The 116,140-nt window shown below is 46.0% G+C and overlaps 2 protein-coding genes across 6 annotated transcripts; one reads left to right on the top strand and one right to left on the bottom strand.

Annotated features, from left to right (window-relative positions):
* Positions 1–31,734: 31,734 nt before the first annotated feature.
* Positions 31,735–39,359, bottom strand: RPL3 (ribosomal protein L3). Its single transcript, XM_083464241.1, has 10 exons — positions 39,219–39,359; positions 37,984–38,176; positions 37,075–37,243; positions 36,094–36,229; positions 35,151–35,337; positions 34,588–34,748; positions 33,559–33,660; positions 33,175–33,270; positions 32,438–32,557; positions 31,735–31,833 (listed from the first exon to the last, which is right to left on the bottom strand). The coding sequence occupies exons 1-10, from the start codon at positions 39,219–39,221 to the stop codon at positions 31,789–31,791; spliced, it is 1,212 nt and encodes a 403-aa protein (XP_083320367.1). The 5' UTR covers positions 39,222–39,359; the 3' UTR covers positions 31,735–31,788.
* Positions 39,360–45,983: 6,624 nt separating this feature from the next.
* LOC310687325 (TGF-beta-activated kinase 1 and MAP3K7-binding protein 1) lies at positions 45,984–97,342 on the top strand. Of its 5 annotated transcripts, none has more exons than XM_083462323.1 (13): positions 45,984–46,540; positions 64,007–64,244; positions 73,010–73,155; positions 88,115–88,251; positions 88,541–88,694; positions 88,901–88,987; positions 90,845–90,983; positions 91,303–91,416; positions 93,409–93,520; positions 93,633–93,777; positions 94,976–95,198; positions 95,624–95,780; positions 96,707–97,342. In XM_083462323.1, exons 1-13 carry the CDS (start codon positions 46,442–46,444, stop codon positions 96,912–96,914), a joined length of 1,959 nt encoding a protein of 652 aa, XP_083318449.1. In that variant the 5' UTR covers positions 45,984–46,441; the 3' UTR covers positions 96,915–97,342. The 5 variants fall into 5 exon arrangements, with proteins under 5 accessions (XP_083318449.1, XP_083318452.1, XP_083318451.1 ...); XM_083462322.1 differs by lacking the exon at positions 45,984–46,540 and adding an exon at positions 46,733–46,918; XM_083462324.1 differs by lacking the exons at positions 45,984–46,540; positions 64,007–64,244; positions 73,010–73,155 and adding an exon at positions 85,106–85,239.
* The last annotated feature ends 18,798 nt before the right edge of the window (positions 97,343–116,140 follow it).

A 116,140-nucleotide genomic window follows, 5' to 3' on the forward strand; every position in this document is an offset into this window, starting at 1 on the left:
GATGGTCCAATGGTCTGGCTCAGTATAGGGCAGCTTCCAGTGTCTATCAGTGGTACAGCATAGACCGTGTAGCATTCAGCAACACCCTTCCTGGCTTTTTATAGGTGACCACAGCAGGAGGTCTATCAAGCCATTGGCAGGTCACCCTACGTGCCACTATTGTATAGTGTGCACTCCAGATGTTTTGGATGGCAACTCCCATGAGCATGGCCAATGACTAGGGAAGGTGGGAGTTGTCCAAAACATCTGGAGGGCACCAGGTGGTTCATGACCTTAGAATCCAGTAGGGACCAACACTCTGAGTCAGAGGCTACAGTGTCACTGGTTAAGGACCCAGGCTCAGCCCTTGGTTCTGATGGTGGCAATCAGTGGACCACTGAATATGAGGCCAGCAGGCAGGAGCCCACTGAACTGGATGCCACAGCACCAGAGCCTGGAGCCAAGGTTCTTACAGGTGCCTTTCCCTAAGCTTGAACTAAATGCCTGCCACACTGGGCGTATGTTTACTGCCTTCTGTGCATCCCGTACACTCCCGCTGCTAGTTTTTGAAGCTGCATACAATGTTAACCACAATCCATACTTATCCTGTAGTTTCTTGACAAATTGCAATGAAATGGTTAGAATGGTGGGAGGGACCAGCTGGGGAACCCCCAAGGGACAATGATGAGTGGGCAGAGGGAGACTGGGAAGGGGAGGTTTCAGAAGCTGAAGGGGTAACAGGACTTAGTGAGCTGGGAGAGCCTGTGGCAGAGAGAAGTAAAGAACCAAAGGCAGAAGCTGAAGCAGGTGAGTGGGAAGAGGCAGAGATGAATTGGGTTGGTGAAGAGTCACAGGTGTCCCCTCTCTCCTGCCATGACATGCTCCCCTCGCCCTCTGACTCCCAAAACCAGAAGACATATGAAACAGGAGAAGACAGGCTGCACGCAGGCACAGTCTCTGATTGCTTGGAAGAAGCCTGGAGAGAAGGAGACATAGACGGGTGCAGGTAGGTAGGGACTTTTAGTCTCAGTAACTGGTTTCATAGAGTAGTGCCTACAGAACATGAGCTGCTGTACTCATTAGGCCTGAAACTCAGCCAAGGCCATGAAGAATATATTTTGCTAATACATAGTTAACTCCAGTTTGAACTGTGTGATTTACTGACTGCCTTGCTCTGTGACACAGATACTGTACAGCTCTTTGATGCATTTTCTCTCTCAAGCCATTTCAATCTGACTAGAAAACTAAGGCACATTCACTTCATACTTAAGAATTTTATGAGCCTTTGAGACAGATGAGTCTGCATGAGCAGATGACAGCTTCATGAGCAGGAATTCCAGGGGGGTTTCAGGGGTGGAGAGAGGGCATGCACGCCAGGTGAGAACATAAGAGGGGCACTGCTGGATGAGGCCAATGGCCCATCTAGGCCAGCATCCTGTTCTCACAATGGCCACTCAGATGCCTGTAAGTTGGACATAAGTGCAGCAGAATTCAGCCCAACTGCAATTCCTACAAGTGGTTTTCAGAGGCATATTGCCCCTGACAGTGGAGGCAGACCATAGCCATGGTGGCTACTAGCCACTGATGAAGACATATCCTAGCTTGCTCATCCAAAGTGGAGTTGTCTTGGAGAGGAAGCGTCTCAAAAGGCTTCCATTCCCTTCCAGCCCTTGTTGGAGCATGTTGCTCACTAGGAGCTATCCCTGGTGCTGAAATAACCAATGTGCCTTGCTGCCATGCCCCATGGTCTACTCTGTGGGATCAGGACAAACTGAGGAAGGCTAGTGCAATGGCTAGTGTTGGACTGTGGTCAGAGTGTTGGACCAAGATTGGAGAGATTCGGGTTCACACCCCCACTCACCCATGAAGCTCTTTGGAAGACCTTCAGATAGTCATTTCCTCTCAACCCAACTCTATTCATAACTGTTTGCTTCATTCCATCTGATCACCACAGTCTGCAGGGTGTCCACTCTCTTTCTGGTCCTGCCCTGCCTTCACTGCAGATATTGAGAAATCATAGTGGCAGTCCCTTGAAGGAAATGCAGTCCTGAGCCCACAGGAGCTCTGGTTCATTCATTTATTACGGCAGACTAATGATTCTTCTGCAGCATACCATTAAGGAATTGCTGGACAACTTCATTTGCTGACTCCTCCTTAATACTGGAGAACGTAAATTCAAGCCAATGCCGCATCTGATGCAATAAGAGGAGATGCTAATGAGACGCAGCTCCGCTTTCAGCTCAACAACTTTTGGCAAAGGCCCCTTCCTTTTATTTTTGGCTTGTTTGCCACAGCTCCGGTTGACGTAGAGGATCTAGAAGGTAAGGAACACAGGAAGACAGATGAGTCAGCCCAAGAAGCCAGATGGTGGTTCCAGCTATGGGACACCTGAAGAGCACTGGAGTGGCAGGAAAGAGATCGGAAGGGTGAACATACCCAAGGGATGAATTTTGGAATTCCAAAATAATAAGGGTTTCCCTGCCTTATTGTTCAGCTGTGCATCTGGGAATCTCATTAGGCAAATGCTCAGGGTGAAGTCATAGGGAAAGAGGCCTATAGGAGGCTTGACACCAAAGCTGAGGATGTCCTGCAATCAACTACCACTTAAGGGTGAACATGATCGTGTTTTTCTGCACAGTCAAAGCAGAAGATCATCCTTAGTGTTACCGTGCTTCTCCACCCACCTCCGACTCTGCTCTTGTGCAGTGTGATGCACATAAATTTGGCAGGTGAAGCTTTTCCTGGCTTGGACAGAAGCGGCAAGAAAATATACACCAGCTAAATTTCTATGGGGCAGATTACTGTCAAGAAATATAAGATGAGCCTGCTGTATCAGGCCAATGGCCCATTACTTCAGCATCCCAGTGGCCTGTAGGAAGCCTGCAAAACTAGACATTAGCGTAACAGCACTCTGACTACCTGCAATTCCCAGTAACTGGTATTCAGAGGCACAAAGCCTCTGACAATGGCTCTCTTAACCCATCTCCCGGTGGCCTGATCACCCCCATCTTAGACTGGAGGCAGTAGGCAATGGCTCCCAGACCACCTGGGAGCCTGTGCCCATCCCATATAAAATTGCAAGAAGGGAAGGATGGTGGAACTCAGTAGAACAGCAGCAGCATGAAATGTAGGTAGCTAAAAGCAGTAGAGAAGATAAACAATCACCATAGGAACATAGGACCCAATGGGTCCTCCTACACTGTTTATTCTGACTGACAGTGACTGTTCAGGGTTTCAGGCAGGAAATATTTCTCAGTCCTACCTGCAGTTGCCAAGGATTGAACCTGATGTTTTCTGCATGCAAAGCAGATGCTCAACCACTGAGCTATGGTCAAATTTAAACTGTCCAGTGAAATGCATAAGGTTTGACCAGGCATTGAGACAGCTGCAGTGTTGAGGCCAGTGCTACTCTTATGGAGTGGGTACTCCACGGACAGGGCACCACCACAGAGAAGTTCATCCCCTTTGTAGTCACATAACAAACGTCCCCTGGTGACAGGACATGGAAAAAAGCCTGATGGCAGGACACCATCCTTCTTTGCCTACTTCCTGTCCTGATTTAATTTTAGGCAGAGTCCTAAAATCTATTTATAAATAATAATCAGAACCCTTCCAGATGGTTGCTTTTTGCAAGGAGGGTTCAATCACATACTTGCCAGCACTATTTGATTAGGTTCTCTTGCATAACAAACCCAGTTCCTTGACTTTTTGCTGTAAGGAAAGTGATGGAGAAATATACTTGAAGGTGTGCAGTAACCGCCGTTTAACATCATGGTCATATAGCCGCCTTTTAATCAAATCAGAATGAATTCTCAATAAACAGTGGGTTTCATATAACTTCCCCCTCAAGCTTTACGCAAAGAAATCAGGATGAATACTCAATAAACAGGTCATCTGAAAGCCACCTAAACAAGACAAGTGCAGGAGGATATGAAGTGTATGGGAGAATGGATTAAAGAAGGCCGCAGTTGTTTTTGTGGCTATACACTGCAGGAGCACCTGTTGTCACTTTGCCTGCCAGGGACCCCGTGCTTGTGGGTCTCACAGAGGTATCACCGTCACTTCTTGGCTCAAGGAGGAGAGGGGATATCCTTAGCATCTCATCTTTAAGTGTGGCATCCGGCCTCATGCTGCCCTTGCCTGAGTTCCTGTCCCCTGGAATGTGAATGATCTAATACGAGTGGTCTCATCTTTCACAATACCACACTAAGACCCATCTTTAAATCAGGTCCATCCCATTGGCTTGTTTCCTGGGCTAGAAATAAATCTATTACATCAGAGAATCCTTCCTTTTCTTTGGGTTATTCTCTTCAAGGATCCCCAGTGGCTTCCCCTGTTTGAATTCTGATTGAGCTCTATTTTTATACAGAACCTGATTAAAGGGTAAAGGTAAAGGGACCCCTGACCGTTAGGTCCAGTCATGGACGACTCAGGGGTTGCTGTGCTCATCTCACTTTATTGGCCGAGGAAGCCAGCGTACAGCTTCCGGGTCATGTGGCCAGCATGACTAAGCCGTTGGGTGCTGCTGAGATGACCCAGATCACACCAATATGCCTCTCACCTTAACTCCATCTCTCAGCCAGGGCACCTCCATCCGAACTCCCATCCTACCGTTCAACATCCAACATAAGCTCATTGCAATGCAAGCCCCAGTTCTCTGCTCTGTATTCTTCTTTATTCCCATTCCATATTTAAGTGTGCATCAGATCTTCACAGAGGACACTCCCCTCCCCCATACAAAGCATAGCCAACATGGTCTCTCTGGAGGCTATTGGATTCCAACTCCCATCATCCCTGACCATTGGTCCTGCTTCCTGGGGCTGATGGGAGTTGGAGTCTGGGCACTGCCACATACAACCAATAACACTTTGCACTGTAGATGCCTGCCACCCCCCAGTGCTGATTTCTCCAATGTGTCTCTTGGGTCTTGTTACCTCCAATCCACGGGTACCTCCCAGTGCCATTCCTGTCGCATCCTGGCTGCCTTTTTTGCACACCCAAGGCTCCAGCCATGAGGGAGACAGTAGCATATGCAGACTGTTTTTCTCACTAATTGCTTCTCTAATAATGCTAATAGAAGCAAATAACACTTGGCAGACACCATGTTTGGTAGCAGAAGACTGCTCTGTCATCTCAGGCAGAGAAAGTGAGGCACACAGAGACTGCCAAAGGGGTTTTGTTCCAGCTCAGTGTCTTCGGAGGAAAGAGGTGGAGTTCAGGCTCTGGACATCTTGAGCACATAGCCGCTCCACTTGCTAACCCAAATAATTAAGGGTGCATTCACATTGCAGCTTACTCCACATCCAGTGTGCTCCCATGGCTAGTTTTTGACGCTACATTCACAGAACATGAGCCACGATCCATATCAAACCTGTTTTGCTGTTTGATTTCTCAAACTGGCTTCAATACAACTACAAAACTGGATGAAGAGTAAATGGTAAGGTGAATAGGCCCTAATAGCCATCATGCATGTTCAAACGAGTAAAGGTAACGGTAAAGGTGACTATGGGGTTGCAGCACTCATCTTGCTTTCAGGCCAAGGGAGCCAGCATTTGTCCACAGACAACTTTCTGGGTCATGTGGCTTCTGGTGCATGAAGGACCATGAAGAGTTCCAGAGTACATGGAAACACCGTTTACCTTCCCACCACAGTGGTACCTATTTATCTACTTGCACTGGGGTGCTTTTGAACTGCTAGATTGGCAGGAGCTGGGACAATGCAATGGGAGCTCACCCTGTCATGCAGATTCAAACCGCCAACCTTCTGATCTGTGAGCCCAAGAGGCTCAGTGGTTTAGACCACAGCGCCACCCACTCCCCTGTACAAATGAGTGCACAAGTGTAGATGAATAGGGGTTGGGAGCAGTTCAGGTGCAGAAGGAACAAAAACCTTCATGCCCAATAGATGAAGACATCTCTGCCTCCTCTCTGATGCAATTGCAGCTGGAAATGCAATATGGAAGAAATGACTGACTGGAACCCTATACAGTGCAACATTTTAATGCAGCTCTCACTCATATGACTAAGACGCAAAGCATGTGTGAAGAATATATGAGTGTGAAAACAATGGAGACAAAATGTTAGTGGCACACATGCTCTAAGATCTCAGAATAAAGCCTGAGAGAGAACGTGGATTCTCAGGGCAGCAGCAGGAGGTCAGAAAAGCCGGAAGCTGCTCTTTGGGCTAAAGGAAACCAGCTCCAGCTGCTCTTAGTTCCAGGCAGGAGGCTGGGCAACGGAAGGAGCTCTCTTGAAGGAATAGCCCACCAGCTAACAGAGATCTGTTTCATTAAGCCACAGCCAAGGTGAGGTCAGAGTAGAGCAGCTGGAACTGTTCCAGAGGCCAGGGACATCCTCATATGGAAATGGCTGGGGCTTACTTGAGACTGCCAAAGGGAATAGTTCTTTTGGCCATTTTTAACGCTCTTTCCATCAGCTCTTTGTTGGGAAATAGGGAAGTCCAAGGGCTAAAAGCTTCTACCTGGGTTATCCATGGTACCTAGCAGGAGAGTGACCACTGGTTTGCCTCCCCAATGGAACAACCATGTCTGCTGAACATATATGAACCTATGAAGCAGCCTTATACAGAGACACACCATTCTTCCATCTCACTCAATATTGGCTGGCAGCAACTCTCCAGGATTTCAGGCACGAGTCTCTCCCAATCCTACCTGAAAGTGACGGGAAATGAATGTGGGACCTTCTGCTTGCAAGGCATTTGCTCTGCCACTGAGCTATGACGTTAAAGCAAGCTGCCGATGGGTTGAGCTAAAGACAGAGGCGAATTGCTTCAGTGGTGTGGCTGGAAGGAGTCAGCAATGGACTGAGTGGATTTGCTGAAGATGGGAACGTGGTCATTTTGGCAGAGTATTGTGTGGCCCAGGGCCGGTTCTAAAACAAATGGCACTCAAGGCATGGACTGTCTTTCTTTATTTTAGCTACTGACATCATTTGCATATCTCTAAGTTTGCAATATCCTCCAGGCGGTTAACAATAAAAGATAAAACACATGAATATCAAACAGAATGAAACCACATAACAAGGCTAAGCAAATAAAACCTGTGGCAGCAAAGCATACACTAAACCAGCAGAGCTAAAGAATTACGTCTTCCACACAACGGTTAAAAGTGCAGGAGCCCTGTCCTCTTTTTCACCTGGCCAGCAGGCACCTTACTCCAGCGGCTTCCTGTCATTTGCCTCTTCCAAGCAACTATTAAAGGTGCAAGAACCCTCAGCCAGCTTGCACTAAATTGGCTTAACTTTGTACCCTGGAAATGGCATATGTAATAGGCAGTCATTAGAGAAGCTGCTGCCGTGGGGGCGCAGAAGAGAGGGCGTAGCTCAGTGGCACAGCGTGTGCGTGGCATTCAGAAGGTCCCAGATTGCATCCCTGGCACCTCCAGGTGGGGCTGGGGCAGGTTCCCTTCCTGAAACCCTGGAGAGCCACTGTCAGTCAGTGTTGAAAATACCTTGGGTTAAGAACTTAATTTGTTCTGGAGGTCCGTTCTTAACCTGAAACTGTTCTTAACCTGAGGTACCACTTTAGCTAATGGGGCCTCCTGCTGCTGCCGCGCTGCCGGAGCACGATTTCTGTTCTTATCCTGAAGCAAAGTTCTTAACCCAAGGTAATATTTCTGGGTTAGTGGAGTGTGTAAGCTGAAGCGTATGTAAGCTGAGGTACACCGTACTGAGCTAGATGGAGCCAGCTTCATAGGTTCATCTATATTCAGCTGACATGGTTGATGAGCAGGGATGCAGCACTAAGGCAGACCCATCTCATACCCTCTAACAAGCTGCAGAGGAAAATTGGGACGCACATCTTTCGTGGCTGCAATCTCGCAGGAGCCAGAATGGCACATCCTGGGATCCAGTCAGAAGCCAAGATGGCTTCTATAATTCCGGGATGTCCTGCTTAAATCAGGACCGTTAAGGGGCATGCCACCTGCATCCTGGCCTCCTACCCCTGTGTGGTGAAATGCAGGCAGAAATCAACATGCCCACTAATTCTCCCACTGCTGCATTTCCATACCAATAAAAGGTTTGTCTTGTATGTATATGGATGGATAGAGTTATGAAGCACATATGTGGCCCAAGAGAGAGAGAGAGAGAGGAGGAGGAGCTGCCAGCCATTGAAGTCACACTACGCTCTTCCTTCACCCGATGATGCGACATCGCATGTGTGATGCAATGCCAGGCCCCCTCAATCTTCAGCGCTAGTTGGCACCTCTGATCCCCAGTATCTTCAGGTAGGGCTGGGAGAGACTCCTGCCTGAGATTCTGCAGAGCTGGATTGCCAGTCAGTGTAGACAATACTCGGCAAGATCAGGGCCAGATTTAGGTTTGGTGAGGCCCTAAGCTACTGAAAGTAATGGGGCCCTTTATATGTGATATTTTAGGGAGCAGGCTAGCAGGTGAGACCCATTACATCACAGGAACCTAGACAACATAAAACACTGTTGCTGTATGCAGGTTTTAGTTTATTTGTTTTTTATCTTATATTTTGGAAATTTCCATCCAGATTTTTTTCCCTTTAAATTTTTTGGGGGCCCCCCAAGCAAGAGGGGCCCTAAGCTATAGCTTGTTTAGCTTATACGTAAATCCGGAACTGGGCAAGATGGACCAATGGTTTGACTTCATATAAGGCAGCTTCCTCTGTTCCTATGGAAACCCTGTCGAGTGGCAGAAGCAATACATAATGGGGAGGAGCCTACCATGGACAAGCGTTATCTGTTTGGGAAGGGATATCATGACATCGTAACTGTTTGTGCCCCTTCAGGCTGGCCCTGAAAACGGATAGCTGGGAGTGAGTGCCAAAGAGACAGACACACTGGTGTTTTCTTCTCCGTTTCTTGTGAGAAAGTTAGTTGGACCTTCTCCGTGGCCTTTCTCTCTCAAAGTTTCCTTTTGTGCTTGCTGGACACAGAGCTCCTTGTGCGAGCGAGACTTGCATGGAAGACAGCTGTCTTGGCATTGTGGAGTGGAAAGCAGAACCCTTGGAAATGGCCAAGAGACCCACGTGCCCACACCCTGAAAAGAGCAGGAGGGGATGGTATTCCCATCCCAAACCTAAAAGTGCAAGAGGCCAGCCAAGGCTTTTTAAGAGCAGTTCTGTCCAGGTTAGAGGGAAGCCCCTGGAGCAGCCTTTCCCTCCTGGCAGCAATTGATCCCTTTGCAGAAATGCCTCAATTACTTTCTCTCCCAAGAGTTGGAGAAAGGGCAAGAAGGGGCTTAAGAAGTCATCTAGCACCACGTCAGCAGCTGCTATACAGCCATCACTTTTTGTCTGTGTTCTTCATCTTTGTCTCCCTCTTCTTTAATGGATGTCCTTGCTCCTGGGTTCTTCCTCATCACACAGATTCAGGGAATGATCAAGGATAAGAAGAGAAAACAGAGGGTGGGGGAAAAGAGAGATAGATCAGAAGAAGGCTGTTGAATGGGGAGGCTGAGATTTGGGGGAAACATATCCATTCTGAAGGAAATCAGCCCTGAGTGCTCACTAGAAGGACAGATCCTGAAGCTGAGGCACCAATACTTTGGCCACCTCATGAGAAGAGAAGACTCCCTGGAAAAGACTCTCATGTTGGGAAAGATTGAGGGCACAAGGAGAAGGGGATGACACAGGACAAGATGGTTGGACAGTGTTCTCGAAGCTACCAGCATGAGTTTGACCAAACTGCGGGAGGCCGTGGAAGACAGAAGTGCCTGGCGTGCTCTGGTCCATGGGGTCATGAAGAGTCGGACACGACTAAACGACTAAACAACAACAAAAACTGAATTCAAGACTGTAAGAATGAGGAACTGAGAGAAACCAAAACTGACAAATGGAGCCATTCCTAGTGGACAACAAAAGAATAGGAAACAGATTCAGGCAGCAGATTTCAGAGGAGATGGTGCTTTCTTCCCTTCAACCCTCTTTTGCTGTGTCATTTTTTAAAAGCGAGGATTCAACGTTGATCTGTTGCTTCACACATGAAAATGTCTTGGAGAGCATCTGCCTAGAAAGGGGAGGCAGCTGCTGTACAAACATGCCCTAAAATGGAAGGAGAGCCATCAATATCTCCACAAAGTGATGGGTCTGATTCAAGGCCATCGGGTAAGCCTGGACTTCCTGCATCTCTTTGTTTCTCAGAGAAGCGCCTGCTGCTTCCTATGTTTCCCCTTCTTCCCCATCTCTTCCAGCACAGGCAGCAGCACAAAAACAGGATCTGAGTTTCTTGAGAAACCTCCTGCTGCTAATCCACAGCCTCAAGGTCGCCAGTGTCTGTGATATCACACAGCCACCTTCATGGCAGGAGGCCAGCCAGACGGGTGAGGATGCTGACGCACTCGCTGAGAATTTTTGGGCAGGAAGAAGTGGTCCATGTATCAAGAACGTCCGGAGACTACTTTGCTCAGCAGCACAATGCCTATGTCCTATCCTCAGTATGGGAAGAACCATGCCTGGGGAGCCCTGGTTTCTAATACATCTTCCTTTCCCCTCCAGAACCAAACCCAGCAATTATGGAGCAGAACAGGAGTGGGGAAAACCAAAATATTTCCCACTAATGAAATTTGATTTAACTGCCTAGTCAGCACTGAGATTTTATTTTCTAACTGCTAGGAGTGGGTTTTCAGGGGGGGTTGCAAATCAAAGTGTGTCTTGAACCCTGGAGATATAGAATAGTGCTTCCAAACTGCACCTGAACAAACAGAACATTCTCAATAAATACTGCTTTGAACAGCAACAGATTTGATATTTTGCAAACTCTCTGTGTTTGAGAAAACCATTTGTTTTCCTAGCACTGTTATTATGTTATGTTTATCTGATAAAGCTCAATAAAAATGTTTCTTAAAGTGTTTCTAAATTCAGTAGTAGATTGAACTTCTGAAGTTTTTTAAAGCTGGACATCAATGAGAATTTCAGCAATTGCAGCTTTTCCTATCAGTAAAGTTCCTATCAGTAAAGTACTTTAACTGCTGAGCAGTTAAAGGTACACAAGTATCCTATCCTGTTTTGAATTTGGCAAGCCCTAGTGGGCAGATTGCATTCGTGAGAAGTGATCGCAACACGTTTCTCTTGATAGGGAGACCAGCTCCAAACTGATGCTTTTAAAAACTGAGACCTGGGCCACTGAAAATGGAGACTGCATGAGGACTGCTGCCAGGATTACAGGTCGCTGGAGTTTCTGTTCTTCCAGCATTGGCACAGCTGTTGTCAGCAGCGAGCTTGTGCTAACAAGGCTAATTTATCTTTTCCTTTAAAGTCAATATACAATGCACATATCTCAGGTTTGCACTCTCCCCACCCCCACCCCCAGTGCACATGCAGCTGAAACTTGCCACATTCAGGAGAAGCTTTGAGTGTTTTTAATAATCATAAAGGCAGGTGAGTTGCAATAGATGCTGTTTTTTCCACCACTGGGAGAAAATGCATGTCTTGCATCCCTCCTTTTCATGCAGGGTGACTGCTTGAAAGAAAAAGAAAAAAGACAGGGCCCCTATGCCTTTAATAGTTGTGCTAAAGAAGGGATTTAAGCACTGGTAGCTTGTCATGAAACTATTGAAGATGCAGGAATCCTATTCTCTGTTGCTCCTGGTCACCCTGCTGCTATGCTGCTATTAAAGTCCTACTCTTTAGTCAGTAGGGTTGCCCTACCTTGAGGTTCTGTGGTTGATTGCCTGTCAGCTCTAGAAGCCATGTTACAAACAAACATTTTGCCCATGTGTGCAGTGCCTTTGTTGCTCCCTTTGCACAAGCGGTAGTAAAACCAGGAAGTCTCTAAGCACAGCTTAAGAGTCGGAAGTCGGAAGAAGCAGCAAACTGGGATTACCAGCTTTAGAACAAGCCAAGGAACTTAAACCACACTTGGAAAGTGGTTTGGGGTCTTCGCTTGTTCTGAAGCTGATAAACAGGGCCGTCCCACCCATGAGGCAAGGTGAGGCGGCCTCCTCAGGTGGCAGGATCCACAGGGGCAGCAGATCCTACCTTCAAGGAATGTCTCACTGCTGCCACCGTGGCAGCGATAGTTTCCCAGTTGAGCTGAAATGGGAAACTGTGGTCAGTTAGAGAGTTCCTGGTTTAATTTTGGTTCATGCTGCTTTTCATTAACAAAACCATTCATTCATTTAAAATAACACACTTTGAGCCCCCCACCACTCTGAGCAAGTGGTGTATAATTTTTTGGGGGGAAGAGAAAATAAATCTTAAGGAGGAAATCTGTGTGGGTTCAAACTGCAGCATGAAGCTTTTCTGTGGTTGAAAGAGTGGGTGGGGAATCTTCAGGAGAGAAGAGCTTCAGATGTGAGCTTGACAGGAAGAAGCAGCGGACCACTCACTTCAGCTCCTGTGAAGAAGCATTCGGAAGGCAGAAGCTTCATTGCCACATTGGCAGGTATACAGGGGTGGAATAGGGCTAAAGTTCTTGGTTAAAGCATTGAACTAGGAAGGGGGCGAGACTCAGGTTCAACTCTCCACTCGGCCACAAAGCTCAGTGGGACTAGCATCCAGACAAATCTGCCACACAGGGATGTTGTGAAGATAAAGTGGGTGAGGGATAGAAACAGGTACGCTGCGCTGAGCTCCTTGGAGGGAAGGCAGGATAGAAATGCAATCAGTAAAGCATGAGGATGGCTTTGTGAGCCCCACCCTCTCTGCTACTGCACCTCAGTGACGTCACCTAGCGCTGCCTGCTCTGTGTTGATTCATCTGCAATAAACCTCTCCTCCACTAGCGTAGAGGACGAGGGCTCCCTTCATAGATTCATGGAATCGTAGAGTTGGAAGGGTCATCCAGCCCAACCCTCTGCAATGTGGGAATATGCAGCTGTCCCATATGGGGATCGAACCTGCAACCTTGGCGTTATCAGCACCACACTCTAGCACTTGGGTAGACAGGCTAGAAACAGTTGCGGTAGTTGCCTTACAATGTTTTTATCAGCTGTTCGTAATATACCTCGGCAGCCACAGGGTGCGACTGGCAGGCCACACACAGGGGCACAGGAAGATGCCTTCTAGCAAGTCAGACCATTGCTCCAACTAGCTCAGTGCTGTCAACATTGGCTGGCAGCAACGTATTCTGTGTGATGTACATGTTAAGAGCCCAGCACTGTTAGGCAGCCTCTGAGATTGCCAAATTAAGAGCGACACTGCCTAGAACATTGCAAATTATTATGGCACGCTAGAAGGAAGTCTGGTGCTGGGACAAGCTGCTGGCTTTCTTCCCTACAGCGCCTCCTGCAGGGCGCATCTGGGACTGAGGAACCTTCAAACTTCAACCCCGCAAGGCCCTTTGTTGCCTAATCGCTGCTGTTATTTTCCCCCTGTGGATTTTCTCATTCTTTTCCTTTGGGGAAGAGGTCCCACTCCCCAGACGAGCCCATTTGCACAGCCAAGAGGAGGAGAAAGAATGGTGACACATGCGTCAGGTGTGTGAGAGATAACAAGGCCTGCCTGAGGTCATTGGTATATTTAATTAGCAATGAAGCCTCGTTTAAATATTAACCTGGGGGATCTTGGGGGAGGGGGGAAAACACGATGCAGATGAATGCAACAAGAAGTTTAACCCTGTGCATAGTAGAAGGGAAACAGGAAAAAAATCCCAGAGAAGCCACCTTTATAGAGCAGCACGCGAGTCCTGGAATGGTGATTCCAAAAAAGGAGGGCAGATCTATATCTGAAATATGCATTTGAAGCATATTTAAAGCACAAGACTTCCCCCAAAGAATCCTGGGAACTGTAGTTTGTTGAGGGTCCTGCAAATGGCAGCTTTGAGGGAGAATCTACAGTTCCCAAGGGAAGTCATGTGCTTTCAGTGTGCATGGACTGCACTTTAAATGTATAATATGATCTGCTCAGAGTCGTTCCAAAGCCATCAACTGAAGACCAGTGTGCTAGATCATCCTTCGGCTTTGAATAAGGTTATTGCCTACAAAAGCTGGTGTCACACACGCAACACTGTGTTAATCTGTAATACGCCCAAAACTATTGTTTTCTGTGGGCAGAGTGTCCACATGAGTTCACGCATGTGGTGCTCAGCATCTGATGTCTGCAACATCAAGTGATGAACTGCAAGCGTGAATTCGTCATTACGTACCAGACATTGGATGGGACTTTCATATCTCAAAAATAAGGCAATATTTTTCAATGACTTCAGCTTAGATGCCCAATTGTGCGTCATCAGGTGTTCAGTCACCAACAGGTGAGACGGTGAGAGATAGAGCTGAGTGAACCTGCTTTTTGAGCATTCAAAACATACTGGCAGCTACATAGGTTTTGAACTGGGAGCTAGTGTGCTAAAGTGGAAGCAGGATAAAGTGGGAAACTTAGTAGTACAGACACATTTTTTGTCTCATAGTGCAATCCCTGCTCGGCACATTACATGGCACACATTAGCCCTCATTTGCCGGCACCGACAGGGTCAAAAGAAATGAACTGCCCCACAGGCATCTGACAATGAAGCTGGATGATGATGATGATAAAAATTATTATTATTTATACCCCACCCATCTGGCTGGGTTTCCCCAACTACTCTGGTCAGCTCCCAACAGGATATTAATGATACTAATAAAAAAGCAACAAAACATCAAACATTAAAAACTTCCCTAAACAGGTGTCTTCTAAAAGTCAGATACAGTTGTACCTTGGAAGTCAAATGGAATCCGTTCTGGAAGTCCGTTCAACTTCCAAAACGTTTGGAAACCAAAGTGTGGCTTCTGATTGGCTGTAGGAAGCTCCTGCAGCCAATCAGAAGCCGCAGAAGCCCCGCCAGACGTTCCGGTTCCAAATAAAGTTTGCAAACCTGAACACTCACTTCTGGGTTTGCAGTGTTCAGGAGCCAAAAGGTCCGAATACCAAGGCGTTCGGGATCCAAGATACAACTGTAGCTGTTTATTTCCTTGAAATCTGGTGGAAGGGTGTTCCACAGAGCAGGCGCAACTACCGAGAAGGCCCTCTGCCTGGTTCCCTGCAACTTCACTTCTTCCAGTGAGGGAACTGCCAGAAGACCCTTGGAGATAGACCTCAGTGTCTGGGCTGAATGATGGGGGTGGAGACACTCCTTCAGGTATACTGAGCCCAGGCAGTTTAGGGCTTTAAAGGTCAGCACCAACACTTTGAATTGTGCTCAGAAACGTGGATGGGCTGTACCAAAAGAGGCCACCTTTCCACGCCTTTCTTCTGGCACACCCACCCAGCCAATAACGCCTCTTCCTTTCTAACCCAACCCATAACTGTAGGTGGGAGGTAGCAGGAAAACTATAGCTTGGCAGGCCATATGAAGGAAAAACTGCAAGGTCTTCTCCACCAAAGGCTGCCTTGTGATGGAGCCACTGCTAGGTGGTTGAACACCCCCTCCCCAAGCTGTCTGGTGGAAAGATGCACTTTCTTCCTTGCCTGAGTCACTCCTCCCTTACCTCCCTGACTCACACCTGGACAGCAGGGAGCAAGACTGCCTCCTGCAGACACCTCTTCACCTTAGGCCCTGGAATTGTCTCCCCAGCTTCCTCTTGCAGTGACCAAACCTGTCCCTCCTCCCCTATCCACCCAACCACCTGGAAATTCCTAGACTAGAGGGACCATTTTAGGAGTAAGCCATCAAGGGGTATTGCTTGGTAGTGCTTTAAAAGGACACTGTGTTCGTCTTGTTTTAGTATTTCTCTCATCTTTAAAACTCGGTTCCTTTTTCCAAACATAACTTTCTGGAGAGCCCTATTTGGAGGCATGATTGTGCATGGACAGCAGATGTTCTGCTCCTGAGATGCAGCCCTTCCCTCAGAGCGTCTGCATGAGCTGAGCATGCTGGAATTGCCTACTTCCCGCCCGCCCCCCAAACAAAAAACCAAGTGCTGAAACAAAATTGCATTCTTAGCATGAATTTAAAATCCATTGCTGCCCAAATGGGATGCTTAGATACATTGCCGCTTCACCCACCCACACAACTGTGTTACCCCTGCAAATGTAGGCAGAACGTACTGAACTATAGACACTTTCTCAAAGCATGGAAAGTCAGTGGGATTATTTTCATGTGAAATAATATAATGACCAGGAGCTGCAAAATACCCATCGTCTGGAAGCACTCCTTGGCTTCCAGCAGCAATCTCCTCATCACTCACCAGTGGGATGAGTGGGAATCCCTTCCAGTTTGAGAACCTAAGTAGCCTTCAACATTTCTGGACCTGGGACCCACCTTTAACCCAAACATGCCTTAAATTAAAAAAAATCCATATGGTGGTAGTGCTGCTGTTGTGATCAGTGCTTTTTTTGGAGAAAAATAGATGCTGGTACTCACCATGAAGTTGCTACAGTAAGTGCCACACTTTTGAACAACAAAAGAAAGAGTCGTCGGTACTGTGTACCCTTTAGGTAAAGGGACCCCTGACTGTTAGGTCCAGTCGCAGACGACTCTGGGGTTGCGGCGCTCATCTTGTTTTATTGGCCGAGGGAGCAGGCATACAGCTTCTGGGTCATGTGGCCAGCATGACTAAGCCGCTTCTGGTGAACCAGAGCAGCGCACAGAAACGCCGTTTACCTTCCCACTGGAGCAGTACCTATTTATCTACTTGCACTTTGACGTGCTTTTGAACTGCTAGATTGGCAGGAGCAGGGACCGAGCAACGGGAGCTCACCCCGTCGTGGGGATTCAAACCGCCGACCTTCTGATTGGCAAGTCCTAGGCTCTGTGGTTTAACCCACAGCGCCACCCACGTCCCTGTGTACCCTTTAGTGCCCCCTGAAAAAAAGCACTGGTTGTGATCAACCTTGGCTTAGTTAAGGTTTGGGTTGGACCCCTATTAGGAAAACTCTGAAGTGGCTTTAAGCAGAAAGTATATTCTTTTCTCTGAGTCAGCTGTGAATTCTCCTAACCGGGGGTGGGCAACCTCAGGCCCGGGGGCTTAAAAGAGCCGCCCAAATCTCCCTTTCATGCCTTTGGGATTCTCACTATGTCATGCACCTTTCCCAGCCAGATCTCCTTTGCCCTTGCAGTGCCTGTCAAAGGCCGTGCTACACGCCATCCTCGCCTGTCTTTGCCTGGCTGGAATGTGCCCTTGAGGGTTGTGGAAGTGTTGATAGAAATTAGCCTAACTCTGTAAATGTGCTTTTTTTTGCTCCGCCCACTTTTGCACCTGGCCCCACCCACCATGGGCATGTGCTGCCCCCCCCCCAATAGCCCAGAAGGAAACATGGCCTTTCTTTGGGCTGAGGAAAAAGTTCCCCACTCCCTAACAAAATGGTGAAGGCCTTATTTGCTGTCAATCAGTTGAAACTTGAGACCTGACGATCCAGATCACTTTCCACCAAGCAGAGAATGGGGGTGTCACCACGCTCCAAATCCTGGCCCAATTCCAGGACTATTTACTTTAATGCACGTGGAACGGAGCTTGCTGCTGATGTGTGTATAATTTTAGCAGAGCAGGCCCAAAGCCAGGCTGTTCTCTTCCCTGGAGGGAAGAGTGGAGAGCGACGCAAGTGTATTTTTAGTGAAGTGGGATCGGGCCCAGGCTTGCCTGGTGTCTCTGTGCTAGCATGGAACAGCTGCAGGCAGTAGAAGAGGATGCACCGTAGCAATGATGTCACCTAGGCAAGTCCCATGTTGTCATGTTATGTGGGAGAGAGAGCAGAGGCAAGGAGAACATTCCCCAGGAATTATCGCATTCAGAACATCCACGCCTTTGTTGAAAATAGAAACAGAGGGGCTCCTTTATACAGAGAAAAGACCACTGGTCCATCTAGCTCACCAGTGTCTACACTGACTGGCAATGACTGCCCTGAGTTTCTAACAGGACTAAGGCTAGGAATATCTCCCGTCGGAAACCCCAGAGAGCTGCTGCCCATTGGTGTGGTAGACATTTGCTGAGCTAGACAGACCAATGGCAACTTCCTATGAGGTGAAATCGGGAAGCTAATGAATTTCAAGCTCTTGGGGAGCCAGATGAGCATGGATTGCTCAGTTGGCAGAGCGTGAGACTCTTAATGCCAGGGCTGTGGGTTCGAGCCCCACGTTGGGTACAAGATTCCTGCATTGCAGGGAACTGGACTAGATGAGTCCCCTTCCAATTCCACAATGCTATGATTCTGTGTGTCTGCTGGAGCCACTTCAGTGGGAGATTGAAAGCGAAGGTGTCTCTTATAGAGAGTGCCAAGAAATAGGTGCACAAAGTTCTTATAACATCCCCTTTTCAGTTGTTTCATTGCCCTCATTTCCTCAGCTGGTAAGAAGCTTTGGAGAAATGCTTCTAAGCAGTTCTTTCTGGGAAGAGCATACTGAGAATGCATTAAGGGCCACAAGCTTGAGGAGTCATAGTGGTCCCTCTTGGTTAAGCAGAGAAAATAGGAAGAGGTTTGGAATTGTAACTATGGAGGTATGTATTAGGAAATGTTTGTGCCCAGTACTTGCTTATTGAGTAAGCCCAACGATTCTGACTTCCCTGCCTTTCTGAAGGAGGGCAGAAGCAGACATTAATATATGCTGAGTCACAGCAGCCTCAGCCGGCCATTGTGTGTGCACAGTGTATAGTGTGCAGGGGGGTGCATTTTAGATATTCTGAAATCATGAATCAGCATCAATCAGCATGGAAGGAAAGCATGGTGCAAACTTTAATTCAGACTACAATGGGAGCTGTTTGAAAAGGGGTGAGCCAGCCAGCCAGCCCTTGGAAGAAGGGTATTTCCTTTCCATTGCATATTATACCTCATGTCATTCATCTGGAAAAATGTACGGAGACGTCTGGGAATGTGAACTCGCTCTCCTCCTGGGCATATCTCCTCTCTCCTTCCTCCTTCTTGGGACAGTTGCTTCATCCTCATGCCCCCGGGGGCATTCTGAGATTAAGTAAAGGTTGCTCTCAGCCATTCAAAATCTCAAAGGTGTTCCTTCACCTTGCTGTTCTCCACATTCCCCCAGAGAAAATTAACTCCTGTTCATATTTCTTGACTCTTGCTTCCTTATATCTGCAGATCTCTTGAAACTGAAGTGGACAAAAAGCTTTCTCAGTTCTGGGAAGACACCGAAAACAGAGAGAGAAGCCCATTTGACATTATAGCCCTGATCCCAAAGCCTATGGTGTGGTGTAGTGGTTAAGAGTGGTAGTCTTGTAATCTGGGGGACCGAGTTCGCGTCTCCGCTCCTCCACATGCAGCTGCTGGGTGACCTTGGGCCAGTCACACTTCTCTGAAGTCTCTCAGCCCCACTCACCTCACAGAGTGTTTGTTGTGGGGGAGGAAGGGAAAGGAGAATGTGAGCCGCTTTGAGACTCCTTTGGGTAGTGATAAAGCGGGATATCAAATCCAAACTCTTCTAAATTCCTCTGCAGTTTTTATTATTCAGCAGTGAGGATGGTTCAGTGCCCAAATGGCGGTCGGCACCAGAAGCATCACTTAGGGAGGATGCTTTTAGTTGGCTGGTGTTCTTATTGTGTTTTATAATTGTTTTAAAAATTGTGCTCAAGGTCTTATTTTAAGTAAGCTGCTTTTCTGTCCTGCCCAAGCTTCTTTCTTTAAGATTATCCAGTTTCTCTGATCCTCCATCATACAGAAGTAGTGAGGACACATCCCTCCTCTGCCAGCCTGAGTACATAGGATGCAGATTGCTGTCTAGTGAACCTGGACCACTCCAGCCGTGGTTAGTACTCTGACAGCTCCCATCTCCCTGATATGGTCACCTGGATTGCTTAATACTCTAGCTTCCATAAGGTGTTGTGCCCTATATGTGACTCCTGGGATTGGCTGCTCAGAAGAACTACAGTGGTACCTCAGGTTAAGAACTTAATTTGTTCTGGAGGTCCGTTCTTAACCTGAAACTGTTCTTAACCTGAGGTATCACTTTAGCTAATGGGGCCTCCCGGTGCCGCCACACGATTTCTGTTCTCATCCTGAAGCAAAGTTCTTAATCCGAGGTACTATTTCTGGGTTGCAGAGTCTGTAACCTGAAGTGCCTATAACCTGAAGTGTATGTAACCCGAGGTACCACTGTACCTGCAAGCAATTTTTATGCAAACGCTGCCCTCTTTTGCCCTCCATTTTTGGTGATGCATATCCTCCGCTTTTTATTTTATTTATTACAATTATATACCACCTTTTTCTTCCAAGCAGCTCAATGTGGTGTGCGTGGTTCTTCTCCACAGTTCATCATCACAACCACCCTGTGAGGTAGGCTAGGCTAAGAGATGGTGACTGGCCCAAGGTCACCTAGGGAGCATCATGGCTGAGTGGGGATTCGAGTCTTGGTCTCCCAGGTCCTAACCACTCTAACCATTATGCTATACTAGCAATAAGTCATGGGTTTTTCAGCAATGAATAATTGGCCAACCTACTGTTGGGGCAGAAAGGCCTTTTAAGTCTGGTTATGCTGTTTTTCTGCTCTACAATGTTGATCGCTTCAAAATCTGTTTTGTTGTATTTTCTCTTGAGATTATGAAATATTCATGCCCTCCATCCTTCTGATATCCATAAGAATAAAGGGATGCTTTAAAACATTTAAATTAATTCATTTTCTTCTCTCTGCAATGCTATGAATTCCTTACTGCCCTCCTGGATTTAGGATGGCTGGAAGTGGCAACGCTGATACCCTCCAGCGGCTGGGGCTTAAGGGAATTACAGTCCAAAACATCTAGAGGGCACCAGGTGGGTTGGTAAAGGCTGATGTAGGTCGTCCTATTTCTGTGGCTCTCAAAGAACCTCTGTTCCTTTGTCCCAGGTCAAAGCTTCTCCCCCACCCCCGTTCTTCGTTCCCCTGTCCTTTGGGGCCTGTTGGGAATGGGTGTGAAGAATTTCTGGCCCCACTTCAGAGGAGAGAAGCCTGTTCAGGCAACAGCAGCAGTCAACACACGCCAGGGCTGCTCTGAATTCCACTTCCAAGAGGCAGAAACGGGACTGGAGCCAAATGGGACCGACTGGAGAGGGACTCGCCAGCTGAAGAGGGAGGACCCAGCCACCTGGCTGCTTCGGCATGCGTGCGCACATTAGTCTCCCTCCTCTCGGTGAATGAGGTTAAAGGGTGAGATGGGGGGAAGAAACGCCATGGGATCTATTTTGTTAATGAGGGCAGAAGCTGAGATGGAAAGGCAGAGAAGAACTGGAGAAAGAAGAAGACTCTGGCCAGGATGTTCCTGCTGTGCATCCGGAGTGTGAGACAGGTGTGAAAGGATGACACCAGCCATTTGGATTTGTGCAAGGATTTATTTATGACCAGGCCCTGAATATGTGCCAGGTGATAGATGTCAGAAATTACATAACTCTGGGCCAGGAAGGAATCTCAAAGGCACTCAGTCCAGCTCTTTGCACGATGCTTGCATGCTTCACTAAAGGGCAGTAATAATTTTACGCCATCCCCCAACCTCCTTTACACAGGTGCAGTGATCCAGAGCAGCGTGCTTAGTGGTCTGCTCTGAATAGTCACACCTATTCAGGATCTGTGCTTTTGTAAAATTACAAGGCAGTTGTGCAATAATGACAGCAACAATAAAACATCCATAAAAACAGGTGAATAGAAATAAAATTTGCATTTCAAAGGCCTGTCTAAATAACACCATTTCTAGGAAAAGAAGGGAAGGGATGATACCTGCCAAACCTCTAGTGGCAGGGAGTTCCATAGGGCACATCCTGCCACACTAAAGGCTCAGTCCCTAGTAACTTCCAACCGAATCTCAAAGACATGGGAAACCACAAGGAGTGCCCCGTGAGAGAATCTCAGTGATTGGGGTGGAGCATAAGGGATCAGTTAGTCCCTAAGTTACTTAGCTGTTTAGGGCTTTGTGGATTAATACAGTGGCCCTGAACCTGACCTTGAAGCAGAATGGCAACCAGCACATCTCTCTCAGCAGTGGGATAGCATGTTGCCAGTAACCTACTCCTGCGAGCTGTTTGGCTGCTCTGCTAACTGCAGCTTCTGAGCCAGATACAAAGGTAGCTTCACATTAGGTGCATTGCAGCAGTCAGGTCTTGAGGTTGCCAATGCATGGAACATTGTGGTCAGGCTAGCATGGTCCAGAAATGGTCTTAGCAGGGATGTCAGCTGGAGCTAGTCAAAGGCACTCCGAAAGGGCTCTTTGGCTTCTAATGCAAGTCCATCCAGAACAGGTGATGGACCTGTGTCCTGGACATGGGAACCACCCACCCACAAGGATTCCAGCTAAGTTTTTCGGCCTTCCTCCTCCAGTCCATCACTGCATCCAGGCATCAGTCCAGGGCTTGTGCAGCCTCTCTTGAGAGAAATAGAGCTAGGCATCGTCAGCATACTGCTGATGCTTTGCTCCAAAACGCCTCATGACCACTCCAAACAGTTTCATATAGTTGTTGAATAACAGTGGGGACAGGATCGTGCGCTGTGGCACCCCATAGCATAAACACCAGGGGGCTGAAGTGCGCACACATGCACACCCATGGACCTACCCATACCCATGCTACTTTCTGGAAACGACCCTACGGGTGGAATTGAATTTCCATAGCAAAATGTCACCAACACCCACCTTGTAGAGTCAGTCTCTAGGAGGAGACAATGGTGGATGGTGTCAAAAGCGTCATTAACAGGAAGATCAAAATGCTTACGATAGTTTCAGGGTGGGAAAGCTGGACCTGAGTGCAAACAGATCCCCCTGAGCCACATTCTGATTACTTTAAAATGTATTAATAATATTAATAAATTTTATTTATACCCCGCCCTCCCCCGGCCAGAGCCGGGCTCAGGGCGGCTAACACCAGTAAAATTACAGTAAAAACGTTATAGGAAAAGGGGGGGGGATTAAAATACAGGTTAAAATGCAATTTAAAATGCAGCCTCATTTTAAAAGTAGCCCATAGATCAAAACCCTAAGGGGAAGGAAACATAAGGGTCAGACTGAGTCCAAAACAAACGCCAGACGGAACAGCTCTGTCTTGCAGGCCCTGCGGAAAGATGTCAAGTCCCGCAGGGCCTTAGTCTCTTGTGACAGAGTGTTCCACCAAGTTGGGGCCAGTACTGAAAAGGCCCTGGCCCTAGTTGAGACTAATCTAACCACCTTGTGACCTGGGACCTCCAAAATGTTGTCATTGAAATGTTGTCAATAAAACTTTGTTTCATTATCTTGCACCAGCCATCTGTACAGAATGGGTTAATAAGAATTCTTCGGAAAAGAGCATTCTGCTGTTGCTGATGAGTTTATATTTTGTCTTCTATCTTTATCTCTTTGAAGGAGGAAGGCATCCATTTCAGCTTTCCCTCGTGGTCTCCAGCCACCCACATGCAACCTCCCTCAATGGAATGGAAAATAGGAATTACCCACCCATGTTACAAAAAAAAATCCAGCAAGAAGAAAACGACAGCAGTCGCCAAGTTTGGGAAATTCCCATTTTGGGCGGGAATCAGGGGCAACTCCTTCCTCTTCTCAAAACCTTAAAAAGCCAACTCATAAGAAAAGTATCATGGCAGTGTACAATAAAATCATTAAATTATCACAAGGATTATAAAATCATCAGATACAAGACAAATTACCAACACTGAAGCTGTATACATTAAAGCACATTCCATTCGCCCGAATCCTGGGAACTTAGTTTACCCTCACAGAGCTACAACTCCCAGTACCCTTAACAAACTACAGTTCCCAGGATTCTTTCATGTTGTGGATGTGTGTTCTTTAAATGCATGGTGTGCTTGCAGCCTCAATCACATGAATTCTCTACAAATTATTGGCAGAAAGAAACTTTTTCAGCAGGCAACAAAATCACGGTACCATTTTTGGGGAAGTCCAACCAACAAAAGAGAGAGAGAGAGAGAGAGAGACGCTATATTTAGCGCTCCCTGAAATTTGTCAATGACAGCAATGAAACTCATGACTCCCCTAGAAGAGGGGGAACAAGAGCAACTTCCGCATAAATATCACACGAGCAGCCTTTTCTAGGAAGCAAAAAACATTTCCAAGGAAATCAGAAATGAAAAGCTGTTGATACTTTCCTCTGAGTTCAAGGGGAGGTATTTGAGCATCTGGGGCTTCAGAGCCAGTCCTACCATTAGACAGAGTGAGGCAGGCAGCAGACAGAGGCGTAGCATGAGCAGGGCAGGAGAAGCCATCGCCCCAGGTGCAGTTTTTTGGGGGGCACATTCCTCATGATGCCCATGTCGCAAGCTACTGTATCCTTCTCATGCCACCCTCCACCTGAGGGGCAGCATGAGAAGGACGCAACAGGGCATTCGCCCTGCCAGTCCTGTGCCGCTTTTGCAAGTCTCACAAAGTAGCGCTGGGCTTGCAGGGAGCCATGAGTGCGCCCTTCAAAGCATTTCTGATTGGACTGATGTGAAGGCACACTCACGCCACAGCCTGATTTGCAAGGCTGCAGGGTGGCTGCGACAGCCAACCAGCCAGGCTTCCCACTATGCGACTGGGCCCTAGAGGGCATAGCACGGCCCTACTGGGCTCCAGTGGGTTGGGCTCATTCCACACCCACCCACAGCGCACCCTGCCCCCACGGCATGCGCATGCCTAGCCCAGGCGTCAGCAAGAAATGCTCCGCCGCTGGCAGCAGATGATGGGGACTGGCAGGGAGATAATAATAATAATAATAATAATAATAATAATAATAATAATAATAATTATATCCCGCCCTCCCCAGCCGAAGCCGGGCTCAGTAGCAGCAGCCCCCTGGCCTTTCCCTCAGAGTCACCTAAGTTGGGACAGAGCTGTAGGCCATCGTTCTTCAACCTTGAGTCCACAGATGTTGCTGACCTAAAATGCCCATCATCCTGGATCTATGTCTAAAGTGGCAGGACATGATGGGAGTTGGAGTCCAAAGATGGCAAGGAATCAAGGCTGAAAAACAGTGCACTAGGCCATCTTGTCCTTTGCAAAAAGGTAGCAATGGAAGAATTCGGTTTAGATACACACACACACACGCTTCATTTCAGTAGAGAGAGAAGAAGGATCACAGCTTAGCTGCTGGCCTTGACAGAGCCGACTGCTGTCATGGTGGCTGCTTGTTGCTATGGATGCGGCTGATCGCATATGGATCAGTTAATGTTACTACAGCAAGGAGGGGGGAGGGAATCAGCAGAAGTCACCAAAAAAGGCAGATGACACTCTGGGTAGTATGCAGCTATGTCCTAGTCAGAGTAGACCCATTGAAATTAATGAGCATCACTAAGTTGTTGTTGTTTACTCGTTTAGTCGTGTCCGACTCTTCGTGACCCCCTGGAGCAGAGCACGCCAGGCACTCCTGTCTTCCACTGCCTCCTGCAGTTTGGTCAAACTCTTGCTGGTAGCTTCAAGAACACTGTCCCACCATCTCATCCTCTGTCATCCCCTTCTCCTTGTGCCCTCCATGTTTCCCAACATCAGGGTCTTTTCCAGGGACTCTTCTCTTCTCATGAGGTGGCCAAAGTATTGGATCCTCAACTTCAGGATCTATCCTTCCAGTGAGCACTCGGGGCTGATTTCCTTCAGAATGGAGAGGTTTGATCTTCTTGCAGTCCATGGGACTCTCAAGAGTCTCCTCCAGCACCATAATTCAAAAGCATCAATTTTTCGGTGATCAAGTTAGGTCTATGAATTCCAACAGGTCTACGGCTCTCTTATTCCAAGCAAGCAGTTCGTATCTATTGCCATGCACTAGCCTGGAGATCAGTGCCTTTAAATGGCTTTGTGGTGGAATGGAGCTGGTTTGGCAGGTGTAGCTTCTCCCACCATCGGAGCAGGATGACATGAGATTTTGCATCTGTGGAATTTCTCCTAACTTCAAAACACTGAAAGGAAAAAAGAGCTTTATCCAGGGTGCCATTTGGTAATTAGATTCAGACCAAGCCTGACGAAGATGACCAGGGAGGTGGCAATACTGTTTTCTCTCTGTTCTCCTTAGCATGGCAATGACTCAAAGTACAGTATTGCATTTATTATGTTCGCAGGGGAAGTACATAGTTTCGGTCAAAAGGGTACTAGGGATCTAGCTATGCCAACTCCCCACTCGGTCATGCAGCTCAGTAGGTGATTGTGGGCCGGTCGCCACCTCTCAGCCTAACCTGCCTCACAGGCATAGCTGCCAACTTTTCCCTTTTCTTGCGAGGAATCCTATTTGGAATAAGGGAATTTCGCTTTAAAAAGGGAAACGTTGACAGCTATGCTCACAGGGTTGTTGTGGGGATCATATGAGGAAGGGAAACCCATATATACCACTTTTGTTTCATGGAGAAAATGGTGAGATATACATGCAATAAATAAATAAAATAAAACATAGTCTAACCAGCCTTTCTCAACCTGTGGGTCCCCAGATGTTGTTGAACTACAACTCCCATCACCCCTATCTAGCAAGCCCAGAGCTCAGGATGATGGGAGTTGTAGTTCAACAACATCTGGGGATCCACAGGTTGAGAACTGTTGGTAGCCTAACCCCTGTTAAAGCACTCCTTGCTATATATAGGAAAATATTCTGAATTATGGTGAATACAAATGGCAGTTGTTAATCCAGATTAAAACCCCTTTGTGGAAGCTGGGTTTGGATAGAAACAGTTCCAAATGCACCAAACATCTTCACATCCTACTCATGTACAGAAAAGATAAGACTATTCAATGCAGAATTGGCTGCTCTTACCATGAAATGATTCTAGTAGGAGCTCCATTTTCTTACAAACAATATTTGTGTGTGTGTGTCGTTTCAAAAACAAAAAACAATGAGGAGGCATCATCCTGCACCCACAAAGGAGCAGACATTTCCCCAGAGACTCCCCGTCCCCCGCAACACATCTTGACACTTCCTCCCCCCCCCCCCCAATGTCTGGAAAGAAGCCTAGTAAGGGTGGCTTTTTAAAATGGGGAAGCAGAGAAATGGCAAAGAACTCAAGGAAGGAAGGAGGCATACATTTAAAGCAGCTATACCACTTTAAGAGTCATGACAGTCCCCAAAGAATCCTGGGAACTGTAGTTTGTAAAGGGTGATGAAATTCCCCTCACAAAACTACAATTCCCAGAATGCTATGGGGCGAAGGATTGATGGTTAGACTACTCTGAGAATTGTACCTCCGTGAGGGGAATAAAGGTCTCCTAACTACTCTGAGGACCCTTAACAAACTACAGTTCCCAGGATTCTCTGGGGTAACCATAACTATTTTCTTCTTCTTCTTTGGTGATCACTTGTAGCCGAGTAAGATTGTCTTCCATAAACACGGTTTAACAATGAGTCCATAAGTGACTGTGGAGGCCAATTCTGGATGTACACGTCCTTCCACAGTGGGGACATTGGTTTCTGGGTGGGAGTTGATCACGGTGTGGATTTGCCAAGCGTGCCTTCCTCTTAGCACATTTCTCCCTTGCGTCCTGAGTTCGAGTGTAGCTTTAAATGCAAGATGCAGGTTGGACCAACATAATATAGACATGCCCTGTGTCTTGGCGGCCAGGTTAGGACTAAGGAGGATAGGCACTGCATTTCCTAGCTTGCCCACAAAGAGCTACATAGTTTGAAACTACACACACACACACACACACACACACACACACACACACACACAGCCTCGAGCAAAATTATTCAAGCACGTTGCCATATAAAAGGAGGATCGTAACTCCAGCTTGTCAGTTTACTGTTCAGGGTAAGGAATATCTCAATATTACACAGTTTTTACATCAACTTGGTTGAGGCCTCAAGGTGCTTCTGTCATAGAGCAATAAATAATAATTAAGGAGACAGCGAGGCAGCAGTTTTAAACTTGCCTGATTGCATGTCAAACGAAGTTACTAGAACTTTAAAAAAAACACCCTAGAATGAAATACACACTTTCAAGTTAGATCTGTAGCATCAAAACAGCACAGCGCAGGATGGGGTGGGGTGGGGGGGGGTTAATAATACGTCGTTCAAGGGGTCTGGCGGGGGGTGGAGGCAGTGAGCCAAGGCACCAGCAAAGAGCCAGAAGCTGTTGAAAGAGCCTTGCTTCATCCCCCTTGGGCGCATTAATAAGCTCCTCTGCCATGTTAAGCATACTTAGTGTGCTCCACCTGTCGTTCTGATCAAAGCTGGAGGTCGGCTTCAATGCAAGAGTGTCAGATGGGCCAGTTGTGAAGCTAATTGTGGGAACAGAGAACGCAAAACCCAAAGCTCCCCACCTCCTTGTGTGCCTGAGGCAGCCTTGGAACACCAGTTAACGTCTTCACTAGCAAGTTGCAGCTGCTTTTCACTGCAGCTCCAAAGTGGGAGAGGAGACTGGGAACAGAGGCAGAGTGAAGACTCGCACTCAACCATCCTGCCCACGGACACAGGACTCAAATCAAGGTGCCTAGCTTTGAAGACCAGCCACGTTAGTTTGGTACCTGAGGCGGAAAATCCCACAAGCGGTATAAACAGGGCCGGTTCTACCATTAGGCAAAGTGAAGTGACCACCTCAGGCAGCAGGTGTTGGGGGACAGCAGTAGCCCCCCCCTTTGTTAATGAGCTCCCAGCCATCTTGCTCTGCTGTCACATCACCTGTCCTGGGTCCTCTAATCTGACTGCTGTTTCAGGTGTGGTAAAGGATACTATCCTGTCATCAGCAGTGAAGTAAAATTCAGCAGCCAATTCAGTCTGCTGCTCTACAATGGAACAGGGAGTGGGCAGCCACTTATTTTATTTAAATTTATATACCGCCCTTCATCAGAAGGCTTCAGGGCGGTTTACTTGTCATTCACCATAGGTAGTAAAATGTCTCTGGACAGCTCTGTGTAAAAAGACAGCTGCCACAAAATAAATGAATAAAGAGCAATTTGGTTTCCCTTCCTGACACCCAAGTCAGCTGCCTGGAGGTGGCTGCCTCTCACTACCTAATGACAGAACCGGCCCACAAGATCTCATTCCTGAAGCAGGCTGGGGAACTATGGGGGTTTTTTGAGAGAGAGGCTATTTGCAAAATAGCCACCTGGATCTAGTGTTACCAGGTTCAGTGGTGAACCCGTGTCTGAGATCCTTCATGGATGAGCCAAATAGAAAATGGCAAGGAGAGCTTCTCAGGTCAGAAACTTGTAGTGGAGGGAAAAGTTGCGCGTGTGGGGATTATGTCTTATATAGCTAATAAAGCCGCAGGTGCCTGGTTGCCCGTGAACAAAAATCCCAATACTATTTATAGTTCCAGAGCAGTCCATGAAAATTGACAAACAGGGTGGGGTAGGGACAAAAATGGATACTTCTTGGGGTTCTAAAAAATAATGTGAGGGAACCATCCTCCTCAGAGGAAAACTGTTTTTGTTTCTTAATTAAGCTTTGGAAAGTCAATCCCTACCCAGCCACACAGAATCTTACAGAGAGGTGTGAGGCAGATGGGCATGGTGTGAGGAAAACAGCCTCGTGGGCCAGATCAGGACCCTGTGCCAGCACACATTGGGGCCACAGGCCAGACACTCCCTGCCCCTGAGCCAGAGTAACAGCCAATCAGTGCTTATTTTCAAAGATTAAAAGTGCTGGGGTTCTAAACACGCCATCCTGAAGTCTCACTTCTGACTCCTTAAGCTCTTAGCTCCCTCCACACATGTCAGGAGAGCAGCTTACAAAGATGGCTTACAATCTAAAAGGCAGAACACAACAGGGATTGGTTGGGAGAAGGGGGGGAAAGCAAAAAAAAAAAGCCTCAGGGGCCAGTTTTTTGTTTCTAAGTTCTCATACCATCCAGCTAGAATGGAAACCATTGAAGTTACCTAACTGCACTACTGCATCCATAACAAAATAAATCACATGAGAAACCAAGTTACCAAAGGTGTATTTAAGTGCACAACTATTTGCTCTCTGTCCTTGTTCCCAAATCTCTGATCTTGAGAACGAAACCTCTTGCCCACAGCAAAGTCCTGGTCTGTGACCTCACTTGATTGTTACCTGTTGCTGTGGCGACTGTGTCCTAAACATGGAAGGCAGAAACTGAAAAGCTGGTTGGCGGAGAACGCAGGCAGTTCAGCAAGAGCAGAGACCACCACCTACTGGTCCATTCAATTATCACTTGAGTGGCTGCTTTCAAGGACATTTCCTATATGCAAGGCAATCAGTCACATTTGAGTTCCCTGAGCTATTTTATATGGAAGCTTGGTCACTGTGGAAAACAGGAGATGCATTGATGAGGGCATTGGCATACATACCCCTTAAGGATTTTTCTTGCTGCTGTTTTGCCACTGTAATATGCTGTACTAGATACTAAAGTTGTTCATTTTTAATTAAAACTTTCTGCCATGCCCCACCTGAATATTTGGGACCACTGGTGGTCCACAGACCTTACCTTTGGGCAACACTGGTCTATAGCAAACCTAATTCAAATGAGATCCAGTTTAGGACTCAAATGAGAAACATCCTTTATGTTCTTACACATTCCTGGGAGAATGCCCATAAGCCATGCATTACAGGAACTATCACTCGGCTACCTCCTCACAGGGTTGTGAGGATAAAGTGGGGATGAAGAGAAACAAGTATGCCACCTTGAGGTGCTTGGAGGAAAGGTGGGGATATAAATATAAATAAAAATAGTAATACTTTCCTAAAAATGCAGGTTCCACTATTATTATATTATTATTGAATTCAATAGCATTTTGTCTTGGCTTTCTTTGAAGGCTGCAGTCAGAGGTTTTGTCAGGTGGATTTCTAAATGTCTCTTGGATGCTATTCAGGTGGCAGCGCAGACCAAACCTGGAGAGAAATTGAGATATACTGGAACCTGAGCTTGTCCATCTTCAATTATAATCTCACTCAAATCCTGTGGTTCAAGTGAAGTGCAGACTCTGGAAACACAGACTAAGGAACAAGGAATGGTACAGGTGCAAGGCTCTTATGTATTCAAAGCAGCAAAGAAACATGAACCAGGCTATTTCTGTTTGTGACCCTCCCTGTACATCTGGGTTAGAAATGCAGGTAGGTTCTCCTTCAAGAGTCCTGTGTATTAAGGAGCTAGAGTTGCTTAGCACAGGTGTGGGGAACATTGGGCATGCAGGTCAGTCTTATCCAGAGGATCATCCATAGGGCCAAGGAGGGTGGGAACTGAATCCTGTCAATAAGTGCTGGCAAAGCAACCCTATGCAGCTGGTAGCATTGCACTCTCCGCTCATCACCTGGAAATGGGAAGATTCAATCCTGCTGGGTGCTGCTTTGCTGGTGAAGGAGACCCCTCCCTACTGCATGTTAGATGATGTAGGTGGAAAATGTCACCTAATACTTCACAGCAGTGATGTTCCCAAAATTAGTGCACCATCATGCAGACAAAGCATTTTGGTTTAAACCAGATTCCTTTATGTTGTATACCTGTTCAACCAAAATTTCCTTCCAAGCAACCTTGGAACAGAGTGTACTGGACAACCTACCTTGCCTAGTTTTGGAGAAGTCCTAGTGTGTGGCATTACTAAAGGAATGTACCAGTCCTGACAGGAAAGATTTGTGGTTGCTGTAAAGCGGAACATTGTATTATGAGAAAAGTGGGGGTGGGGTTTGCATATAAAAGGTGCCAGGTTCAACAAAGGGTATTTCCAGGTAGAATGGAGAAAGCCTTGTGAAACCTTGCTTGTCCATGCAGGCAATACTGCCTTAACACAAAGGTCTGACTTGGTCTAAAGGTAGCTTCTTATGTTCCTACCTCATTTCAAACTAAATTTTCATTTAAATTCATTATTTGAAACCGACTGTTTCTAGGAGCAGATGCTTTTACACTTGATTCTGTGTAAAGTTTGCTGCCCATACATCAGCAAGTCTACTGAAATGAGGGTGAATCCGCCACATAGCACCCTGTCTTGCAGAAGAGCAATGCTATATAACATTTTAAAATCCAAGCAATTATCACAGCCCACCTAAAGACCAATTACATTTCTATCATTTATAAAACATGAAGCAGACAGTGTATTTGATATTTGTAGCTTTATTATAAGACTACAAGCCAGAACAGCATTCCAGAAATTAAGCGGTCTCTTCTTTGGCAATGCGATCTTTCTTGAGTGGTCCCTGCAAAGAAAATAGAAATGTGTCAGTCTAAACAACAGGAGATCCATAATCTCAAGACACATCCCAAACCATTTAACATTAATTAACAGGTGGATTTTTTTTAAAAAGAGACAGAAGCCAATAGACTATGGAACACAACACAATTGTTAAAAGTCTGCTGCCACCAACTGGCCACAGCATATAGCAGTTCACTAGTGGACTACTGGTTACATTCCTGAGGGACCACTTAATGCTTGCTGGTTCTGGAGATTCCCAAAAATGCTAGACAAAGTGTGGTCAGCAAGATTCTTATGTGAGCAACTACTGTTGTGCCTTAACTGCAAATTTGGAGTAGGTAAATGCACACAAAGGTCCCCCAACTGAATTTGAATGTACTAGGGTTGAATTGAGACTATGCCAATACCATTTAATCTATTTACACATGCAAGAGCTGATACTAATCCTGAACCATTAGTAAGTCTTTTCACATACCTTCAAACAAATTTCTGTGTTGCCCACTGTTCAATTACATAGGCATTAAAAGATCAATTCAAAACACCATTTTCTTAAAAGCAGATGCAGCAAGTAGCTTATATACTGGACACTAGAAAGGAAGTGCTCTTACCATGAAAACCTTCTTCTCCTCAGCTGTCTGGAAGCGGCCATGACCAAATTTGGAAGTGGTGTCAATAAATTTCAAGTCAATCTTCTCCAGGGCCCGACGCTTGGTCTGCACAAGCAAGGACTAGGAGGGAAAGGACATAGAGTAAGGCCGACTGGCAGGCAACTGCAAAATCTCAAATGGAAAAGGTTAAGCAATGGAAAGCCAGTAATTCAGAAACATTTTTCTACAGCTCTTCAAGCTTCACTACTACATTGTACTGCAAATTCTAACACCCCCCCCCCACCCGCCTGGTATGTGGCTTGAAGAACAATATTAACTTTAGATCTCAGGCCTGCATTCAACCATTCAACCACTGTGCATAATGTGCCATTTATGAAGAATTTAGGCCTGATTTGCCAGTACATGATTATGGCCTAACTATATAAACAGAGGTCAGCAGCCAACAACCTGAGGATTGTCCCTGCTGGAAAGCCTGGTTGCTGTATACTGTTCTAAGAATGTAAAGAGGCCAATGAGCAATAAAAGCCCTCTCACACTTCTTGGAGAAGCTGATCTATTGGAAGCAATGTGCATGCCCCCATTTGCTGTTTTTAGTGTCACAATCTGGTACAGAAAATGCTAGCCTTCTAGCACCCTGACATCATTGGAAAGCTTACAATATTCAAACAGACAGCTATACCACCTCATCTAGCAAAGGAAACTTCAAAGAGATCAGTCACCACCCTTCCACAGCTCACCTTGCGCAGAGTGAGAACTCTCTTCTTGGTCCCAACAACACAGCCTTTCAACATGATAAAATCATTGGTCACTTCACCATAATGGACAAATCCGCCCTGTGTGAGAAGAGCAAATAAATGTGTATGGCAATTATTTAGTACTACATACCACCGATATTCTGAATTCTGCAGTTTCCCCTCAACCCCCAATGGGATTCAGAGGCCAGAGATTTTAATGTCCAGCCAAAGCAGAAGGCAGAACGCATGGACAACTTAAAACTAAAAGCAATGAAGGTTACTCTATGCCTCCAAAATGCAGCAGTGGCAAATCTTTGAGGGACACACAGGCTTCCACCCAATGATGTTCTACCCAGACCCCCACATTTAAATTTGAAAGCCACTCACCAGAGGATTAATACTCTTGTCGGACTGATCATACTCTGTTGAAGCATTGTTTTTGATCAGCTTGCCATCCTTGATTGTGTATCCTTGGCCAATCTTGTAGATCTATGTGAAAAACAAAAAAGGGGAGAAAGAAATGAATACTTTTCAACAATGAAACACACACAAAAAAATAACACCAGAGTTTATGAATCTGGTGACACCTGGCAACTCACAGATCCCTACTATAGAGGTCTAATTTCCCATTATAGGTTTTGAGAAGGCAAGATTCTGAACAGGCTGTAAGTTTCCAATGTTTCTTGCCTTAATTAACCCTAAACAAATGTAAAAAGACCTTGTCACTCAAGCATGTCAAGAGTGATTGGTGGTGACCACACACTCAAAAATCCTGGCTCCAAAGCCACACAAAAATTTGTGGCCCACCAATCAGGACATACCTCTTTAAAAAACCTTTAATTTCCAAGGAAGTTGCAATCTTTGTATTAGCTGGTACACTGGTATCTCCTACACGTTAAGCTTAGGAATGTTTCACTTTGGAAAGTTATATTTATAAGCAAGTTGTACCATTACAATGCTTGTAATCAACTGCAGTGACTATCTTTAGAACTTGCAATGACTCATAACCATTTTAAGAATGCACTCACATATTTACAGTTGAGGGGGAGGTAGCGATTGGCCAGCAAGTGACATTACTGGTATGGAACTATACTGTCCCAACTGCTCAACTAGGACAAGATTTCCATATAGAATTTTAGCAGAATGGGCTGCTCTTTAGTGAAATGCTGCATTCTTACACAACCTGCAGTGCTGTAGGGCAAGTGGTAAGTGAAGCGGACACTGTTGTAGAAGTGCTTAGCACAGAACTTTTTCAGTCATGGGCTCAAATCCAGCTAAGTAAATCAAACTCCAATAACAACACAATCTCTTTCTACCCACCTGCCATTCTGCAGTAACATTTTATGAACACAGAACACGCTTCAGGCTCCAACTGGACTGGAACCATTATTATTATTATTCAAAGCACATCCATACCTTCTTATTGATTTCTGTGCGGTGATGGTACCCCTTCTGACCAGCTCGAGCCACAGAGAAGGCCACACGAGCAGGATGCCAAGCACCAATACAAGCCACTTTACGCAGACCCCTGTGAGTCTTACGGGGCAGTTTTTTGGTGTGCCACCGGCTGGTAACACCTAAGAGGAAGAGACATGGAATTTGTTAGAACTACTTAGCTCCAACATCTAATTGACTGGAGCCTCAACTGTGTGGGAAATCACTGAAATGTCTTCCAGACACGTGAGATTACTATACTAAAATAAAGGGATCTTACAAATGACCACCCTGAAGTGACGAAACCCTCTCCCATTTCTTGCAAAGCTGGTCTCAGAAGGAAGGCAGCATGGAATGACTCCTCATGGGTATCGGGCACTGCGCCCAGTGCATATTCCATGATCTCATCACTGAACAGCCTCTTGCAAACCAAGAATATTTTGCCAACCCTCTTTACACCAAAGCCAAATAAACTACATAGGATGTTAAGGACACTCCCTTAGTAGTTTAATTTTTGACATATTGTTGACTGGGAAATAAATTACCTTTGTACCCTTTGCCCTTTGTGACGCCAATGACATCAATCATTTCATCCTGGCCAAAGACAGTCGACACGGGCACTTGCTGCTCCAGCTTCACTCGAGCCCAATCCACCTTCTCAGCTACAGTGCCACCATTCACCTGGATTTCCATCAAGTGAGACTTCTTTTGCCGAAGCGGAAGCATTCGCATCTGAGATACCAAATAAAGAGTTAATGCACTGGTTGTGGCAAAATGCCTAATCATGTTTGCATTTTTTCAGTATCAATTATTATTTCTAGCTCAATCAATCCAAAGTGAAGGATAATTTAATGCTTTTACAAAAAATTTTGTTTGCAACATTAACCAATGACATAAATTTCATCCAATGCCATCATTCTCCTTGAGGGCCTTCTGAGCCAAACAATGCATTTTAAAGGCTGCATCAAAGGACCCCACATTTCTTTTCTGATGCATTCATCAACAGCTCATTGCATATATTAGAATCAAGACCCTTCACAAGTTAAACAAGAGCCTTTAGACAAATTATTGTGAAATAGCCAAATTATAAAACCTTTGAAGAAATAAACTATATTGTGGGGCAGCAAGGTTTGACTGAACTGACAAAATCCTGTATCCTTCCAGTACTTGCCACTTTCTGGTTTTCAATATTCCATTAAAAGGATTCTGAAAGGCTTATAAAGCATCGTCCAATTTTACAGTCACAAAGCTGTATTTAAAAAGGGCTAAGTCAAAGGGTTGAAAGATAGGAAGTGCATCATGGCACAATAGCTTCTAGGTAAATATTACATCAAATACCAGATGCAATGAGGCCCCATTTACTTCACAAGACTTTAAAAGCACTACCAGCCAACTGTTTAATCTGCTATTAGCAGATCTTTGGCCATTGACATTAAACTATCTGTGAATTCATATGTGCTTCAGGAAATAGGCAAGGCAAGAGCTCACCTGAGTGTGAGCTATGACCCTGATAACCTGGCAGTACTTCTTCATGCTGTTGAAGTCCTTCTCCAGTTGTTTCTTGCCTTCTTCATCCTGCCACTTCTTGCAGTACTTGGTGAAGGCCTTCTTCTTGGACTTATGCCTTCAAGGAGGAGCAGAGCAGAGATGGGGATTGGCAGAGCCCTTCATCAGCCCACCCAGAGAGGTGGTTGAGTGGAAGAAGCTGCCACAGGAATCAGTTTTGGCTCATTGCTGGCTTCTAAGGAGCCTTTTCCACCAGCAAGCGGAGCCTGGAGCTCATCAAGCAAGGGCAAGACTGCCAGAGCTGAGCGGAGCTGCCATAATTTCATACAAAGAACATTAATATGCACTGCACAGAACAGTAATTAAGAAAATGTATTCTGCCTTAGAAGCTCCATTTCTACTTCATAGGGTTAACTTCACTTTACTCGCTTATAGCTTTCCAATCTTGCCTTTTAACACCATAATGCCACTGTTACCTTCCTAACATAAACAACCACAAATCTTAAAGGGCAACTTTTACATTTGCATACCTCAAGTTCAGATATTCAGGAAGGTTACCGGTTATAGTACCCTGATTAACATGAACATACCACACTGTAAGGGGGAGAAATCCTTCCCAAGATCCATGTTAAGACTATACCAGGAGGCAACTCAACTAGAAATTTGTTGCCACCAGGAAAGAAGTCATACTACACTCTCCTAAGATAGCAAACTACAGTCAGTGCTCGACAATCAGCAACAAGCACCAAAGGTGATTTTTTAATGTCCGCCCGTCGAGAAATCATCATCTGTAGTGTTCACATACCCAAGAGGGTATCATAAAACTGTACCCCCTTAGTGCAATATAAACTGAGTTGCTGCCAACTCAGTTCTACATAGTTCTACAAGAGAGCAATATAATTGGGGCTAACTATTCCTGCATCTTCCTAACTCAGGGAACTTTAGAATCTCAGCCATAATTACCAGTTCTTGTAGAACCGACGCTTGCACTCATCGCTGATATGCTCGGCAAAGATGGTCTTGAAGGTGCGAAGGCCACGGGGAGTTTCAACATAGCCGACAATCCCCACAATCACCATGGGAGGGGTTTCCACCACAGTAACTGCCTCAACAACTTCTTTCTTGTTGACCTCTATGAAACAGATAACAGAACAGATGAGCACTAAAAGATAGCAATGAGCCTAGTTTATATAACTGAGGGAAATTAAAACATCATCCAAAAGCAACCTAATCCTTCTGTTGTCAGGTTAAAGGCTAACATGGGGCATATGTGCTGTCCTGAAAAGCTAAAGGAGTGCATAAGGTGAGGAATAGGTGCAGCAACAATTCTTTTGCCTGGTCTTTTCAAACACAAATAAACAACAACTCTGGTGATCAGAACAATCCACTTCTTTCTTCTGCCTACTAGGAATGATAGAGCACATGGACTGGTAGTGTAGAACAGCAAGTCCCACCTCATACATACTCCATCTTGGCTATGAAGCAAGTAAACTCAGGCAAGCTGCTGCCTTCCAGCCTCACACCTTCATCTAAAATAACAAAGCTATTAATGTCACATTGTAGTAGTATTGAAAATTATTATGTGAAGTGTCCTAAAGTACAGTGGTACCTCGGGTTAAGTACTTAATTCGTTCCGGAGGTCCGTTCTTAACCTGAAACTGTTCTTAACCTGAAGCACCACTTTAGCTAATGGGGCCTCCTGCTGCCACCACAGCCCGATTTCTGTTCTTATCCTGAAGCAAAGTTCTTAACCTGAAGCATTATTTCTGGGTTAGCGGAGTCTGTAACCTGAAGCGTATGTAACCCGAGGTACCACTGTATATCAATGCCAAGTATCAATTTAACTTCCCTCCCAAGAGAAGAAATACATACTGGAGCCAGGTCTGTCAACTTCACGGACAATGTGGGTCATGCCAGCTTTGTATCCAAGAAATGCAGTGAGGTGGATGGGCTTGCTGGGGTCATCTTTAGGAAAGCTCTTCACCTTGCCTCTGTGCCGACGGCTACGCTTGCGAGGCAGAAAGCCCAAAGACCCATGCCTGGGAGCTGAAAACTTGCGGTGGGACTAGAAGGGAGGCAAAGACATTTTGCTTAGTAGGAGACAGCTTTGCAAGTCCTCAACCTCAGGGTTCTTAGGAAGGCAAGGAAATGCTCTAAACACCCTGGGAGAGAAACTTCCCTTGCCCATAATAAATCCCTTGGGAGCAACACTAAAGTGTGCTTCTGTTGTGTACAGTAATGCAGTGCATGCCAAGCAACGTGCCTAGCCTGTTTTCCTTGCAAGATTGGCAATACTACATCTCACACAGGTACACAAGGATCACAATGTTGCATTAAATAACCAACCCACCCTATGAGAGATTTCTATAAAAATACAGTCAGGATGGCCCTTTTATAGTTAACTCTTCAACCATAACCGGAGGTAATAGAGGCTTTTTGTTTTTAAGACAACAGCATAAAGCATTTACTAAGTACAGTACAACTTGTCCCTCAAATAAAATAAAAGATTATACTATAAAAAGAAACTATCGCCCCTCAGCCCCAGATCAGGGATAGAAGCAGCTGGAGCCAGCAACATCCGGACAGCCACACGCCCTCCCATTCCTGCCTTAAGAGCCATGACAGACCACGCTCCTTGGTGGAACTGTTCTAGTCAACCACATGCAATGACCTAACAAAATTATCTGTAATTAATATGTTCAAGGCGTTTTAGCAAGGGCGATGCTACCAATGCACTCCGGAATAACAATACGAATCTTATGCACGTCTACTCAGAAGAAAGTCCCAATGGGGCCTTCCGCCTAAGTATGGAATTGCTGCCTACGTAGCTATAACAAGTTTCAGCAATTTCAAGACACCCTTTCTTTAGATGAGGTAAGAGATGACGGCAGGCAACCTCACGTTAGGCCAACTCAGCAGCTATCGGGAATGAGAATAGGCCCAGGACCCCGTTAAGGAGTGAGGCGTATGTAGCACCCAAATAATCCTCGGTATGCCTTCAACAAAGACCCTAAAACGAGATAGACCGGGATTGAGCGCGGCCGGAATCACCACTGACCCGATGGCAGCGGATTGCATGTTTCCCGCAAAGCCCAACTACCACCTACCATTTTGTCTCCGAGCCGATGTAGAAGGGAAGTAGAAAGGCGCGCGTGCGCTATTTATCCCTTCGCTTCCTAGGCGTGCGCAGACGCATCCAGTCGATACGCGTGCGCATGCGTTTCCAAATCGGTCCCACGTGCACTGTAATCATCTATGCGAAATATCGCGAGGAGACAAAAGTAAACGATAACTTCATCTTTTTTTTTTTTAAGTAAAGGCTACGGATGCCGGGAGGGTTCTGCATTCCTCCGAAGATGCGATTTCGCGTGAAGGACTGCTTTTCGAGAGGTCCCTGGTGCATGCGTACGAGGAAGCAAATGCCATCCTTTCAATGGGGGATCAGGGAGGGGTGTCTCTATCTAGTCATAATACTGGAGGCCGGAAAATTGGGCCCTAAATTTGTCTGTGAAAGGACAGGATTATCAACGACGCGGGAGTCAAGCATAAACCTATATTCCGCCCCCCCCCCAACAGCAGTAGGATGTACAAAGCAGAGAAGATGGTGTTAGTTTGGAGGCGTCTGTTAAAGTTTGTAATGGCTGAATATGCAAGCTTTTGGGTTCCATAGATCTCTTCAGCAGCCCCTCTTCCAAGTCGGAAGAGGTTTTTCTCAGAACCGCTTTGTGGCTTTGTTTGTTTATTTACAGTCATGTGATATACACATTTTATTAGGTATAATAAAGAGGAAGGAGGAGACTGAGGAAGAAAATTACAGTATTCCTTACAGAAAATCCCTTCTGCTTCCCTGCACTGCTGTCGCTGATGCTCAGGCAGCTCTGTGCTTTTACTGACCCACAGAAATTGTATTGAGTATGGCCCATCTCTTTCCAGCATCCCCAACACCCAAGCACACTCCAGCTTTTTATCTGTGAACTTCCCCCCACTATGGGGTTGTAGTCTGAATCCTGCCCATTAGAGGGGTTTTTTAAAGCTCATGGTTTGGAAAGGCTGGAGCTCAAGGTAGCAATCCCACCCCAGCATAACCACACTTAGCCCTCTTTCTGATGCAATCTACTGTGGTGTCATCATCACCCAGTTACATAAGGGGAGTCCAAAAACAGATGGCTCAAGTCAGAAGAGGCAAGGCAAAGCAAGGCAAGACATTTGTGCTGGGATGAGCATGGCCTTGCTTCTAAGGGGTAAACATTAACAAAATGGCAGGTGAGAAGCGGCTTTCCATTTACCAGCCAATTGGGAAGCAAACTGTGATGTACATGGCGCAGCTGACTTTGAGGCTGCTGCCCCAAACCCAGCTCATGCTACTCTTCTACTTTATGCATTACCTATTGGTGAAAGTCTACATGCCGCTATTGCGCCCCTTGGCCACCATAGTCAAGCTAGTCTTCTGTTGGGTCACTGTGCAAGTGACTGGGATCTTCATCTTGTGGCACTGCAGCCTAAAGATGTTACGTGCCATGCATTTAATTCTCATCAGGAAGCTCTGGAAGGAAGTGCTAGCCCCAGCACTTAAAATCCTATGGCATTCTCGGGCAGCTGCAAGGTACTTGAGTTTTTATTTGGCTGGTGTCTTGCAATGGTGTGCTGCCAAATGGGCTCTGGAATTGCTAGGGTTCCTGAAACAAAGAAGTCTACCAGCTATTTCATCTACAAGGCTGCACCACTCCATGAGCACCTTCCTCCAAGAAAACTATGAAACCTACCAGACAGTGTTGCGACCAGTCATGAAGCAAATTATTTTCTCGCTCTTCCTGGGATTGCTTGATGGAGTTCAGGAAGCTTTACAGCTGACAGCAAAAGTAACAAAATGTGCACTGACCCTGCTTTTTAACTTGGTCAGACCCACACTGAGTTCAGCCTGCAAAGCGAAGATCTTAGATCACATCACCAGTACACTCCCACATCCCTGCATGTCTTTGTGCTCCCGTTTTGGGGGCCCTTCGTTTTCCATCTTAAAGGACATACCACAGACTTTTGCTGCAGTAAAGTTTGTTGTGGCCACTGAACACATAACCAGTGGGCCAGGCAAGTATGGTTTAGATGGCACCAATATTCCTCTGCATGTGAGATTCCAGACCAACATCAGAATGAGGAAAGCTTTTGCTATGCAAGAAACAAGTGCAACTTTGAAGCAGGTGAAGGTAGCCTGTGTGCTCTTCATTGCAATCTATCTTTCCGTGTTCTACAGTGTTGTTAAGGCCATCATATAAATGGATAGATTAGACAACCTCTTTTATGTACAGTTGTTTTAAATGGTGAAATGTCCTTTCTGTAGCAACTGCACTCGGATTTTATCCTGGTCACTGTGATGATATGCAATAACCCAAAGCTAATTTTGGGATACAGGGGCATATAAACTTCAATTCCATATTTATGTTGCTCATGCAGCTCTGTACCAAATAAGGAAATGTGAACTAGTAAGTGCCTAGGAATCCCAAGAAGAAAATGTGCTTCTGAAAGTCAAGCCTCTTGAGAGTTGTAGTTCATATCCTGACTCTGATGACAAATTATGATAATAGTGGTAATAAAAGTGTGGCTAAATGCTTAATGGTGAATCGTTATGGCAATTTGCACACATTTTCTGGTCTTGGAAATGTGAAATGCAGTCTGGGAAATTAGATAGATGGGTCTAAGAAGGTAGTACTCTTTCGAGAAGTTGCATACTCTGAAGCAACAATTATTATGACAGCACAAACGTTATTGAAAGCAGGGAGAACTCAGGTGACAGTCTTAAGCTTGGGAGTCAGAGGATTGCACTGTCAAAATACACAAAAATATGCAAGACTACCTTTCATCTTATCAAACTTTTTGTCCATGATCTGGCCTGGTGTTGTTTACTCTGCCCGGAAGTGATTCTCCAGGGTCTGGGACAAAGGTTTTTCACATCACCCTGATACCCATTTTTTTGCTTTCTTAAACAAACACCCAGAAATGCCAGGAATTCAGCCTAGGACTGAAATCACTTCAATATATTTTATGGGAAGTGACTCATAAGTGGAGTTAAATAAATAAATAGTCTGAATCACCCAGATGTCTCAGGGTCTGTAATGTTTGAAACCACTCCAAAACACTCTTTGCTGGGCTTAAGAGGAGGGCAGAAGGTTAATCACTAGTAGATCGTCAAGGGTTTCTGACTCCCAATGGTTTGACAATATTGACCCTCCAGAAGCCCCTTTCCCATGCTAAATGAGGCTGCTGAACAAAGTTTTCACAAATGCTGTGACCAAGCAGTAACATTTCCTATTCATTTGTATGCAGCTACGGAGAATATTACTATATTTCTATGCTGCCCTTCCTTCAAGGAGCTCAGGGTGACTGACATACATGATGTCCCCCATTCCTCTTTATCTTCACAAGAACCCTATGATGGAGGTTAGAGTGACTGGCTCAAGGTCACCCACTCATAGATGAGTGGGGTTTTAAATTGGGCCCAACACTTCATATTTACACCACACTGCCTCTATTGAATGTTAGATGACCACAGTGGGTGCTTCCTCCACAATAGTCATGGCTACCTGAAGAGAGAAGAGTTGGGGTAGCTTAGCTATATGTTTGAGGGGGAGAGAAAAATAAGTTCTGGTATAATTTGGTCCAGTTCTCTGGGGGAGTTGGAGTGGGTTCAGGTGGGGATGGCAAAACCCGGATCCCTATCCAAGTTTTTCAGGCACTGACAGTATGACTTCATTATTATAAATATTTCATTTTTCTTTCCTGAGTATGATCTAACATTCTGTAAGAGGCTTTGCACAATGCGATGCCAAATCTGACTCCATCCTAGGCACGTTACTGTCATGTGCTTCTGTAAATATTATCAACTGGAGGTGGAGAGAGCAAAAGAGGAAATGAAAAAAAAGCATGGAGAGAAACAAGGCTGCAGGAGTCAAGACAACAGGGTTATCATCTTTACACATAAAATATACACAACAGTGTAACATTATCTTCCTCATCCTGTTTGGTAGTGAACAAAAACAGATGTGATAGAAATCAGCAATATCGCTGTCTGTTGTTGGAGGTAATTGTGTTGACTAATTTAAACCAGATTTTTTGGGGGGATAAGGTGCTATGTATAATGCTGGCTAAGGAGATGAGAACGGCAACCTGAACAGGCATTAAATTGAGAACAAGAGGATGAGTGATGAATTATTAACTCTTCTTTTCACGAATGCAAGGTAATGTTGAATGCAAGGTGTGCTCTCTTAAGCCTGTGCAGATTGACCACTTTGAAACCACTTTTCTAACCAAACTTTTAATTCAATCATCCTACTCTTAGCACACATACAGATTTATATCTTATATTTTGAACCATTTTGTTATCAGTTGTCATGGATGGCAAAGATTAAGGTTTTTCTTTAAACCAGGCATCCCCAAACTCGGCCCGCCAGATGTTTTGGGACTACAATTCCCATCATCCCTGACCATTGGTCCTAGAAAGGGAGTATTCTAAGTAGCATAGCTTAGCCTTTAACCAGAACAATAAAGCATATATTTTACTAACCACAAAAACAGACCTGCCAACTCTTTTGTTTTTGCTGGTCAACACCTGGTTTTAAAACTAATTTCTCCCATTTCAGAAAAGGAGATTATTGTTTTTCATCTTTTTGGGGAAACTAACTTCTAATTAAATTTTAAAATTGATCTTCAGTCTTTCCCTGTCTTCTGGTCGGTTTCTTCTGTGAGACGGCTCCCTAAAAGAATGCTGTTGTCCTCTAAGTCTAAAGCAAATGGCCCAAGAGCTGAGCAAATAAGTACGCACTTCAGCATGCTTGCACAATATGAATCATAGTCGCTAACTAAATTCAAAGACTGTGCAAATTGGTTGGCTCTGAAAAATATCTGAATTAAGTTATCATTAGCTGGACTTTAGTCAGAGCCTCTAGTAGCTGAGCAGAAGAATGTTTCAAACTACTGTACTGATCAACCTTAAATCATATCACATGGCAAGGATAGGACTGCCGGCTTGTAGTATAGGCCCTGCTGCTGTGTATCAACAGCGGCCTGACATGCAGACATTTAACAGGCCAAGTTCCCCCCTGTTAGTGATAAATGGAAGTGGGGGGGGTTGGATTTGTGTGTGTCATTATGCTATTAAAAGCAGAGGATCTGAGCCAGTAAAAACTGGCAAATCTATGCAAGGGCCACATAAGTTTGCAATACAACAAATTAAGGTCTTAATACAATTTTTAACCACACATGGGTGTAGCCAGGATTTTTGTTGGGGGGGGTTGTTGGGGGGGCAGAACCTCATATTTGTATTGATTTGTATTGTTTAGTAGGGGCAGCTGCCTCCCCCTGCTATGCCCATGTAACCCCAATCATGTTGCACATTGTATGTATAACTTGCCAAAGCTGCCTTTCTGAAATTCATTATTCTTTTCTGAATGTAACAAGATTGAAAGACTCTTTCCTGCAATATCCTTTTCGCTTTACAGAGTTTCCATTACGTGCGTTGCTTACAAGTCAAACAAAATATGTCTTTCCTATTAATACAGTCTCTAACCTCAGGTAGAAATTGTCTCCTGAGTGTACCAGTGGGTGACCCATTTCATAACGTGAAGGCATGCAGAAAAGTACCGTATTTTTATTGGCAGCTCCAGAGCCATTGAATTTTCATGTACTGAAGACTTGCAGCACTTGTTGGGTCTTTTATTTCAGCGGCCTTTCAAAGAGCTGGTGCTAAGCTGGAGGATGTAAAAGTGCTCTTGTCCTCTAGATGTAAAAGATAGATGTATTTATTTTTAATGCTGCATGACCAGAATTGGCAAACTGTTTTTTTCCAAGTGTCTCAGCAAGTACCTGCTGAAACATGAAACAAAGTCATCAGAAGTTTAAGCAGCATTGCTGAGCCAAAGCTAATCTGCCCTGCTACATACAGACATCATGCTGCTGTCGTAGGCAAAGATGTACAGGACAGAGTCTGTGACATCAGCACAGGAGAAAAGCAACACACAAGCATGCAATGCCAAGTACCGTACTTTTTTTTAATAGAATAGTTTAACAAGTGGGTTTTTTTAATCTTTGATGAAAAGTGAATATTTAACTTACTAAACAGGATTGCTCTGTAACCCTCCTTTTCCAAAGAAGCTCTAGTTTACAGACAGCACTATAACAGCACTAATAATATCCTGTTCATTTACTTGAGAGCAAGTCCCATTGAATTATGGTGAACTTACTTTTGGAGTAAAAATGCAAGGGATCAGGTTGTTAGGTGGAGAGACCCCAGGCAGATAAGGGAATTTCTTCCTGTCCCAGACGAAATTACCCTAGATAGCTGTTCCTTGTTTAGCTTTCAAGCCATTAGAAATATTATTCACACAATTTCAACATATGAACTGGTGTTTTTCTTCAATATGGGGTTAGTTTTATGAATTTAGCCAGTGTGGGGTAGTGTTCAGAATGCCAGAGTATTTAGTCATGAAGCCCTTTGGGTGACCGTGGGCCTGTCAGTATCTCTCAGCCTAAACTACCTCACAGGGTTGTTGTGAGTATAAAATGGAGAAGGGGAAGTAATATGCCATCTTTTAACATTGGGTTAAAAATGTATTAATAAACAAGTATCATCAGCACACACTGCACTACAAAAAGCAGCTGCATGAATGAAAATCAAATGGTGTCTCCCACTGGGTTCAGGGGGGTTTACGTCTATGTAAGTGTGCAAAAACTTTAAAGCTCAATCAATGCACCTTTTGGCATGACGCTGGCTGTAGGTCTGGCGAAGCATGTACTGTATAAGCATATATAGCCCCCGCCACGGAGTCTCTGAGGCGCAAAAGCCCCCAGAGGCCTGCAAAGGCCCACCCCTCCCCGCTCCCTTCGCCCCGCCCTTCATGTTGCCGGGGCTACGCGGGCAGGAAGGCGCGCGCGCTCTCTTCCCCCGAAGCTCGCGCCAGCCCCATGACTGCCGCGAAAACGGGAGCGCGCCTGGCTTGCCGCTGAGCCCAAGCCTGCCACTGGTGCCCTGGCTGCGAGCGTGTTGCTCTCTCCTCCATCGCCAGCCAGGCAGGCAGGCAGGCGAGCAGGCGGGGCGGTGAGCGAGAGGCGAGCCGGAGCGCGGGCTGCCATGCCCAGCTAGCCTTTCCCTTGCCTCGCACACCACCCTTGCGGCACTGCCTCCGCTAAGGCTGCCCCTGCACGGCGCGCCTCCTTGCCGGGCAGCACGGGCTGGCTCGCTTCCCCTTCTTCTAAGCATCCCGGCCCGCCAGTGCAATAAACTTTTCGCTGCCAACAGAGCGACCAGCAGAGCGGCGGGTCTTGCCCCGGGGTCGCTCCCAGGATGGAACAGGGCGCGTACGGAGCGGGCAAAGCCGGGGGCGCCTTTGACCCTCAGACCTTCATCCGGCAACCTCACACGATCCTCCGGATGGTTTCTTGGGTAAGGACTCGGAGGACGCCTCCCTGGCCGCGCGGGGGAGGGAAGGCCATTGGCGTGGGAAATAACAAAAACACGTGCAAAGCAATCGGCACGTCTGGAAGCCCTTTTGGCGAGGAGGGAGAGATCTGCAGAGAGCCCTGGGCGGGCTTGGCTTGGCTGTGGGGTTGATCCCTATCCTGCTGACTGAGCACCCAGGGCAAGCTTTAGATGACACTCAGCGGGGCTTTAAGGAGGAGGAGGAATGTCCTTCCCAGCGCGCGCGCACGCGAGATCGTGGAAAGGAAGATTAGGAAAGCCCTACGCCGGGTGCTTGGATTTGGGGGACCGACTTCTCGGCTTCCCCTGCCCCCGTGGGGCGAAGGAGATCGCGGGGTGGAGGTGCCGGGCAACTGGGGGGGGGGGGAATCCTGCATCGCCGCCTGCCCAAAGTGACCTCTAAGATGGGAGCGAGGCCGTGTCTTCGCTGTCATGGAGCCCCCAGCTCGGCTTGCTTCTTCCATCTCCGTTTTCCGTCTCTTGTGCAGCGCCGCTTCTAGTCAGCGTGCGGGGCGGCAGTGTTTGCAAACTGGTGCTCTGTGTGTGTTTGTGTTGTGGAGACTGTGGAGCACACAGCTAGCCCGGCAAGCAAGGTGCAAAATGGCATTGTAAGCGCCCTTCCCCCGCCCCTCTCCATTGCCCAGATCTCTCCGGGTGAAGCGTTTGGAAAACTAGGAAACATGCCCTCCCAGCCCCCTTCTGTATTGGAGCCTCCCTCTCTCGCTTGTTTCTTTCCCGTTCCTCCTCCAAAACTACTGCCGGCTTCCTTTGATGGAAATGGTTAAGCCGGTCCTCCAGCCTCGTAAGCCTGACGCTGCTATTATTAAATGTTCATCAAAACATGCAGAAAATGGGAGTGTTTCCCTTAACCTGCGCGATGAGCTGTTAATGGTGAGGCAGTTGGACGAGAGAACTGCAAAAGTGATTCTGAATTTCAGCTGCCCTTTTCCCAACCCTTCCCTTAATTTATTTCAGTTGGTTCCTTCTTATTTCATTTACAGAGAATGGGGGGCGAGAGAGAGGGTGCAAATGCGTGGTGTCCTCCTCCTCTTCCAAATCCCCCCCCGCTCCACCTTCAATTTTACCGTGTAGCAAATTTTATGTAACGCCGTGCATGTGTGATGGAGGAAGCGAGTTGATGGGATCCGTCAGCAAGAGGAGGGAAGGAAGGCTGCTCTCTCGACTGTGCGGCTCCCTCGGGGTGGGGGGAGGTCACTTATCTTGTGACACTTTCGCCATGGCCGCCCGTGTGTGCCTGGAGCATTTGCAAGAAGGTCACTGGGATTAAGGGAGCAGGCTGCAAACAATAAGCTGGAGGGCGGGGGAAAGAGATTTGTCTCTTGTGGGAGTCTGTAGGGAGAGAGGGAAGGAGGACACAGCGAGGTAAAGCAGATCTTGGAGGTGAGATGCCTTCTTCTCACCCTCCCCCAGTAGGCCAAGAAAGAGAGAGAGGGGGAGAGTAAATGTTGGATAGGGACAGGGTACCTCTTGTTGTGAGGGATGATGGTGTAGGAAGAGTTTAGCTCTCCTATTGCAGCCATTAAGGCAGGGGTCAGCAAGGTTTATCTTGCCATGGAGATCCCTCCATGGGCACCTGTGATTTTCAGCACCTGCGCTTGCGCAGACATGGTTTTCTGCGTCTGCGCAGACGCGATTTTCGGTGCCGCGGAAGCACTGCGCTGCGCCAGTTTAGCACAGCGCGCAAACAGGTAACTCAGTTTGGGGGCGGCTCACAGGCCGGTCAAATGACCTCTGCAGGCCACTTCCAGCCCATGGGCCTTAGGTTGCTGACCCCTGCATTAAGGTTAGCCCAGGAAGTTGCCTTGAAGTGTTTTGTTCATCTCACCCATTATTTGTTTACCTTTTGCAAGCACAGCATTTATCTTTGATGTTTATATCCCACCTTTCTCAAGGTTCTCCCCCTCCCCATATTCCAAATAGTTGTTGCTTTTGTGCAAAAAGAGAGTTAGCAGCCTCCCGAAGCACAACCAGTGTGCTTGCCACCTGTTTTTCTGTCGACTGCTGGTGCCCCTTCCCTTCCTGTGCTGCCTGACTGCATGTGACTTGGGGGAAATGTTTGGAGATGAGAGGAGGAGGAAGGAGCTCTGCAGAATTGCTAGCAGTGCCCTGAAGAAGGGATTAATATGGTTGGCTGGTGTGTTTGGCTGGGCTCATTTTGCAGTGCTGTATGCTAGTGTTCGAACCAGAGGGCGGAAGACATTCTAGCAATAATCTCCTGGCTTTCACATCCGCCAGTGAAATTCAACATGATGTGGTGGAAAAACCTTTTTTGCTGTTGCGCAAACACTTGAATGAGGCAAAGCAGCAAAGAGCACAGGTGACAGCGCTGGCCCAATTATGATTGACGTGACGTTAGATGGGACACTTCTGTCCTTGATAATCTGGGACAGAATGTTCTCCCCTTTAAAGCTGTGACTTCATTCTGTTACTGCAGGGCTTTCCAAGTACAGGAGAAGAGAGAGGGTTTCTGCAGTCTGCTTCTTTCTGCTTCAGAATATCACCTTATTGGCTCCCTTCACGAAATCAGATGACTTCCCAGCTGCAGAAAGAAACCCAGCATCCAAATTTTTCTTGGATGTCCTCCTGTTTCCCCAAAGCCACCAACTGTCTCCTGCACCTTGACCTTGGAAGTGACTTTGATACCCTTCTATTTCTTGTGATAGTGTGTTACTTTGCTTTGTAAAAACACGTGAGTTGCAGAATAGCGGAAACTCTTAAAGACCATTCCTGTGCATGTTTGCCTAGGAGTAGGTCCCATTGAATTAAAGGGGCTTACTTCAATGCGCATGAAAATCTCAGGAATTGGAGTACTGGCTTAGCTGAGCAAGTCAAGAGATGGAGAAACTTAGAGCCTCATTCCTCCCACATTTGAATGTTCTTCTCTCCCATGTGGTAAAAGTTCAGTCTATGTGCCTCTCACTCGTTTTTCACTCCTATACTGTAGGTTACAATTTCACTTTAAATGCAAGCTTAAGCATGCTTACTTGGGAGTAAGTTCCACTGAGTTCAGTGGGGCTTGCTTCTAGGCAATGTATAGCTGTACATGTTTGAACCCCATCATATCATTAGAGATGCGCTCGGTACATTAACTTTGCATGGTAAAAGAAACCCCCCCTTTTCTCCATCAAATCTGAAGTGCTTAACAGATGAGGCACACAATTAACCTATTTTTCCCTTTTTTGTCTCAAGTATATTGCAGTGGTGGCCAGAATAGAATTTGTACCCTCCATGCTGTCTCCAAAACTTTCAGACTCTTAACTTAATTATTTTTTCCCCTCCCCCCAATTACTGCAGCAACATTTTAGAACTTTAAGGTGCTTGTTTTTTAAAAGCCATATTCTAATCCTCATGGTAATAATGGCAAGGCTGAAAATGCAGTGGCAATGCCTGCTAATGGAGCCGTCTCTAACTTGGTGCCTGCCAGTTAAACACTTTCTTGCTGGCTGGGGCTGATGGGAGTTGTAGTCCAAAACACCCGGAGGGCTGTGTTAATGGCTCAGAAATAGGAAGGTAAGAACTAAGTTCAGTTTTTTTCAAGTCCCAGAACCTCCAGATGTACTTCATGAACTGCAAGGGAGTGTTCACTATTGGGGCTTCTGGAACAATACATTCCCATGTAGGTACAATATATTGATCAGTTGTGGTTGTACCTGCAGCATTCCACCATCGAGATGAGCTTCATGACAAGCAAAACAAGCCAACCCATACAGATTCCCAGTGTGGCCCTAACCCTAGTCCTCAAAGGAAAATAATGAGATACCTCAATGGTTAGATGTGCAGACGCATCCGATTTGCAGATTTCTGATGTTTCAAGCCTTGTTTGTTTATATGGAAACTCATATGGATGCAGAAGTTGGGAGATTTGTAGGCCCATTCTATCCACAGTTAGGGAATCTCCAGCTGGGAACGGTAGTGACTAAAAGAAGACAGGAAAGAGTTTCTGAAATTCCTGGCACTTTTCTAGAATGCCATTGTAGAGCTCAAATCTCCACAAGAATCTGGGGGGCAAAGATTGCGGGACAGAAAATAACAGTAACAGACCAGCCCTATGTATGCTTACTTGGAATTAAGCACCACTGGGCTCAGTGAGGCTTAGGACTAAGTAACTGGGCAAAGGTCTGCAAAAAAAGACTGCACACTGATTTAAAGGCATTTTGAGCTAATAGTGACTTCACAGCTGCTCTGCAGAGTTGCCAGTTTCTCAACCAGCCACTGCAGCTGTGCCTTTAGCAGTAGCTTGGTGTGCAGGTATTTAAAAAGTGTTAGCGTTTTCTCTCCATCATGTGAAAACATGCAAATGCTGGGATTTATTCTGCACCTCAAGCTGCACAGGAGCACACCAAATTGATTTTCATGGTCATTTGGCAACCCTAATGCTACACCGGTCAGATGCAGTGCAGTTTTTAGAAGCCCATGACCAGGAATACAAAAATAACCCCACTCTTCTGTGAGGTGTCATTGGTGGCAGCAGTCCAATTTGAACTGTGTTTGGAATCCCTATTGAATTCAATGGGACTTAACTTCCAAGTATAAATATGTTTCAGGCGGCATCTTTAAATGATCAGGCCTTGACATATTACCATGCTGATGGTACTAACACTGTTGGAGTGATAAGATGCCACAGAAAGTAGGGCTCAATATCCTAAATGGTTTTTAGAAGAAAGGAAACCTGTCTTCTGTTACACCTGCGCATCCTGAATGCGAGGTGAGATTATATTTGGGCATGAAAGATACCTTTAATTAACTGTATAGGTTTTAGTTTAATCCAGTGTTTCTCAACCTTTTCTTGACCATGTACCCCTTCTGACCTTGTTTCCTTCCTGTGCTCCCCCCCCCCCATGTGTAGCCAGGGGGAATACAGGGGGCAGCTGCTCCCCCAATAAGTAAAAATCAATACAAATCAATGGTTCTGCCCCCCCCAAATATTGACTATGCCTATCAGGTAAATAAGGTAGCTATTTAAATGTTTTATTTGTAAACAGAACTTGTTTTATTTATATTTTTTATAATTTATACAAAATACAATTACGGGTACAGTACATAAAAAAGGAACATAATGAAATATTGTTGAAGCAGAAAAACATAGCTCATAGAGCTGGCAGGGACTCCAAGGTAGAAAACTCAGCTAAAGCATCCATGATAGATGGTCATCCAGCCTCTGCTTAGAAATCTCCAAGGAAGGAGAGTCCACAGCCTCCCAAGGGAGATCCATCTTCCATGTATTATAAAAAGTAAACAACACTTATTTGGCCTCAGTTATTTGACACAGAGGGTGAAACCTACAGATACAGTCCAAAAGGCACATGGGGAGTTCTGTATATATGGGACAATTTTGAAAAGCAGGTGATCCTCACTGACCTGGTGCAAAAAGATATTGTCATCTGGAGGAGCCCTGGCTGCCTAGATAAAACACTACAGTCCCACACACCCTTACCTGGGAGTAAGGCCCACTGAACTCAGTGCAGCTTTCTTCTGAGCAGACACCTAGTTATTTACTAGATGCAAGTCAGCTGCACCAGACGACCCCGCTCAGCTAGGCACTGTGGTGGATTTCATCCTGCGCCTTGCAGAACTGGGCTGGCACTGCCAACGGGCCCAGCACCCATTGGCAACATCTAAAGGCACCGATCCAAGAAATGCACATGGCAAAAAGGAGTGTTAGGCCCCGGTGGGCTATCCCCTTACCTGCTTGTGATTGGCCAAGCAAATAGTCAGTCAATCAGGATTTTTTTATTTTAAAAATGTGGTTTCCCCCCTTCACTTCTCACTTCCCTCTGTGGTCACCTAGCCTTGTGGCCCCCCATTTATGCAATTTTCACCTGTGCCCCCCTTGGAATATCCTGGGGCCCCACAGGGGGCCATATGGCTCCTGGTTGGGAAACACTGGTTTAATAGGGAATTAGATCTGCACAAGTCCACTTATGACCAAAAATAGTTCTGAAAACAAAACAAAAACCCTCCCATTTTTTGATGATGTACATTTATGCCATAGCAGGAATTACCTCAGTAGAGACATGCCTTACTGCGTAGGAGTAAATATATATTTAAAATAACTTTTTTGAAAACAACGAAGTGCTGCCTAATTAACTGAGGGTGGTTCTTTTTAGCGAATTAGCACCTTATGTACAACCAATTGGAACTGCCTTCCAGATAAACCTGCAAAAGCTGCTACCCTGCTCATTCCCACTTACTTCATAAGTCACTTGTAGAACATTCATGGCCTCAGCAAACAAGAGTAAAATAACCAACACATTTTCACATTTGCAAATGCTTCTCTGCTTCGTCACCTGGAGGTAATTCTTACCTTGCTGAAGGTGATCAAGCAGGCAAGCGACTGTGTCTAACCCTCAGATAGATCAGCCGCTATTTACGGCACTAACTTTTATAAATGCGAATACTCATGGCCAGTGGTAGACCACTGCTCCCAGTAGCCTTCCTGTTAAGGCTACACACACACACACACACACACACACACACGCAAACAACTCTTGCTTTGAAGCTATCTGGGAGGGCAAGTTTTCATTGTTTATCTTTCCGAATCGTTTTTTGCATGCAAGGCTATACACAAGCAGAATAATACTGTATTGGCTGAAGTCATAGGCAGAAACAGGCCTGCCTTCCAAACCTCCTTTCTGCAGTGTTGAATGTGGAAGTCAAAAAGTGGCTAGCAAGATCCTTTTAGTGAGGTGTGCCTGTGCCTGTTGCGTGTGGTTCAGGTTTTCCAGTTTGCCTGGGGAGCTCTTTGTTCACCAACAGCTGCACTCTTCCTTTTAATAATAATTGAACAGCTTTGTTTTCTGAATGCAGTGCCTTTTGAAGTGGCATATGTTCAAGGAAGCTAGCACATAAGACAACTCCGTGTAACAGGGGAAGCTATGCTTCAAATCATGCGGGAGTTGGCAACCTTTTGGTGCGTATTTGCAAACCAGAGAAACTCTCATGGGCACCCCAGAAACTGCCACTTATTCCACTGGCTACAACAGGATACATCCTTCATGCCTAATTTCAACAGGGGTGGGAACCCTCTGGGAGCAAGGGAAGGCCTCGTTGGGCCCCTTTGTACCTGTGGCTGTCATGTTGCCAACCTCTATTAAAACACAACATGGCCCCTAATCTTCATAAGAGGGTTTTTGTCTTTTTGTGTTAATGGAGCCTTACCTGAGAATAAGTCCCACACTGTGCAACTTACCGGTAATTATGAAGCCTGGAATTGTGATGCAAAGGGCAGAGTTGATAAGCTTTCCCCCATAGTGCTTTCCCCATTACTATCAGGAAAATGTTCCTCCACCTGCCTTGCACGTGTTAAAAAAGGCATGGGAGCTCTGGTGGAGAAAAGATTTGGCAGCCTTATTTGTCACATGATCTACAGCAATCATTCCCGTCCCCTCCATTTTGCAATTTGTCTCTGGGTACATCAGTATATCTGGCACTGAGCAAGCTGTAGCTTTATAGGTTACACATTCACATTTTATTATAGCATTATGTGCTGTTTCAGGAGATCTTATTCTGGGCATTCATTTAAAAGTTCTTTGACAGGGACTTCATCATGTGAGTAGGAAAATGGCTGTCTGGAAAATCATAATAATTGTATGGTAATGATTTTTAACAAGCTGCTGCCTGTTTAAGGTGTGGTTTTTTTTTTAATCTGCAGAATAGGGCTTTTCAAAAAATAGAATCCAAGCCATATTTAAAGCCCACCTTTTTCACTTGGAAGTATTTAAATGTAAAAAGACCTTTGCAAGCTGTCTATAAAATAGAGCAGAGCTGAACTTTCATTGCAGCGCAGAGGGAAATAGCACAGAGGGACGATTCGTCGGGCAAATGGGGATATGCTGTATTTGTTTTCAGGAAATGGCAGAGAAAGTGCTCCGAAATGAGAATGCATGAAGCTTAAATGCTGAGCAAGATTGGAGGTGGCAGCTGTACTGTGAATTAAATGTGAGCTTGCAGCAAGTTGTGGCAGAAAAGGTACTCCTCGTTATTTCAAGCAACATATGCAGAAACACAGAATGTTTGCTAACGTTGTGAGATTGTTGCATTCAAACCGAACCTCTTCGTTGCAATCCTATGCACCTGTTATGAGGGGTGTTTTTTTTGGGGGGGGGGTAGGCAGTATGCCTGAGCCCCTCTTCTAATTTTTGGATCCAGCACAATTGCTGGAATAGCCAAGCCAGCATAGTAGTGGCCCACTAAGTATGGGCCATTAAGGGAACAAAGGGAGTGGCTCTGTGCTAGAGAACAAATGGGTCGGCCTCTCCCTTCTACAAGTGTCAGTTAGTTAGAAAGATAAAAGGCCAGAGTGGAGAGTTGAGTTATGGGAGCTAGAAGCTGGAAGAGCAGAGAAAGAGAGAGCCATGCCTGATTTCTGTTTGAATTCAAGGCTGTGACTATGCGAAAGCATGACCCTCTTGGGTGTTAATGGTACGAAGCCTTCCATCGTAGGCTCAGGTTGTGCAAATGAACCATATAACCTATTGACACTGCAGTCTCCGCTGTGCCTCATTCCAAAAGGAAACACAATCCCTGAGTAAGCGCCTGGAACCCCCGGCATCTTGCGCCACTCAGAGGTTGGGGTGGCATGCAAGAAACCTTTTATCTAAGTCAAATTGCACTTGATAGGATTTACTTTGAGTAGACATGGAAAAGATTGCCCTGTTAGTAACAGAAACATTGTCGGACATTCCAAGCAACATAAGCCTTCATACCGCCCTCATGAACTTCCCCTTTATGTGAAGGAAAATTCAAAGATTCAAAGTATGTCTTCGAATGACGTCACATGGAAGAGGGAGGCACCATGAGTCCAAAAGTAAAGAGAATAAGTGGTGGGCAATAGTCTCTTCTGCTAGTGCAAGGTACTTCTGTTGGTGGAACAGGACTTTCCTCTCTGTAGCTCCCACCCACCCAAATCTGCTCTGGAGGGTTGTAGAGCTTTGTGTACAACCCAGTGACTCTGATGGGTTCAGCAAACATTGTTAAGCAATGCAATGATCCCAGTGAGTTTTAAGCAACAATCCAGGGCATCTTCTCCAACCTGCTGTCCACCATATGTTATTGGACTACATCTTCCCTCACCCCTAGTCAGCATTGCCAGTGGTCAAGGATGATGGGACTTGTAGTCTGAAAACATCTTGAGGGCACCACATTGGGGAAGGCTGCTTCACTGAATTGTTTTCAGAGCACTGGGGCGTGGGTGGCAGTGGAGCACCCTTTTGGAGCAAGGGAGCCACTGTGGTGCAATGGTTAGAGTCCAAGAGGAGGAGTGGAAGACCCAGATTCAGAGTCTCCGCTCTGCCAGAAAGCTTTGGACCAGGTTTTATCTCAACCAACCTCATGGGGATAACGTCAGGATAAAATGAGAAGGGAATCAAACTGTTTTTGCCATCCTGAATTTCTTGCAGGAAAGGTGGAATAAAAACACCAAATTGAGAGTTCTAAAATATTCCCCAGTGAAAGCTTGAACATTCAAAACTCAGGATCATTGTATTTGACAAATACCACTTCATATACCCACTAGGATAGTTCTTACTTTGTTTGAAAAAATAAATAGCAGAGAAGTCATTGTTGCCTCTTAATGGCATCAAAATCTCTCCAGCATACGGTTATTGGGTCCAGAGCTCAGGATTCCTCCAGGGCTTTGGTTACACACAAGGCAGAAATGACAAGTTGTCTTGTGATACCTTAAAGGCCAACAAATTTGTCAAGGCGTAAGGATTCATGGATTTAAAGTATATTTCCATCAGATTCAGTAAGTGTTATCCTGAGTTGCAGGTACATTGTTGGAGTTCATCAGGCTCTGCTTTTTGCAATGCTGCAGAGACAGGAGAAACCACGCCTGCTGAGATCCTACACCTACCCCAAATGAAACTTTTAAGGTCCAAGAGCTCTCTTAGCGTCTGAACCTTGTACACCATTTAGCATTGTATCAGAAATACAGATCAGCTTCCAGACTGCCATCAGATGCAATAAGAGCTGATGGGTCTCTGATTTAAAAAAGAGAGAGCAGCAAAGCAAACTCTGTTCCACGAGTAACGTTGACTTTGGAATTATCAACACAAAAGAAGGGGGATTGAGAGAGACTCTTGCTTTAGTCAAATCAGGCAGACAGGTCTCCAGGTAATGACTATCCTTGAGGACTGCCCAAGGCAGCTGTATGGGTCATTAGCATCCATAGCAACAGTGGAACGTACCTGCAGTCTTATTTTTCCTGCAAAGTGTTCTGCCAGCTATATGTCTTGTGCTGTTGTCCATCCACAAAAGTCAGCCAATTGACAAAAACATTGCAGTGCTTTTGAGAAATATATGCCTTTCCTGCATCCCACCAGCTGGAGCTATCCTGGGGTATAGAGGCAACTTATGTGAAGCTTCCCTGAGGTTTTATGAACAGCAGCAGTAGAGCCATCAGAGCAAACCCCTCCAGATGTGTTGGTCTAAAGCTCCGATCAATGCCAACTAGTGTGGCCAGTGGTCAGGGATGATGAGAATTGTGGGACATTAACATCTCCCTTACACTGGGCCAGTCTGTTGTACATCTGGACAAGGGGTGGGGAGCATTTGGCCTTCCAAATCTTGAACCACAACTCCCATCAGCCCCAGCAAGCATGGCCAGTGAACATGGGAGTTGTAGTTCAGCAACAGGTAGAGGGCCAAAGGTTCCTCACATGTGATCTAGCCCACTGGGTTGGGCTGTACATTTCAGTCTGTCAGGATGTTAGCTGTGCTGAAGGAAGGAAGCCAGGCAGCCAGTCTCTGGAGACTCAGACAGAGGTCTTCTCAGTTGCCTGATTCCTGGTCGTTCAAACCAGAGAAGCTGGGAGTTGATCCTGGGACCTTCTGCGTGCAAATCATGTGTTCTGCCACTGCGCTCTGCTCCCTCCCTGCAACTCGCAATAGAGATCTCTTCTGCGGAGAGGGATATTATTATTGTTCCCCAAGGCTGACAGGTCCACAGGGCTCTTGTCTCTTCCAGATTTGCATGGAAAGAACAGTTCCCCCGCTGTGCCTTTTTCCATCTTAGAGCTGCAATGATAGGAGAAGTCCTGCCTGGTAGAAATTATTCTTCTGAGCAACTCTTAAAGGTACAAGAGCAGACTTGGGATCGGACCGCCTTACATGCTCCCTCCTTGTTTTTTCTTCTTCTCTCTGGCTAGGTGTGATAGATTGCTTAAACGCAGCCTCTCTCAGCCTAGTGCTCTGCAGATGTTTTGGGCTACAAAACCCATCAGCCCCTGCCGGCACACCTGTCCCAGCTAGAGCTGTTGGGAGTTGCCCAAAATATCTGGAAGGTCTCAGGTTGGCAAGGGGTGGGTCAGAGTAAAGCAGCTGCTTTTGTTAACGTAGCCTTAGACTAGGGCCGCAGTGGGATCCAGTCCTGGTTCCAAATGAGTCTCCAAGGGAACAGAAATGGCTCTGTGTGCTTCCTTCATTGGTGCTGATCTCTTCCAGCGGGTGGTAAACCAGCTAATGCTGTGGGATCAGCAGTTAAGCTGGGGGAGTGGGCAGGGGATAGGGGCCAGATGCAGCAGCTTGTAAATACCATTCAAAGGCAAGGAACAAACAGTGGAAGGAGAGTAGGCCGCAGTTCACATCCTTATCAGTTTGCTGCAGTTCAGTCGCTTGCTCTCTGCGGGCGATGAAATGTTTTTACTGTTTGCCTGTTTGAGGGGCATACTAAGGAGGTATTTAAATATATCTGAAACAACTAATTGCTTTGGAGAGCAATGGTTCAGATTGAGAAATGGAACTTGCGTTAACCCTGCCTTCTCCTGGCAGCCCCACGTGTGAACTATGGTGGTTCCACATAGTGGTGCAAGCCAAGTAATTTTTGACTCTGGACTTCATGGTCTCGCCAGCGGAGGGGACAGTTTTCAGTCAGTGACAATGTGTGTTACTTCATTTCCTTCCAAATGTTGCAAGGCAGCCCAGCTGTCTTTGGGGCTCCTTCTGCACATTCTGCTGCGTGGAACCCCAGACTTTTGCCCTGAAGTCTTGCCCTTATGGCACCATTGGCTCCACGCTGGCATTTGTTGCAGCAGTTGCATAACTCGGAAGGCTGTTGTACGTGTGTCTGGATCAAAGCTGCCCCGATGAACGTATTCCAGTGTATGCCACTCACAAGTTACCTCAGTATTTCCAGTAGTGACTGTAACGTGTGGTGAACTGGCCAGCGTGCTCCTGCTGTTTGAGTTTCTTGGCACGCGTGCTCAGTTCTGCCACCAAGCATGTCTCTGGGGGTGTAATACGGAATCCTCTTATCTTCAAAGTCCATATGGCACAATTTTGGATGGATGCAGCATAGACGTTTCTGAAAAGCATAGCTTGGGTTGGTTCTGCTCTCTTTCTATTCTAAAAAATGTGTACCTAACAGCATGGAGTAACTTAAGAAATCTGAAAAGCAGGATTGCGGCTGGAATCTGACCTTGCTTCCTCTCTCTCACAGGTTATTCCAGGTGATGGCTCAGACGTATTATCAGGCAAGCGTGTGTGAAGCTTTGCTGGGGCACTCCGACTGATTCTGTGTGCATAATGGATAACATCATTTCTTAAAACAGTTAATCCAGCAGCATTTTTATGATAACAATAAAAGCTTCTTTTTTTAGCATATTTTTGGTGTATATGCCTTTGAGGTCTTTTTGATACTACAGTCGTACCTTGGAAGTCAAACGGAATCCGTTCCAGAAGTCCATTTGACTTCCAAAACGTTCAAAAACCAAAGCATGGATTCTGATTGACTGCAGGAATCTCCCTGTTGGATGTTCGGCTTCCAAAAATAGTTTGCAAACCGGAACAGTTACTTCCATGTTTGCAATGTTCAGCAGCCAAAACGTTAGGGAACTAAGCTGTTCAAAAACCAAGGTACGACTGTAAATGTTGTTAGAGAGTGGCCCAGATCCCAGATCTTCTGTGGTGGGCCCCATATTTCCTATCCCTTCCTCTCTCCTCTCCTTTATAAAAATAATTTTTACTTTGCTTGTAGGGTGGCTGGACACCATGCTAATGAGACCCTAAACTGCCCACCATCTTAATTTCCCAGAGGTGTCTATACATCTAAATTGGCTTATGGAAATGTTATGGAAATTCAAGGCCTTTGCCCAAAGTGCTTCTAAGTACCCAACAATACCCTTGCTTCTAATAAAAGTGTGTTTGTTGAACTGCTACCAAACACTTTCATCACCCTTAAAACATTACTTGCTTAACTTTGAGTCTGAAACTTGTTTTCCAAGAGATCTGCTAAATTCTGAGCATGGGTATCACCCAGAAGTGATTTATAGCTTTTTTAACGTTTTGTTTTCAGTGGTGGGGAAACGCTATAAGGATGTGTTAACCATTAAATGTTAAATCTATATGTATGATTGAGTATATTACTTTATATTGATAAAATGGCTGTTATCCCAGCCTGAGGGATTAGGCTAGAAATATTGTTACTTTTATAAATGAAGTAAGAAATAAGAATACGCAAAGGGAGAAATAATCTCGTTCCTGGCTCTCTGGAGGTACCCAAAGCTTGCAGCTGTGAATGGCTGAATAGAAATGAAATGGGAGTTGGATAATCTGTAGCCAGCAGCTTCCTCGTTTTTCTTGCTGTGAACTTGGAACTCTCTCTATATTTGGCAAGTGGTCCTGCAAATACAAGAAAAGCTTTTCCTTTGTTCCATCCGGGGTAGATTTGATTATAAATCCAGCGAGGAATATTATGTAACAGAACAATTTCCTTTTCATAACTCAATTTATAAAATTTCAGCAAGGGAGATATTGTAGCAGCCTCGTGACTGACGGGGAATCATGGTGAGTTAAGGGCTGGGAGCAAAGAAGCATGCAGAGCCTAACTGAAAAACAAGATGGGCATAGTAGGATGGCGAGGGAGAATGACAAGAGTTCCTCCCATGGGGCTCAAGGAACATTAATGGGCTGAGTTGCAGAGGCATCACATGATACTCAGGAGGGCTTAATAGCCTGCTCCAAACGGGTATCATGCTGCAGGCATCACATGGCACTCAGAAGGTTCATCTACGCTAACTGCTCAGTTTACTGTGCAGTACTGGGGCCAGAAGGGGGGAAATCGCACGTTTGCAGGCCTTGATTTCTGGAGGTGGCAATGCAAGGAGAATACAGTGGTACCTCGAGTTACAAACGCCTCAGGTTGCAAATGCTTCAGGTTACAAACTCCGCTAACCTGGAAGAGTTACCTCGAGTTGAGAACTTTGCCCCAGGATGAGAACGGAAATCGTGTGCCAGCAGCAGCAAGAGGCCCCGTTAGCGAAAGCACGCCTCTAGTTAAGAACAGTTTCAGGTTAAGAACGAACCTCCGGAATGAATTAAGTTCATAACCAGAGGTACCACTGTACCTCACCATAACAGTTTGCTTTAGGGAAATAGATGGATATGCAAAGTATTTTCCAAAAGCGTTGGCAAGCAGAGTAAGGAAGCTATGGGGGGGGCAGTTAAAATGGTAAAGGATGCTTAAAATGGCATCTTCTGGACACTGGCATTCTTCCCCAGACCTCTTCTGAATTTAAAGTCTTCACAATGTACAGTATTCACTTTCACCAGGTTCCTGATCTGGTGCGTGTTGTGAGAAGGGTTTTTCTTCTTTCCCATGTGCATTGATCGGGTCAGGAGGCAGACAGCCAATTCATTCTGCTCCCAATCAATAGCTAGAAGTTTTCTTTTTTATTATTATGATGTGGCCAGATCATTTTTCATTGCTAGAAACAGGGTTTAGAAAACGGTTGCTTCAGGCAGACAGCTTCAAGGGGAGCACAATTTTCCTCCCTTCTCTCTATGAATAGAAAAGGAAAGAAAACCGCAGTCCAGAATTGAGTGGAGCAATTCTGACTTCTTAGTTCAGGTGTGGATGAACCATTATCAGTAGTGTTGGATTCTGTAAGCTCTGAGAAGCCTTGTCTGGGTTCTGGAAATAGACTCTTTCCATATCAAGGTATACCTCGGATTGTTCCTTTCTGCACTTAAAGTACTTTTGGGCATATTTATTGAAGGAGTTCTATACCAACTTTTAAAAAAACAGTTGACAGGGCAGTTTGCAAATTCAAAGCAAAATACATAATGTAAAATATCAAAATGACAAACTAAAATAAGAACTAGATTCAGGTAGGTAGCCGTGTTGGTCTGACACAGTCGAAATAAAAAAAGAAAAAAATTGTCCAGTAGCACCTCAGATGGTATTCTTCAGATGGGATCTGAAGAAGTGTGCATGCACATGAAAGCTTATACCCAGAACAAATTTAGTTGGTCTCTAAGGTGCTACTAAGGGACGTGGGTGGCGCTGTGGGTTAAACCACAGAGCCTAGGACTTGCTGATCAGAAGGTTGGCAGTTCGAATCCCCACGACGGGGTGAGCTCCCGTTGCTCGGTCCCTGCTCCTGCCAACCTAGCAGTTCGAAAGCACGTCAAAGTGCAAGTAGATAAATAGGTACCGCTCCGGCGGGAAGGTAAATGGCGTTTCTGTGTGCTGCTCTGGTTCGTCAGAGGCGCCGTAGTCATGCTGGCCACATGACCCGGAAGCTGTATAAAGCTGTATGCCAGCTCCCTCGGGCAATAAAGCGAGATGAGCGCCGCAACCCCAGAGTTGTCTGCAACTGGACCTAACGGTCAGGGGTCCCTTTACCTTTACCTTTAAGGTGCTACTGGACAATTTTTATTTTTTTTAATTAAAATAAGAACTGTTTCAGCAATCACCTAATTTTGCAATTCTGATATTCTTCCTCACATTTCCTCTCCAACAAAGGCCTGGTGGAAGAAGTGTGTGTTTACCTGTTTCCTAAATGAAAGCAGCGATGCAGCAAGGTTCACCTCCATGGGGAACTTATTCTAGAGTTTCAGAGATGCCACTGAGAAGTTGCAATTGCAGAACCCCTTGCTTTAGATCATCAATGGAACACCAAACGTTTCCCCTCCACTGTTCTTAAAGGACAGCGGATTGATACGGAATTCTATGGAGTTCTAATTGTATTTCAAAAATATACGATCTAAGAAATAAAGCAAGCAATAACAATACAGTTACAGCATCTAGCACAGCACATTGGAAGGCAGAAGGAAAAAAAAACATTAAGCAGTCTACCAAAACAATCAGCAATTTTCAAGTGGTCCAAGGGATGGGGGGAATTGGTGTATGATTTCAGGGGAAAATGTTTGCACATAGATGACCTTGTTGAGAGCTCCATGATTACGATGCTTGCAAAACTATATCTGAACGTTTTCCAGAGGTACAGTCAGGTTGTCTGTATACTGGGATTGCTGAGTGACTGCAGATAGGGAGGTAGAACACCTCCCCAGTTTTACAATTACTACTCTGGGTCTTAATCTTTATAAAAAGCCTTAAATAGCTTGGGAGCAGATTACCTTAAGTTACCACTGCCTCCCAAACAAGCCTGTCCTGTTATTAAGACATTCCTCAGATGGGTCCTCTTCCCCCACCCCGTCAAATGTCAGGCCATTGGAGGCCTGTGTGGAAGCTTTTTCAATGGCGCTGCCCTGACTTAGTAACTGTCCCCAGAGAGACTCTTCCGGTGCTGAGGCTGATGCCTTTCCAGTGCTAGGCAGACTTAAAAAACAAAAAACCACACAGCAATAGTTGCTGTGTGTTTTAGCATTAAATAAATGAATGGGAAGTGGAGAATTGTAGCAGTAGTAGTCGTAATATTCGGCTAAGCAAAGGAAAGTAGGCGGTGGCAGGAATCCTGAGCTAACAGATGGGAAAATAGATTGCAGAGATGGCAGGTGGAAGACTGAGTGGGTGCTTGAATGGTGGTGGCGAATTACTAGTTCTGGGTGACTTAGAAATAACACTGCTTCCGTTCTCAGGCATCTTCCAGCTGAATTAGCTACCAGCGATGGCTGAAAGCAAGGAGGGGCTGTTCAGATCTAGGGAGCTTCTAAAATAGTGCATTAAAACACCTGGGGTACAATCCAGCCACACACTGCAGCATAGTTAAGTCTTCGCTTGGCTTAACTTTGCCCAAGCTTTCCCTCCACCATAAGATCAGACCCTGTCTTATGTGTTTGAAACTTCCAAATTCCTGTCCTACAGGCTGTTTTGTTCATTTTAGGTTGCATTTTTGTCTTAGCTGTCTTTTAATACTGTGTACTGTGTAGAGCAGGCAAAGGCAAATTCGGCCCTCCAGATGTTTTGGGACTACAACTCCCATCATCCCTAGCTAACAGGTCCAGTGGTCAGGGATGATGGGAATTGTAGTCCCAAAGCATCTGGAGGGCTGAGTTTGCCTATGCCTGGTGTAGGGACTGGGGGAAAATACTAAAGGCTTTAGAACTGATTTTGAATAAATCTTCCATTGAAATGAGTTGGGTTTTACAAGTGCTTCTGCCTGGCTGGTTTGTATCCCCAGCACGTAGAGTGAAATCTTCTAAACCCCTCTCTCGCCTCCCCACACCCAGCTCTTCTCCATCGTTGTGTTTGGCGGCATTGTGAACGAAGGCTACGTCAACCGGCCGGATGAAAAGGAAGAGTACTGCATCTTTAATCGCAACCAGAACGCCTGCAACTATGGCATCACCGTGGGAGTCCTTGCCTTCCTCAGCTGCCTTCTTTACTTGGCGCTCGATGTCTACTTTCCACAGATCAGCAGCGTCAAGGACCGCAAGAAAGCTGTGCTCTCCGATATTGGTGTTTCTGGTGAGCTCTCCAGCAGATCAGTACCGCAGGGGTTTCCATACGGATGGTTGTGTTTATACCTTGGTTCTTTGTGAAGAAGGCTGCAGTCCTGTGCGCACTTGCTGAGTGTATGTTTCATTGTCCACAGAGGGGCTTAGTAATGATGCCTAGGATTGGGCTGCACAGAGGCCTGTCTTATTTCATAAACTTGCTGATAAGCCACCACAGTTGGAAATGCCTCTACCTCTTTTCCATCATCTTCATTTCCCCTCCCAGTTTTCATTATTGGTTTTTCTTCCTGTTTCACCCAATCGGGTTGGGGAAGACCCCTAGTTCAGGGGTGAATGGGGCAGTTAGGTAATTTATAGATTTGATTTAACTGGTTTTATGGCCCTGTCCTTTCCTCTCATTTAGATGCTAATGGTTCAAAATAGGGTAAGCCAGCCCTGCTGCATTTGGGAAGGGATCAGCTGCTCATTCTGTTGAATGAGGCCCTAGATCTCTGCCCCAAAGCCCTTTCCTGATGGCAAAATTGTCCATGATAGGACACAGCTTTGGCATGAAGAAGGTCCTAGGTTCAGTCCCAAGCATCTGAGGTGGCTGCTGTCAGTCCAAGGGTCTCAAGTGTAAAACTGCTCCATACATTCCTATTTATTTCATTGTTTCCTATTTTATCATTTATCTGACCAGTTCTGTATATGCTCTTTGTCCAATGGACAAAGACGGCAAATTGGTTCATGTCCTGGCTGGCCTGTCTTCAGATAAGCCACTTGACCTGCAGTGTAACTTCTTCCGTGCTCAAGGACAAGGATCGATATCTGTACAGAACAAATTGATTTAAATGACGCCCACGTAGATCAGGATCTGTCCCTGCAGAATAACTGCAAAATGTTAGTTCACGCTGCACTACACTAGTTGGCAAGACTGTCTTAGGCTCAGTAATTTGCACCTGTCCCTAGTAAGGTCACCAGTGAGCCAAGATTAACCCACAAAACGATCATTGATTGGTCATGTTCATGTAAGCAAGAGTACACAAATAATTCCTGCAGAGAAAGGCAAAATGACCTACAGGGGAGTTACATGTTAGTTTTGGGCTTGTTTCTGTAATGAATAAAAGTAGTTCGAGAGGTTTTGCAATCACTCCCTCTCCCTATTTCATCCCCCGCCCCAGTTAGCATTTTCATATTTTGTGTGAGAGCTCTTGGACAAAATCAGAAATGAGAATGGCAGCTTTCCAGATATTTTAAGTGCAGGGTGGTGGTACGTTGGGTTGCAGAATTACCTCCTAATTGCTGATGAGCTTTTTCTAATCAAAACGGATATGAATCCAAAGTCACTTTCGAATACACCAAGTTAAAGCACCATTGAAACCAGTGTGCCATGCACTTTCTGGGGGCTCTGAAGGACTGTCAAACTCCTGACTCTCATAGCAAGGCCCAAGTTATTTTCTGCTTCCTGTGAACCATAAGAACCAAACTGAAATGCAAGTGCAATGGGGGAGCAGAGAGGCAAGAGTCAGCCTGGGGCTGCGATGGCCGTTCTCTCTCAGCACAGGGAATAGTCTGCCAGTGCAGCCACCAGGATCCTTGAAGTGGAACAGAAAACCGCTGCAAGGTTTTAGAGCTGGAGCAGCTTATGCGCACCTAATATTTTCAGCCGGAGGGTTGTAGAGCCAGGAGGAAAATCCTTGCACTCATAACCACATCATCTTTTGTATGCCTGGCTTCTCTGGCTTTCGCTCTTTTCTCTCCCATCCCCTCCATAATTAATGCAGAGCTTCTTGTTTTGATGCTTTCCTCCAGTTCTCTCTTCATCTGTGATTTCATTATTATTTCTAGCCTGTTGTATGCCTCTCCTTGCTCCACTGTCTCTCTCTCTTAAGCCTAGTTCTAATTCGTGCGTGAGTTCTTGCTATGATTCATCCATCCTTTGTCTCTGTGAGCATCAGTCATACAAATAGGCAGGTGATTCTGACAACATGGTAAAAATGCCCATTGGACTGGGTTGGACCCTAGAGCTCCTTTCCGGCTGTGCATTGTAGGGGGAAATTGGTAGTGGTGAGCAAGTTACCTTTCAGAGAAACCAGCCTGCCATTACTGATCTTCTCAGCGAAGAGCTGACAAAGATCCAGGAATCCTCAAGGTTCCCTGGAATGTCATTTGGAAACTGCAAAAAGCGCTTCTCTGCCCTCTTAAGCCTTCTATCACCCAACTTCCAGCTATGAATATAAAGCTCTCTAGGGCATTAAACAAAATGAGATAAACACTCTCATTGCAAGAGGTGAATCCCAAAGAAAACATGGTTTTAAATAAATAAATGTCTATATAAAAAGAAGGGAGTATATATATATATATATATGCTTTCGTAGATTTTCACGGGTACAGGAATGCAGGTTTTGGTGTCTTCGGGTGTCTTCCCGTGTAAGAGTTGGGGTGTCTAGGCGACGTTTCGACGAGGTCTCACTCGTCATCTTCAGGCTGGTGCTTTCGGCTTCTAGTTACTGGAACAGAGCAGGATCTCAGTGTTTGAGTTCCTATAAATACTGTTGAGGGGGTGTGGTGTATAGCCTCCAACGTTCTGGGCAGAGAGGAAGTTCCCAGGTTAGTGTGCCTTTTCTTCTTTTGTTCCTTAATTACTTGAGGGATATCTTGAGTGATTTCTTGAGTGATATTCTGAGTACCACTTAGGTGGGTCATTAGGTGTGGATTAGTTGCTAAAGCTTTCGTGTCTTGACCTCTTGAGCTTGTGAAGAGTTTTTCTGAGAAGATGGCTGTACTGCACCATCTTATGTAATATAACATAAGATGAGCCACCATCTTATGTGATCTCTTGTTCCTACGCAACTGCCGAGACAACAACTTAATTCCCACATGCTTCCAACTTAAATTCCACTCTAAAACCCCAGCTACCGAAAGGATCCTGAAACGAACTGAACTATCCCTAATCAGAAACGAAATACATAAGAAAAGATACCTACTAAACCAAACCAACAAAGATCTGCTCACTCTTCACCTCAAACTCTGTAACAAAATCCACCCTGCACTCTGGGACAAATGCAAACAACTAGCTGTCTGGAGAGCTGAAACTGAGACCTCACATAAGACAGACAGACACACCAACAAACTCCACAAACTAGAGAAACGCCAGAAGCCCAGCCACCCTCCACAACAACCCATGAAACAAACAGTACATAACATATCAGACAGGATCCTCACCTCAACTGAAACCAAAGTACTCTCCAAAGGTTTCAACTTTGCAGTCGCCCCGAGACGCATCCCCACGGAAAACATCATATGCGGAGTCGAAGCTAGCCTAACCAAAATCAACCCAGATGAAGCCAATAAAATCAGACTTGAAGTCACCAACATCCTCTGCTCCAGCAAACCACCCAGAAGCAATTTACACAAAGAAGAACAGAAAGCACTCACCAACCTGAGGAAAGACAACAACATAATCATTCTCCCAGCAGACAAAGGTAATGCCACTGTTGTGATGAACACATCGGACTACCAAGCAAAACTATCAAATCTACTCCAAGACCCTACCTACCAACCTATAAAAACAGATCCCACCACCTATCTGGAAAAAACCACCAAATCCAAAATAAAAGCCTCTCCTATCAGTGAAGAAATCCAGCTAAGAATCATCCCCAGAGAAAAATCATCCAGATGCCCCAAACTCTACGGTCTCCCCAAGATACACAAAGAAGGAACACCACTCAGACCAATAGTCAGCTCCATAGGCTCACCTCTACAAAATCTCGCTAAATTTCTCGCTAAGCAACTTCAGCCCTATGCAGAATCCATCGCTTCACACGTTACAAACTCCTTCCAGTTCATAGAAACAATAAAGAAGCAAAACCTACATCCCGATGACCTACTTGTGAGCTTCGATGTTGTATCTCTCTTCACACAAGTGCCCATTAATGAAGCCTTGACAGCCATTCAAAACAAATACAATCCCCCCGAATACATCCTGGACCTGACCAACCACTGCCTAACCAACACGTACTTCATCCACAATGGACAAAGATACAAACAGATAGAAGGAGCACCTATGGGATCACCCCTCTCACCGGTCATCGCAAATTTGTACATGGAACACTTTGAAACCAATGCTTTAGACAAGTCAGAACACAAACCCAAACTTTGGCTCAGATATGTTGACGACACCTTTGTAATTTGGCCACACGGGAAAGAAAAACTAGATAGCTTCCTCACACATCTCAACAGCCTACACCCCAAAATACAATTCACTATGGAAATAGAAGCCAACAACCAACTTCCCTTCCTTGACGTCCTAATCTACAAAAAACCTGATGGCTCCCTAGGACACACTATCTACCGGAAAAAAACACACACCAACCGCTACTTACATGCACAATCACACCACCACCCTGCACAAATAAACTCCGTAGCCAAGACTCTCATCTCCAGAACCAAACGCCTGGCTGACAAAGACCACTTGACAACTGAGTTACAGAATCTCTCAAATGTGTTAATCGCCAATGGATACCAGCAAAACAGGGTTACGAAGCTAATCCAAAAAGAAACACCCCCCAAAAACCAAGACACAGAAGAAAACAATGGCATGGCCCTCCTTCCTTATATCAAGGGCACTACAGATAAAATTAGCAAAATCCTCCATAAACACAATATCAAAACAGCCTTTTGCACCAACCAAAAAATAGCCAATATCCTCAGAAACCCCAAAGATAAAATCCAGTTGGAAAACCAAGGGGTCTATGAAATACCCTGCAAAGTCTGCCCAGCCACGTACATTGGACAAACAAACAGACGAATAAATGCACGTATCGCAGAACACAAGAATGCCGTCAAAAAAGAAGAAAAAACTTCCTCTCTTTTCCAACACATGAAAGAAACAGGACACGAAATTAATTTTGCAGATTCCAAATTGCTCTTTAACATGGAACATCACCACAAGAGAATAATCATGGAAGCCATCGAGATAGAGAAACACCCTCACAACATGAACAAGCGTGACGACACGTCCCGCCTGCCAGACATCTGGAAATTAGCCCTCCCCACAAAAACCGACACCAGAACCAGAGGCACACAGAACGCCATCACCAATCAACCACACCAGACCCAAACCCAGACCCTCTCCACAGATAAATTACAGACACCATCCAGTAGCCAAACCATAGTGGCACCTCCGGATGCTGCACCCCCCTGCAATCCCTACACAGATCTGGCTGGCACAGGGCACAAAACCACAGCTCGCCCCTATACACGAAGCCAAGCCAGAGCACAACTAAGTGCAGTACAGCCATCTTCTCAGAAAAACTCTTCACAAGCTCAAGAGGTCAAGACACGAAAGCTTTAGCAACTAATCCACACCTAATGACCCACCTAAGTGGTACTCAGAATATCACTCAAGAAATCACTCAAGATATCCCTCAAGTAATTAAGGAACAAAAGAAGAAAAGGCACACTAACCTGGGAACTTCCTCTCTGCCCAGAACGTTGGAGGCTATACACCACACCCCCTCAACAGTATTTATAGGAACTCAAACACTGAGATCCTGCTCTGTTCCAGTAACTAGAAGCCGAAAGCACCAGCCTGAAGATGACGAGTGAGACCTCGTCGAAACGTCGCCTAGACACCCCAACTCTTACACGGGAAGACACCCGAAGACACCAAAACCTGCATTCCTGTACCCGTGAAAATCTACGAAAGCATATATATATATATATATATATATATATATATATATAGAAAAGGACTATACATGAACACACACACACCCCTTTCAGTTTATCCTGGCCTTTGACAGATATACATTGGCCCACCCTATTCTCCTGATGTAAATTGTTTTAACTGTTTTTAATGCTGTATTAATATATTCTTGTAATCTGCCTGGGGACCTTATGGGTTTTCCAAGAAACCAGAAGGAGCTTGGCAATGCCCATGTCTTTCTTAGGTATGATAATAATACAGAGAACTGATTTATAAAAAGCACTTGGGTTCCAACATAGGATGGTGCCTTTTGAGAAATAAATCAAAAGTGCCAGCAGGCAACACACATTATTTCATTAATGTTACAAACTGTTTCACTTATTGTCCTTTAAGTAAATTGTCCGCTCCTTCTTAAAACATCCTCTTCATTCAATAAACTGGATTCTAGCTCTCCTGCAGTTAATGACGTCAGCGTGAAAGGGACGTTGGCTCAGTGCTGGTTCATTTTTCTGCTGGTAATTAAGTTTGCAAGCTTATCCAGGGACAGTTTTCTTTCCCTTTAGCAAATTCCTAAGTGCAGCTAGGCAGCATACAGCCAGGAAGAGACTATATTAGTACGGAGCACTCGGACACAGTGAAGGGTAATAAACGGAAGCAAATTTTAAACTTAATAGCTCAATCCTCCTAGCCATCATTACTTGGAAGTAAGTAAGTAAGTACACTTGCTTGTGAGCTAATAAGAGGCTGAATTAAGAAGTTCCCAGTTAAAATCAACTTTAAACAAGTCCATATTGATTTCACTGGTCTTAATCTGTGTGAGTTGGCTGGATACCCCTTGCAGTTCTTCATATGTTCTCAAGAACAATATGAATGCTGAGCTTTATTATTATTATGTAGTCTCTACTTTAAGACTGGGGACAGAGATAGCTTGGAAGGAAACTGAAAGTGGTTTCAGAGATTCCACTTATAATGGTGTACCTATACGTTTCTTTTGTCTTAAGGTGTACCTATATGTTTCTTTTGAAATACTAAAACCTGCAAAACCTGTTTACCAGTGGAGGACGTGGGAGTGAGGCAGCCACCGCTCTTCTAAACTGCCTTCAGTGCTTTGAAAAACACATTGGTTTGGAGCTAGACTTAGTAATACGTAGAGTAGATCCACTGAAATCAAGCAGGCTAGCAAGTCCAGCCCATTGTCTGTCTCATCATACACAAGGCTCTGTTTCTATATTTCTAGAGTGTTTTTCTTTCTTACTTACTGCTTCCTGGTGTTGCTTTTCTATGCATTCCTAGTGCATGTACAACTCTTCTGGGTATAAAGCCCAGCAACCAGGTCATACCAGGGACCATTCAAAAGTATGAAAAGATTCAATGACACATTTTCTCCTTTAAAACAAACAAGCAAGTCCTGGGCTTTTGGCAAGAGTCCAGTAGCTGTGTGTGCAGTCTGGAGTTCTGCTGCAGTTGATTTTGGAGCTGTTCATCCTTCAGCTTCCAAATACAATGTTTAATTGTATGGCTCAGTTCTGCAGAGATGCTGCATTTCAAGAATAAATGAGCAATTGAGGCTTCTTTTTTTGATGCCCGATGAATTAAGTGGACAAACCCATTGGCCTTACTAGGTACTTAAAGACTGGGGATGGTGCATTGGACCCTTGACCCAGATTTGCAATAAATAAATAATGTGCATGTTAATTTTTAAGCAAATAAAGATGGCAGGTGGCTGGGGTGTCACCTGCACTGTGCTTTGCAGTTTGCCCAACAGTACTGTAAGCAAAGGGGATTTTTTTTTAAAAAAAGAGAAGGGGAATGGGTGACATATCTCACAGCTAGAGGAGGACCAGAAGGACCCAGCCTTCCAGCAAACCCTGGGTCATCTGGTGATGAAGAGCCAGGATTCTACAAATAGGCCAAGGAAGGGCCATCCATACACCAGGGTGAGATCAGCCTCCTACTTTGAGGCTGAACAGGTCCCAAACCTGAGGAAAAGGTGGCGCCTCAAATGCCAGATGAAACCCTGGCTCTCCTGGAGAAGTGCTCAACTACAGGCAAGGGATCCTCAGGAGTAAATGGACAGATGCCTCCTTTGGCATAAGGCTCTCTTCTCTGGAAGCAAAGGGAGCTGAGAGAAGTGGACAAAATGCCAGGCAATTCCTTTGGATATATCCACTGTGCAGGGAGTTCACTGCTGCCGAAACTGTCTTCCCTCATCACTCCAGAGCATGGGTAGGCAAAGTAAGGCCCGATGGCCGGATCCGGCCCAGTCGCCTTCTAAATCTGGCCCGCAGACAGTCTGGGGATCAGTGTGTTTTTGCATGAGTAGAATGTGTGCTTTTATTTAAAATGCACCTCTGGGTTATTTGTGAGGCAGGAATTCATTCACCCCCCCCCCAAAAAAAATAATCTAGCCCCCCACAAGGTCTGAGGGAAAGTGGACTGGCCCACAGCTGAAAAAGTTTGTTGACCCCTGCTCCAGAGGATGTCACTTCCTCACTTCTTTCATTTATATTTACATTTATACCCCGCCTCGACTCTGTGGTGGTCTAACAGTCACTCCCTCTTCCCAGGGAACTCTGGGAATTGTACCTCTATGAGGGGACTGGGGGGTTTCCTCACAACTCTCAGTTCCCTTAACAAACTACCGTACACTTCCCAGGATTCTTTGGGGCAAGGGGTGCCACGTCTGCTTAAAGTGATACGATGCTGCTTTAGATGTATAGGGAAGTTGGGGCCTAAATGTTATGAGGGAACTATGAGACAGAGAAGGTGATAATTTTGCCTTTTAACCTGCAGTTCCATATCAAATGCCCTTGCAGCAGGCTACTCAATTGGACTTTGTCCCAGTATGCAAAATAGATTTGTAGGGCTGCCTTCCTCAACAAGATACCCCCCAGATTCTTTGGACTACAACTCCCATCAGTTGACTACAACTCCCATTGAGCTGATGGGAGTGGTAGTCCAAGCCTTCTGGAGGGCACCTGGTTGGCAAAGCCTGCTGTAGGGTATTTGTTGGCTGGGGGAATGCAACACCTTCAAACTCACTTAAACCTTGTCCTCCTCCTTCTTTTGATGGTGGTTTTTCACAGGCTTGTGGGCCTTCCTCTGGTTCGTCAGTTTTTGTTTCCTGGCCGACCAATGGCGTGTTTCAAAGAAAGAAAACAACCCCTTCAACGAAGGAGCAGATGCCGCCCGAGCAGCCATTACGTTCTCTCTCTTTTCCGTCTTCACCTGGGTGAGTAATACAGGTCCAGACCTGGCTAGCAAGCTATGGATGCCATTCACAGACCATTCCTGTTGTCTCTACCTCCAGCCTTACTAGATGCAATGCAGTTCCCTCATTTCAGGCTCCAGCTCCACCAACTAGGAAGTCACCTTACGAGCCAAAATAATCATTGGCCGGAAAAACAAACAAACGTTGGACAGTTTCACCGGCCATACATTTAGTTGCCCACATATCTTTGAAACCTAACAGTCCACAACCACATAGGAAACCCAAAGAAAAGATATAGCCAGAAACTGCACCCCAAGTGCCTCAAGTAACTATGGCAGGGAGGTCATCAGAGCATGAGATGAGCCTGCTGGATTTGCACCATGCAGACCTCCAGTCAGCAGCCCATCTGACAGGAAACTAGCAGAGTGACTGCCTCTGGATGAAGGGAGGGGGTCGGTTGCCCTTGACAACTATATGGTTTTTTTCAACCTTGAGATGATACAGTGGTGCCTCGCAAGACGAAAAGAATCCGTTCCGCAAGTCTCTTCGTCTTGCGGTTTTTTCGTCTTGCGAAGCAAGCCCATTAGCAGATTAGCGCTATTAGCGGCTTAGCTGATAAGCGGCTTAGCGGATCAGCTGATAAGCGGCTTAGCGGATCAGCTGATAAGCGGCTTAGCGGATCAGCTGATAAGCGGCTTGGGGAAAAGGGGGGGAACCCCGCAGGAACTCGCAAGACATTTTCGCCCATAGGAAATTTGTTTTGCGAAGCACCTCCAAAACGGAAAACCCTTTCGTCTAGCGGGTTTTCCGTCTTGCGAGGCATTCGTCTTGCGGGGCACCACTGTAATGCCAAGAGCCAAAGGAGGCCCTCCAGCGGCATCCCAGCCCTTCCCCTCTGCCAAAGAGACCTTAGACACCCTTCCCCTTTTGTTCCATGGGAGTCTTTATTTCAGTTCCAGGGCCTTGGTTATGTTCCTTCACCAGCTCTCTTCTCTCACGCCCACCCACCTCTTCCTTCCTGTTCTCTCCCTACAGGGCATCCTGACCTTTCTGGCCTTTCGGAGACTTGGAGAAATTACTTTTCAGGAAGAATACAACACACTGTTCCCTAGCTCCCCGCCAGTGCTCCCCTAATCCCAGTCCCCATTAAAAAATGGGCATATCGGGGAGGAAATTTTGAAGTGAAATTATTTCTGACTTTTGATCTCAGGGGCAGGAAGGAAGATAAGAGAGAAAGAGGAATAAAAGATACGCAATTTGTGCAGCTGATGGGGTGAGGGGGAGAGAGAGGGAGAGAGAGAGAGAGACCACTAGCACCCCTTGGAATTGTGGAGGGCTTCACCTATCCCCTACCTCTTAAATAGTTCAAAGTACACCTGCGTACTGTTCAGGGTTCTCTCTTTTGTGCCTTCTCTGCTGTGCCTTCTCCCCAAATAACTAATGCCAAATAACAACCATGTGCCTTTCTTTCTGCCTCAGTCCTGTCTTAATATGTTTAAATATGTTTAACCACGATGGGTCACCGCTGAAATCAAACTTCTGTTTCTCCTCATGTCCTCTTGGCTCTCTCTTCTGCGGGCACAATCTCCAAGCTGACTATCACATCCACACCAGGCATTTAAAGCACTCCTATACCACCTTAGCTGTCATGGCTTCCCCCAAAGGATCCTGGGAGTTGTGGTTTACCAAGGGCTCTGACCTCACAGACCTACAATTATTTCTAGCATCCTTAGCAGACAACAGTTCCCAGGATTCTCCATGGCTGTTAAAGTGGAGCAAGCGTGCTGTAAACCTACGGTGCAGATGTGACCTGTGTCCGAGGGCAGCTGAAGAGCCACAATCCCTGCACCTCCCACACTCTTTGTTTTGCCAAACAGCATTGCACAAATGAAGGTTGAGTGATGGAGCCGGGCCTCTTCACAGCTGCCTTGAATGGCCGTGCGGTTGTGTGTGTGTGTGTGTGTAAAATGTCAGTCTTCCTCCGATCCCTAACCCGTAGTCACCCAGGGCAAGTCCTTGGGAAAATCAGATATCTTTCCCCCCAAGCCACTGCTGCCGTCCGCATGCTGATGCTGCCAAACTGGCTACCCAGCCCTGCACTGATTCTGCCACCCCCTTTAATGAGCAGGAAATTGGCCTGGGCTGAAGCCCTCAACAAACCTAGGCTTCGTAGAGGCCTTGTGTGCACTAAACAAGCACATCCAATCCCAGAAAGAGGTGCCGCCTTCCGTGTGGTGAATTGGAGCACCCACATTAGTGCTGCCTTGCTTCTGCCAGACTTTTTCATGACGACAGCGAGATACATACAACAGGTTGTGGAAGCAAGCCTTCTGCCAAATCATCTCCCACTGAAATGAGTTCCTCTTCCCAGTTGCTCTCTCTCTGTGGCTTCTTTCCTGAACTTGTACTCTCTCTAGAGTGTGCCAAATCTTCTTCTTGCTTTAGGAAGTATTTGCGTTTTAACTTGTTAATTACAGTATGTCTCATGCGCTAAGTTAATGTCTTGTGCACTAACCACTACTAACCCGACTTCTGTTTGTTTCTCCTCGGTATGCTTCCCTTTCTCTCCCCGCCCCCCTGCCCTCCCCAAATGCTCTTTCCCTTCCGGAAACCTCTCCCGCACTGCCGCATCCTCCCTTAAAGGTGGGCCAGTCGTTCCTGGCATTCCAGCGATACCAGCTTGGCGCCGACTCAGCCCTCTTCTCCCAGGACTACACGGACCCGAGCCAGGAGGCTGGCATGCCTTACGCTCCCTACACAAACGAGGATGACACTATAGATAGCCTGGGGACGTACCAACAGGCCCCTTCGGCAGATGCATTTGATGCTGAGGCACAGGGGTACCAAGCCCAGGACTACTGAGAGCCGGTGGAGCCCTCCCCCCTCCCTCCCCCTCTGCCCGCTCCCCTCTGCCACCAACAAGCCAAGGTGCAAAACAAGACACAGGTGCATCAGAGTCAGAGGGGGCTCTTGGCCGCTCTCCAGCCTTCTAGGGTCTCTGTTTTTATTTCTTGTTTTTTAAAAACAAACAAACAGGGTGGGTGGGGAGAAGCAACAGCCCTGACACCTCTTCCCCACTTCTGAATTCGCCACCCAAACCAAATTGTTGATTGCAAAGTGTTTTACGGTCCATTCTGCAGCGCAGTGTCGCCCTCTCTCTGTAGGAGAAGCTGCCGAGGGCAGGAATTCACCCTTTTCTGTAGGGGGGGATGGGGTGGGGGAAGCATGGCTGCAGGGCGGGGGGGGGGGAATGACTGGCTGAGGTAGTATCCGAGGTTGACATGTCTGTGTGTAAGTAGTGAGAAGAGAGAACAGGACTTAGACGGGTAGGCAGACCTGGGAGAGTGAGTGAGCATGCAGGCATGCAAGGGCGAGTGATGTGTAAGCTTTGTGTGGTATCAGTGATATCAAATAGGACTGTGATTTGCCCTTTACCTGAAATTACAAAGATTCACATCCATTCCTTGCCAGAGTTGACAGTATTGAGCTACAAAAGGATACTTGCTTCGCTAAATTTCACAAACATTTTGACCCCGATAAGAGTGCTTGTTTTTTTCTAACTGGGTATGTAAGGCTTTTATAATAAGCACGTATTGTGCTTGGGTGCTCGCTCAGCTTGCATTTTTGGAGAAGCCATTGGGAGCACCCAACTGCAGTCTGAGCCTGTGGCAGAGGTATCGTGCGACTGCATCGCTAAGAGCAAAGTGCAGGTCAAAGTTAATCCCAGTTGAAAAAGTACCAAGTGGCTGTGAGCATTTGCTTTGGGTATGAGGCAGCTCTTTCTTCCCGGGAGAGGAATATAATTCCCTACCCATTCCATGTCAAGCTAACACGTGGTCTGATGAACTGAGATAATTTGCTTTTTGTTTTTGTTTTTAATGGAGGAAAAGTGTTGAGAGCCTGCGAGGAAGTCTGCAAGGAAACTTTTCCAGCACAACCAAAATCCATAGGAACATGTAGTTTTAAAGGAACACGTAGTTTTAAATGTTACTCCAGCTGTGTCTCATTTATGACTCAACACAGGGTTGGACTAGACTGAAATGGGATCCCAAATCCAGGGCAGAGGTGATTACATGGGAGAGATTGCCATAGGCTTACATAGTGCAGAGCAAAGTTCAATTGGGAAAATAGCTACCTACAATGGTTTGGAAGATCTTGGCAAAAAGGCTTAGATTATTTGTAATCTGGACACATCAGAGCACTGGCAGAAATGGTTCAATGTGCCAAAATTCCCAGAAAATATTAACCCATCTTCACCGTGTTGTAAATCAAGCTTCAGTTGAGCAAAATTACTGTAGCTTTGTTGTAGCTCATTAGAAAGCTCCCTGCTTCCAAAGTTGATTTTTGCTCTCGGTTTATATCAGGGAGAATAAGCCACACCTACAGCTTGATCCAATACACGATTACTTGGAAATAAGCCTCAGTCGATTCAGGGAGGCTTACTTTTGAAAAAATGTGTCTATTGGATTACATCCTAAAGGTGTTTTTGCACATACACATATAATGAACTTCTAAAAAGAGGTGTATCAGAACCTCATTGCAGGCCACATGTAAAGCATCAGTTAACACAGGGCCATGTTAAGATGTCAGGGTCAGCTGCATTGGACCACATGATCCTCAGGGTCCCTTCCAACTCTATGATTCTATAATTTACTTGGTGTGCAGTGTAGTTAAACAGAAGTTATTTACTGTAGGGTCTTCCCCAACCTGGAGCCTTCCAGATGTTACGAGCTACACCTCCCAACATCTCCATCCGACATAGCCAAAGATCAGCAATGATGGATATTCCAAAACATGCAGAGGACTCTAGTCTGGGGAAGGCTACTTTACTAAATGTTATCATGGAAGTACCCTCTGTGACTACAATCCTTGGGATGAACAACATCATGGAAGAGAAAGAATTAATGGGACTGGCTCGCATGGACACTGGGCTATTCAAGCTTACAACCATGGCAGCCTTTGCCAAGTGGGATAAAGAGACCGTCTCTTCCACTGGACAAATTCCCTAGCTTTCCTGGAATTAAGAGGGAAGCCAATTTAGCTCCAGGGCTGAGCAGACCATCTGTCACCCCTGCTATCTTTGTGCTCAAGAAGAATGAAACCAGAGTTTCCATTTTGTGAACACATTGCCACGTTGGGAGAAAAGACAGTTGGTTGTGTTAGTAAACTAGAGCCTGACTATTCTAGATTGGGTGGGATAAGTGAAAGTGCCTGCACTGTGTTATGCTCATCTTCCGTTAACCCTGCATGAGCTAAGCATTCAATAAATGGTTGAGAGAGCTACAAAGAGAACACACCCCTTGCTTCTAAAAGCATCTGTGGAAGCACATTGACATCACAGCACTCTCTTATTTCAAATTAATCTATTTGAAATAGTTACAAGCTCTCCCGTTTGCTTCTTGTAGTTGTTATTCCTGATCAGATGAATAATCATTCAGTCTGTAGATAGTTATGCATTAAAACACTTGGTAGAAAAACCTCCCATAGCTCTTTATATGTATCTAATACTTTCAGCATTACCGAAAAAGAAAATGAAAAAAGCTGTCTTGGCCATTTGTGTTTTCACACAAATAGGGAAATACAATGTGGAAAGTGACCCAAAGTGAGTAGGGTGGTGCTATTTGTTTGCCCTAGACTCTCTGCTGCCTTCTGAATCTTAATCTCTTGGTTCCTGATAACTGGCACTCGGTTCATGTGGCTCTGTAGCTCAGGCCTGTTACCTTAAGAGTTTCATGCTTTCAGCATCCTGGGAGATAATTTCCTTGCTGGTCAGCTGTAAGACTTAGCAAACTAAGGACTATATAGTTAGGATGAGATCTATGGATTTCTACACCAGAACATAACAAACCAAGGCACTACACGGGCCCTGTAAATGTTTTAGCCTGCTCTGGGTGATTGCTTGCCAGTGGAGTATCGTAATGCAACAAGAAGTAGGCAATCTTGTTAAAAGATATGTGCTCAGAGCCACAGTGGCTGCATAAAATCATCTGTGGAACATAATTAGCAAACACCAACTAGTTCCTCACTTATTAATCATCCATTTGTAGAAATGCTTGCCTGCTTCTCGTTGCCATCATCATACCCCAGTGACAAGCATTTTCCCAGAGCCAGTCTAAAGAAAACAGTTTTTAGGATGTCTTGCAGTTGACTGGTAAGAAATATGTCCTAGAGGAAGGCACACAACAGGCCTGAAGAACATTTTGATTGTAGCATTACAATGTAGAGATCGGGAACAGAGCACTACCTGTCAGGAATGCAGGGAGTGCATAGCCCTGAGCCCAGAATGAAGAATCAGTGCTCACCTGAATATGCCACACTAGTTCCAATACTACATGTTCCTTCTCCTATGTAAAGAGAAGCCTGCTTTGGGTCTTCGTATTGCTGAAAGCATCAGATGCAGTCACCTATATTTTATGAAGCTCCCACAATCTTGGTCTTTAACGTATGTGTAGTTGGCCTTGCCAACATGACAGGAATAGGTTGGTTTAACCAATTTGTAGCCAAGTCTCTAAGCTGATGCCCTCCAGGTGTTTTCGACGCAGTGCTGGCTGTGGCTGATGGGAGTTGTAATCCAAAATACCTGGAGAACACCAAGTTGGAAAAGGCTGCCATACATTTTTTAAAAACGTAAGCAAAGAACAGTGTTTGAAGCAGATGTCATTTGGCCACTGTTTCACTTTGCCAGGACCCAGCTAGGAGAAAGATAACTGAAAAAGACACAGCCGTGGCATCAAGAGAGAAGCCTTCCTTTAAATAGCATGTTGTTATTTAAATTGAGAAGACATGGGACGTCTCTCAAGGGATGCAATGGGAAGGAGCCAGTGTAGTGGCAATGGGTCTTCCTCTGGTGTGTGGTTTGCATGTTGGTGTGAGTGTGGGTGTGTGGAATTGCCTCTAGATCCCCTCTGTTGGTACCTCCTTTCTAGAGATCCACTAAATACTGTGTGTGGCTAGAAGCCGGCAGGGAGTGAGACAAGGGGTATACTAGCCTGTTACTCATAAAGCACAAAGAGGAACAAAGTCTCTCGCTTTATGGTCCCAAGAGAAAGCAATATTGTACAGGGCTTGAGGGAGGGGAAAATGTTCTCCATCCCAGAGTTCCTCTTCTATTGGGATGGCCTAATATTTAGGCTTGCGGGTGGGTGGGTATTTTACTGAGTGGGTTTCTTTATAGCTGTGGTCAAGGAGAGGTCTTTTCTTCATCTCTCCCCCTGGAGGGAAAGAGAGAAACATGGGATTGGAGGGTAGGAAGGGGGGAGGAACCCAGTGTTGCAGCAAAGTTTTATGGGAGTCCATTGCATACTTTTCACGTGGGGGTGGAAGGGGAGATGGTCCATTTTTCAACATCTGTTCCATTAGCAGATTTATAAATGGGTTTTGCCTTGGAGAATAGGCCAAGACTGTGTTAAACTACATACAGTACGTAAAAACTGAATCCTAACTTGTGCAATGGATAGATTCCTAAGACCAAACAGAAATGCTTTTCCTGGTTATGCACAAAACTACGAGAATACCCTGCACATAACTCTGGTGGAATATGTCAAGTTCAGGGGGTCCCAGTCCAAGAAGAAAGCATGTAAGGCCATGGATTGCAGTTAGTGCTGGGACACCTGTAGAATTGTTGTTACCATGTGTGATAAAACTTTCACCTGGAAAGAAAACTAGGTTCTACTCCTGTCCTGGCCAGTGGCCCATCTTGGCCTTTTCTCCTTGCTCTTTGATGATTCCCAGTTAGTATTTGTTGGTATATTTTCTGTTTTAACTGTTTGGTGCAAGAACAATCGTTTTGGGCGCGTTCGCAGCAGTTTTGATTGCACGAAGAGTGCCCATATAGCCAGAAAATGTGTGTGGTGATGCTGGTTATCATGCTGTGCAAGCCCGTCTGGGCATCCTTCAGTGGGCCAGGCATTCCATGCATCTAATTCTGGATACCCAGAAACTGCACTCCAGTGATTGGTGTTTGATTATGCTGCTGGAATACCTTTGTATCCTGTGAAGCTACAGTCTAGCACTGTGTTGCACATAAATATTTGCCATGTATGATTACTGCAAACCATTTCATAGTTTATAGAGCAACTGAATTATACCAGTTTTTCCCTCAGTCAACATGTCAAGTGTGAGGGACCAATGAGCATCACTTGCACATAGTGGACATGCAGGGAGCTGGGATCAAGTGTGGCTTCCTGATATGTCCCCGTGTGTGTGTGTTACCAACACATACCTTTCACACTTTGTGTTTCCCATGGGAAACTCTTGACATAATCTGCTGAGTCAAATGTGAAGCAGTTCTAAATTGTTGCTATTAAAAACCCATTCTCATTGCGCTTGGATACTGCATGATGCTTCTGTAGTGTGAATGCAACCTACAGCTTTGAGTTACTCATACTCATGGCATGTAAGCCATGCACACAGAGAGATGGATATTCATGCACAAGAGCCATGCACTTCTGACCCACCAATCCAAATGTGGCCCACCACCAGCCCGGTAGTGCGCCTTTCAGGTGTTTTGGGTCCCAAGCGGGCATCAAAACCAAGAGTGTTTATTGAACCTACTGGCTTGAGATCTGTGTTTACTGGTTGATGAGTTGGAAGTTCTGTGTGTCTACTGTAGTCTTTTAAGTGCCCCACACACCCATCTCTAGATGCACCAATATCCAAGAGTGCAAACCAGCTCGGGTGTCATTCCAGTTCCTTAGCCATTGTAGCAAAAATAAGGTCTCCTTTTAGCTCCAGTTAGGCATATGAACTTACTTCATTCACTTCTCGCACATCTTGGGAATAATGGAAGAGAGACTCACTTTTTGATGCTGCCAGTCCCCCATAGCTTCACATACACGTGGGCAGAACCTCGTATGCCTAGACAGGCAGTCTGGTCTTAGGAATCTAAACTGGAACATATTTGAAAATACGAAATCATAGACTTCAGTTCATTTTGCCTCATGCGACGCACACAAAGACTTGTTCTGACATTCTCGTTGCTCCTGGGGCGTTGATAACATCGTGGGGTCTCTACAGCCCTCATCTACAGCATTACTGCCTCTGTATAGTATATATATTATATATGTATAATATAAAACTATGCATATGTATATGCATACATATGTGACAATGAAAGGGTGGCCTGCTCCATACAGGATCTACAAAACGTCCAGTGAACTACAAGCCCTACCCCAACTGGCCCATTTTCTCCTCCAGTATGTCTCCCTCAACTAACATAAACCCTGGCACCTGTGTTTACGACGTCCTGTATATTTGTGGTTAAAAAAAGTGAAGGTGGTAACTACTGGTGTGTCTTATCAATAAAGTTATTACATTCAAAAACAATTGTAATGGTGGTGTTATGATTTCTCCCCCCTGGGTTTAAACGTTACATTGATCATTTATATCTGCATTTGAAAACCTTGTACAGTGTGTTTTTCCACACATCTGCACCGTATAATTAAAGCACTGGTTCACCACTTGTAATGGTTGTGTTTCCACTGCCCACCCCCACATTCTTGGAAACTATAGTTTGTTAAGGGGGCTGAGAGTTTCTTAATTCTCACAGCTGGATTTCCCATTGAAAGAGCTTGTCCAGTGAAGAACTTGCTCTCAGAGAGCCATTCTTAGCATAAGTAGACAGCATTGGGTTAGTCGATATGGTTTCCTCCAGATGACATTGGACTCCAACCCCCATCATCCCTAACCATTGGTCATGCAGAAAGGGGCTGGTGGGAGTTCAATAACATCTGGACAGCACCATGTGGGCTCCCTTGACTGGAACAGGAGGAAGTATTGAAAAGTGACCCTCTGAGTATTTGCAAAGTGGATTTCTCTTAACTCTGGAGCAGATCCACACTATACATTTAAAGCACATGATTTCCTCCCAAGAATCCTGGACACTAGTTGGTTAAGGGTGCTGGAAATGGTAGCTCTGTGAGGGGGAACGTCAGTTCCCAGAATTCTTTGGAAGTCACAAGCTTTAAATGTGTGTTGAATATGCTTTAAATATAGAGTGTCGATCTGCCCAACAACCCATACTCGGCTGGTATAAACAGATTTGAGTGCCACCTACCCCTTTCTAAAAATTAGCCATGAGTTAAGGCTATGTAATGAGTAGTCTTCCCATATAGTCCATGGTTGCTGCTGATTAATGCCGCTAGCAGTGACATTAAGATGTCCTGTACATACCTATTTTGGGAATTAGCTGCATTGAACTCGGTGGGAGTTTGAATAAGCATGCAAAAGATCAGGCCACACTCCTTCCCGTTTGTTTCTGGCTGTTGGCTGGCTGTTTCCAGGCATAATTCATGGTGCTCATGCTAAATGATTCAGGCCCCAAATATCTAAGAGACGGCCTCCTTCCCTGCATTGCCTTCAGGCTTTAAAATCAGCGGAAGGGGCCCACTTGGTAGATCCACTACCCCCAGAAGTTCAGAAAGTGGTGGCCCAGGAAAGGGCATCATTCTCTGTGGCAACCCCTGTTTGCTCCCCACAGAGGTGCTTCTGGTGCCTTCACTGCACAGCATTCAGGGAATGCTGAGGTAACATGTCTTTACCCTGGCCTTTGATGTGTGTTTTCCGAATCCACCTTATTCCTGTGACTAATTTGTTCTAACTCTTTTTAATATTGAAGGGCAGGCAATAAGTTTATTTATTTAGGTATTTATTTTATATAATCTCCCTCTCTACAGTTGCTTAGCAGTAAGCCCTATTTACATCAGTAGGGCTTGGTTCTGACTACACCAGCTTAGGGTCATGCTGCATAGGACACAGGTAACCATGGTAGCTTCAGAGTAGCGTAGGCTTCGCCAGCTCAAAACTTTTTGATCTCCCAGTAGGTGACACTTATATAACCCAAGTGATGTAGCTGAGTGCAATAAACTTTATATGAACCATGAGTTTGCACAAGAACAAATTCTCAATTCCAGGCTTCATTGTACTGGATGCTTCTGAGTTCATTATGTATGGCTGGAACTGCCTCTTAGATCACCTGCCTGTGCCACCACTGTCTGCTCCTTAAACCTACCTTTTTCCATGAAGACCAGGGGACATACACACACACACACACACACAGAGAGAGAGAGAGAGAGAGAGAGAGCGCTCCCATGCCCTACGGATTCTGTTGTCAAGTCTAATTATCCATCATCGAAATAAGCTTATATTCTTCGCTTCCATCTTCCTCCTGTATCAAATGTTAAGACTGTAAGCTCCTCAGGGCAGGGACACTCTGAAGTAGTGCCACACATATTGATGGTGCATAGGCGGAGCTACAGCGCAGCCAGTCACTTCACCACTGATGACGTCCACCACAAATATGGGACAGACTTGTACAGCTACAACAGCTCAGTGCATGCAAAAGATTCAAGATTATGCATTTGCTACGTTCAGGGTCACAACCAGTCACTGCACACGGAGCCAGTGGTCTGATTCGTTATAAGGCAACTTTCTTTGTTTTCGGGTGTGTGTGTGTGTAATTAAGATGCCAAAGGCAACTGGCACATTGCTGCCCACCGCACCCTTTCATCACCATCGAGAGACTCTCTGCCCCATAGCCCACCCCCTTCCAAGAACGGCTTGGAGAAGTGGTTGTTGCTATTCAACGGCAGTCCTTCTGCCACCTCCAGGATCACAGAGGCCTCCCTTTGGAATACTAGCCGCTGGGGACTAGCAGCAGGATGCGGATATGGAGCCCACGTCCTGGCTTCCCAAGAGGCGCCTGTTTGGCCAGGGTGGGAAATAGGATGCTCAGCTAGGGGGCCCTTTGGTCCGATCCAGCAGGGCTCCTCTTATGTTCTCCCCGGAATACGCGTACAACCCACCCGCCGAGTCCCCTGGAACGCCTGCAATTTCATTTTTTGACCTGACACAGAACGACTTCCACCAAGCGGGGAAGAAGATGGGAGAGTCAGTCGCCTGCGATGCCTCCCTCCGTCCTCCTGGGGGCGCTGTGACCGAGTTTTTTGTGTTTTCTTTTTGGCGCGACGCTACGCTTCCTGCCCACCCGACGGACGCTCTCGCCCCTTCCTCTCGCCTGCTCCTCCTCTCCCTTGCCAGGGGAAGGGCGGAGGTTGATGTTGCTTCTGCGTAAAGATGGCGGCGGCGAGGAGGAGTCTCCTGCAGAGCGTGAGCAGCCGAGCCTGTTCTAGGGGGGCGCTATGGGCGGGAGCTCTCCGGGGCCAAGGGGAGGGCTCGGGGCCCCTGGGCTCCCCTCTCGAGGAGGCGGCTCCCGTCTTGGGAGCACAAGGCGAGGGTGGTAGCCTGCGAGCGAGAGAGGGAGGGTGCGAGAGGTGGGTTCGTGTATCTGTGCAAAGCAGGCATGGGGAGCCTGTGGCCCTCCAGGTGTTTTGGGACTCAGCTCCCATCAGACCCAGCCAAAATGCCACCTGGAGAGGTATGGTGGGAGCTGTAGTCCACCAGCCTGTGCCAAGAAAGAGGCGTGTTGCTCTCTTGCCAGAGCCAAAGGAAAACAGGGCGCATTGTGCCTTTAATAATGAGATCAAGAGAAGGTATTTGGGACAGGTGCGGCTCACAACGGGAGCATTGAAAAAAAGCTGCACTTGTCGGACACTCTCTGCAACACGGTGATATAAGTTCTTCTCTCCCCTGCTTCTGGTTAACCGGCTCCAGGGATGGGAGACCTACGACCCTCCAGAAGTTGTTGGACTCCCATCACCCCCTCCATCCCCAGTGCCAGCGTGGCCCATGATGGGAGCTGTGGTCCCCACAAAACGGGCGAGGCAGGGGGACAGGTTCTCCGTCCCTCTCCTGTTCCCTCTACCATCATCATTAGCACCACTAGCTGCAGAGAGTGTAGGATGGGTGTAAGGATGCCAGTGCCAAACTCCTAAAGGGCTTGTTGAGTTGCATAGAAGAAGTAATTTCTTCAGAGGCTGCTGCCTTTCCAGTTGCCATACCGTGGTGGGGAAAAGCTGCCCCTGGGAAAATTTTCTCAGCCTGGGGTTTGAGACTGACAACTCAAGATTTGTGTCGGGGGGGGGGGGGACACACCGTTGTATGTCAGAAGTTAATGGTCCCCAGATAGGAAGTTTGTGGTTGTATTATTTGTCAATATGTATCTGAGAGGAGCAGAGAGAGGTGGTTTCCACAATTTCTGATGTTTTGATCAGCAGAAGGTGGTCTCCTTGAGGGGAATAAGCTCCTCCTTTCCTCATTTTTTTGTGGCAGGGAAAGGAGGGCATAATAGAAGAATTGAAATCAAAGTGTGATGCCCACAAGATGTGCTTATTTAGTACTCCTGGTCCTCACCATTCCCATATGCTTTGCTCAAGTCCCTTGCCTGTGACCTCTCATCTGTCTACACTCCGGAAAAGGATCACAGTAGGGTTCCTGAGGACTGCATGGGGTACCCCAGCATATCTGTGCACTGGTGCCTATTCAGCTTTGTACCAGCTTTTCAGAGCCCCTCTTTCAAATTTGTGGATTAATGCTAAAATATTGATCCTAAAGCAAATGTATGTGCGACTGTGTGTCTCTTGAATGTACAGAGAAAATTGTGCAGGTGTTTCCAACCGAACCTAATGCGGCCCACCAAACTGAATGCATTCATCAGCTATGTATGGCATTCTGTCAGAACCTAGATCAGGGATCCCAAATTTATGTTCACTGCCATCCCGACAGGGTTTAGTTGGACTTTGGAGAGCCAATCAACTAAGGAGATTTTCCCCTTCCCAATAGATGTAGGGAGGAAAGCAGGGACACATTCATTGGCTTGCTAGATAGAAGAGGGACATGTACCTTAGCAAGCAGTTTGTGAGTCTCATGGCTAGATCTTTTGGATTTAGTGGGCCTTGGAAAACAGTGTTTCTCAAATCCCTGGTGAGCCACAGTACAAGGTGGGATGTGTTCATTTAGTGGGGTGTGCAGATCTTTTTCAGATGTTGGCTTTCCTCAGCAAATCATAGTCTTTCCATGGATGACCAGCATAATGACATGCCAAATATCCACATGCGAGCAGGAAATTGGGCCACTCTGCATCCCAATCACTACTGGTCCAAAGGTACTAAAAAGATTAGTATGTAGAGAGAGTAACGGTTGTGCAAAATCAGTAACAGTAGCTCCAAACCCATGCAAAACAGGTACCTCTTGTACAAAATTCTTCCTATGATGCTTCTGTGGAAACTGATATCTGGATGACCCCTTGTAGTCCCATAGTTCTGTAGAAGGACAGAATGATGTCACTTCTTCCACAGACCATGTATAAGTACAGAGGGATGGTACAAGCTCCCTACTGTGGGGGTGGGGGACCTTTGGCCCTCCAGATGTTGCTGAACTACAGCTCCCATAAGCCTTGACTATTGGCTGTGCTAGTCAGGGTTGAAGGGAGATGTCGTTCAGCAATATCTGGAGGGCCAAAGGTTCCCCACCCCTGCTGTACTGGGAAAGGAATGTTACCCTTTCCCCTTGCAGAGAGAGCTGGTTTACATCCCCTGCTGCTCTGTAAACAAGAGTTGTGGCGTCCTGAAAGGCAGCTGTTTAGAAGGCACAAGGAAAGTGTTCAGAAATATGTACCAAAATAATCCGAATTATGCACAGAGAAGCATTTATGTGGCAAGAAAGCTTTACTTCTCTAGTTACAGTCATTAAAATGCATCAAATGTATCTGGCTTTGCTCTGCAGAACCAGCTATGTATCTGAAATATGTTTCACGTATCTTTTGGAACCTAATGCTAGATGAATTTTGTGTGTGCTTAATTTGTGGGGAGAGGTATGAGTGAAGGAAGACAAGGAAGCTGAGTTAGCAAAGAAGTAGCAGGAGGAGAAGTGTGGGCAGGTAAAATAAAGTATATAACTGAATAAAAAAGAACGGCAACAAAGGGATCAGCTGCAAGTGGGAAAGGGGACTCAATAAGAGATTGTCAGCTATCTTAAAGTAGCACCCTAATTGGGAGGCTAACTCTTCAGCTGATGTACAGTCATTATCCTTGTGGCTTTTGCTGGAAGAAGTTCATTGGGGCTTCTTTCTTACTCTGTTATCCAGGAGCAGCAACCAAGTTGGACAGATGACTTGCCTCTCTGCCAGCTCTCCGGTGTGGGTTCAGCTCCTAACCGATCCTATACCACAGATGGAAAGGGGACAGAAATTCACCCCTTAGAGGATAACTGGCTGAAATTCAGGTAAGCAGCCTGTAGATTTGGGTGGAGCAGGGCAACAGAAATAATGGCATTCATTCAACAAGCCCACTTTAACCCAGCAATATTTTTTGTAGGGGAGGCCCCATCAGCCCCAGTTAGTATGACCAATTTGTCAATGATGATGAGAGGTGTATTTCTGCAACATCTGCAGGGCATCACATTAGAAACTGCTAATTCATTGAATGACCTGTGGGCCAGGTTTTTACTCCCAGACCACAGGCTGAATGCCATGCCTTTAATTGTCCCTTCCCATCCTGACCCTCTTTGGCAGGAGTGAAAATGACTGCTACCTCTATGGGGTCTTCAATGGTTATGATGGCAACCGGATCACCAATTTTGTGGGGGAAAGACTCTCCGCAGAGCTCCTGTTGGGCCAGCTGAATGCAGACCATGATGATGCTGATGTGCGCAGAATACTGCTGCAGGTAATGGAGTTTTTTCTTTGGAAAAAATCAGTCATAAATTGGTACTTGTTGTTGTAATTAAAAGCTCCTGAGTGGTTTGTAAGACATGCAAAGTTTTGATGTTTTATGCAGGGAGAAATAAGTTTGGGAGCTTCTGTGTAGTTAGCAGTTCAAAGCTTCTGTTCTAATACATACTTTTGTGTTGCCTACCTTCTGGGCCTCCTCAGGCTTTTGATGTGGTGGAAAGGAGTTTCCTGGAGTCCATTGATGATGCACTAGCAGAGAAGGCCAGCCTCCAGTCCCAGCTGCCAGAGGTAACTTCTCTTCCATGGTCAGATCACTTCCTGGTGCAACTGGACTTCTCCGCAACGCTTCCCCTCTGCAGGGAGGTGGGACCGATTCGGATGGTCCGCCCCCGCCACTTAATGGATCCAATTGGCTTCCAGAGAGTGGTAGGAGAATGCTTTATCCCAAGTTGATGGCCTTTCAGCTGATTCCCAGGTGGCCCGCTGGAATGCGGAGTTAACCAGGGCTATTGACTGTCTGGCTCCGAAGCGCCCTCTCCAATTGCATGGAGCCCGGACAGCCCCATGGTTTTCCCCGGAGCTGAGGGTGATAAAACAATCGTTGAGACGGCTAGAGTGCCAGTGGTGGAAAACTCATTCTGAATCAGACCGGACACGGGCTAGAGCTCAACGTCGAGCCTACCAAGTAGCAATGGCGACGACGAAGAGGGCCTTCTTCGCCGCCTCCATTGCATCTGCAGAAAACAGCAGCAGGAGACTTTTTCAGGTGGTTCGCAATCTATCGGAACCACCTGTACCACTGGGGCCTGGTAGGGACCCCAAGATCTCCTGCAATGCTTTTGCAAAGTTTTTTGCAGATAAAATAGCTCAGATTCAGAAGGAGGTAGACTCCACCGTGGGAGCAGGGCCAGGGCGGGAGAGTGCTAGAGTTCTGTCTGGTCCTGTTACATGGGATCAATTCCAATCTGTTACCTCCAAGGATGTGGACAGGCTGCTTGGACAAGTGAAACCGACCACCTGTCTCCTTGATCCTTGCCCATCCTGGCTGATAAAAGCAAGCCGGGAAGGGCTGGGCGATGGGCTCTGCAGGGTGGTGAATGCTTCCCTCTGTGAGGGAGCCTTCCCAGACCCGCTGAAAGAGGCGGTCATTAAACCGCTTCTTAAAAAACCATCTTTAGACCCGGCCAATTTGGCCAACTATCGCCCAGTCTCAAATCTGCCATTCTTGGGCAAGGTGATTGAGCGGGTGGTTGCTGAACAACTCCAGGCACGCCTGGAGGAAACGGACCATTTGGATCCCTTCCAGTCGGGATTCAGGCCTCACCATGGGACTGAAACTGCCTTGGTCGCACTGGTTGATGATCTCCGGCGGGCTAGGGCCAAAGGTGAGAGCTGTTTCCTAGTTCTTCTGGATCTCTCAGCGGCCTTTGACACCATCGACCATAACATCCTTCTGGACCGTCTAGAGGGGCTGGGAGCTGGGGTCACTGTCATACAGTGGTTCCGCTCCTTCCTCCTGGGCCGTGTCCAGAAAGTGGTGGGGGGGGGATGAGTGTTCAGACCCCTGGGCTCTCACTGGTGGTGTGCCTCAGGGTTCTGTCCTCTCCCCCATGCTTTTTAATATCTATATGAAGCCGCTGGGAGAGATCATCAGGGGGTTTGGACTGGGTGTTCATCAGTATGCAGATGACACCCAGCTCTACCTCTCCTTTAAATGAGAACCAGTGAAGGCGGTGAAGGTCTGCGGCCCTCCAGATGTTTGGGACTACAATTCCCATCATCCCTAACTAACAGGACCAGTGGTCAGGGATAATGGGAATTGTAGTCCCAAACATCTGGAGGGGCGCAGTTTGCCTATGCCTGTTTAAGAGTCATCTGCCTAGAGCTTGTCATGATGCTGTACAGCTGTTTTAATGTGGAAATGACAGACTCCTGCAGTACCTTAAAGGCTACTACATTTGTTATGAGACCAGCTTTCGTAGACTAGTGCCCAGTTCACCAGATGCCTGAAGCTGGCAGGTATCTATACACCTGGGTGGAGATGTGCAAAAAGTGGGATCAAATGTTTTTGGTATGTCTAGAGAAGGCTTCAGAAATGCTGCACTGATAAATTTTTACACAGGCTTCCACAACCCTGTATTCTAGGGTGTGCCCCATCACCAGTTGCCTTCCCAGTACCAGAAAATCATGGAACGGCTGAAGGCTGTAGAAAAGGAGATCTCTGGAGGGGCCATGGCTATTGTGGCAGTCATCCTCAACAACAAGCTCTACATCGCCAATGTAGGTGTGTTCCTCTTCAATGCCGTTTTTGATTTGGGCACTCCTGGTCACAGCACTTAAGGATGAAGAGTTAGAGAAGTTGCATCTGGATTACTTTAGCCGCTTTGTACAAGAGTAATGCTTCACTGACATCCTTACAGAGCCGCTGAACCTAGTTGCCTGGGTAAATACAACAGGGAAAGCTGGAGAGATGAGACGCTGGCATTGACAAGCACTGCTTCTAGAGGGGTAGTACTGGGTTGCACTTAATAAGTGTATGTATTTCCTCAGGTGCCTCACTTGTCCCCCTTTCCACTTTTACAAAATGCACTCCTTCTCCACAGGAACAAACAGGGCACTCTTGTGCAAATCTACAGTAGACGGGTTGCAAGTGACACAACTCAACATGGACCACACCACAGAGAATGACGATGAGCTCTTCCGCTTTTCGCAGCTGGGTGAGTGTTGCGTTCCTGGAGCAGCAGAGAAGTAAGTCTGGGAGAGGATGGGCCTTGGTGAGCCAACAGAGCAGGGGTGGCTTTAGCTGTGGCCCTCCAAATGTTATTGGGCCAGAACTTTCATCATTCGCAGCCAGTGTGGTCAAGGGTCAAGGAAGATGGGTGGTGCAGTTCCTTAATGTATGGAGGCCCATGGGTTCCTCAACCGTGCAATAGAGAAAAGGCTGCCAGAGAGGAGACTTTTGTGGTGAATTCCCCACCTCTGTAGCACATCACTATCATTGGTGGCTTTTGTGTTTACCAAACACAGGAGTGTTTAATGACCAAGTTACAGTGTTAATGTCTCCTCTTCCCCATAACAGGGAATACCTGCTGGATATCAGAAATGATCAATAACTGAGGGATGAGGTAGCTTTCTTATTTTTTCCTCATACTGAATCTGGGTGGGGAATTGAGGCAGAGAACAAATAATAAAAATAAAAACTGACAAACAATATACAAAAATTTCAAAATTATATAAATAGATGTAATCAGCAACTAAACAATTCTGTTGTAAGGTAAACAAGCAAAACTACAGCAACAAACATTAATCTTTCCAATTTAACTAACTTTCTAGGTAAAAACAAACAAAAAATCTGTACAAATTAAACAGCCAATGCTTTTACCAACAGTTCCCACCCCATTTTTTACTTGCAGCAGCCCACTGACTCCAGGTCTGCCTCTGACACAAAGAGGGCCCCAAACTGTGGCTTTTGAGTAACTTAACCTCTTTAGTGCAGGCTCTCCAAACCACCCTGGCTTTCATGCTGAGCTGAGTGGTATGTATTGTTGCCCACAAGCATTGATTGCAAAAAAACCCCCTCCCATGCCTTATCCACTGTAGCAACAGTCATGGGTTGTTGCGCATTAACTGCCCCCTAGAGGGCGAGCTGCTAATAATTGGTGCATGCTTCAAAATAGGACAGTGGCTTACTCGCTGCCCTAATCAAGTTTTTTACTCTTCAAAATACTTGGCCATCTGCATCAGTTTTTTCACCAAACGGTAATGAGACTAGTTCTGTTGGAATCCTTGTCCAAACTGAAATCCTGTTGAGGCCCATAATGCAATAGGGGGCTCACCAAGGAGAGCTCTCCAAACTTTCTTCTCTTCACCATTGCAGCCAACTAGCACACCTGCATCACACTGTAGTGGAGCTGTGAATGCTACTGCTTGCTTGCTTGCTTGCTTATTGGCTTTCTGCAGCAGGAGCTGGTGATAACTGGTGGTGATTTGCAAAACTATACTGTAACAGGGGGGCTGTAAAGAGTGTCTTGCCCATGTTCCCTCCCAAACCTAGAGCCAGCACTGCAGCAGACTCTTCTAGCACCTTAAAAACTAATGAGTTTTTAATAGCATAAGCTTCCATGAACTAGATTCCACTTTGTCAGATGAAGGACATATAATCCTCTGTTGACATGGGTGTAGGAAAATAAAATTATTATTATTATTACATGAAATCTACCTGTTGACTGAGGGTAACTTATCCTACACTGTATTCCCAAAGAAAGCTTATGCCAAGATGGCGGTTGATACTGAATTGTTCTCATAGCAAGTTCAGTTATGAGTCCAGTGCCTATTAAAGAAATTGAGATTCTTTCTTCTAAGGAAGTGCTGTGACACAGTAGAGTTGAGTGCAGTGGGGATTCATCTGGCTGGCTGTCTAATTCTGTTTTTGCCAAGTGTAAAAGATCTCAGGCTGCATCAGTGCACCCTGACCACTTCTGAATGCATGTGCAGACTTGTGTGAATATATTACAGATGAAAAGCTCCTCACTGTCCTCCATTCCTTAGTTGAGTTTATTCTGTCTTCCCTCATTCATCCCCTTTTTGTTTCAGTCAAAATGCCTGTTTAGCTGAGGGTGTGGTGGGCTTCCTCTTCTTGCCTTGGAATGTAACTATAGGACACATTTAGCATCTGCCCTGAAGTCAGTGAGCTGATTCTTTATCTGCAGGTTTGGATGCAGCAAAAATAAAACAAGTAGGAACCATATGCGGGCAGGAGAGCACCCGGCGCATCGGGGATTATAAAGTCAAATATGGCTATAGTGATATTGAACTGCTGAGGTGAGGCAAGACCCAGTACTTGGTCTTACTTTCCTTTCCTGACTTTGCTTTTGAAGACATAGCTGTCTCTGTCGCTCTGTCCAGTACTAACTTAGTTCTTCTCCCTTTGCAGTGCTGCGAAATCTAAGCCAATCATAGCAGAGCCTGAAATCCACGGAGGGCACCCACTCGATGGAGTCACGGGCTTTCTGGTTCTGATGTCAGAAGGGCTCTACAAAGCTCTGGAAGCAGCTCATGGGCCTGGGCAAGCCAATCAGGTAAGAGTGCCAGAGCAGCTTTAAATTGGCCTTGGAATCCTGTGCAGGTCTTCAGGTTGACTCTGTCTAAACAGCGTACTGAGATGCACCCATCATTAGATTTGAAATTTACCGCAGAGTGTTTGAGCTCTCTGTGCTCATAGGCCCCTCTGGGTAGCCCTAGGCTACAGAGATGAGCAAGGCTAATAGTTATAAGTACATAAAATCTGTTGTGCAGGAGAAGGCCGGAGAGGTGAAGAGGATTCCTAGGGACAACTTTTTTCAGGGAAGTGAAATCATGTTCCTGCAGAAAATGTTCCCTCTACTTTCCATTCCCGCTGCCCCAGTCAATGGCTCTGCCACTAGGTTCTGGTCTGTCTGCTGCATCTATTGAACATTGATCCAACAGCTGAAATATATAAGTCTGTCAATAACTACTAGCCACAGAGGCTATGTTCTGCCCCCACAGTTGGAGGCTGGATGCCTCTGGATGCCAATTGCCGGAAATCACAGGTGGGGAGAACGTTTTGGACTTCCCATAGGCATCTGATTGGCCACCTTGAGAATGCTGGGCTTTTGGCATGATCCAACTCCTGATCTTCCGTTCTTATCCTTACATTCAAGTCCACCATAAAAAACTGCAGGCTTCTCCTTTCCTTCACTTCCAGTTGCAGGACAGGGAACGTCCTCCATAGTATTTATTTAATGCTGCTTTAACCTCCCCCCCCCAAAGCAAATGTAAAAGTTGCAACCCACAAGGGTGGACGTGAAAGCCTCCTGTAGGAATGCAATGAATGCCTTCACCATTTAAACACAATGCATCTTTCAAGTAGCCGAACAAAGGCACCCTAGAGGGTGACGTGTTGCAGCTTTTCCCCTAAGGCTGATTACTTGGGTGCCCTTCAGATGTTCTCCCAGCTGTTTGGGAGATGCTTATCCATCAGAAGCTTCCAAGCAGCTTCTGTGAGACTATTTGAAGGGCCCATGCGCATGGTCAGGGCCACATTGCATGGTTCTTCCCCATGGAATCAGTCAGCACAGACTTGCTCCACCTGGTAGGATGCCACTTCTATGGCTGACACCTGCCCCAGTCAACCGGGCGGTTGGGTCCTTTAAACATCAGCCCAGCTGCGCAGGGCCTGCTTCTATGCATGGCTGGGAGAACATCTGAAGCAGCAGCTCCAGTTTCCCCACCCCTGACAACTCTTTCTCTTTCTAGGAGATTGCAGCCATGATTGCCACAGAGTTTGCCAAACAAAGCTCACTGGATTCCGTGGCTCAAGCAGTTGTGGATCGAGTGAAGCGCATTCACTGTGACACATACGCCAGTGGTGGGGAACGGTCCAAGTTCTGTGCTCGGCATGAGGACATGTCGCTGCTGGTGAGGAATTTCGGGTACCCGCTGGGTGAGATGAGCCAGCCCACACTGACTCCGACGCAAGGTATGGGGGAGGTCAGTGTGCTTGTATGGGAGAGGGCGCAAGGCAGATCAAAACTGTTCCGTCCAACTGTGTGTGTGACAGATAGATAGGCAGACAGGTGTGCCTGCATTTATGGTGAGCTTGTGGGTGCTGTATTTGTAGTGTCTCTCTCTCTCTCTCTCTCTCTCTCTCTCTCTCTCTCTCTGTATGTGTGTGTGTATGGATGGATGCTTGGGTATATTGGCCATGCTCTTTATTTGCATGTGGCCCTCGGGGATGACTGAGCATTAATGAGTCAGAAAAGATTCACCATCCTTGTCTTGGAGAGTGATCTTTGTCCTTGATGCTCCAGGAAATTCTTCCCACTTGTAGAGTGACAGAGGTATGGAGTTTTCTGAGAATCTTGGCCTTCCTAGTGCTTACAATGTTTTATTCTGCATGTTCAGGAGGTCGAGTTTATCCTGTGTCGGTGCCGTACTCCAGTGCCCAGAACACAAGCAAGACCAGCGTTACACTATCCCTTGTCATGCCATCCCAAGGTCAGATGGTCAACGGCGCCCACAGTAGCTCCACGTTGGATGAAGCCACGCCCACCCTCACAAAGTAAGTGCCCCTTGCTCAGACCAGGTGTCCTTTTGCCCTCCTTTTTGCTGGAGGCAACATTCCACTTCCCCTGTTAGCTGCTTCTTAGGCCTAGCAGTGGAGGCCTACTAGCCGTTTCACTTTTAAACCCATATGGTAGGGGCAGGCAGTCTGTGGTCCAATGGCCTAATCTCAGAAACCCTCTTTAGATGATGAGCAAGAGTGTTCTGTCCCTCCCCCTTGAAAACATAACCAGGTCATTCATATTGGACAAAGCTCAGCTAAGAACAAGCCTTTTAGCTGCTCCCCAGAGAAAGAGTGGGTTGCCCAGAAAAATAGAGCAATGGTACTGCTCTTGGCTGATTTTAAGTGCTACCTCCTTTGGCTGTTCAGGGATAGGGACAAAAATATGAGCATGCAAAAAAAAAAAGTACCCACCCAGTATAGTTGTAGAATGAAAAATCAAATCTATTAGCAGTATATGCTGAAAGTTCCTCTTCATCATTATAAAAAAGCAGAAGTGGCTTGGATAAGAAAGGAGAAACTTCTCTGTGTTACACACAGGTGCAAGATGAGAGGCTTTTATTGGTAGACTGTATATGCGTTTACATTTTTAATGCCCTCTTCACACTTAAAGATGTTCTCAGTGGGTGCCTCAAGCCTGCATTTTGCAGGTTTGTGTACTGATACAGGTGCTCACATCAGGCAACAGGGATTGTCTGTGATGCTTTGTGACAGCCTTCGTCTACCTGGGCCCTCCTCATGATGTCGGACTGCAACTCCCGTCAGCTCCAGCCAGCATGGCTAAAGATCAGGGATGATGGGAGTTGTAGTCCAACAACATCTGGAGGGTTGCAGATTCCCCAGAGTTGAGGGGAGAGGCCTCAGGTTGCATTTGCTGTGTCATTTGTGCTGACTGAAGGTTGCTTCTCTTTCCCGCCCTGCAGTCAAAGCCCAACAGTGACCCTCCAGTCTACCAACACTCACACCCAGAGTAGTAGCTCCAGCTCAGATGGGGGCCTCTTCCGTTCTCGCCCTTCCCACTCCCTCCAGCCGGATGAAGATGGGCGTGTGGAGCCCTACGTGGACTTTGCAGAATTCTACCGCCTCTGGAACATGGACCATAGTGAGCAGGGAGCACTCACCGTGCAATAATGCGCAGAGACCAATCCCTCCAAACCCCTTTCAGGTGGGGGGAAATGGAGCCTGGCAAGGCAGGAACAGTTCACCACCCGACAGCCCACCTTCTGCCATTAAGGGATGAGGTTAATGCTGGGACTGGTTGCTCATAGCATTTGTTTCTTTTCAACTTGTCAGGGCATGTTAACACGTCCCTTTTCTAAAGGTCCCTTCCACTGTGAAACCTTGTGGGCATTAGAGAGGGTTGTGACCAACCTCTCCTGCACCTCCAGTATTACAGTTGCTCTGTTGCGGAGAAGATGACAACTCAGATGTCTGGCAGGAGAGGTACTTTGTGTGCATATAAGCTGCTGCTGGAGATTTAGGTGTGCCTCATGATACTGATGTGTTAAGTCAATGAAAGATACCTCTGTTCTGCAGAATAAATGGTAACTTATAGCAAACGCTCTGGCCTTTTATGTGATGTGAGTTTAAGAAATGGTATTAACCTCAGCTACCTAAGTTTTTAGTTGCCTTTGGGGCCCAAGACCTAGATGGAACAGGGCAGGCAGACAGACACAAACAGGCACAGTCAAAAGAACACAGACAGCTCCTCTAATGCATAATCTACAGGTGATCCACATGTCATTTCCAGTTGTTAGAAACAAACATGGAAGGTGGGGGTTTTGTCTTCTGCTTTGGTACCCAAGATGCCACAGCCACTGTTAAATGCTTCCTTTTGTATCCAAGATCACAGTCGGGTGAAACAGGCAACATTAGAAAGATTTGGAGCCAGATCTAACCTCTCTGCCTCCTATCTGGGTGTCCAGAATATTCTCCTGACTTCCTTTGAAGAAGTGGCATGTTTTTTCCCATCATCATAAACAAGTTTTGGAAATGCTTTGTTGCTCTCAGATAGTCATCACGTAAGAATTCCTTCTGGGAAAGCAGCTTAGCAGACCCACCATGCATGCATGCTAACAGGAAAAACGGCAACAGAGGGCTACTGTTGTAGACTTCATGGCACCAAGTACCCTGGGCTCCTCTGGACGAAAGAGCAGGATATAAATTTCATTATAAATAAAACAGTTTTAATTTTTTCTTAGAGTTTCTAAACTGCTGTTAATTTTCTTTGCTGGTTCTATTCTGGTTTGTTTTACAAGGTGTTTGGTTTTTTTAAAGAATCTTAGATTTTCATTATTCTTTGTGTTTTACGGTTCTTACCTTTACTTCAGAGGTGCCTAGCCTGCACCCCTTCAGATGCCATCAATTGACCCCAAGAGCCACAGCCAGCATGACCAAGGGTTAGGGATGATGGGAGTTGTAGTCCAGCAACACCTGGAGAGATGCAGGTTTCCTGCACCTCCTTTACTGTAACTGCCCAGGGAACTTTCATTACTGGATGATGTGGAAGTGTCGCGGGGGGAAAAAAAGCTAAATTTAACTGCAACAAAAACCAAACCAACTTTGTGAATCCCGCAGAAAGGTGAGGCCAGAAGGAGAAAGAGCCAGGAGGTGGCACTAGCAAAATATGCTGAAGCTGGATTCAATGCAGTTTACAGGAAGGCTGGAGGTTGCTTTAGCAACACCTGCCTGGAACACTGGGGAGAGTGGGTGTTTTTGGACTGGGATCAGGAATATTCTGATAAACAGCACGTGCCGCAGGGTCAGGATCACACGAGTGGGCTGGACTCCCACATTGTGGCAATGTGCAAGAGCAGCATGCCTTCAGTGCCTGCGTGGGTGGCAGTTCCTGCGAGTGGCAAATGCGGACGCAGTTGGCTGCACCTTACTAAACTTGGACTAGCCCCAACGCTTTGGCTCACGGCCTCTGACTGCTTTCGCTGACTCAGTCCTGGTGAGAAATCCGCTCCACTGCCTCTCCTGAATGGTACAGGGACAGCTGGGTGGAGCCAAGCATCCCTTTGCGAATTCTTTGGAACCCAAGGGGGGAAGTGGGCTTGAGCAATGTGCTGAAGCAAGCAGGGTTCCAAACAGCAAGGCAGCGAGGGCTGAGCCCATGGATTGACCCACCGTCAGATTGAGCCGTCTTGGTGTGTGACCCTCAGGGTCAAATGAAAAGGTGAATTGTTAAGGAGGAGGGTTGTGCAACTTGAGGTTGGCTATAATTAAAAAGCTAAGCCGTAACCAAGGCTAAACTGCTTAACCTGTTGCATTTCCTTGGTGCTGCCTGTGCATTCTCTCCACTCTCAGAGACCAGAAATGGTCATTGCATTAACTGAAAATTTAGGGGCGCAGATCTTGAAGGACAGCAGAGCAAGTGCTTGTTCATGGATGCACAGGCTGTAGTGTCAGTTTCAGCACATGAATCTTGTGACAACCAAGCCGCCCCACCCCAGGAAAGTTTTCTAGCTATCTAATGTCACTGAAGGCCCTACAATGCTATGCTAAGACCAAAAGTTCCAGATTATGAACCACCTTTGTCGGTGGATTGGACAGACGGATAGAAGCTGAAACAGAAGAATGTAAAAAGAGTCCCTGTTGAATCAGGCCAAAGGCCTATCTACTTCAGTGTCCTGTTCTCACAATGGGCAACCAGAGGCCTAGATGGAACCCACAAGTAGGGCATGTTGCATTCAGCCTGCCTTGTTCCTTAGCAGGATGTGGTAAAGGTAAAGGGACCCCTGACCATTAGGTCCAGCCGTGACTGACTCTGGGGTTGCGGCGCTCATCTCGCTTTATTGGCCGAGGGAGCCGGCGTACAGCTTCCGGGTCATGTGGCCAGCATGACTAAGCCGCTTCTGGCAAACCAGAGCAGCGCACGGAAACGCCATTTACCTTCCCGCCGGAGCAGTACCTATTTATCTACTTGCACTTGGACGTGCTTTCAAACTGCTAGGTTGGCAGGAGCAGGGACCGAGCAACGGGAGCTCACCCCGTCGCGGGGATTCGAACCGCCGACCTTCTTTTTTATTATTATTATTATTTAAAGTTTTTTATTTATACAACAAGAAAAACAAACAAACAAAAAACACAAATACCAAATTATACACAAATTACAAAAATAGCCATAGATACATAATACTCTTAGCAAACAATAAAACATCTATTGGTCTTAACACTAAAGACCCAACCTCCCGTCTATTCCATGCTTCAAATTCATATTACTTATTGCCAATACACATTTTTTTTCATAATTTAACTTATTCTCATTAAATCTAATTTCTTATATCTACCTTACAACTATTACTGAAGTTCCTCGAATGCTGCAACAGAATTTAAACTACTATATTTATTTTTCAGATATTCTTTAAAAACCTCCCATTTAGAAACAAAGTCCTGTTTTGATTTATTCTTCGAACCGCCGACCTTCTGATCGGCAAGTCCTAGGCTCTGTGGTTTAACCCACAGCGCCACCCGCGTCCCTAGCAGGATATGGTACATTACAGGAATTCCCAGGTAGAGTATTTGCTGCTGGGATCCACCAGCTGCCACTGTGTGGCCCTTTAGATCAGGAGGCAGTGGTGGAAAGCTCCCACAGACACCACCGGGGGTGTTCCTCCCATTGCAAACAGCAGGCATGGAAGGGGAGATTTCAATCGAGACTCCCATGGGTACAATTATTATAGCTCCCCTCCCTTCCTGCCATGGTCCAGATTTGATTTGGCCCCTTCCCGCGCAGGCAATTTGTTTTTAAAATAAAGCAACTGCAAGGGTAGACTATGACAAATGTCAAGTTTAAGGATTAATTCCAGTTTGGATATGAATTTGCTGGGTGGCCTTCCCTGAGCCATCTTATTTATGGTTCTACATCAATAAGAAGGCATAGCGACCGCGCAGATGAGTCACTCAGTTGCCTTAAAGGTAAACTATACAACGACTGCAAAGCATTTAAAAAAAACTGGGACAGAAATGGTTAACGAACATGACAGATTATCTGTGTTTAGCAATTTAAATATTCTACTTCCTCAAACTTCTAGGTCGCTTTTCCGGACTTGCATATTTATTTACTTCTTTGCTTACTCGCTCTGTTTAGCAGATGCCCCATAAAAATGGTTCCTAGGATGATGTACAGACATAAAAGAATAAAATAAAAGCACAGTTCTGCAGGAATGACCCAAGTGACTCACAGAGAATCCTGGAGACATTTCTGTCTTGTGTGCTGTGACCAATCACCTCTTTGCCCAGCTGGACAAGTCCCTCCCACCTGCCTCTCGGCACAGAGGAATATGTTTTACCAAATTAGCATTTTGCCTAGTCTCCATCTCCATAGTTTTCTACCACAATTTCTGCTTACACTGATGATGGGCTACAGATTTCTGTAAAAGAATAAATTTGAAGTTGAATTCTATCAGCTGCACCAGTGGGGAATAGCTTTCCAATATGGAGAGATACGAGTATGCATGTGGCTTTCATTGAATTCTGGCTTGTTTTCTTTTGCTGCCAAACTTCCTAAAATTGGTATTATACAGGCTCCAGATGTTTTCACACATGCATGCTTCACCAACAATGATCAATCACACTACAGTGCAGACTTTGTAGACTGCAACTGATGCAGTTTGTTACTGAACATATAAAATTAGCAAACATGAAACCAGCCTAATTGCAGAAAAAGCAACTTTGGTATAGCAGAAAACCCATAATACACCACAATTGTGGAGGAACAACAAATGCATGAACTCTGCTTATTGTCAGATAGCAGTGCAGAGGGGATCAGCCAGAATCTGATGGAAGCCATACAGATGCCAGTATGATTTAGATAAACCATTTTAATTCCTTACTTTATACTAGAATTCACCAACATCCCTGTTACCTTTCCCTGGCCCATGTCCTGTCTACCTTTGTCCTTGCCAAAAATACTGTGGAATCTTTGAAACCTCAAACATTGCTATCACGGCACGGTGTCTACTTACGCACCACCCAAAAAGGGAACAAAAGAGCTGCAGATCTGAATACAATTTACATCAGCTAATTTATAATTTAAAGCAGAGACATCACCTTGCCAACAAAGGTCCAAATAGTTAAAGCTATGGTTTTCCCAGTAGTAATGTATGGAAGTGAGAGCTGGACCATAAAGAAGGCGGATCACTGAAGAATTGATGCTTTTGAATTATGGTGCTGGAGGAGACTCTTGAGAGTCCCATGGACGGCAAGAAGATCAAACCTCTCCATTCTTAAGGAAATCAGCTCTGAGTGCTCACTGGAAGGACAGATTGTGATGCTGAGGCTCCAATACTTTGGCCACCTCATGAGAAGAGAAGACTCCCTGTGAAAGACCCTGATGTTGGGAAAGATGGAGGGCAGAAGGAGAAGGGGACGACAGAGGATGAGATGGCTGGACAGTGTTCTTGAAGCTACCAGCAAGAGTTTGACCAAACTGTGGGAGGCAGTGGAAGACAGTAGTGCCTGGCGTGCTCTGGTCCATGGGGTCATGAAGAGTCAGACACAACTAAACGACTAAACAACAACAACAACAGCAATGTATATTTAGAGATGCAAATTTAGAAACTTCGTTATTATTTAAGTAAAAATATAATTCCTCCCATCATAGAAAACTGAGCAGGTGAGCTGTGTGCCTGCACAGTTTGCTCTCTAGATGCTAACCATTGATGGCAAACTTTTGAGGGTTTTTTATATTTCAATCTAATTTGGCCCAGCCAGCTATTCAAACAGAGGATGCCTCCTACAGAAGACAGTCGCCTGCAAAGTAGGACAAATGGCCGCCCTGATTCCGAGCAATGTGTGCAAATTAAGATGTATTTAATGACATAATTTCTCTTGAGTGCAGATTGGCGATTTCCTTTTCATAGAATTTGGATACCTTTCATACGGAAAAGTACCTTCTGTACCAGCCGCTCATTAGGTGTGTTGCTCATGTCTAATTAATGTGTCTTTATTTTTACTTTAGGCCAGTTCCCATTGAAATAAGGCAGCCGGTGATTAGCAGTTCCTGACAAGGTGCAAGAACTGTTAAAACACAGAAGGGAGGGAGATCAGGCTGCACTCACCGCTTTGGCGTTATTGCCTGCTTTAGTAAATATAGGCATTAACGTAGCTGTAATACCAGCATGGGGGCCTGCGCTGATGTATTCATGCAGTGCCATGAGAAGGAGAAAGATCCCTTTCTTTAAATGCTACAGAAGGGTTTACAAATCGAAATAATGGGCCCACAGGGAGGGTGTGGGTGAGGTGTGGAAAACAGGATACCGTAAGTCTAGAGGTCCATGTTTTAATATCTTTCATTAGAGAGGTACAAGGAGAGACAGACAAAAGGAGCGATCAGATTTCCCAACGCCATTCCAGACGTATCGGATATGTATCGCGGACGTAGGCGGGCGGACTCAAAACGACAATGCCATCCCGGGGAGTCCAGAACAAGGCCTCAAAATGCAACGTGATGAAACCCAACCCCGACGAAAGACGAATGTCCTGCTCTGGAGGGTGGGGGGAGAAAAGGCTCAGCTGGGAGGTTGAGGACAGCTTTGCAAAGACTGTCGAGAATGCGCCAGCGAAATGGGGAGCACGCAGGCCAGCGCAGGTGCAGGAAAACGAGGAAACGGGCAGGACTTTCCATCGCCAACTAGATTCATCGAGCAATGTCAAAACAGCCCAGTCAGTAACCTCAGGGTGGTGTGGGGAGCAAGAGCAGGAGTGAGGTCGAATGCAGTTCTTCTGCTCTTCAGAATAAGGCCTGGAGTGGAAAAGGCGCGGGGGTGTGTGCAAATTGATATAAGGCTGGGAGATGGAGGCACTAAATGCCTGTAATTTAAAGCAGATGCTTCTGGAGGGGGACCTCAGCACAAAGATATATGCAATCTCAGAACACCTTGAGGGGCTGGGGGGTAGGCATAAATCAAGAAAAGTGATTGCTCCCAGACACACACACACACACACCCCTGGGTGGGTGGGTGTGGAGCGTGAGGCTAAAAGAATAATGTGCCCAAAGCAATAACCATGTTGTGGGAATGTAGATATCTGAAGATGGATTATGAAAGTGGCTGGGACCCACTTTTAGATCCTGGAAGGGGGAAGGGCCTGTTCGCCCCAGTCTCCCTCTCAGCCTGGTGAGCTCATCTCTGGAGTCCCCAGCTGCAGATCAAGCTGGGTCCCAAATCAAGCAGGGACTTGCCAACAAGCGGCTTCCTTTCCCCGTTGACCTTTGAGCAAATGTCAGCCCCATCACTTCAAGGTATGGATTTGCTGAGCTCAGGTAACGAGAGAGTGAATTCATTGTGGGGTGGGAGTCATGTTGCTTCTCTTTTCTCTCATTACCTTTTTTAAAAAACTTGCCCTTCCTTCAGAAGTGAGTAGCATCTTTACCTCAGTACAATCCTGCACCGAAGGTCCACCATGAGAGCTTCACGCCTGACAAACAATTTGATCCTGGCTTTTCAGTGTACTCCCTTAATCACACTGCATGTCTGTTTTTGTTAGGAACTTGCCTCAACACTGGTCCATCTAGTGCAGTTTTGTCTACATCCAGTCATTTGAAGTGTAGTTTTTTTTAAGGGCCCCTGTTCACCTCAGGAGAGCTACAGTTCCCAGAGTCCCCTGTGGAAGAAGGAGCAACAGTTAAACCACTCTGAGAATTAGAGCTCCATGAGAGGAACAGGGGTCTCTGAACAACTCTCAGCACCCTTTAAAAAAAAGACACTTTCCAGGATTTGGGGGGCGGGGGAGGCCTTGACTGTTTAAATGGGCATGGTACTGCTTTAAATGTCGACTGCAGGTGGGCCATACAGGTGGCAACCATTTTGCATGGGGGTTCTGTTCCTGGCCCCCATGTGCGTCAGAAGCATGGAGAAGCCCACCCTCATTCCATCCCACCCTGCCCAAATTCTGCCCTCTTCCTGGACCAAAAGGACCTGTATCAATTGGACGCACGCAGATGGTCGCCACCTAGACTCTCATCTCTGTATAAGCTTTGTGCAAGCAAACCAGGAGGAGTGTTCAACATAAAGGTTGTTTGGAACATCCCCTACTCTCACGTATAGCATCTCTTTCCTCAATATGGGTACTGCTTGCTGCTGTGTATCGAATATTGGCACACACTTCCTTGCCAGTTGTAACAATTTGACAACTTTTCGACCCTGCCCCCCATTTTTATCACAAGGAACGGTTTTGTGCTTCCCTGCCCAGATGTATGACATACAAGAAGTGTTTCTTTAACCTCAAATATGCTCTCTGGGTTGCAGGAGGCCCAGCAGAGTAGCCTGTAGGAGACTTCTCGCCATCCCCCAGAAGAGGAACGCAACCACATGTGGGTGAGCCAAAGGCTGACAAAAACAGCAGGGGCCTAATCCCAACGAAGATGGGATCCAACACAAACAGAGCGAGACGATGCAAGTGGTTTCATCTGAGTGCTCCCACCCAGCAGTCTCAGGTCCAAAATCAATATATAAACAAAACAAAATGTGTCCACTCGCCTTTCAGAAATGGCACATCTTTTTCCAAAGAGACTGAAGTTCAATAGTTCACTTGTTCTGGAAGCCAGGTATTTAATCTGGCCCCTATCTATTTCATTGTTTAAGCCCACTGTGATGTGGTGGAGGGTACTTTTCTTTTTAATGTTATTTATTTTTCACCCTTTTTTTTTGCTGTGCTGGAAGAAGTAACTTCTCCAGACCCAAATTAGATTGCTTGCTTATTATTACTTGCACAGGGGAAGGTCACAAGAACACAACCACACTCTGTGCACATTCTTATTTGGCGATCACTCGTAGCCGAGTGAGATTGTCTTCCATGAACACAGTCTTAACAGTGAGTCCGTAAGTGACTGTGGAGGCCAATTCTGGATCCACACATTCTTCCACAGTGGGGACATAGGTTTCTGGGTGGGAGTTGATCATGGTGAGGGTTTGCCAAACGTGCCTTCCTCTTAGCTTGTTTCTCCCTTTCATCTTGAATTTGAGCATATTCAAAGTCCATGACACTTTTGGTAAAGGCTGTTCTCCAACTGGCATCTTTGCAGGCCAGTGTTTCCCAGTTGTCAGTGTTTATACTACATTTTTCTAGATTTGCCTTGAGAGAGTCTTTAAACCTCTTTTGTTGACCACCAGCATTACGCTTTCCATTTTTAAGTTCGGAATAGTGTGGTGGCATTAGTTTGACTGTCTTCCCAAGTGATATGTGCACACGGCAGGGGCTCTGGGGCTCTGCCCCCTGCTCCCCAGCGCTGCAGCTTCAAAAATTAGGATAGCATCAAAAACAATCTGTGATACATCAGACGGTCTCCCAGGCACAGAACAAAAAAAGAAAAGCTTAAACACACATATGTACGTCCTCAGTAATCTTGCAACAGCAACGTAATTGGGCAAATGTGAAAAGCAATTACAAACTCATAATCAGTTGTATGTGGAAGGGGATGCAAGCCCCTTTGAGAGAAGTTAGCTGGTGCTGATGGCACTGCATAGATCCTGGAAATCCCATCACTGATAACTCAAAAATTGCCAGAATATCATCTGTCAGAGCTGCTTGAAGATCCTAGCTCACAGAGGATCACGCTAGCCAGCGATCATTAAGTAAAAGTCTTTATTGAATTACAGTTTCCATTCTCACGCTGCTGCGCGCAACTCTACGTCTAGTAGCTAGATCGGCGAAGCTCCGTCTGAGTCTCCGCCCCGTGTGCACCAACTTAATATCCTAGCCTTGCTCCACCTTTTCCGCCTGACTGTCCTCCTCTGGGTCCCTCTACCCCCCGGGGCTTCTTCCTTCCGGGATTCTTCTGACGCTGACCCGGACCCTCCTGCCTCCTTGCGCCGGGCTTTAGGACCTGGTTCCCTTTCGGGGCTGCTTACTGCGCCGCCTTCCTCTGCATTTGAACTTGGCGCGCGCGCCCAACCTTCCACTTTCCTCTTAACCGTTTCTTCGCTCCCCGATGGAGGTGTGGCCACTCCTGACTCATGCCCTCCCTCCTGTGGTGAGCTGCCAGCGCTTCCCCCCTGGCTCCCTTCCTCTTCCCTGCTTCCTGGCGGTGACGCTGGTCCCGATTTCCAGCTGCTCCCCCCTGAGTCCCCTCTGGCTCTATCTTCCTGGGGTGCCCCCCTAGACTCCCCCCTTGCCCTGGCCACTGGTGCTCTTTTCTGTGAATCCTCTGATTCACTGGAAAGACTAGGAGATCTCGGGTCGTCGTCATCACTCATCTTTTCTTCTGCCTCCTCCCCTTCGCTCTCTGTTTCCTCCCTTGCCCGTGCCTCTGCTCCTAAACCCCTGACATCATCTAACATGGAGCTAGTTAAACAGATGCTGGATTTTAGGCTTGATACACACTCAACACAAAAGTGGGTCTGCTACAGGGCCCAGGAGGTGGGCTGAGGTGGTGGACACACTGCACACCCCACTGCTGACAGAGAAGAGGTGACAACAGTGAGTTCTGGCAAGATCTTGCCCAAATCTCACAAGAGCTTTGGGCTCTGTGAGAGCTTGTGAGATGTCTGCAAGATCTTGTGAGATCTCGCCAGAACTCACTGCTATCACGTCACATGCATCACCACACAACCCAGGCAAGGGAGGCATTTGATGGTAGCAGGACAGCAGCTTCCCATTTTGCCTCGGGTGACAAAACAGGACATACTGCCCCTGGTCCACTAAAAGGTTTATTATATAATTATTTATGTCGCCATCTTTGGGTTGGATCCATACCTAGTCATGCTTAGAGGATACTGGTTGAAATTAATGGAACTTCAATTAGTGATGATGACCATTGATTTCAAGCCATCTGCTCTAATTATGACTAAGCCTTCTGGATCCCACCCTTTTCCAAGAAAGTATTTTACAGTTTTCATTTTGTTTGCTACTCTTTTCACACTTTGCTTTGCCTGGGTTACTCATTCCAATTCTTTCTTTGCTGCCAACAATAGCAAATATTTTGGCAAGATCCCAAGCCACAAAAATGTGTTCATGATGGGGATGGAGTGTGTTGTCAGGGCAGGTCAAACGCATAGCGGCACCTCATAACTTTACAGATTAATACAGAGTCAACTTGGGATCAAAGACTTGGTAGAGGACCTTATTTAACAAGAAACACATTGAAAAGTAGTTTGATCAAAATGACTATCACCATCATTTGTTCCCCACCTTTAACCAAAGGTATCTGTACACAAATCAATAAAATGCATGTAACAGAATAAGAAATACAAACCTGAAGCAAAACAGAACCGAAAATAATCAAGCAGCCCCTAAGTTGTGGAACTGGTTTCCTACAGAGGTGCCTCTTGCACCTTCCTTAGACAGATTTTCACAAATGCTGGACACACACCTGTTCACCCTACTTTTGAAACCTGAGATGCATATTTTCAAGACCCACCTTATTTTTGTAATTTTAAGTTGTTTTCAATTGTTTTCAATATTGTGTTTTAGTATTAATGTTGTGTTTTGATTGTTGCAACCCGCCCTGGAGCAAAAGTGTGAAGGGTGAGTAATAAACTGAGTAACAACAACAACTTACCAGGCAATATAATGTTAAACCACAGAAAGGCCACTGTAACGAGACTTGCAAGCCAAGCTACAGTTTACACCTGTTTAATTAATTGTCACGATTTTCCAGAAAGAATCCCGAGACTATGGCTGCATAGACGCCATGCATTTAAATAACATCCCCACCACCACTAAGAATCCCGGGAACTATAGTTCCCCCCTCACAGAGCTACAATTCCAAGCACTCTTAGCAGACTACAGTTCCCAGGATTCTAGGGGCCGAGGGCAAGAAATGCACTTTAAATGTGCTTTATATTCATGGGGTTGTATGCAGCCTGCAGTCTGTGGGGCGCAGGGGAGATGCCCAAAATTCTGGTGCAGAATGTTAGCCCTCACTCCTCCACCCACTCCTGGCAGAACTACAGTTCCCTCAGGCTAGGGAATGACTTGACTACTAAACCAATTCAAGTTAGGATAGACAGATACGCCCTATGTTTTCTCGCCTTCCATGCTTCCTCAAGGGAATCAACTGCTTACAATTATGTGCCTTCCGCGTTGGAGGAGAGAGGTATTTTTGAAAGCCTCAAGCGCTCTCACTTGTTCCTAAGAACTGTTTAGCTGCTAATCTGAGCGCTGTGGTGTGTGTGTGTGTGTGTGTGTGTGTGTGTTTATTTTTCAGCCAAAGGAAGGCTTGGTTTTACTCCCGCTGCAAACCACAGGAATTTTGCCATGGGGTTCTATGGAAATAACACCTGCCTCCCTTGATGCAAAGAACAGAAACCAAGAATGATGATGTAAGTTCAGAAATATAGCAGGAAAACAACAGAAGTGGAGATCCGTCCCATGAATCCCAGTCACAGTAAAGACTTGCTTATACAACCAAGGCTCAGGACTGAATTAGGCTGAAATAACAACACTCATTCGCGCAAACAAGGATTTCTTGGGGATTTCAGCTGCTCATCCTTGCTGTCTTGGGTCATTCAAAGGTGCTGTGTGCTTCTCCAGGGCTATTTCAACCTGGTGCTTTCAGTGCTCCTGGACTATGGCACTCTAACCCATTTGGAGTAAAATAATGTAGCTTTTCTAAGTCCCATGCCCTTCATCCTCGCCCTGCTGCTTTCAATCTAGATTGATCCCAGGTCTTGCAACCCACAAGGGTAGGTTACCTGAACACATTTGAAAACCCTCCCCTCATTTAGGCTCTCCTTGCCCTTTCCTCCCAGAACATGCCCCAAGTGAATGAAGTGGGGAATAGTGATGGCGGTCTTTGTGTATTTCCAGCCACAGTGACTTTGGGCAGGTGTAGATACAGACCCCATTGCTAATGTATCAAATACACAATGGAAAACTGGGTTTGTGTGACCTGTTTGCAATGTAAGGCCCCCATCAGCCAGCAGCCCAAGCAAAAGACATGTATTGCAGTGCTGGCTCAGACTTAAGGTCCCTTTGCTCTAGCCTTCTGTCTCCAAAAGCGGGCAGCCAGGTTAGGAACATAGGAAGCTGCCTTATACTGAGCCAGAGCATTGCTCCATCTAGCTCAGTAGTGGCAACATGGATTGGGAGTAGCTCTCCAGGGTTTGGAGCAGAAGTCTCTCCATCCTACATGGAGGTTCTGGGGACAGAGAGGGGGCATTTGAACCCAGGAACTTTTGCGTGCAAAGCAGTTGTTCTGCAGCTAAGCTACAGCCCGAGTGTGCTTAACTTAAATAGAAGACTACATCTAATCTATCTATTTATCTATCTTTAAAAGGGGAAGAAAGCACCACTGCCCCTGAAAAATGCAGCTCATTCAAATTCACATCACTGCACCTGAAAGAGACTGTTTCACTACATCAAGGTGGGAGGGAGAAGAGGGAGAGAGAGAGAGAGAGAGAGAAAAGCTGAAAGGGGAAAAGAAATTACTGGCACAGACTAGGATCCAAAGAATCTCAGAGGTATTTGATGCCTGAATGCTCGAATCAAAAGCCATTGTCAGCAGCCAAGCAGTCAGAGTCAGTTATTTATTTAAACACAGAACAGGAATGTTACTCAGGTTGTCTGCCAACAGCTGTCAATCGGCCCAAAGCTTCTGATGGGGTTGAAATCCTGCATGGGGCAACAGAGGCAGCCCCACATGAGAAAATGCCAATTTACAATCTCCCACTTCAAAATAAATAAATGAACAACCCTCAGAGACATTTCCAATGCATCCATAGAGAGAAGACCATGCTTTAAGACTTGTAAGTGTTTAAACATTTAGTTTTGTGGGATAATGTCTTTTTTCTTCCATACATCTTCACTAGTGAAATGCCCGTCCATCATTTTGACAGACAGCTTGTTGGGGAGCCTGTATATTGCAAGATTCCCCAAGGGGTGTATATATGGGGACTGCTGCTGGGGTAGCCTTAAAAACCTGCCACACCAAGCAACCATACACTATCCTCTGACACTTTCAGTGTGCCAGAGAAGAGGCTCTAAGTGTGCACCAACAAATACATGCAGAGATCTTCCATTTGAGTAGATTATGTCTGAGCCAGGATTCCCTCCACCTGCCACCCAATGGTAGTGTAGTATTTAAAGATGGAGAAAGATGCACCTAGACACCGGAGCAACCTCTGCCACAAAATGAAGTGCTGGGCAAAATTGCGCCCCCAAAATTTGAATCTGATCTTTCATGGGGAGTGAAACTTAAGACTTCAAAACATCTGGTGGCAAAGCAGTGGCCCCATGTATCAAGTTGCTTGGCAAAACCAGTTCGGACTGGTTACTTCCGTAAGAGAAAACAAGCCCTTCATGATGTTGCTCCACACCCAGGTGAATGCCTTCTTGAGCAAGGAGGGGCACTGGGCCAGAACCATGCTATTTCCTATCTCTAAATGTCTTCACTCCAACACCAACGGACAGTCTTTGAATGCCTGCCTTGACCACTGTAACCCCCTCAAGTCTCCAGTGAGGATTAGGATCAGGGTTAAAATGAGCCTAGTTTCGCCCCTGCCTACAGCACAGAAGGCAAATGTAGCTTGCTTTGCATTGGAATCTAAACCATTAGGGCAAATGGGACATTGCCCCACCAAGCCCAGCCTGCCTGCCTTCTCACAGTCAGGTGGTGCCTCTGCCTATCATTGGCTTGGACTTTGCCTGTTGTTCGTCTCCCTGCTTTCTGCCCCACCAGCCTCAACAGTCACCAGCCACCACTGTTGGGACCTCCCAAGTTGAAATAGTTGGGTTTAATGTCCTTTCCCAACAGAGCATCAGAAAGACATAGCATTTTTATCCCACTGAATAGGGACCAAATCGAGGAGCATTATTAAAATGGGATTGTGCCATAACTGCTCCAATACCACCATAAACACAAACCATCAGGAACGTTCAATAAAAATTACATCTGGTGGAGCCCTTCCGCACCAATTTAAAAGAGAAAGGGTGGGAAAGCTTGTAGAGAGAAAGTGTTTCAACAAGAGAGATGGGATTGGGGTGGCTGTGAATCGATTTGTACTATGAACCATTGATTCATTGTGGGCTGCTAAGGCAGTTGAGAACATCAACGATAAAAGCTGAACTCCTAAGTGGCTCAGAATAGTGTGCAACAGCCAGGCTGCTAGCTCCAGAGACACCAGATATAACACAGTGGTACACAAAAGTCTGGAATATAGCTTTTCTTTTTACAAGGTTAACAAGATATTCAAAGCGTAAAGAAGATTGAGCTGGTAACAAAATCATTGGCAGATAAGAGTTCATTTTTAAAATTATTGGAATCTTAGATTTCAAGGTAACATTCAACAGTATGTTTTGTTCAATTTAATTTAAAATGAATCAATATTAGGTATGTTACTGGTTTTTTCTTATTTCCCTTATTTCCTTACTATTCAGAAAAAATTATGTAGCATTTTGATTATTAATTACATATGGCATTATTTAATTTTTTTTGTACATAGCAGCCATTTATTTAAAACAAAACTACTACTACTATTACCAATAATAATAAAGTGATGATGATGATGATGATGATGATGATGATGATGATTATAAAGTGATCAACCTACAATTTGGTATAAACATTCTGATCACATTTTCCAGTGCTATTTCAGCTGTATGGGCTGACAATGATTTTCCAGGCTCAATTAAAAATGCTAACCATAACCTTTAAGGTCTTGGACTAGAATTCCTTAGGAAACCTCATCATTCATACAAACTTCCTCATATACTTTGTTCAACAAATGAAGCCCTATTGATTTCCCTCCATCACCTGATATATGGCAGGTAATGTCCTGAACCCCAGGCCTACCTGGCAGCAAGTCAGTATGTCAAGTACTGTGGGTCAATCCACATGTCCAAAATCCAAAACAAAGCACCATCTCACAGAGGTCCAGGAGCATCCAAGTCAAGGTCCACCAACATGGGCAGTGGAGCAGACACAGCCCCTCAGCTCTGCTGCCCTTTTGTACTTTGCCTGCTGATTGCAGCATCTGGGCTTGATGAGACACGTGACCCTCACCTGCTCCAAGCCTCCTCCAGCTGAGGAATCACACACCTCTTCCCAGAGCTAGCAAGACCCACCTGGCCAGCTAGGGAGCTGGGCTGTGGGTCCCTGCCTGCCTCAGCCTCCTGCAGTGCCCAGCCTGCAGCTCCCTACACCTCAGAACCCTCCATGATAAGAGGGGTCTCTCTGATTCTGGTGATGGGTCCTGCTGCTCTGGTTCCTGTGCAGTGACCTCCATTTCCTCATCATCCTCCATCACCCCCTGAGTACTTCCTACACCAACCTCTCCTTCCGCATCCCCAGCTTGCTCCAGTGTGTCCCACTCCCCTTGCCAGGATCCTCTGTCTCTGCCTCCTCGTTGTCCTGCCAGTTCAAGACAGGTGAGGACCCAAGGAAGGGTCTTTTCAGCTGCTGCAGCATCACATCCATGCCACGCATTTAAAGCACATTGCTTCCCCCAAAGAGTTGTGTGAACTTCAGCTTGTTGATGGCAGAGGCAGTTTTAGGGTAGCATAACCAGTTCGGCCACACTGGGAGCTGCAACAATGATGTAGAACGGAGTGCAAGAGGCAAGGGTGGGTGGGTGTGCTGAATTTTAATGTCACACAGGGTCTGCTAAAATTTGAGAACCCCCTGTTAATGGTGAACTGTAGTTCCCAGGATTCTCTGGGGGAAGTCACACGATTTAAATACATGGAGTGCCTTCCCAAAAAAGTTAGCTTTCCAGTGAGCAGCCAGAACTAGCCTTTTTTACTCAGTGGATTGTGTTTTCGTAAAATAATAATAAAAACAGAAATGTCAGTGTATGGCCTCTTGTCAGCTATTTTATATGTTCGTTTATTTGTTTATTAATTGATTTGAACCCTAGTCTCTCAGGTCTTAGTTCAACACTCCAACCACTATAACATGCTGCAGAAATGTGGGGGACTGAATTTAAGATTGGAAAAAGTAATTAATGGAGAGAATCTGACACTGACAGATTCATCCAGCCCTAACGTCTACCTGTTGGCATCCAAAAGTTGCTGCAGAAACATTCTGGTTCCCATTACCTTTTCGGGAAGATTTTGAAGCGTCTACTACCTACAGCCTCCGTCTATGGAAATGCTCTAGGTCGTGCTCCCCTGCTCATCAACACACAGCAGACAGGATTTTCTGTCTTAGGAGTGTTAAGAAGCTTCAAAAAATATATATAGAAGTGTTACCATTGCTGAAAGCAAACTCTGCTATTAAAATGTGGAAGGGAACACATGAAAGACGAGATATGGAACAAATCCCAGCTTGAATCAGACAGTTTGGGGACCGGTTTAGAGCCTATTGAGCACCAGCTAATTTTCTATTCACAACATGCAGAAAACAAAGACAAGCCAGAATGGCCCTGAGGTAAAGTTACTCTGTGCTGCATCCGGAAGAGATACTGACTGCCACATCTGCTCAGATGCTGATCTGAAAACTTTCTGCGCCTGCTGTCACTCCTTTGTGTCACCACAGGATGAGACGGACCGATACAAGAAGTCACTGTTGCACGTTACAAGAATGCAAGGGTTGCAGAGGTAGATGACTGAAGTGTGCATTGGCTCCTGAGAGGTTTTGGACCAGGTGTCTAGATTTGGAGGAAGGCAGCAGTGGTCACAAGAGGTATGGATGGGCACCAACTTGGATGACTTTAAAAGAGGATTACAGTGGTACCTCAGGTTACATACGCTTCAGGTTACAGACTCCGCTAACCCAGAAATAGTACCTCTGGTTAAGAACTTTGCTTCAAGATGAGAACAGAAATCGTGGTCCGGTGGTGCGGCGGCAGCAGGAGGCCCCATTAGCTAAAGTGGTGCTTCAGGTTAAGAACAGTTTCAGGTTAAGAACGGACCTCCGGAACGAATTAAGTACTTAACCCGAGGCACCACTGTATACAAATTCATGGAGGCTATGCATGACTAGCTACTACCCATGATGGCTATGTTCCTGTCTTTCTCAGAGGGACAAGCTATTTGCTTATTTACCATTGTTGTGGTTTTAAAATGACTAAGCGTGGTGTAGTGGTTAAGAGTGGTGGACTTGTAATCTGGTGAACCGGGTTCGCTTCCCCGCTCCTCCACATGCAGCTGCTGGGCTAGTCACACTTCTCTGAAGTCTCTCAGCCTCACTCACCTCACAGAATGTTTGTTGTGGGGGAGGAAGGGAAAGGAGAATGTTAGCCGCTTTGAGACTCCTTCGGGTAGTGATAAAGTGGGATATAAAATCCAAACTCTTCTTCTAAATCAGATTCTAATAGCATGTTACCAAACAAACATCAGTTTTAAAGAAGTCAACCAAGTGATTTTTAAAAAGAAGAAGACAACGACACAGGGAGGGCAGACAATAATTCTACTCTATTTGGTCCCGTCCGTCCCCCCCATGTCACCAGCCGTTTCTACTGAATTAGTATATCATATTTCTAGACAGGAACTCAAAAGAAGGCTTGTTTCAAAGATTCTAGCTCAAAAGGATTCTTGAATGTCTGAAATCCCATGAGATAAATTCTTTTTAGTGAAATTGTAGAAACAGGTTAGTGGTCAAAAGTTAAGCTTGGGGAAGAGTATCAAGACCTCAAAGATGTTTATAATTAAGAATCCGTCACATTTTCCAGATTTTAATTTTGTGGTAAAGCAGAAACGAATTGTGTTAGTCAAAACCAATTCTAATATTACCTTGTCAGTGTATTTCTTCCCCACAACTGTTGAAATCCCCATCCTTGATCTAGCCCCATGGAGTCCTCTGCCTCCCCTGCAGTTGAGGATGAAGATGGTCCTAATGATGAAAACTATAGTTTATTCCATAATAAATTTGTTAGGGATGCCACAAGGTTCTGTTGTTGTAGGAGGAGATCGGCAAATGTTTAAATCTGTACAATGGAATAACTTTAGGCTGAAGTTGCAGACACTCTCTCACTTTTCCATCCCTTTCCCCCTAGACTAGAGCAAAACCCTGGCTCCAAAAAGGAGGGTGCATTTCAGCCTATGTACTTGGCGATCGCTCCCTTTTGAGCATCTGGATTTCAGAATGAATTTTAATGCCTATTTCAAATTGGCTTTTGTAAACCGCTTAGAGGTCTTTTTCTGTTTCAGTAAGCAGAATATACATTTCGTTAAAGAAATAAAAACTGCTAGATGTCTACATCCAGCCACTACTGTCTACATACACAGAGAGATTCCACTTCCCTGTTGCCCTGGCTGTTCGCATAGTCAATGGGGAGAGATGGAGATTTGTTCACACAATTCAACATTTTGCTGCTTGGAGCTGGACAGTAAACTGGGGACAGTGTCAGGGGATGAAACCCAGCACCCAAGGCTAGCCATGTTATTTTTGGCACCCCAAGGCAGAAAATCCCACAAGCACACCCACCCACTCTGGTAGTAACAAATATAATAACCACAAATTAAATAGCTAACAA

This window comes from Podarcis liolepis (genome assembly GCF_965112155.1).
Source record: "Podarcis liolepis genome assembly, chromosome: 10".
NCBI classification, from domain to species: domain Eukaryota; kingdom Metazoa; phylum Chordata; class Lepidosauria; order Squamata; family Lacertidae; genus Podarcis; species Podarcis liolepis.

Bases quoted from the DNA above. Each gene is read 5' to 3' on its own strand.
- RPL3 (XM_083464241.1), bottom strand. The intron at 34,749-35,150 runs GTAATTTATTTC...TCTTCCTCTTAG, and splicing joins AAAGGGCAAAGGGTACAAAG to GTGTTACCAGCCGGTGGCAC. The intron at 31,834-32,437 runs GTAAGAGCACTT...TTTTCTTTGCAG, and splicing joins AGGAGAAGAAGGTTTTCATG to GGACCACTCAAGAAAGATCG.
- LOC310687325 (XM_083462322.1), top strand. From the start codon at position 46,748: ATGACACTCAGCGGGGCTTTAAGGAGGAGGAGGAATGTCCTTCCCAGC. The intron at 64,245-73,009 runs GTGAGCTCTCCA...GGTTTTTCACAG, and splicing joins CTCCGATATTGGTGTTTCTG to GCTTGTGGGCCTTCCTCTGG. The intron at 88,988-90,844 runs GTAACTTCTCTT...CCTGTATTCTAG, and splicing joins TCCAGTCCCAGCTGCCAGAG to GGTGTGCCCCATCACCAGTT.